A 129687-nucleotide genomic window follows, 5' to 3' on the forward strand; every position below is an offset into this window, starting at 1 on the left:
AGAACAAATGACACTAAACTGGAATGGGTGAACTTCAGGTCATCATGGCTACTGAAGAAAGTGTAAACTTTTAAGCTTCTATGATTTTATTTCTCTTCAGAAAACATTTAAGGAGGCTGCCTTTCCCCATAAGTGAAGAATGAAAAGTTCCCTAAGTAGTTGAATCTAAAGAAGACAAGAAAATACTGCTTTTCCTACTGGAAAATATCCCTCTCCTCCCCTCCCACTGCACAGCCCTCTCCCATCCCCCTGTAGCTTTCTGGGATCACAGAGAGAGAAGCCAGGAGTTTCCGCCAGCAGGATAGGGAGTCCTGAGTACAACCCAGAGGTCTCAGTGACAAGTAGACTCACAGGTAACGAGTAAAACTCATCTGGAATCAAATACACCATGCTAAAAAGGAAAAAAAGAGCCCCAGAAACCCACAAAGTGCCTTTCATGGAAGGTTAAAAAAGACTTCTTATGGTTTCATAAAGTACTTTTTTGGATTTGCTCTCTATGGGGGAAAAAAAGAATAACTAGAAAAACATTTTAAATTTTCATTTTGGAATTCTGTTCTTTACCTTGTTTACAAGCTATTAGTTCTCATACCATTACCTCTCCACCTCAGAGCCCAGAAGTTAAATGTCTCTTATTCCATATTTGCATAGTATTAACAATATTGTCTGGAGTTGAACTTCTACCTCCTTGCTTGCAACCAGGTTTCTGAAGAGCACCAGTCCAATTTCAGGTATTCAAAAACAACACATTAAGTGTCTATAGGCCAAATATTGTGTCCCATTTAGCAGCAAGCGGTTCAAATCATTTGGAAAAAGTTCTTCTCCCAAGGGGTTGGAATTAGGCAGTTTTATCTGTGATTTCTGATTTTTCTCTCTGCATCATGCAGCGACGAACTATGCTATCAAAGCTTCCAAGGTAAAACAAAGCAATGGTGCGGAAAAGGCCCATGGTGACCACCTGCAAGATAAAGAGTGACATTTTACCTTCTCCCACGGTACAGCTCAACCGTTCATTCCAAGGTATCCAGGTCCCCAATAAATAGTTTACAAGCCATCTTATAATCTGCTCCAAGGATAAGTATAATGAAAACTCTATAAACATCAGTAAGGCCTGAAAACGAAATACGTGTACCCTGCACAGAGCCTGCCAGATGGACAATCAAATATTTGTCCACTTAACAAATTCAAACAATAAACAGAATAAAATAGGTATTTCTTAGTAGTCTTAGGGTTATAAGACGGTTAGGGTCACTCCAGCATTCCGTATATCAAACCTATAATCAAGGCTTTTTTGGTTAAGGTGTGTGTTCTGAGTACAAAAGACTATACCAGGTACAGAAAACACTGTGGTGAGAAATACACAGCCCCTGCCCTCAATGATCTTATTCTCAGGCTGTAATGACGATCAACTAAAAAGACAATTACTGTTTTCAAGAGTAAAATAGCAATTACCAGAACCAACATTTCCTTCACTCTTTCCACTAAAAGACACTCACTCAAACAACTCCGAATGGGATTTTTAAAAGGCATAAAACTACAAAGAGAAACATTTTCAAATAAATATGCAAGATCTCAACAAATTTGCCTCCCAGGTCCCCATTTTTTCAGAGAGCTAATGAGAAAGGTAAATGACCGAAGTGAGGAGGGCAACAGGGACACCAACAGCAGGTGACCTGGGAGGCAGGGGACCCAGTACCGAAGACAGGCAGAGGCAGATCTCCAGCATGATCAAGGAGGGGGATGCCAGGCACCCCCATCTCTGTACCAGGCCCCTTAGGGTGGAGCACCCAGAGAGGGCCCGGAAGCTCCACGGCCTTCCTCATGTGCCCTGCCCCATATATCTCTCTTCATCCAGCTGTTTATCTGTATCTTTTGTAATGTTTCTTTACAATAAACCAGTGGATATCAGTGTTTCCCTGAGTTCCATGAACCATCCTAGCAAATGAATCAAACACAAGGAAGGGGTGGTTGAAACCCCAATTTATAGCTGATTGCACAGAATTACAGATGACAATCCGTTACTTGTGATTGGGGTCTCAGGTGCAGGGCAGTTTTGTGATGCTGAGCCATTAACCTGTGCCTTCTAGTATTATTTCCAGGTAGACAGTGTCAGACTTGAAGTGAATTATAGGAAACCAAGCTGGTGTCTGCTGAAGAACCCACCTCTGCACAACTGACAGACTGCTTGTTGGCAGAGAGGAATCCCCATACAGTTTTTGGTGACCAGAGGTCACAGAAGTGTTCTGTGTTGATGGTCTAGTGAGAGAACAGAAAAAACACTTTGTTTTTTCCCCTTAAATCCTCAGAGCACTGAACTCAGCGCTAGAGTCATCTGGAAGAAACAGTATTTGAAGATGAGAACTGTAGGAAGATTATAAGTTGGTAGGCCATAGACCAAATTCCAGAAAGAAGGGTAGGAAAAGAAAAGAAAAGAGGCTCAAAAGGCAAGTGGGATAGCAGGTCAGAGGGCCTGTGTCAGAGGAACTTAGGCTTCATCCCAATATTGGTATGGAGGCGCCACGAACATACAAGCTGATATCAGATGGACCAAACAAAATGCTTTTCAGGCCTGTGGGACCCATTTACATACAATCTCTGGCTCACAAAATGTACAACTTAGGACAGGGGTGTGCTGTAGCTACCCAGGCCTGAGCTCTGGGATTAGCAGCAGGACTGCAGAAAGCAAAATGGATTTGAAGAATAGAGTGATGAGGATGGGATTGGATCCCTGATGTGAGGGACAGAAGAAGGGGAGTCAGGGACTACACCCCAATTTCTGGCTAGGCACTTGTGTGAACATGAGAACACAGATCTCAGAGACACACACAGCAGGAGGTGGGGGCTAGGGCAGGCAGATGGCAGGACGCACACTAAATAGAAGATGTCTTGTCGCTTCCTAGGGAAAATGTCTAAAAAATGTTTATATAGAACTAGAGTTCAGAAATCAGTTATGGCTGGAGTTTTGTCCTTGGCATCATTCATACAGAAGTGGAAGTCATGAGAAGGGATGAGATCATCTGTGGAGAATGGGCAGAATTCACCCAGGAGGAGAGACAGGTTAGTTAAGGGGTACAAATGTAAAGTTAGAAGAAATATGTTCTAGAGTTTGGCAGAAGAGTAGGGAAATTATAGTTACCAATGATTTATTGTATATTTAAAAATAGCTAACTAAAGGAGAAGTGTAATGTTTCCAAACTCAAAGAAAAATAAATGTTTGAAGTTATAGATACCATATCATTACACATTGTATACATGTATCAAATATCACATGTATCCCAAACATATATACAAATAGGATATATCAATAAAAAATTTGTTAAAAAAGAATTTACACGTTCCTTCCACTCAGTGGTTCTAGAGCTCCTGCTAAGTGTCAGGCACTGGCAAGCAGAGGTACAATGAAAATCAAGAGAGACACAGACTCTGAATTCAAAGAGCTTACATCTAATAGTGTCGACCTCTAAGAGACAAAGGTAAGATTGTGGGTATATTATAGAGTGAAAAGGAAAGAGGGCTTTGGAAGGACAATGAGGAAAGCCAACAACTCAGTCATCTGCATTAGTCTGACCAAGGTTGACTGCACAAAATTTAGTGCATGTCATAAAGTAGCCCACGGCTTTGTTTCTCCAGAGCAATCTCTCTAATGTAATTCACATTACATTGTACCACCATCGCCCTTTCTGTTAGTCTATCTACTAGCCTGTAAGCCCCCCGCCCCAGATAGAGAGGTTGCCTTTCGTGATTCTCCAGGACCAAACATGGCACCTCGGCCATCAGTGGACTATTGTTACCTTTTGTGTGCCTTGGACAAAACAATAAACTCCACAAGGGTAGGAACTGTGTTTAAACTTTGACTTGTACTGTTACCTGACTCACCTAGAAAAAGTTTTCCAGCCTAATACCCTAGTACTTTTAGGCAAGGCCACCCTAAACTACTCCAGATAGCAGAAAATTCCATTTTTCAAAATGCTTTGGAGTGGCAGTTCTCAGATCAAAGTCCAGATTCACACTCAGGAGCAGAGGCGGTCTCTCATCTTTCTATCTGCAAGGCCCAGAGTGGCACACGTCTTCCCAGTCTACATTCCTGATGTTCTATCTTTACCCCATTTCCTATTTACTTATTCTTGGCAGAGAAAGAGGAAAAGTTGACAGCTCAATAAAAATTCATCACATTCTCAAATAAAGTGACTTAGTGTTCCCTTGTCCTATTCCTGTCAAGTCCGATGAGAGGCAGTTTGTGTCTTGTCCATCCATAAGTCTGTCTGTCCGATTGCTGGTCCAGGCAGAGCTTACCTGCTGAAGCCCTTCAGTAATAGACGTCACAGGAGCCATCCCACAGGTCAGGGCCGAGAGCATGTACCCATCTGAGCCAAAGGAACTATTAAAATTCCCTTGCTAAAAGAGAAGGAAGAAAAAAGAAAGAGGCAATCGCAGTAATGTGGAAAGCAATCAGTTCAGCATATCAGAAATAATGCAGTGTGTTCATTCACTTTAGGTGCAGTAAGACAGAAATAAAGCACCAATCAGAACACTCTGGAGCAGATACGCAGGCTCGGCAGATGGATGCTTCACAAAATGTGAGTCCACAGACTCCTGCAGATCCCCAGGGACATAATGATAGTCATAATAATCCTAAGACATTAATGACATTTTCCGCCAGAGTGACACTATACTGACAGGCAAACCTGCAGGGGCATTAGCACAAATTTCCATGTTCTTGCCAGGCTGGACTAGTAGTCACTGTCACCTCCACTGCACTTGCAGTAGTAAATAAATACATTAAAGAAAATACAATTCTTAAAAATCAAAAAGTGTCAGTTTTGTTTTAAAATGCCCTTGATAAAGCAATAAAATTCATCACTTTATTAAATCACAACCTTTGAGGACTTGTCTTCTAAAGACCTTGTATAACAAATGAGAAATAGGCACCAAGCACTTCCGCCAAGCTGCACACCCGGATCATGTGCACCCGGAAGAAAAGCCCTTATGCAAAACTGTTTAAATCAAGAGCTAAACTTGCTTTTTTCAGACTTGAGTATGTGGCAGATTTATGGGAAAGAATGAAGAGAGCTGTCGTTTCTGGGAAAACAAGCGGCTACCTGTGTGTAGTCAATGTTAAAATCTTTCCAGAAAAAAATTAAGATTTGTAAAAGCTAGAATCTGCCATTGTGAGACTGTTGGGTTCTAAATACATGTAGGCTTTTATGATAAACCTGGCAGTGATAATGATGAATGTAGTCTTTTTTTTTTTCCTGGTCACTCAGTGAACACATATTTTCCAAATGACTAATGCATAATGTTACAAAACCATGAATGGTTAAAAGATCCATTCAAAGTACAAGACAGACAGACCAATGGAATTTAATGTAACAAAGAACAAAAAGGTCACTGATGCAGTTTCCAATTCCATATTGCAACTAACCCTTAAGAAACTACCATTTGGCTCAGCGCCCATAGTGCAGTGGTTACGGCACCAGGCACATACACCGAGGTTGGTGGGTCTGAAACCAGCCCAGGCCTGCTAGACAACAGTGACAACTACAACAAAAAATAGCCGAGCATTGTGGCAGGAGCCTGTAGTCCCAGCTACTTTGGAGGCTGAGGCAAGAGAATCGCTTAAGCCCAAGAGTTTGAGGTTCCTGTGAGATGTGATGCCACAGCACTCCATCCCAGAGCAACATAGTGAGACTGTCTCAAAAAAAAAAAAAAAAAGAAACTACCATTCGTTGAGTTTGGGTTTAATATCAAAAAAGAATGTCCACAATGATCTAAAAGGCCTAGTCAAATACCCCTGCCTTTTCCAACTTCCTATCTGTGTAGGGCTGGGTTTTCTTCATATTCTTTAATTAAAATGACATATTACAACACATGAAATGCAGAAGCAGCTGTGAGAATCCAGCCACTTCCTATTAACACAGACCTTAAAGAGACTGGTGAAAATATAAATAAGGCCACTCTTGGCACTGAATTTGTGTCTTGAAAAATAGTAGTTTTTGTAAAAAAAAAGTTACATTAAAATGCAATCCGTTTATTATTGTTATTTTAAATAAATTAATATATATTTTTAAAATTATACAGTTTCAATTTCTAATATGGCAAATATCAATAAATTTAGCCTGTGTGAACAAACTAAAGTTCTCCGGGATTGGCAACAATTTGTGAGAGTGTGAGGTGGTCAAGAGAAGACAGGGTCTGAAAACCACTGACTAAATGAATGCTGCCAGACACTAGGAGGGCCGGGCACCATCACAAACACCGTGTGGTTTGCCTTGACTTGAGAGAAGCAAAACAAAGTCCACCCGAGCCCTGCGCCATCTTCCTATACCTTTTACTGCACCCAGACAAAGTTCTCCACACCTGCACGTGCTTCTCAGTCGCAGCATTTCTTTTACTTTGCTCAGTCCAGCTACTTCAGGGCCAATCCTGCCACGTGCTGACACCCCTCATTCCCAAGAGCATAAAGATTTTCCAAATTCATGTGGTTTACACACACCCTGCATTAATGTATGTTTTTTCTGCATGTGGGTTAATAGGAATGTTGTAAAAAAGCATGGGGCATGTATGCTGTTCTACAAAATAGTGCACATGGTTTCTGAAGATGCCCTTTTTGATTCTGAGTAAACTTAGTAGCCCACAAAGCATGTCAGCTAGGACTATGAGATGATGGGCCGAGTGGGCTGGTCACACTTTCTTATTTTGAGGAAAATGATACTGGCAAGCAGGAAGGAAAAAGAAAAATCTTCAAATAAAGAAGCCCGGCAATAGGGCATCTGAAATAATCTAAAACTAAAAACACTGTAAGAAAAAAGAAAGAAGTTAGCATAAATTATAGAAAAGTCTCATTAAAAAAAATTTTTGTATATTAGAGACAGGTTGGGGAACCCTGCCCTCCTAGGCTGGAGTACATTGGCACAATCATTGCTCATCATAGCCTCAAACTCCTGAGCTCAAGTGATCATCCTATCTCAGCCTCCCAAGTACCAAGGGCCATGGGGATATGCCACCATGCCTGGCTACTTTTATTTTTTTTATAGAGATGGGGTCTTGCTACATTGTCCAGGCTGGTCTTGAACTCCTGGCCTACCAGGCCTTCCAGAGCTCTGGGATTGCAAACACAAGCCACTGTCCCCAGGTTTATTTTCTTTTTAAAGAACCAAAGTCCCCAGTCAGCCTTACTGATAAATCTGTTCCTAAGGTTAAGTATATAGTTTCTAGGAACCTACTAACTAGTATGGGATTAATAAAGTCACTAAGTAAAGTAGAACCCAATATTAGATATAATGAATCTAACTGACTATAAAACTACAGTAGTTTATGTTTTGAAATAAGGCCTTGGACAAATACCTTTTCAACAATACAGTATTACAACTATAAATAGTATTAAAAAAAAAAAAGATTTTACTTACTATAGCATCTTTAACAATTTGTTTGGCCACCTGTTCAGGTTTGCAAACAGATGTGGTCTCTGAAATAAGTCGAGTCTCCAAAGGCTACAAGTAGAAAAAAATGTATGTATCAATATCATTATTGCCTAATACATCAAAAAATAAATTATTCTATAGTTCCATGATTTATAAATAATTCCAATCTTCCACCTTTGATCAAATTTCCTCTTAGAATAAAGTCTATCTGGATTCTCATCAGTTTCTACCTGGTTACTATGTAAATAAAATTCAGCCTAGTAGTTAAAGCAAGACAAGGAGGAAGGTGAGAACCATCAGAGCTAAAGTGAGAACATATCACTGGATACATCAGAAGGACATCCTCTTTGACTCCTGCATGCTGGGCAGACACCTAACTGATGGTGCTTATGCCAAGGCTAGATCCTGTGTCCTGAGCAAGTCTGCTCCCAGGGCCAGCAAAGGACTGAGCCCTGGGGACAGAGCTAAGGCCATGAGCAAGCAGAGCCCCAACCCAGCCCCTGTTCAGCAACTACAGCCTTGTCTTAAAGGTCCTGCAGAGACAAGATGCTCAAGGAGCCACTTATAAGACAACATGTATTGGTCCCTAGTTTGGCTCGTGCCTCAGGTCCCACATCATGGCTTTTTCTTCTTCAGTAGGTCCATTTCACCTCATCTTGCTCACAAGGCCTTTCCTGAAGTCTTAATGGGACATAATCTGTCTCTTTCTCTTTTTTGTAAATATTTCTTAAATATACATTACAGCTACATGTGTATTTGCATTTTTTTTTTTGAGAGAGAAAGCCTCACTATGTCACCCTGATACAATACTGTGATGTCACAGCTCACAGCAACCTCAAACTCTTGGGCTTAAGCAATTCTCTTGCCTCAGCCTCCCAAGAAGCTGGGACTACAGGTACCCACCACAACACCCAGCTATTTTTGTTGTTGTTATTGTAGTTGTCATTGTTGTTTAGCAGGTGGACCGGGTTCAAACACACCAGCCTGGGTGTATGTGGCCGGCACCCTAACCACTGAGCTACAGGCGTGGAGCCTGTATTTGCATTTTTACCTCTTTTTTTTTTCCATTTATATTTGGCTTATTTCTGTGGCGACTTAAACATGTGTTGCTCAAAAATTATTTTTAAAAAGTTTCGATTAGGAGTTTCAAACTAAAGCCTTAAACCACATGAAACTGCAAATTTTATTTACTACATGGGCTTGAAAAAATTAAAGAAAATACAAACCAGAATATGTTTTCCTAAAATAGAAAAGTAAAGCACTTCATAAAAGTCAAGTATTTCTTTATGAACCTGAATTACAAGAAAGGCCCTTCGGAAGGTGCCACTATTCATTCTTCCAGACCACCGAGCTGGCACAACCCCGCTAGGTACACATCAGAGTTAAAAGCATTACTGCGCCCCCTAAGGGCTCCACAGATTAACATAGACATTTATTTACCCGAACAAGTCTGACCAAAATGTTACTGGACCAAAAATCCCCCAACTTAATCAACATCAGAAGCAAATCCTAAGAGAGAAATCACCACCCTTCGTCAGTTCTGGCTTCAAACTAAAAGAGTGTGTACCAAATGCTGCAAATCTGCTTAGCACATTTGGCTTAAATTTACTTCTTTGAAATAGCAGTAATTTAAAAAGAGGCAGAGCCAAAGAGAAAAGAAAAGCTTCTAAATCATAAACATCTTTCTGCAAACATAGTACAAGTCTGTGGAGCGTAAGTGCCAATTTTAGGCTATAGAGATTCACACTCACAAAGTATTAGTATAGAAAAGAAGAGAATGAAAACCTGCAACTAAAATCAACCACAGTGCAAGGTGATACATTCTGATGGATTCCGTTCTCCTCATTTTACTTATTGGTTTTCTCAGACAGCGACTACTACGTTGCTGTCAAGGCAAAGAGGAAGCACTGCTGAACAGAGTGCAAAGTTTTTATTTCTGCTGACTTACATAAAAATTCTCTCATATCTTTTCTCTGAATATTTAAAAGAATTTTTTAACAGCTTCTTGCCTTGTTTGATGGGCTTTATAGTTTCTCCTATTTCTAAGGATATTTACTTGGGGCTTTTGGTCTTATTTTTGTAATTGTTATTGTTTTAAATTTACTATTTTCCTCTATAACTTGTATTATCTATTTCTTCTGAGTCCCTCTTTCTCTGTTGCTCTTATTTTAGGCTTTCTCAAATGTCCGATGATCCCTGGTTGTCCATATACAATGGACATGTCCAGCTGTGGTAAGTCCTATGGAGACCTAAATCATCAGACACCCCCCACACCCACCAATCATCTCCCCTGCAATGGCAGACAATTAGAGCACCAGCCACCACTAAGAGTAGTTTATCAGGCATCTTGTGGGGACGGTGAGCTCTCCAGCCTCCTGCCCTGCTGGGTTCTCATGATACAGACAGCAGATCCTAGTCTCCCAAGGGCTGGAGACTACATGATTGCTCCCCAAGGAACTGATCAATCCCTGGAGAAGGTGGCAGGTGCTAACAATATACAGGAGTCTTCTAATGAAGGGCCTATATCCTTCCTGCTCGTCCTATGATAAAGTAAACAGTTAATAAGCCAGAGATTTACAATTACAACTGGCATTTTAGTGCCTCATTCTTACATATGGACAACCAAGAATCATTGGACATTTGAGGAAGCCTAAAGTAAGAGCAACAGAGAAAAAGGGACTCAGAAGAATAGATAATACAAGTTATAGAGTAAAATAGTAAATTTTAAAAAATAGTAACAAAAATAAGACCAAAAGCCCAAAGTAAATATTCTTAGAAACAAGAGAAAATATAAAGCCCATCAAACAAGGCAAGAAGATATTAAAAAATACTTTTAAATAGTCAGAGAAAAGATATGTGACAGAATTTTTATGCAAGTCAGCAGAAATAAAAATGTCAATAGAAAATTTGAAAGATAAACTGAATAAAACTATAACAGAAAGTAGAACAAAAAGACCAAGAGATGGAAAATGAGAGAAAAGAAAAAGACATTAGAAGATCAACACAGAAAGTCCATATCTGAATAACAGAACCTCCAGGGAAGTATTTTAAAAAGTCCCAGAACCAAAGCTCATGAGCTGATAAAATAAAAGGACTCATTTGAGTATTTAATATGTGGAATGAGAAGATTCCATACCAAAATACAGTAAATAAAGATAGAAAGGGGCAAAAAGCTTTCAAAAGTAAATAGTCAAAGAGGCCCTATTCAAAGTTCAGGGAATGGAGGAGAGGCAAGATAGCCAACTGGAGCCAGCTTTCGACAGAAGCTCCCATCCAGAGGGAAGGATGATGACCAGAAGGTACCCAATAAAGCTGAAGACTGGGAGCTGAGCTGAAGGAGAAGAGTGATAACTGCATGTCACCTCTACTGAGGCAAGCTGTGACTCCAAGAAAGCAAATTTCAGCTGATACTTCAACCCAGAGTCACTGATCCACTAGGATCAGACAGAGACCAGCTGAATACAAGACACAGCCACCTTGCCCTCATCACATCAAGCAGGTCCCCAGAGCCTCAGACTATAATGCTGTACAGGTCCTTTGCAAAGCTTTAGGGAAAAAGTTACAGTCACCAGTCCTAGCTCCTTGGCAAAGGGCTGGTTAACCACCACTCCAGGAGCCCACAATCCAATTTCACGTGCCCACCTAGCCAAACGGTGAAAAATAATCATGGGGCAGAATCAGTGGAAAAACTCTGGCAACAAGAATCATCAGAGTAGATCAACTCCCCCAAGAAATGACAAAACAGACACACCAGATGATCCCATTCATAAACAAATGGCTGAGATGTCAGAAATTGCATTCAGAATTTGGATGGCAAATAAGATCAACAGAATGGAGGTAAAGATGGGCTTAGAATTACAAGGGGTAATTCAAAAGGTGTCTCAAGAACTCAATGAATTCAAAGACAAAATCACCAAAGACTTTGACACATTAAGGCAAGAACTTACAGCCCTCAAAGATCTAAGAAATACAGTAGAATCCTCTACAGAATGGAGGAGGCAGAAGAAAGGATCTCTGACATTGAAGACAAAGCTTTTGAATGCTCCCAAATGCTCAAAGAGGAAGAGAAGTGGAGAGCAAAAACGGACCATTCCCTGAGAGAATTGTGGGACCACTCCAAAAGACCAAACATTCACCTTATAGGATATCTCTGACGAAGAGGTTGCTTCAAAAGGCCCAGATGCTCTACTCCAAGAGATAATCGAAGAGAACATCCCAAACATGGCAAGAGATTCTGAAATCCAGACAGGAGACAGTTTCAGAACCCCAGCACAACTCAACCCAAATAAAATATCTCCTAGACACATTATAATTAACTTTGCCAAAGTAAATATGAAGAAGAAAATTCTGCAAGCACCCAGACATAAAAAAAACCATAACCTACAAAGGGAAGAATATTAAAATGACTGCAGATTTCTCTGCTGAAACTTTTCAAGCTAAAAGAGGATGGTAATCGACCTTTAAACTCCTAAAACAAAATAACTTTCAACCTAGGATCCTATATCCAGCAAAACTGAGTTTCATTTATGATGGAGAAATTAAATACTTTAATGACACTCACATGTTCAAGAAATTTGCCATAATTAAACCAGCTCTCCAGGATATTATCAGACTCATCCTCCACAATGACAAGCACAATGCTCTACCACCAAAGTAAACTCACTCAGAAACTTTTGATCAAACTGCAACTTCAACAGTGTCAAAAAGATTAAAAATATCCACTGGACTTTTGAAAAACTTGATACTCCCAATACTACCAGGCTTATCAATACTCTCAATTAATGTGAATGGCTTAAACTGTCCTCTAAAGGGGCACAGGTTGGCTGACTGGATACAAAAACTCAGGCCAGATATCTGCTGCATACAAGAATCTCATGTTACCTTAAAAGATAAATATAGACTCAGGGTGAAGGGAAGGTTATCTATAATTCAGGCAAATGTAAAACAGAAAAAAGCAGGTGTGCGATTTTATTTGCAGATACAACAGGCTTTAAACAAACAACAGTAAGGAAAGATAAGGATGGTCACTTCATATTTGTTAAGGGCAATACTCAACATGATGAGATTTCAATTATTGATATTTATGCACCCAACCAGAATGCACCTCAATTTATAAGAGAGACTCTAACAGACATGAGCAACTTGATTTCCTCTAGCACCATACTAGTGGAAGATTTTAATACCCCTTTGGCAGTGTTGGATAGCTCTTCCAATAAGAAACGAAGCAAAGAAATTTTAGATTTAAACTTAACCATTCAACAATTGGATTTAACAGATATCTACAGAACATTTCATCCTAACAAAACTAAATACACATTCTTCTCATCAGCCCATGGATCATCCTCCAAAACTGATCACATCTTAGGTCACAAGTCTAACCTTAGAAAATTTAAAAGAATAGAAATTATTCCTTTTATTTTTTTGGACCATCATGGAATACAAGTTTAACTCACTAACAACTGGAATCTGAATACTCATACAAAATCATGGAAACTAAATAACCTCATGCTGAATGATAGCTGGTTCAACAATGAGATTAAGAAGAAAATTACCAAATTTTTGGAATAAAACAACAGTGAAGACACAAATTACCAGAACCTCTGTGATACTGCAAAGGCAGTCCTAAGAGGGAAATTCATAGCATTGCAAGCCTTCCTCAAGAGAACAGAAAGAGAGGAAGTCAACAACTTAATGGGACATCTCAAGCAACTGGAAAAGGAAGAACATTCCAACCCCAAACCCAGCAGAAGAAAAGAAACAACTAAAATTAGAGCAGAATTAAATGAAATTGAAAACAAAAAAATTATACAACATCAATAAATAAAAAAAGTTGGTTTTTGGAAAAGGTCAATAAAATAGATAAACCTTTGGCTAACCTAACCAGAAATAAAAGAGTAAAATCCCTAATTTCATCAATCAGAAATGATAAAGGCCAAATAACAGACTCCTCAGAAATTCAAAAACTCCGTAATGAATATTAGAAAAAAACTCTATCCTCAGAAGTACGAACATCTGAAAGAAATAGACAATTACTTGGAAACACGCCACCTCCCTAGACTTAGCCAGAAAGAAGTGGAAATGTTGAACAGGCCTATATCAAGTTCTGAAGTAGTATCAACTATAAGAAATCTCCCTAAAAAGAAAAGCCCAGGACCAGATGGCTTCATATCAGAATTCTACCAAAACTTTAAAGAGGAACTAGTACCTATATTACTTAACCTTTTCCAAAACATCGAAAAAGAACAAATACTTCCCAACACATTCTGTGAAGCAAATATCACCCTGATCCCCAAACCAGGAAAAGACCCAACAAGAAAAGAAAATTATAGACCAATATCTCTAATGAATATTGATGCAAAAATATTCAGTAAGATCCTAGCAAACAGAATCCAGCAACACATCAAACAACTTATACATCATGACCAGGTGGGTTTCATCCCAGGGTCCCAAGGATCGTTCGTTCAATATACATAAATCTATAAATATAATACATCACATAGACAAAATAAAAAACAAAGACCATATAATTCTCTCAATTAATGCAGAAAAAGCTTTTGATAATATCCAGCATCCTTTCTTAATCAGAACGCTTAAGAAAATAGGTATAGAAGGAACATTTCTTAAACTGATAGAGGCCATCTACAGCAAACCCACAGCCAATATCATATTGAATGGAGTAAAATTGAAATCATTTCCACTCAGATCAGGAACCAGGCAATGTTGCTCATTGTCTCCACTGCTTTTTAACATTGTAATGGAAGTCTTAGCCATCACAATCAGGCAAGAGAAGGCAATCAAGGGTATCCAAATAGGGTCAGAGGAGATCAAACTGTCACTCTTCGCAGATGATATGGTTGTATATCCAGAAAACCCAAGGGACTCAACTATAAAACTCCTAGAAGTGATCAAGGAATACAGCAGCATCTCAGGATACAAAAACAATACTCACCAATCTGTAGCCTTTATATATACCAACAATAGTCAAGGTGAAAAAACAATCAAGGACTCTTTTCCCTTTACAATAATGCCAAAGAAGATGAAATATCTGGAAGTGTAGCTAACAAAGGACGTGAAAGATCTCTATAAAGAGAACTATGAAACTCTGAGAAAATAAATAGCTGAAGATGTCAACAAATGCAAAAATATACCATGCTCATGGCTGGGAAGAATCAACATTGTTAAAATGTCTATACTACCTAAAGCAATCTGAAGATTTAATGCAATCCCTATTAAAGCACTTCTGTCATACTTCAAAGATCTGGAAAAATTAGTACTTCGTTTTATATGGAAACAGAAAAAACCTCGAATAGCCAAGCCATTACACAGAAATAAAAACAAATCAGGAAGAATCATGCTACCAGACTTCAAATTATACTATAAATCTATGGTGATCAAAACAGCATGGTACTGGCACAAAAATAGGTAGATGTATGGAACAGAATTGAAAACCAACAGATAAACCCAGACACTCATCATCATTTCATCTTTGATAAGCCTATCAAAAATATAAATTGGGGGAAATATTCCCTATTTAACAAATGGTGCTGGGTGAATTGGCTGGCTTCTTGTAGAAGACTGGAACTGGACCCACACCTTTCTCCTCTAACAAAAATTGACTCTCACTGGTTAAAGGACTTAAACTTAAAACATGAAACTATAAACATTCTTGGAGAAAGTGCAGGGGACACACTTGAAAAAACTGAGCTGGGAGAATACTTTATGAGGAGGATCCCCCTGGGCAATTGAAGCAACATCAAAAATACACTACTGGGATCTGATCAAACTAAAAAGCTTCTGCACAGCCAAGAACACAGTAAGTAAAGCAAGCAGACAGCCCTCAGAATGGGAGAGGATATTTGCAATTATGCTTCTGCACAGCCAAGAACACAGCAAGTAAACAAATAGACAGCCCTCAGAATGGGAGAGGACTTTTGCAGGTTATATTTCCAACAAAGGTCTAATAACCAGAATCCAGAGAACTCAAAACTTATTAATAAGAAAAGAACAAGTGATCCCATTTCATTGTGGGCAAGAGACCTGAACAGAAGCTTCTCTGAAGAAGACAAGCACACAGTCTACAGACACATGAAAAAATGTTCATCATCTTTAATCACCAGAGAAATACAAATCAAAACCACTTTCAAATATCATCTAACTCCAGTAAGAGTAGCCCACATCACAAAACCCCAAAACTAAAGCTGTTGGCATTGATGTGGAAAAAAGGAAACACTTCTGCACTGCTGGTGGGAACGCAAGCTGGTATGTTCCTTTTAGAAAGAAGTTTGGAGAACACTCAGGGAACTAAATGTAGACCTGCCATTTGATCCTGCAATTCCTCTACTACATGTATATCCAAAAGACCAAAAATCACTTGGAACAAAGATATTTGCACCAGATTGTTCACTGTCGCTCAATTCATAGTTTCCAAGTCATGGAAGAATCCCAAAAGCCCATCAACCCATGAATGGATTAGTAAATTATGGTATATGTATACCATGGAATATTATGCAGCACTGAAAAAAGATGGAGACTTTACCTCTTTTATGCTTACACGGATGGAGCTGGAAAATATTCTTCTTAGTAAAGTATCTCAGGAATGGGAAAAAAATCCAATGTGCTCACTACTACTATAAAACCAATTTGTAATCACTCACATTTCCATATGAAACTTGAATCACATCTATAGCCCAGGATGAAGAAGGGAAGATAAGGCGGATGGGAAGGGAGGGGGGTGGTTCAATACAGGGAGGGTTAATGGTGGGACCACACCTATGGAGCATATTGCAAGGGTACAAGTCAAATCTATTAAGTTTAGAACACAAATGTCTTAACACTGTGATTAAGTAAATGAGGTGAAAGCTATGTTAATTAGTAGGATGTAAGCACTCCAATTTGTACAAATAATCAACACACTGAATCCCACCAAGGCATAAATGTATTCATGATCTATGTATATATTACTTAGTTAAAAAAAAAAAGGAAAAAAAAATAAAATAAAAAGTTAAATTGTTTTATTAAAAAGAAAACAAAGGTGTGGGAATAAACGTGGCATCAGATTACCACTGAAAACTCTGGAAGTTAGAAATCAATTACTTCTAAACTATCTAAACTATAATTCTGTACCCGAAAAAACACTCCATTAAAAATAAAGGGAAAATAATGGCATTTTCATTTTTAGAAAAGTTACAGCTGATGTGTCCTTTGTCAGGAAGTTACTGGGGGATAGAGCCATGAAAACAAGCAGATAAAGCAGGAAAGTGAAAGACACAGGATCCACCACAGGCAACGGGAACAGGGAGCTTGCAGTGTGATGGTGAAGACACGTCTGTCACCAGGCAGCTCATCTGGAATGGAGCAGGCAGCAGGAAGACCCCAGGAGAAATGTTTCTGAGGAAAAAAGAATGAAACTAACACAGTACCCTGTGTGCTCAAATGGATCAAAAGGATATTCTCAGTCCTGTCTGAATCTGAGGTTGCATCAGTTATGAAGACTCATGGAGCAAATGAAAAGGAAAGAAAGGAAATGTCATTTAGAGTGGCTCAGGTGCGAATACTATTTATAAAGTCAGATTACTTTAAACACTGAATCTGGGGCCGGGTGTGGTGGCTCACACCTGTAATCCCAGCACTCTGGGAGACTGAGGTGGGTGGATTGCCTGAGCTCAGCAGTTTGAGAACAGCCTGAGCAAGAGCGAGATCCTATCTCTAAAAAAAAAAAAAAAAAGTAGGTGGGTGCTATGGCAGGCATCTGTAGTTCCAGCTACTCAGGAGGCTGAAGCAAGAGAATTGCTTGAGCCCAAGAGTTTGAGGTGGTTGTGAGCTATGACACCATGGCACTTAATCCCAGGGTGAGTGAGACTCTGTTTCCAAAAAAACAAAAAACACTGAATCTGATTTAACCAGAGGTGGGGGGAGTACATAAGGAGTGAATTTAAGAAATGAGTCTTAAATTTTGTCTTCCATGGTGGAAAGAAAATGAATAATTTCTATATCTTAAAAAAACAGCCAGTATAAACACGTTAATTGAAACAGCTGCCTCTTGGGAGCAGAAATTAGGCATGAGGAGATGAGGTCAAGGGTTCATACTGGACCTCTAAAACCGTGTGGCTTATGTCTCTGATAAAAATTTGAAAAAAAAAAAAAAAAAAGTTAAACTTTGAAAAAAGGCAGTGAGAGAAAAGAGAAAGAAAGAAGATTTGCCTGGAGAACCTCAAGATGGTTGCCGGAAACCAGCTCCACACTCAGCACCTGACAGGCACTGGATAGAGGCTGCTGGCTGAGGAAAATGCGTGTTGAACTGAAGAGTAGAAAGGAAATCAGAAAAGTGGCTTACAACATTAAAGATTCAAGATGGCACCCGTGGGAGCACTGACCTTTGTTTTGTTTTCTTCAGCAAACCCAGGGGTGTCGGTGTCTGGTGGGTAGGCGACTGTGACGTAGACGTTGTACGGCTTCACCTGCATTTTAGAAACAACATGTGCACCTCGGTAACAGCACACAATCTGAGGTCCCACCTTGCCAACCCGCATTGGCAGCCCTGATTCTCAAAAGGTGCAGACACCGATAAGGTGACTCCATGAGTGAGAACTACCACCAACTGCACCATGAAACTCTGCTCCATGAAGATGATTCTGAAAAAGAGGCAAAGAGCTCCCCACCACCTTGACATCAGAAAACAGCTGATGCTCATCTCTATATATTAGAGAAATGCAAATCAAAACATCCCTGAGATACCATCTAACCCCAGAGAGAATGGCCCACATCACAAAATCTCAAAACTGCAGATGCTGGCGTGGATGTGGAGAGAAGGGAACACTTTTACACTGCTGGTGGGACTGCAAACTAGTACAACCTTTCTGGAAGGAAGTATGGAGAAACCTCAAAGCACTCAACCTAGACCTCCCATTCGATCCTGCAATCCCATTACTGGGCATCTACCCAGAAGGAAAAAAATCCTTTTATCATACGGACACTTGTACTAGACTGTTTATTGCAGCTCAATTTACAATCGCCAAAATGTGGAAACAGCCTAAATGCCCACCAACCCAGGAATGGATTAACAAGCTGTGGTATATGTATACCATGGAATACTATTCAGCCATTAAAAAAAATGGAGACTTTACATCCTTCGTATTAACCTGGATGGAAGTGGAAGACATTATTCTTAGTAAAGCATCACAAGAATGGAGAAGCATGAATCCTATGTACTCAATCTTGATATGAGGACAATTAATGACAATTAAGGTTATGGGGGGGTGCAGAAAGAGGGATGGAGGGAGGGGGGTGGGGCCTTAGTGTGTGTCACACTTTATGGGGGCAAGACATGATTGCAAGAGGGACTTTACCTAACAATTGCAATCAGTGTAACTGGCTTATTGTACCCTCAATGAATCCCCAACAATAAAAAAAAAAAAAAAAAGAAAACAGCTGATGCTGAGGTAGAGCAAATCACCTCCTTCCCACTGTCTTCCACTCCAGCCACCCAGGCAGAGGCCCTGGGAACTTCCAATGAGGAGGCGAGAGCATTTTCTAAAAAAGTGGTCTGTCTACCATCTCTTACAAATTGTTCCCTGTTCAAGCACTTCGTCAACGAAATGGGATTGGCCTGCTCCTCCCTCCTTCCCCAGACTACAGATTTGTTTTCCTTTCAGGCTGCTTCTGATACTTCAGTGTTGATTTCATCTTCAAAACATGTTGGGGTTAAGAAAATCCCTTCTCCTGTGGCCTTGTTGTGCTCCCATCCCAGGCCCAGTCTGGAACTGTATCTGTCCCTAAGAAGTTTGCTTATTTGAAAATGCCCTGCAAAACCACCCCTGGCCATTAATAGGCCAGAAGTGACTTCTTCTTCCACAGAACCAGCAGAAAGTGTTTGCCCACTGGGAGGAACACTGGTCAGACCAGCCAAGCACCTTCTCTGAGGACAAGCTCAACCCATGTTTAATGAGACACCTTTGCCTTATCTGGAGCTCCACCTTGCTCCTTTGAATCTAAACTTGTTCTTATCTTAGTTTCCCTCACCTCCTCCATACCCTCACCTCCACTCATGAACATACCCCAATAATTACAACAGATTCTTCTCCTGGCCAGCCAAGGCACACGCTCTCCAAAGACTCTGCTCAGCAACAGCCCCACTTCACACTCTTATATTGCCCTAGTAATTAGGACAATAGTTTATACCATCAAAATCTCTTCAACATGGTGTCGGTTTGCTACTGGATCATTTCTGATCATTACTGGAAACACCTAGGGGGTGTGGAAGTGGAGGTGCATCTGACAGGAGGGTCAAGCCCTGCAAATCTTTGGTAGGGCACCCAAAGCTGAGAATGGACAGCACCGCTGCCTCCTGTGGGGCCTGTCTTACCACGTGGCCCTTTTTCTCCCTAGTTCCGTTGGTGAAGCACAGTTCTGAGGCCTGTGGCAGGAGCTGCAGGGGTCGGAGAAGCATGCAGAAGATCTGAGACAGCTGACCTGGAACGCACAGTAGCAAACGGGGGATGCGTCGCCGGTTCTGTTCCAGCACAGCCAGGGTGCGGGATGCCTGGCCACTCGGCATCGCCAGGGCATGCAGCTGCAGGGCCCAGCCATGCTCAAAAATAGCTCTGGGTTGGGGCCAGGCAGAGAGGCTGATGAGCAAGCAACTTCCTTTTCACTGTTTATGAGATAGTAGCTTTATATAAAAAAATAAAAAGAAAGAAAACTTGCCTCACACAGCCTTGCCCTCCATTGCACACAGACCAGAGAAAAACTCCACAAAGCAGCCCATCAGGGGTCATCTAGGCCTCATGGAGACAGACACTGCTGATTCCAGCATGGCTGCTCTGGGCTGTTCCTCAGGGGTCAGTTAAGACTGGAGCACCTAAACTGATGGCACAGCACTGCTTCTCAAACTCAAGGTTATGGCTGAACTGAAGAGGTTAGAACAGAGCTTTTCTGAATGTTTTTTTCATGGGATGGGCACACAGATTACTGGGGTTAGGACAAACAATCCAGCCCCATCCCAGGCTGGTATCTTCTCTATAACCATCAAGCCAAATGACAGTTTATGGCTGACTACTTCTGTTGGCCAGTCAGTTAACCATTCCTCCAGTCTTACATTTATGCATCCAGTGAGTACTTATTGAATTACTACTAAGTGCTAATATTGTTCTTAGAAGGAAGGATATGGATTTGAATCTCGCTGTCCTCATGGAGACTCCAGTCTCCTGAAGCTCTTGCTCAAATAATTTGCTGAACTCTGAATGCACTAACCTATATCTACACCTGCCTTTAATCTGCTAATCTTGTAACCCCATCAAAAAAGGAAATGAGCTTAGCTTCACTTGCTCATGCTAAGACAACTCCCTGAGATAACCCTTTTCCTAAGAAGAGATAAGCCAGGTCTTCACAAGCCTGCTTCTCCTTGCGTCTGGCCACTCTCTGTCCCCCACTGTGCCCCACTCCCATCCTGCTATCACCTTCTCTTTCTGCCTGACTTCAACCTTAAAAAGACAACTTAGCACTGGCCCAACAACAGATTTATTATCAAAATAATCCACCTAGGATGTGTGGCTCCTCATTCCATCCAAAGAAAGATATGAGGACTGAGAATATAGCTGTTGACAGGAAACTCCAGAACTTAAGCTTCAACTGACTTTCAGATCACAGTGAGAGGAGATGAGGGCAGGGGAGAGGCACAAGAGGGGAGGATATGCAGAAAGGGGACATCTATTTGGGGGATTTTTTTTGCTCAGTCTTTGCTAACATGTCTTTGGCCATAATACACCTTAGAAGTCTGCTTTCCAAAAAGATTACCTTTAAAATTTTTAAATAATGTATTTGGTTCTAAAAAGACTGAGTAGGAAAAAAAAAAAAAAACCTGAAAAAAGAAATGCTAACAAAGTATTCTTTCAAAATTACTTGTCGTACCTATGACACTGCCAAGGTCCTATGTTAGTGTGGGGGTAATGGAAAGGAAGATAGGAAAACTTCAAAGTTACTTGAAGCGAAGAGGATTATCAAGGGTACTAAGAATTTGAGCAATGATATAAGAATTCATTTATAGAAAACACAACCACCTTGACCAAATAATCCAGGTTTCAAGAAAATATCATTATAAATTCACAGGGAAACAACTGGTTTGATGTAAGCCCTAGTATGAAGTGGACTTTGATAGCTATATTTATTTCCCCCGAAACCTATTTTTCATGGTATAGGTTCATTTTGATTTGAAGAGAGAACATTTTTAATGGAGTCCAAGTATGGACAGAAGTCAAGCCAATTTGAAAGTCCAGGCCAGCTACCTGCAGCGAATGAATGTCACTTGTCACAGAGGGGCTGAGGGGACTCTCTAGACTGGCAGTTCACTTGCTCTTTCTTCTTCTTTATTAGCATCTCTGCTCTACCTGAAGCGAAACCAGGCCACTCAGATTAAACACTTTGCCCCAAATCGGTGACTCCTGACACAACTCTGCAAAAAGCCCTAATGGGCAGATTTTTCATCTCCAAAACATCCCGTGACCTATACAGATGCTGAGACCAAAGTACAGGCAGAGGCAATTAGCCAGATCAATCAAGGGACCCTGGACTACACCACCTCCTGCAAAAGAGGTTTGAAGTCAAAGGGTTGGGCCTTGTTTTTATTTCTGTTGCTAAGTAACTATGTGCCTTTGAGAAACTCATTGAATTTATGAAAAACTCAGTTTTCTTATTTAAAAGGTAACATAACAACATCTACCTCATCTATCACAAAATTGTGATAAGGCTGGACATGGTGGTTCATGCCAGTAATCTCAGTGACTGGGGAGACTGAGGTGGGAGGACTGTTTGAGGCCAAGAGTTTGAGACCAGCCCGGGTAACATTGCAAGACACCATCCCAAAAATAAACAAAAAAATCCCCAAACCAAAACTGATAAAAATAAAATGATTATTCCCAAAGGGACTTTTACCTTTGTAAAGACTGCAAGACTAGAATGCTTATTTGAAATTTCATAGCCATGTGTGTCTTACTGGCTAAGCACATTATAATGATCTATTATTGAATATTTAGCCAGTTGATAATAGTGCAATCTGTGCCTGGTCTCTTTGGTGTGGGAATGGCACAGTCTATCAGTCCCTAAGTAGCACATAAGGACTCAACTGGCTGTGCCACTCCAACACACACCATCTCCAACACACACCACTCCAACACACACCATCATGATCGCTTCTGAAGATCTTTAAAACAGGGTCAGCAAACTGTGGCCTATGAGCTAAATACGGCCCTCTGCCTATTTTTATAAATAAAGTTTTATTGGAACACAGTCACACCTCTTCATTTATGTGCAATCTACTATGACTGCTTTCCTGCTACCACAGCCTACGTGAGCAGCTGTGATAGACACCATTTAGCCTCCAAAGCCTAAAATATTTATAATCTGGCCTTTCACCAAAAAAGTTTTGCCAACCCCTCATCTAAGTCCTTGACCAGGTTTCCTAAAAGCACATTCTTAGTACAAGAAGGCTGGCCACCTGAAGGGTAGGCCACCTGGCTACCTTCACTTCAGGTAGAGCTAGAAATTCTCTTATACGTTTTTAACATTACAATGGGGTATTCTATTTCAGCATATGGTGGTCCCCCTTTGTGATTTCATTTTCCATGGTTCCAGTTATCTGTAGTCAACCAAGGTCTAAAAATAGGTGATTATAGTACAGTAAGATATTTTTATTATTTTTTATTGTTTGGGATTCATTGAGGGGACAAAGAATTAGGTTGCGCTGATTGCATTTGTTAGATAAAGTATCGAGAGAAAGAAACCGAGAGAAACCATATCTATATAACTTTTATTACAGCATATAACTATCCTATATTACTAGTTACATTGTTAATCTCTCACTGTCTAATACACAAATTAAACTTTATAATAGGTATGTATATATAGGAAAAAGCATATTATGTATAGGATTTGGTACTATTTGTGAGGGGTCTTGGAACTGCCCACAGCAATAAGAAAGAACTTTACTATGCTTTTTCAGTATATGATATAAACAGAAATACATACACGAGCGATGATCCCTGAGCATCCCCAAGTGACAATGATTCAGAATTCTACTTCATGCAGTATAAGGTTCTAGGCATCATGACAAACACTTACTTTGGCGCTAATCCTAACTAACTTCGCCCTTGTTCCACAAAATGTTCTATTAACTGTGAAAGTAAAAAGCCTTTACTTTCTTCAACATCTTTTGAAGATATGAAAATATGAGCAGTAGAAAAGCCAAATGATTTTTTTATTCCATCCCCTCTCATTGGACAGATGAAGAAACAGAGCCAGTTAAATGACTAGACTACCCTTCAAGTTAAGAATTATACAGCAGCTAATTCAAGCTTTTCTTTTAACCATGTACTCACCTATTTATGCGATTAAAAGGACAAATCTTTTTGTTAAAGAAAAATCTCTACAGAATAAAGTATTTTTGGTTAACCTAACCTGTATTCATACAGTATTGGACCAATAATACTATGAAGATATTACAGGTACTTTGTGTATCAAATTAAATAAGCAAAAATCCCATAGCCATTTTCCCCTAATGTAAAATCTATAAATCTCTAATTTAATACAGTAACATGTAAAGAAGCATCAAAATGAAAGAGAAATTCAGAGTATATTGAGAGCTGAGGAGAATAAATACCAAAATGAATACAACTTTTACCTCCATCTGCAAAGCTTCAGCCAATCCCCTTATGGCAAACTTGGATGGAGAGTAGGCCGTGAAGCCGTATAGTCCCAACTGTCCGGCCTGGGAGGACACAAACACGATCCTGCCCACCCGGCGCTCCTTCATGGTGGTGATCACTGCTCGGCTGGGGTACACGCTGCCCAGGTAATTGATGCTCATTAATCTCTGCAGGGACACATGAGGAATGAATGAGGTCAAAAGCCTCAAGGCTCCACTCACTGGGAAATCAGTCTGCTTTCCAGATTTAAGGTCTTCAGTGAAAGCTCAACCATCAACAGCTTTGGGGTCTGGGTTTTTTCTTTTTTTTAGAGAATGGATCTTGCTCTGTTGCCTAGGCTGGAGTGCTATGGCCTGATCATTGCTAATTGCAGGATTGAACTCCTGGATTCAAGCAATCCTCCTGAGTCACTGTGATTACAGGTACAAGCCACCCTGCTCCACTTAGATTTATTGAATAAATGAATCACTAAATGATACTGCAGATGGAATGTGACATGAAACCTGCCACTGAAGCCACAAGACCTACATGTGAAGCCTATTTCAATCTAGTCTTCCATTCTCACAGTCTTTCCATTGCTGAAAATTGGTCAAAATTAGTTTTCTCCTTATTAAAAAGTACACTGCACATTGTGGATAATGCTTTTTGAAAGACAACTTTAGTAAAGAGCTTCCAAATATTTCTAGCTCTTAGTTCTAAGCTAAATCACAAAGAGAGTAGGACAGCGGTTAACTGTGCAGATTTTGGGTTCAAACCTTGGCTCTGCCATATATTGCTTTTTTAATCAGACCTTCTACCCATTTTCTGAGCTGAAAACAAGGTCAATTTTGGTACCACCTCCAGGCATCTGCAAAGATTCAAAGAGGAAACACAAGCTAAGCATTAGCACAGTAAGAACTTAAGAAACACTAGCTCTTATATCATAGTAGCTAAAAGATCACATAGGGACTAATAGTAGGTTTTCCCCTCATCTTGAGAGCTCTTAAAATTCTTAAGCTTCAACTTGAAACTCTAAGAATACTTGTATTTTTTTTCTTTTCGTATTTAACCAGAGTCAATGCAGATAAGAATACTTGTATTAAAATGTTTCTATATTACTTGCATTAAAATTTTTCAAATATTAAAATATTTGTAAAAATATTTGATCATCATGTAAAACTAAACATTTCAACTGGGGAAGCCTGAGGTCAATCATGATATATCAACTTAAGAGAATATTAGATAACTTTCTGAAATGATGACCAGAAACACTAAGAGAGACATATCTCTGCTACAACTTGAAGAAAAGCAGAAAGCAGACTGCATTTACACCGTGACTGTGACTGTTTGAAGCACTAAATAAAAGCACACATGCTTGGGTGCAAAAACAACGAAATACAGAGAATTGTGATTGTGTCAAAATGCTGGGATTCTCATTTTTTTCCCTCCTTAAAATGTGTTTTAATAGCATTGTACTATTTTGATAATAAAAACGTTCTTAGAAAATATTTGAAAAAAGATGGTATATTATATCCCTATGTTTATATTGGCACCCTTTACAGAGATTTGTTTTTAAGACAAGAACCCACAGGAAAAATGAATATAGAAATAAAAATAATAACAACAGGCCAGGAATAGGGGCTCAGGCCTGTAATCCCAGCACTTTGGGAAGTCTGGGTGGGTGGATCACTTGAGGTCAGGAGACCAGCCTGGGCAACATAGTGAGATGCCATCTTTATAATAAATAGAAAAATTAGCCAGGTGTGGTGGCACCACCTGTAGTCCCAGCTACTTGGGGAGGCTGAGGCAGGAGGATCGCTTGAGCCCAGGAGTTTGAGGATGCTGTGAGCTGTGATGCTGCTACTGCCCTCATGCCCAGGGCAACAAAGTGGGACTCTATCTTTAAAAAAATAATGAAAATAAAAAATAATAGCAGCAATAACCTTTCAGGAAGCTGAAGAAAAGAATGACGAGTGATAACTAACTTAGCCTATCACAGGAAAACACAAGCTAAGTGGGAGAAACTCAAAAGCAGGATGTACCACAGTGTCCCAACAGGCTCAACCTGCATCACGTGTCTCTGGGGTGGGGGTGAGGGTGGGTGACACACGGCTGAAAGATAAGAGTATAGAGAAAGAATTTGTTTAAAAAGGAGTCAGCTAGAAACAGCCCAAACGCCCATCCATGATGGCTGGATACACAGAGTGGTACACCCACACAATGGAGCATGATCCCCCTATAAAAAGGAATGAGGCACCGATACACACCACAGTGTGGATGAACCTCAAAAGCATCATGCTAAGTGAAAGAAGCCAGACGGGAAAGGGTGTTTGTCACATGACTCCATTTACACAAGATGGCTAGAAAGATAGACTATGGCTTGGTGGTCAGGGCCGGGGAGGGAGTGAGGAATGGTGGTGGTCAGGGCAGGAGAGGGAGTGCAGAATGATGGTGGTCAGGGCAGGGGAAGGACTGAGGAATGGTGGTGGTCAGGGCAGGGGAGGGAGTGAAGAATGGTGGTGATCAGGGGCCGGGGAGGGAGTGTGGAATGGGGAACAATAGCTAAGTAGGGTTTCCCTTTGAGGCAATGAAAATGTTTTGGAACTAAACAGAAGTGGTTTCACAGCACTGTGAATGCACAAAACACCTCTGAACTGTTTATACTGAAATGGTTAATTTTATGTTATATGAATTTCACTTCGATTTTTAAAACTCGATATATGTTAATGGCAATAAAGAAAAGAGAAAAGCAGCCAGATCCTAAATGTCTTTTCCCTCTCCACAGAGCACATCTATGCCCCTCTTCTGGCCGAGAGGAGACTGGAGGTTCAGGTTGTAGAGGGAGTAAGTCTAGATAAAGCAAGAAGTCTACGTGAGTCTGTCTAGACCATGAACACTGAGATGCCAATTGTCTTCCCCAGCTTCACTGCACACAGGTGTGCATCCCTTAGGTAGTAGGCTGGAAGACTCTTTTCGGGGCTTCTGACCAAGCCAGGAGAAAGTCTAAAGATACTGATACTGAAATTTCTAATCACTAAGAGGGAATCCTGAAGAAATATGTTTAAAAGTAGAAACATCACTAGATGCATTATCTTTTTACCTTAGTCTGAGAACTCTAGCAAGTCTCCCCTCCAATTGTTTTGGTTTCTCTTTGTTAATAATATATAACGTGAACTTGACCCAAACACCTAATGTCTCTTATTTTACCAAGTGCTGTCCTGAGAATTGACCTAAGTGAATTGTTGAAGTAATCTGTGTCTGGTTAGAGGTCTCAGTTCCATTTCACAGCTGAGAAAAACCAGGGTCCAGAAACTTGTCTAAATTCTTAAGGGGCAATGGCCATGGCACTGGGACCAAAATCCTATTCAGCTTTCCTCTGATCTTCTAAAGCCTCCATGAATATCTGAATGTGTTCGTCTCTTTTACTCTTAAGCCTTTACCCTTGGCTTTTTCTATTTTAGAATATGGGCTATCCAAGTGAGTAAACATTTGTACTTACCTCAAAACTACTAACTTCAAGATCTTCAAATTTTCCTGACAGTGCTGTTCCTGCGCAGTTTACAAGCATGTCCACTGGACCCAGTTTCTCCTGTGCCTAGAAAAATGTTATCAGAGCAGGTATTAAGAAAGAGAAGAGGAAAGCCACAGCAGCAGACGAATGCTAATAGATAACATTTAAACTATTAACTCCATAAGGAAGATTTACCAATTCCAAGTTGCATAGCAAAATGAACCAACCAAAGTCCAGTGCTTTAATTCCAACCAGCCCAACCTCTTACTTGTTTTATGACATTCTCTACTTGGTTATAGTCTTGAGATACATCGACTGATATACAAAGCACCACCTGTTAAAAGAAAAAAAAAAGAAAATGATCAAAAATACACAGGTGTCAAAACTACTTTTAAAAGATGCTTTTAAAATGAAAGGTAATTCTTTCCAATAAAGGAGGCCAATTTTGAATGTACAGATTACAGTGTTTGAAGTCTACTGGAATGCAATTAGTACAGTCTAATTTCTTGGCAGTTTTCAGAGTTATGCAAACTCCAGAGAATGTTCTAAGAAATGTTAAAAATGCTCCTCTTGAAATGCCACTAATTATAGTCACTGAAAGCAGATCAGGAGTCACCTGCAGCCAGGAGTGGGAGATGGAAAGAACTTTAAAAAGACACATGCAGATTTTGGGAAATGATAAAAACGTTCTGTGCATTGCAGAGAAGTTTTGTCTATCAAAAGCCACTGAGCTACACTTCAAATGGGTGTGGCTTATTGTCCATAAATTACATCTAAATAAAATTGTTAAAAATAATAACAATAAACCTACTAGATAAGTTTTTAAAAATATTTGCTTTGAAGCAGTACTGGCTATGACTACCCTATTAAGATTCGATATCAGCTGATGATAAGTAAGTGACAGCCCACGTGGACCACAGGACATTATCTGAGGAGGAAGGCCAAGGGTCCATCTTGGCCTATTGGACCTGAGCTGGAAGCAAGTGGCATCTGAGGTTTGCTTAAGTCTCCTGACTCTGCAGCTGACCTGGCCACTCACAGATTATCTGTCCAAGGAATGCCAAGCAGACCCCGGAGCCATGCTCAGGGATCCACAGCAGGGTGACGGTGGGGAAGAGCTCACTCCGCTTTTGCTTACCTCAGACAACAATTCCATTTAGACTTTGAAAAGAAAAAAAGAGAAAAAAAGGAAGGAAGAGAAAAGGAGATGAAGCATAGACCTGGGAGCTTACTTAGATAAAAATTTATGAAAAAGACATCAGGAGCCCTGATAGGGATGAACAACGAGCGACTGTTTTGATTTTCCTTTCTGAGTAGTGTTTTCAGATCTAGAGCTTAGATCCCCATCAGAGGAATGTTCTATGTTCTAAAGGAAGTCACTGCAAGAAGCAGAAAGGTGTTCTTGATTTCTCGGTCCTTCCAGGAATTCTTCCTTTTTGAGACTGGCTGCCCAATTAGCAGGGAGAGACAATGTGTGTGTGCAGAAGGGACATTTACGTGGCAACAGCATGCACCGGTGTGGAGCTGCGAGTCCAGTGAGCTCCAATCCTGGCTCTGCACTTCCTAGTTGAGCAGAACCTGAGAGGAGTACAGTGGCCTCCGCTGAACATAAGGCCAATCAGACACCAGTGATGACCAGAGTCCTCTCTGGCTCTGAGAAGCTATGCCAAAGGGCTGGATAAAAAGAGACCAGTGCCTTACAATTTGATACAATAGGAAGGAAGTTTTATTTAATGCAAGGAAGACTCCCATCCAAATGATACAAATTTCTAAGTAATGTAAATGTCCCCTTCACAAACATACCCTCAAGTGTCCGTACCCTTGGCTGAAAGTGGATTCTATCCCTCCTACATCTTCACACAGAAAGCAGTTTTTAAAAGCAGTAGGAATCATATGATTACTTTTAAAGTATACGTTTTCTTACAATATTAAATCAGTTACAGTAAATAAAATCTACACCACAGAACACTGAAATTTAAAAATATATATGTTCAGCAGGATGTTGTGGCAGGCGCCTGTAGTCCCAGCTACTTAGGAGGCTGAGGCAAGATAATCACTTAAGCCCAAGAGTTGGAGGCTGCTGTGAGCTGTAAAGCCATAGCATTCTACCCAAGGTGATAGCTTGAGATTCTGTCTCAAAAAAATAAATAAATAAAATAAATATATATATATATATATAAACACCAAAAAGTCACCAAAAGAAAAAAAAAAAAAAAAAGCCCATACAAGCCTGGTAGAACAGCCAAAGGATCAAGCTAACTCTTGCCTGCCCCAGGCCAGAGTATTTTCCTTCCAGAGAGTTTTCCACCTGCCCTACAGCCCTCTGACAGATGAAAAGAGGGCATAGATGATGGCCAAGAATGGCCATGGCCTTGTGCATTCAGGATCCGCAGTTTTACACCACACTCCTTTCTCTATCAATCAGTCTTATGGGAGTACGGAAAGGAACAGGGGGAGGACAAGGATGGATCTGCAGAGCGGGTGTTCTTCCAATGACCATGGGTTTCCAGAAGAGGGTACAGGCAAAGGTCATAGTCACAGAGAAAAGCTCACATGTGTACAAGGAGATACAGACAAGGAGCTTTACATGGAGCATAGATTGCAATAGCAAAAACAAAAAAGAATGGGAACAGTTTGGCAACAGGAAGCTGATTTTAATAAATTGTTTTATTAACTCTGTGGCAGCAGTTTAAAAAATGAACCCGTTTTGGGGTTCATTTTTGGAAATGAATCTCTAACTTATGGAAAGTATGAGAACTTTCATATGGAAATATGAAAGATATTCATATTCCATTCAAAAATATGGAAAGATCTCTAACTTATTCTGGAGGTGGAAAAGGGAATTAAAAACACAGCAAAATACTCTCTAAAACTCATCAGAAAAGCAAAAATTAAAGTCTGCCAATACCAAGTGTTGACAAGGATGTGGAGCCAGAGGAACTATGATCCATGTGGTGGGACTGTGACCACCTGGGCAAGGCTGAGGACTCATCACCACAACCCAGCAGTTCCATTTCTAAGTGTGTATCATCCTTGTACATGTACATAAGAAGACATGGGTGAAAACTCTTCTGAAAGCAAAAGCACAAACTAACAAAAAAAAAAAAAAACTGGAAACAGCTAAAACAGCTACTGATAGCAGAACTGAGAACAGAATGTAGTCTATGTGTACAACACTCTACACATATAGCAGTTAACAAAAAGAATGAAGTCCTACCTTATGTAGCATTACAGAGGATTTTTAAAATAACATCCAGTGAAGAAATTGAGTTGTTCAGGAATGCATAAAGAATGCATATGATATGGTGGCGCTGTGGCTCAGTGAGTAGGGCTTGGGCCCCATATTCCAAGGGTGGCGGGTTCGAACCTTGCCCTGGCCAAACTGCAACTAAAACTAGCTGGGCGTTGTGGCAGGCACCTGTACTCCCAGCTATTCAGGAGGCTGAGGCAAGAGAATCACCTAAGCCAAGAGCTGGAGGTTGCTGTGAGCTCTGACACCACAGAAAAAAAAAAAAAAAAGAATGCATATGCTAGAGACAGAAAGTAGATTGGTGATTGCCTAGGGCCGGAATAGGGAGTGACTGCTAATGGGTATGGTGATTTTTTTACAGGGTGATGGTTGTACAACTATGAATATACCAAAACCCATTGAATTGTACACTTTAAATGGGTCAATTGTATGGTGTGTGAATGATATCTCAATAAAGCTGTTAAAAAAAATGAAAACTGACCATCCCAAGCAAGAGCAAGACCCTACCTCTACAACACATAGAAAAATCAGTTTGTAGTGGTGAGTGTCTGTAGTCCCAACTACTTAGCAAGCTGAGGCAGGAGGATTGCTTGAGCCCAGGAGTTTGAGGTTACTGTGAGCTATGACTCTACTCGGACCTGAGCGACTCAGCGAAACTCTGTGTTAAAAAAATAAATACATAAATAAAACTGACACCATAAAGTTCAAAAAGAAGAACTAACAACAAACTATTTAGGGTCAAATGCATATGGTAAAATTGTGACGAAAACCAAAGGATCAATATAAAAATCAGTCTGGGGGTCGCCTCTAGGAATGAGACTGGGGGACAAACCTGCTGGGGAGCCCAGAGGGGGCTTCAGAGACTTGGGTAAATTCTATTCCTTTGGCTGGGCAATGGGTGTGTGGTGATTAATTTGTTACTGTTTTATACTGAAATATATGTTATAAATGCCATTTTATTATATTCATCAAAAAATTCCACAACCAAAAAAAATTTTTAAATACCCTTTTGTTCTTAAGCATCTGTACAAAACTCATTTAAATAAGTAATTTAAATAAAGTAATTTCCTAGTAAAACAATGTTATTTGACCATTTGTGGATGTGTATTGAGTCTATTCTTTTTTTATTGTTGTTAATAAAATAAACAATAATAATAACCTTAGTTCCTAGACAATTCGAATAATTTTACCTTTTTAAAAATAGTTTACTATGTATTTTAATTAGGAAAATCATACATGCTTTCAATGAACTATTCAGAGTTGAAGTAATCCTTTTTTCCTTTGTATTAAAATTACATTGATTTTCAGAAAAATGCATCCTGAAGACAGAGCTTTACCTGTTTGTCATTAATAGAGTGCTTTCCAATTTCCTTCTTTGCCTGTAGCAGCTTGTCCTGAAAGCAACACAGAACAATTAGTTCCGAGGATTGTCTATACGTATGTATGTTTGTTGAAAGGAGAGAAAAAGAAATTATTTGTCTAAGTATTATTTGTTAAATTCTAGAAAATACACAAAATAGCATTTACACTGCATAGGTGGACTGGGCCATAATCTAGGAAAGAAAGAAGCTGTAAATATGTTAAAATCTGAATAAAGGATAACACGTTTTTTAAATTATTGCAGAGAATGGTAACAGAAAAATAAATGAACCTCAAAACCCAATTAACAGAATTAACTCCTGATGGTCACACTACAGTTGCAATGTTTTTTTTCTTATGTTTTTTTTAATTAATTAATTTATTTACTTTTATTGTTGGGGATTCATTGAGGGTATAATAAGCCAGGATACACTAATTGCATTTGTTAGGTAAAGTCCCTCTTGCAATCATGTCTTGCCCCCAGAAGGTGTGGCACGCACCAAGGCCCAGCCCCCTCCCTCCTTCCCTCTCTCTGCTTTTCCTCCCCACCATGACCTTAATTGTTGTTAACTGTCCTTATCAGTTCTAATGTTTTGATCTAACATTATTGACTTGTGATCTAAAACAAGAACAAACATTATTAATATGCAATGCTTTCCAAACATAAAGGTATGAGTGATTCTGTGTTAGGTGTGCTTTTGTAAGATATTATCCAGAATTTTCCTCCTCTACTACAAAACCAAATATATTAAAAACTGCTTTCTTGATGAAATGGATAAACCTATACCTGGCTACTTTAAAATACTCTGAAGGCAAGCAAACCTACCCAAGTAACTCAGTAATTCTTCCAAAGTCTCAATTTCATTTGTTTTACTTATTTTCAAGAAAACAGATACTGAATTATAATACCTTATTATAGCATTAACTTAAATAAAATTATGACATACAGAGGAAAAAACGGGAGAAAAATCCTTCCAAAGGACATGCAGGGTTTCTGAATGTGAACGTGTCAATAATAAAACACTATTCCATTACTCAAGATACATAAAACTAGACTCTGCCAAGTTTAGAATGAAAAAAGTACATTAGAAAAAAAAGCAAAATAAGGAATTTCTTGATGTCAGAGGCTCTTTAGCTCATTCATCTCTAGCCATGAAAGGACCCCTACAACCTCCTGAGCACCTACCTGAAACACAGGGCTCTCTTATCTTCATTTTTATTTATTCTGAGTCAAATAATAGCATTATTTAAAACTCACAAAATGCCATGTTATTAAATTTGTTATTTTCATTCATATAAGGTGGCTTCAAAGCAAATCACTGTTAAAGAAGTAAAGCTATAAATAAAAGACAGGTAGCTAATTCTGCCTTTCTTGGTTTTTAAAAGAAATTATGAATGTCCAGGCCTAATTCTGTATCATTATTTAAATACTTTCCCCCAAAGGCCCTCCCTGGCCTGCCATTGCCCCGGGCTCTGTTCAACTGTCCATGCCCTACTTGAGCAGTTACTGTACCATTTACCAGCCTTTGACGACAGTGAATCCAAAACCCCCATGCGAGGATACCATGCTGCTATTCCCAGGCTCTCCATCATCCCTCCCTTCATTTCTTCTGGGCACAAAGCAGCCAAGGTCACATTTCCCTCCCCATACGGTGAGCAAAAGGACTTCAGAACAGCTCATGTGTACAGTGTCACTGCTTTGCACTCTGAAAACAATTTTGGCAAGAATAACAGACTCTGGCAAAAAGAAAAACATCTTGCATGAAAAACACATATTGCCAAACTTCTAGGGAGGAACAAGATTTCTTTGTGGTGATTTCACTAGAGAAGGATTTCACTAGAGATACCCATCATGTCATAAGCAAACTATAGAGAGAAATCACACAGAAATGCCTGCACACCTGCTCCAGAATCACTGTCTCTGGCACCTCTGGCCTGACAGAGGACCATCCCTGATACTTACAGCAAGGCGTGTGACTTAACTATGTCCCAGCCTCTCTCAACTCAAGTTTCACAATATCTATAATTACATTGCCTAATACGTTAATGGCATAAATAAATATTGAGCTGACCTGATTTCAGTTGAGAAGTGTTTGCCCTAAATATGAGAAAGAACCAATAATCCAGGAATCACATTTCAAATTAAGGAAGCCAAGTACTTTCCAGCACAAGTGCAAGTGCTAAGACATTTAGCACAATCTATTTGACTAATACATGGTTGAATAAGTTAAGTTATTATTTATAATAAGGAGTCTAGAAGACTCACCTCATTTCGTGCAACCAGAGTAATAAATGCTCCTTGTTTATAGCACTCGATGGCAACGCACTTCCCAATGCCACTGGAACCTCCTGTAACCTAAAAACAAAAACCATAAAATCTTCTTAGCACTTGAAATTTCCCCTCTATGGAAAAATTTTAAAAAATAACTATGATGGGCTCTAAAAACTGATCTATGAGACTTAAATGTTTAGCTGTTGTATCCTTTTCTACCAAACTTAACCAATGGAGTCAGTGCAAACATGGAAGGATATACCGTCAGCAGGGCTCACCAGTTGACTGTTTCCAGTATTGAGACATAAACTGCACACTTAATGATGTTTTTCTGAGTTCAATGGCAGAAAAGTACCCTATAAGTTTAGCCAATAAATAACACATCAGTCTGCCTCTTATTCCAAATCCAAATGATTCTTAGGTCTTTACTCTGTATCTATATATGACCACAACATATTAAAAGAATGGTCACCTGCATATATCTTAGGATAGTTGAAATGGGTGCTTTCTATACAAATAACGCATAATCATAAGGAAATTCTGAAAGGCAAAGGTTTTCTTCTTACACTACTTTCCCCCTCATTACCTATACCCCAGCCATAATGGCTGTCTTTCAGTCCATAGTTCCAGGTACCCTCCAACCAGTGCCTTTGCACATTCCACATCTCTTGCCAGGAATGCTCTCCTCCCCTCTTTTTATCTAATCAACACCTGCTCACCCATCAAATCTCAGTTCAAATATTCCTTTCTCCAGGAAGGCCTCTGCTGTCTCCCTGCCTCACTTTGCAGCACCGCATTCTTTCCTCTTTACTTTATGGCACACATGGTCTAACCAGTCATCTCTCCTACCACCACCCCATCAACTCCTCCCTTAGCACAAGGAGGACACAATATGTATCTCACTGAGTAAGACAAGTGCAATGTTATCTTTCTAGTTATTTTGTCCCTATGAAAATTATATAACAGAAGGCTTCATAATATTGCCTTAAATAGCTGTATCCAAACTTAACCATCTTAACCATTTTACTCTTATACGTAAATCGTGCTGTAAGGAACACCTCTGACCCCATCCCAGAATTTTCAAATCACTGTAGAGCAGATGTCTCCTATACGAATGCACCTACTTCCATGTGACTCACAGGCGTCCCTTACTTCTCCTTACCCACCTCTGAAGAGATTTCTTTGGTAAATAATTAACCAATTATCTGCATTAGATCGCTGTAAAAATATACTTGTTGCCTGGGCTAATGGCCGCCTCTGAAGAGATCTTCGTTATTGGGATAATTCATAGGTTGTTTTGGCTTGTGAAATTTCACCAGATAGGACAATTCCATAGTAACTAGCAGGACCCCCTCCAAAACAATGTTCCTTACTGTTTCATGACATTGTCCCTGCTGCTTTGATGTCCATCCACCCACATGCCACACACACCTACATTTCCAAATCCTAAGCACCCTACAGAGCCATTTCAAATGTCCTGCATATATCTTATGATAGTTGAAATGGGTGCTTTCTATACAAATAATGCATAATCATAAGGAAGTTCTGAAAGGTAAAGATTTTCTTCTTACACTACTTTTCCCCTCATTACCTATATCCCAGGCCAGTCCTGCCCTTTAGCTGTCATATCTACTTGTTCAGTAACTTACAGACATATCTTAGCTTCCTTGCCAGACATCAGTTCCCTAAGGACAAGAACAAAGTCCCGCTGATCTTACTTACTCCTAGAACACCACCTCCATTAGGCAGTTGCTAAATAAATACCTGCCTATGTTAACTTGAAAACTGGTATACAATGTCATTTCTCTCTAAAGTACAATGCCAAAAACCTCACAAATAAAATCTCCCTATTTATTATTAAGTGAATTAATGGAAGTGGAGTTATGAAGTTATTGAGAAAATATATATGCTCTGAAGTGCTTTGTAAATTTTAGCTACTATCATTATTGTCCTTTTTTGAGACCATATAGGTAGCCTAGCTGTGTAAATTTACTACAAAGCAATAGGGTGTAAACCCTATCACGAAAGTCTGACATCAGCTTTTGGATCATCGTTCATGGGAAACCAATGTAGTCAAGTCAACTAATTCTTAGATCTAAGTATCAAAAAAAGGCTCAGCGCCTATGGCTCAAGCAGCACCAGCCACCCTGGTCCTGCCAAACAATAATGATGGCTGCAACCAAAAAATAGCCGGGCGTTGTGGCAGGTGCCTGTAGTCCCAGCTACTTGGGAGGCAGAGGCAGGAGAACTGCTTGAGCCCAGGAGTTGGAGGGTGCTATAAGCTGTGATGCCATGGCACTCTACTCAGGGCGAAGCTTAAGGATCTGTCTCAAAAAAAAAAAAGAAAAGAAAAAGAAATTATCTAAGTATCTAAGAATACATTTATGCCAACTGGGTTATGTTATTCTGAATGTTAAGAAAGAAAATATAAGGATTTCCATAAGGGCTGAAAAAAATGATAAATGTCTACTAAATTGCCTGACAATTGCTAATTCAAGCCTAAATGGGGCACACTAAAGATAAAAGTTTAATTTCCTTTATCATTTCCTCTTACTGCTCATAGCAAATATTGTTTAAGTGTTACTATTTCTTTAATCACATTATATGGTGAGGGCAACAGAGGGATGTTTGCCAGGAGAGCTGCTCCCAATCATCTTCAAAAAGTGGGGGAGGTAAAAACTAACTCTATACTGTGTGAGACCTGCTGCAGTTTTACTACTGAGATTAGATAATATTAGTATGCAAGAATTTTTCTAAAATGAAATGATAAACAATTATAAGTTTGTTCATGCTCACACAAGCAGGCAGTCTAAAGATTAGGTCTCCGAATATCACACAGACTAATCTTTAAAAATGTCAGGAAAAATAATTACAATTCCACTCTTCTTAGGACATTCATGAAGAAGACAGATGGTGACAGTCATATGACTTATTTAAGTCATCGTCACCTTATCTATAATCTGAAATAATAATCCTTTGTTTTAAGGCAGGGTGGTAAAAATAAGAAATTTTTCCTGGTCTACCCCAATAGATATGATATTTATTACCTTACCTACCACCTATAGCTTTGGGACTGGAAGGACTAGAGTCAAGGTTAAGTGCAACTGTCTTATAAATAAGGAATCAAATTTTTCATTCTGCTTTTGGCTTTTTTTCCAAGTTATGCTGTGCAAGTATGAGTTCTGAAAGAACATGCTTCTGCTTTTGAGGTAGAAATTCCCTTGTGGACGTGACACTTTTGAGTTTAGTACGACTGCACTGGTTTTCTTTTTTCTCTTTTTTGTTTTAATGAATGTAGACGCAACTTCTCACCTAACTTCCACAAGGAATAGTAAGAGTTGGAAATATACGAAGAGTTTTATAAAGGAGAAATTAAAGAAAATACATGGTCTCATTCACAAACTCTTGCCCAGTTTTAAAGAAAGGAACATCTCCTACAGCATGGGAGGCTTAGAGCACAGATGCAGACCCCTGTGCCAGGAAGAAACGCACTGCCAGCTTACTAGCTAACTCACCTTGTTCCTAACTCCCTGCCTCAGAGTGCCTTAGGTGGGAAGGGTCCCAATAAGAAAGCTGACAGAAAGCTGCTGCCAACCATCAAGAGCTGGGCACAGGTGCCAGACATGAAGAACTGGGATCATGGAATACCAAACCCACCCACATCTCCTTCGCTCCTAAAGCACTCTTTTGACTCTGAATTAATGGCAAAGGACTGCTTTGAAGCAGCAATCAGCAGACCCCGGACTGAGCTCAGAGACCAGAGTGTATACCGGACAGAAGTGTCTCAACACCGCTAGCCACGACCGTCAGCCCACCGCCTTCAGAGCAGTTGCCCCCAGTTAAGTCACTCCCTGGAATCCTTTGGCAACTGCCCTTCCTGTCACTTGCACTGGCCATCTTCCAATTCTGAGGTGTCTCAGCGAGTCCCGAGGCTGGGACCCGCCCTCCCTGCCGCCTGCCTCCCAGCAACCCGGCCCACAGTGTCTGCACCATCCCGGGCACCGCACTCGGTACCCTGCGCGCCACCAGCTGCTCTGTCTTTGGCAAAGTTTCTCAGCCTCTCTCTTCCTCAGTTGATTCAGCATGAAAAATAAGGACAAAATACCCAGATCCCAGGGATGCTCGTGAATTAACAAGTAGCTACAGGCTCCTCAGAGCCTCGGGAACCCGGCTTGCTGGCGAAGTCCTCTCCAGCCCCGGGAGGCGCCAGGTGAGCGGAGGGTGGGTCGCCGAGGCTGGGTATTCGGCCTGAGGTGACAGTGCCGGAGCGGACAGCGACAGGTGACCTTCCCTACATGGCCGTCCCTTCCTGGGAACCCGAGAGAAAGGAACGGCGGCGGCCCAGCCTCGGTCGGTGGCTGGCCGAGCGGGCTGGGGGGCGCAGCAAGAGGAGTCCACTCACCACCACATGCGCTCCGGGTAGGGCGAGGGGCTTGGGGCTGATGAGCGGAGACACCATGTAGAGAAGGAGCACGAAGGCCACGAGGAAGGCGGCCGCCAGCAGCAGCATCGCTTGGCCGCGGCGGCGGGGGCTTCGCCAGCACAGGCGCGACGGGCTCGGCGGCGGCGCGTCACGCGCGGCTCGCGCAGCAGGGTCGGAGCGTTTGGGTTCGCAAGCGCCGGAGGGGCGGTGCCGGGGGAAGAGGAGGGGCTGGCGGGGCTCCGCCCACGCGGGGAGGAGCTTCCGGGTGGCTCGGGGCTGACGCTGATGTAAGCCCCTTGGGTGTAGCGAGCGAGGTCTGGCTGGGCCACCAGTTATCGCTCCTGGGAAGGGCCAGGTGGTTTTTTTCCAAGGTGCCCCTTAGGACCCCGCAGAGCAGGTTTGCAGCCCCCCTAAACCTGCAGGCTGAGCGTTAGCTGCATCTTGGCCCTGCGAGTTCCTCCATCTCGTGGGTCTCGCTGTCGTGCGCGAAGGACCGCGGCGCACAGTAAACACTGGCTTGGCTCCGGATCGCGTCAGCCTGGAAGCCCGGAGATTAAGCTCCGAAATCCCGGCTTCCATTTCATATTTTGTTAGTGTACTGAGAAATTGGTCACAGCCCACTTTCGGTTTTCAGAGGACCAGCAAGCCTTAAAATGGAGTTTTGAAAAATCACTGAGATGATTCAGTTTCTTTTGGTTCGGAGTTCATATTGTTTACCAAAGCTGGTTCAAAACAAAAAAATAAAACAACCCCCCCCAGCTTTATTGAGATCTGATTTACATATTATCTCGTATAGTTCACCGAAGTATAGTGCCTACTAAATGGTTTTTAGTATAGTCATGGGATGGTGCTACCATCACAATCACAAATTTTTAGAATGTTTTTGTCTGTCCCAAAGAAATCCTCTGCTGACTACCAGTCTCTCGCTCTGTCCTGTCCCCGCCCAGGCCTACGCAATCACTAATCTTTCTGTCTTTATAGAATTACTTACTCTGGATATTTTTACATAAATATACAATATGTTCCCTTTTATATCTGATCTTTCACTTAGCACATTTTCAAGGTTCACCCATAACATTCAGATGTATCAGTATCTCCTTTTTATTGCCCAGTAACATCTCCTTGTTTGGATATACCACATTTTATTTTTCCAATCATCAATTGAGGGACACTTAGGTTGCTTCCACTTATGCTTATTATGAGTGATGTTACTGTGAACATTCATGGACAAGATTTTGTGTAGACATTTTTTCATTTCTGTCAGGTAGGAGTCCAGTTGCTGGATCTTTTTTTTTTTTCCCCTCTTTTTTAACTCTTTTTTATTTTTTTTATTGTTGGGGATTCATTGAGGGTACAATAAGCCAGGTTACACTGATTGCAATTGTTAGGTAAAGTCCCTCTTGCAATCATGTCTTGCCCCCATAAAGTGGATCTTATGGCAACGTTGTTTACCCATTTAAGGAATTGTAAGACTGTTTTCCAGGTAGCTATACTGAATTTTATGTTCCCACCAAAGTATATTTGGGTTCCAATTTCTCATTAACACGTGATCATCTGTCTTTTTTATTATAGCCTTTCCTTGGTGGATGTGAAGTCTCATTGTGGTTTTAATTTGCATACAACACAGGTTTTTGTTTGCTTGCTGCTTTTCATTCTTTTGTTTCTAGAAATACTAGGGAGCTAAGAAGCAAAAGAAATTGATTTGTGTTTTTCTTTCCTTGACTTAGTCTCCAGAGTTAGCCACACTGCAAGATTTAAGAGCATAATTCCCAAGATTTCTGACACCAGTGCAAGTTTTGAGGTTCCCAAACCACCTTCAGGTTTGATAACTCAGTGGAAGGACTCATAGAACTCACTGAAAACTCTGAGTCTTTATGGCTACAATTCATTGCAGGGAAAGAACACAGATCAAAATAACCCAAGGAAGTACATGTATGGGGCAAAGTCCAGAGGGTTACAAATGCACATCTTCTGACTTCCTATGGAGTCAGGATGTATTGCCCTCCCAGAACTGGTATGTGAAAGTATGTTTGGAGTGTTGCCGACCAGAGAAGATCATCTGAGTTTCTGTGTCTTGAATTTTTATTTGGCTTCATTACTTAGGCTTGAATAATTGTCCGCGTAGTTGAACTGTCTCCAGCTAGACTGTACCCTACACCTGAATCACGTGGTTGGTCTTTCTGGCATGGCCACTCCCTAACTAAACAAAGACACTCTATCATGTATGACAAACATGACCTCCCAAAAGCTGAGGTCAAAGGTAAAATATTTTCAGGTAAGGCTGAATTCCGTTCTGTGCAGGCTGGCACTTGGCCTTCAGCCTAAGCTATCTTACAGCAAAATGAACATATGTCCAACATTTGGAGGAACTATTGTGGAGTAGGTGGCTTTTAACCCAATTACCCAATACATTTTCACATCAATATGAATATTATATTCTCACCAACACAGCCAGTGTTACACTGTATCAAGATATGGCAGTACACATAACCTGAAAGATGAGTCAAAAGATAATGACACATTACTAGAATTCTGGTCAGCCATCAACAACTGGTCCAGTTCATCATCATATGATATGATCAAAATGTCTCCCAGAGCATTGCAAATCAGGCCTGCAGGTTTCCATTTAACTCTATCACTTTCCAAAAATAGGAGTGGCCTTTACCCTTTCAGGCACCAGACACTGAAAATGTTTTCTCCTGTGATATCCTCCACTATTTAGAATTAACAACTTATGTGGGCTCAGGCAATCTCATTTATTCCAAGTTGGCATGTCAAATCAATATTGCCTGAAGGACAGACTTAACCAGCCTTCTTTTTTTTTTTTTTTTGCAATACCATGAAAAGGAAACTTTCCTCAGGGAGACACAATATCCACCCCCATAGTACATTCATAAGGAAATGCAACCACTTTATACAGAGTATATTCCAAATGTTCCAGTTTTCATCCGAATGTTCACCTTAATCCCATCAAGCCTTGTATTTTCATATCTTCCCAATTTAAGGGTAGCCTCTGTTAAGACTTTACCAATAGGTTTTAGAACCACAGTGCACGATGCTCCCGTGTTGAGGAATTTCAGAATGTTTCTTTGCCACCTGTGACCTTTTACCTATTCATGCACATTTGGCGTTGGGCTCCTAGCCAGGATTTGGGCCACGGGATACATTGCATATCATCATTCTAGAAGATTGGAGGTCAGGTTTCTCCTTGTCTTCTCTGCTATGGAGTTTTTAAGATTTATCCAAACTGGGATGAATTTTTTAGGGCTCTTCAATGTTAGTGGACCAACAGGGGCTCCCATTGGTTCACTCAGTCTCTGAGATTGCTGCGTTGAGACTTTCATTTTGGTCCCACTGGTGCCTGCTTTATTCATATCATTTCTTAAGAACTGTTTAATATTTTCATCCATTCTCTCTCCCTTCTATCCCTATTCTCTTGGAATCAGTCTGTTATATGTTGTTCAGCATAACTTTTCTATTTGGAGGTGGCTCTGAGGTAGCAGCTGCTGCTCAAACTGGCCAAGAGGCTAGCTTGGCCCAGCCTCAGGGTCTACCCTGACACTATCCCTTACTTTTAGCTATTACAGGTTATAATCAAGGGATTACATGCTCAGCTCTTTTCTTATTACTTTGCATTTATTTTGGCTTCCCATGAGCCACTCCTTGGGAATGGAATCCATCATTTCTAACCTCCATTGGTGAATCTTACTTCCAGTGAGTTCAATAAACTCCACAATCGACTGCAGTTTATCCCAGGGATGAAAGGCTGGTTCATTGTTTGAAATTCAGTCTAATCCACCATATTATGAACAGGCTAAAGAACAATTTTATAATCTCATCAATGCAGAAAAGGTATTTGACAAAACTTGACACTTGTTCATAATTCAAACTCAGGAAAATAGGAATATCAGGGAACTTCCTCAGCTTCATAAATAATATCTACCAAGAAACTACAGCTAACATTATATTTAATGATGAAAGGCTGCTTCCTCCCATACATAAGATTAGAAACAAGGCAAAGATGCCTTTTCTCACCACGCTTATTCAACAAAATGCTGGAAAGTTAGCCAGTACAATAAGGCAAGCAAGGAAATAAAAGTCATATAGATCAGAAAGGAATAAATAAAACTATTCTTTATTTTTTTTTTTTTGCAGTTTTTGGCTGGGGCTGGTTTTGAACCTGCCACCTCTGGTATATGGGGCCCGCACCCTACTCCTTTGAGCCACAGGCACCGCCCAAATAAAACTATTCTTATTTGCCGATGGCATGCCTGATCAGGCAGGAAATTCCTAGGAATGTGAAAAAAAACAACCAAAAACCTAGTAGAATTAAGCAACTCCAGCAAAACTACAAGATACAAAATAAATATAAATAAAAAGAATGCATTTTGGCTTGGTGCCCATAGCACAGTGGTTAAGCACTGGCCGCATACATCAGGCTGGCGGGTTCGTACCCGGCCCAGCCCTGCTAAACAACAATGACAACTGTAACCAAAAAATAGCCAGGTGTTGTGGCAGGCGCCTGTAGTCCCAGGAGGCTGAGGCAAGAGAATTGCTTAAGCTCAAGAGTTTGAAGTTGCTGTGAGCTGTGATGCCACAGCTCTCTACCAAGGGCAACATAGTGAGACTCTGTCTCAAAAAAATAAAAAAAAATTGAATGTATTTCTGTATAGTAGCCATGAACTTATGGACTCTGGAATTAAAAATATAATTTCACTTACAATTGCTAAAAGAAATGAAATAGTTGTAAATCTCACAAAACATGTTCAAGACTTAAAAGCTGAAAACTACACGATGCTGGCAAAAGAAATCAAAAAATATTTAAATAAAAAGAGAGACATATCATGTTCCTGAACTGGAAGACTTAATATAGTAAAGATGTTGATTTTTTCCCCCGAATTTGTTAATGTTTTAATGTACTTCCTACTCAAACCCCAGCAATATTTTTGTATATATTGACAAGATTACTCTAAAATTTATATGTAAAGGCAAACAAATTAGAATAGCTAAAACATCTTTTTAAAGAAGAATAAGGTGGGAAGATTCAGTTTATCTGATTTCAAGACTGGTTGTTTAGCCACCAGGAATGAAGGCAGCATTGTATTGGCAGGACAGACACAAAGATCAAAGTGACCTGGAAATAGACCCACACAAATATATCCAGCTGATGTTTGACAAAAATGAGAAAGCAATTTAATGGAGAAAAGGCAAGACTTTTCATGAAATGGTCCTGATACACCTGGACATCCATAGACAATAAACAAACTTTGACCTAAAGTTCATGCCTTTTGCAAAAATTAACTTAACAAAGTGTGATGGCTAATATTATTTGTCAACTTGACTGAGCCATGATATTTGTCTGAGCCTACATATTTGGTCAGACATTATTCTGGGTGTTTCTGTGAAGGTGTTTGGATGAGATTATCATTTACCCAGAAGACTAAGCAAAGAAAATTGCCCATCCTGCTGTTGGTGGGCCTTTTGCTATCAGTTGAAGAACAAAAAGGCTAACCCTTCCATGAGTAAGAATCTGTCTGCCTGATGACCTTTACACTAGGACATTGTTTTTTTTCCTTTGGCTTTGGACTTGAACTGAAACATTGGCTTTTGTGGGTCTCTAGCTTGCCAATGCATTCCGCGCGTATTGGGACTTGCCAGCCTTCATAATTGCATATGACAATTCCTTACAATAAATCTCTATTGCTTTGGCCATTTGTGGAAAATAAAATTTTCTAAAGATGATTGAAAGTGATGCCCCCTGGGGAGTGGAATCAGAATTGAGGAGGCTTTGAGGGGAGGGAATTGCTGAGCTACATCTGTAGTTGAAGTGGTGCGGAGGCTGGGTGATGCTTCATGCTCTATCATGATGGTTCTTATCAGATGTCTGTTCACCAGACTTGGCAGATTCTGGTTATGCTAATGAAGTAGCACCTCAGTGAGCTGAGCAGCCATTTGCTTTTGTCCTAGGAACCCCATCACCAATGACTGCTTACAATTTCTGTGGGTAAAACCATTCTGATGACCACAGGAGCTGTACAGCCTAATTGGTGCCCAAGTACACTAAGTATGTGCTGGCCAATTGCAACTACTTGGCTTTTGCAATCCAAGGATATTTCCAGCTTCAGTGAAATCAAAAGCCAATTAAAAAACACTCTATCCACCTGCCAAAGCCTTGGTTAAGAGATTGAATGCTGGGTCTTTTCTAGGAACATCGTGAACATTGTGGCACTCTTACATGATAAATCCATTCCAACATTTATATTTCCTAATGATGGATTCATTCTTCTCTATTGTACGTTGTTGGGGTTCAGAGAGTCAGAGAGGATCTACCGTTGAGTTCAGTTTGTTCAGCCTCACAAAATCACTCTCAGCTGCTCAAACCAAAAACTCAAAACACAATCCCTGTTGATTGAACCCACATTGATAAATTAAATCACATTTGAAACTTGATTCTCCTTTTCCTTGATCAATATACCTTTTTGTCACACATGCTCCAGATATTTGCTGATATTTGGAATCCTCCAAATTCTCACAAATACACACATTCCAGTACTCTGAAGCCTGCTCTTTTACTACTGAATTTTCTTACTTTCACGTAACAAAACTTGGTGAATATGTGAATTCAAACTGATACAACTGGCAACCTGCAGGATCAAATACCGAATTTGAATTTGGCTTTTGATTACTTTGGCACTGTGGTTGTCAGAAATGTTTCTTTTAGTGTAGTCACATGAGATCCCCGGGTTTCCGTCTCTGCTTTGACTTCTTGACCAGCTGTCCTCTTGCTCTTTGTTTTGCTCTCCACCAACAGCAGAGTGGCTCTCCAGTGTCTTGTCCTCAGGGGGCACTTCATTCCATGTGACCATAGGCAGGAACATAATTATGTTTCACCAAGAGATCTACCAGATTTTTATCCAGCTAGATCCTGCTGATGCCGCTACCACCCTATATTTAATGTCTTACCTACCACCTTTGTGTTACTTCCTCAAGATTGAAGGACCTGGGTGGCAGCACCTGATGTGCCGAGGTGAGGTCAAGGGAACATGGACTGGCTGCCAAGTCATGAAGAAAAACAGGATCTTTCCACTTTGGTTCCTGCAGTGGGAGGCCAGGGGCATTCACCAGACCAGGAAGGTAGCCTGGGTGAACTTCTTCAGAGTTCAGGCACTTCTTCAGAGTACATTTGCTTGATGAATATCATTGCTGTCCTAGCTTTCTTTTTAAAACCTTTTCGGATATTTTACAGAATTCTAGAGGAGGAGACTTAATTCCTGTGATTTGCTGTCAACCTATAATTCTTCCTTAAAACATTTTCTTAATTTTGAGAGATTAAAAATATTTAAAGATAAAAATACAAAGAAAAAATTATTAAGTATCCACATTTATGTTGCCCAGATTTAGCCACTGTTAATTTCTGGATATATATGTTTTAAGTCCTCCTTTTTCCATATATATATATTTTTTTTTAATAAAAAAAGTAACCATTGCAGCCGGGGTGGGAGCACAAATTATACATGCCAATTGTATTCAAATTTAGAAAAATATGATTTTTTTCTCATTCCACAAATATCTACTGAAATACCCATTAGGCACCAGGCACTGTCCTAGATTGAGCTACAGCCGAGAACCAGACAGATGAGAAACTCCCAGGTCTCACGGAGTATACATGTGAGTGAGAGAAATTACAAGATGGTCGTAAATGCAAAAGAGAAAAATACAGCAGGGAATGGGGAATCCAGAGCAGCAGGAGAGGTTTTACATAGGATGGCCAGGAAAGGTTTCATTAGAAGGTGACATCTTAATATACGTGGGGAGATGAGAAAGGTAAAGAAACTCTGCTGTTGCTGGAGTGCAAAACAGATCGCAGGCCCCCACTATAACATAATGAACATTACATTAAAGTCATTAAAGATATCCATGTGTACACACAGATTTCTGGATGATTATGGATGAATGGACAGATGGATAGATGGAGAAAAATATAGCTAGGAGATACAGTAAAAATGGATTCAAATTACAAAACATTTAAAAAATAATCATGAATAAATTATTTAGCACTTATTTTTATATCTGGCTATAAGTATCAATTTAGCATATAGTATAGGGCATATTTTTATATGTAGTTTGAGCTTTTAGAAATATATGCACATCTTTGTATCAATCACCCACATCCAGGTTTGGAATTGTATTAAATCTGTAAACTAATCCTGGTATTTTTTGTAAGAGTAATCAAACTCAATTAAAGGCCCTGTCCCTCCACTTATTTACAGTTTCTCTTGGTAATGTTTCATAGTTTTTTGTGTGTGGTGTGTGGAGATCTTGCAAGTCTTTGAGTAGACTTTGAGGTATTTGGTGCTCCTTGCTGCTACTGTAATTGTTATTGTTTTTCATAAATTCAATTTTTCTTTTTTTTTTGTAGAGACAGAGTCTCACTTTATGGCCCTCGGTAGAGTGCCGTGGCCTCACACAGCTCACAGCAACCTCCAACTCCTGGGCTTAAGCGATTCTCTTGCCTCAGCCTCCCAAGTAGCTGGGACTACAGGCGCCCGCCACAACGCCCGTCTATTTTTTGGTTGCAGTTCAGCCAGGGCCGGGCTTGAACCCGTCACCCTCGGTATATGGGGCCGGCGCCCTACCAACTGAGCCACAGGCGCCGCCCCATAAATTCAATTTCTAATTGTTAGAATATAGAAATAATTCTATTGTGGACCTTAATTCTATAACCTTGCTAAATTCACACTATTTCTAATAGCTTGTATCAGTTTTCTACATACACAATGCCATCTGTGAATGTCAATTTTGTTTCTTCCTTTTAATCCTTAAGCCTTTTATTTCTTTTGGTTGCATTGGCTGAATCTCCTGTACAAAATTGAAAAGGAATGGTTAACAGTGAACACTTTTTACCTAATCCTGGGAAGTAAAGTTTTCAAAAATTCACAATTAAGTATGATGTTTGCTACAGTCTCTTTGGTACTCTTTTATTAAGAAGTGCTTTTCTATTCCTAGTTTGTGAAATTTTAGAAGACGTTACAAATGGGTGTTGGCCTGTCACTATGGATCTATAATTTGAAGGTAACTTTTCTTCTTCAATTCTGTAGATGCAGTAAATATTAATCTTTCAATATTAGACTACAGGATGTCCTTGCTGTGTTTGGCTAACTGTAGCTTTTGCTGATTTCTGTGGGATAATACTCCTATCATGGCAGATTTCAAGTTGCCAGTATGAGGTCACTGGGAAATAGATACAGTATGTATACTTTTTTTTTTGAGACATGGTCTGTTTTGATGTCCTTCAGGCAAGAGTTCAGGTGATGTGATCACAGCCCACTGCAACCTTGAACTCTTGGGCTCAAGTGATCCTCTCACCTCAAGTCTCCCAAACAACTAGGACTACAGGTATGTGTCACCACACCCAGCTAATCTTTAAAAATTTTTTGTACAGATAGGTTCTCATTATGTTGTCCAGGCTGGTCTCCAATTCCTGGCCTCAAGTGATCCTCCTGCCTCAGCACAATTGGTTCTTGTGAGCCGGTTGGCTCTAGCTTATCTCTAATTTTGAAGTTCCCAATAACCAAGATAAAAATATATCACAACTTCACTAGACCAGTAAGAACAAAACCACCTTATAACCTTAGCTGTTTCATAAAGTCTCACAGATAATCCATGAGGTAGATCAAAATAAGAACATAACTACCTTATCTTTTTCAAGGCTTTGTAAAACATCTACTAAGTTGTGTCCAGTAGTAAAAATTTACTAGGAAAAATTTCGTTCTCAGAGCTTACAATCTAAATGATCTAAACAAGACAAACAGAACATGTTTGAAAGGGAGAAAAATCTTAAGATAATACCATCAACTTAGGGCTAAGGAAATCCAAAGGTAGGATGAGGATAGTTTACAGATTCTTCCTAGAAAAGATTACCTGATTCATCAAGTAGGTTTTAAAGAACGTATGTGATTTGTACTAGCAGAGAAAAGAAGAACATTGTATTAGAAAATGTTATCAATGAAAGAATGGAGGTAGGAAAGAACATGGCACCTGTGAGAGCTCCGAAACTTGAGGTAACACCAGTGTCAACCTGTGTACCCCGTGTTGCTTCCTGTGTAACCTGCTGCACCAAAGAAAGTGGCTAAATGGAGCTTCCATGCATTAATAATGAAATTCACTCATCGTGTTTTTCTGCAGAATGAATAGCTGACGATGAAGTTAGAAGTGTATGTTGTATCAACATGCTTTATAAGTAGTCCCTATAAATTTCTCAGGCTGAGCCAAAATGCTTTTAAAAATCTAGGGTGCAGCTCATAGAGATGGTCAGCAACAATTTTCTGTTGGCTCAGAAAATATCCAAAATTTGTATTGGTTAAGAGCCAGAGAAGCAGAGCATACCCAGAGCATACTCAGGTTCTTTTGAGTACTTGTACACAAAGAACACATGGACACGGTTTAGTAAGTATGCTCTCCTATTCTAGAATAAGCCTAAAGTTATTAGGCTTCATAATTAGCTCTGGACCCAGAAATTTAGAAAATGGAGCTAACGCTCAAAGTGATATGGAAAGTGACACAGCTCTTAGAGCACATGGAAGAATTAAATGTACTGAAGTATCCACTTAATCATTAGTACTATGCTTACATATTTAACTTGGTCATGTATTTGATCAATGTAAGTAGAATACTTGCTCAAATTTTTGAAACTGACAAAAATTCTAGATTTCAACTATTGTATGCATAATAATAAAATTATATTAATTTTTCTAATTACACAGTTAATATCAATACTGGATAATTCTGAGGCTGATAAAGAAGGTATATTAATTAATCTAATCCAAAAATAATTCAGTGCTGGTTCACCAAGTTAATTCCCAGCCCTCACGTAAAACTTGTTGAAAAAACAGAATTTTCATGTATATATTCTTCAATTTAGATAATATTTTCTCCTGCATGGAAGGTCCCAAAATAAAGAAGCATACACAGAATATAGCCAATACTAGGATATATCAATTTACTTCATGTAAGAACACCATGTTTCAGGCCTATGATTTCCATTTAATATTAACAAAAACAATCTGTACAGAAAACCCAAAGGCAACCATATACCATAATATGTAAAATGTGCAAATATACTTTAAAAATGCAAGTTATTCTATAGCATTTGCAATGAAGAACTTCATAGTAATTAAGCAATCTACCTCATTCTAACTAACTTAATAATCTTTTGCATGTATAGCCAATGCAAATGTAGAAGGCACAACTTAGTGTTGATGCTAAAGTGTATAACACACACCCTCAGATTATTTGAAGATATTAAAATAATTACCATGTTTGTATTTTATTAATGAGTCATGAACTCATTTCTAAAGCTTTATGAAGCATTAGATAGCTAACATGTCCTGTGGCCAGGACAAACTGTTCCCTGAACTTAAAAGGTGAAAGACAAGATCGTATACTACTACCTTACATTAAAAAAAGAAATTTATATAATATATATATGTACACACATACACCAACATTACACATATGAAAGTTCCCATAATCCAAAGGGAGACCATTTCCTTATCATCAAAGGTTCCTATTACAGTATTTCATGACAGTTATTTTAAAATTACATACTTATTTACCACCTGTTTTGGTCAATCCTGCTATAGACAGACACTGAAATAGACAATTTTCTTCTTCAAGGTAAAGACAATGTGTAATTTAGAAAGTCTTTCTCTTGAGATTGCACAGTGAAAGGTATAATTTAATTAAATATAAAAGCTTGCTGCTTTTAAATAAACTCTTTAAATCTACACAGGAATCAACCTATTAAAATCAGTAAGAGCACTGGCTGTAACTCAATTCAAAATCTTTCAAACCCAATCGCAGTGCTCTTTGCTTTTTATTGCCCATCCCTGAGAGTAAAGATTCTATCATTTTTAATTTTTAGTAAATAAATTTTACATTGTTAATAAAAATGGATGTTGAAGAACGTTTTAAAAATATAAAATAAGCCCTATTTCATTTTAGTCCAAAAGAAATGAATGATAAATGCTCTTTATAAAGACCACCATTCATGAAAATTTTAAAGATTTGTATGTGAATTTCTAATACATTTTTTTAATGGGTAATTTCCTTTTTTTGCCATTCATGTAGCACTCATTTCTTTATAACCTATTATTTTATACTATTTATTAATAGGAGCATTTGATACATAATGGAGAAAAAGTACAATATAAAACTTAAAGGAACTCTGAAGTAAGATGTATAATTTCCCTGTGGTAAAAGAGTTTCACTGGAAATAATCTGGATGCTATTCAAGAAAGGCAAAAAATATCTATGGAAGGAACAATACATATGGTAAACATCCTCCTCTTCTTTGGTTTAGCCTTCTTGACCAAAATCTTCTGTAAACTTCTTTAATTTCAACAAGTCATGTTCATTGACTGTGGGTTTTGTGTTGGAGAGTGACCTCAACATATCCGACTGTCAGAGAAAAGAAGGAAGGTGGATTATATTAACGATAGTTAAGAAATTAAAAAAATCATTGCATTATCATTATTATTGCTAACTTTAATCTAAATCTGCAGTAGGCCATAAGATACTGACAATTAAACCCTCTTATTCTTTCTAAAAGATATCTTTGATATGTTATTCTTTTGTGTAGAAACTTCTAATTTTTTCCCCTGAATTGATCAAAACCTTTCAGTGGCTCCCCATTACCTATCAGAAGTATATGACCCTCTTAGCTTGAGGACCAAGGTCCTCCAAGGTATGTTCATGATCTAATTTCTGGCCTCATCTGTTTTTCTTAAACAAGCGATCAGTTTTCTAAGTAAGTACAATTCAAAAGGAATGTGGGTCTTCACTTAAACTTAAATAAAGCAGAATATTATTTTGCTAAAATCAACTAACCAGAATTTAAAAAGAATCAGTTAAAATTAAGATTGAAATGGTAAGAAAATATGCTTATATCAGAGATCCATTAAAAACTATTTTTTAGGCTATGTCTCCTGTAAAATAGCATGGAAAATAATGAGACCACTCAAGTTACTGTCAATTTTTCAAAGTAGGACAGAGAACAAAAAAGTAAATATATCAAGGACTGACACAAAAGGGGTTTCTGAATAACTTCTCAGAGAAACACTATGATTAATTAGCATAAATATATAGATGTGCACATACATACATACATATCCATATGTCTATGTTTGCACAGCATATAAATATTTCTCCTCTGGAAGTTACTGTTAAACTTATCATAAAGTTCTTTGAAAAATCTATAAATGACACAGAAAATTTTGAAAATTGAGTGTTCATTATAAAGAAAACATAATATAAATTTTCAATCTCCCTAAGCTTTCTAAAAACAATATACCTTACAAAATAATAAAGACCTATAATTAATTCCTCAATAGAAACCATAAAAATGTTATTTTTGTAATAGAAGTTGTTTAAATTCAGTTAAAATTTTTAAGAACTGCCATTACTTAAACTTTCTATGGAACCTAGAAAAGTAAAACAGAAAAAAAAACTGCTTGAATACAGTGATATAAGCATTAGCATTTCTGTTTTTTTTTTTTTAAATGTGAGATTCAGGGAAAAAATTTTCACTAAATTCTACTTTTTAGTTAAGTCTTGACAATAATTTATGCAATATATGTAAGCATTTTGAAAATAATATTAGCTTATAAGACTTAAAGTCAGAAACCTTTATTTATTTTTTTTTTTTTAAATAGCTTTTAGCCTTTTCACTTAAAATTGTTTCATCAAAGCCCAAGAAAATATTTTAAAAATAATTTTTGGCTGGTAGTTCATGCCTATAATTCCAGCACTTTGGGAGGGCAAAGTGGTCAGATCTCTTGAGCCCAGGAACTGGAAGTTCAGTGAGCTACGACCCTGCTACTATACTCTAGCTTGGATAACAGAGCAAGACGTTATCTCTACAAAAAATTTTTTTAAATAATTTTTAAAATATTTAAAGTTTAATTATTCATTCATTCATTCATTTAGAGGCAGAGTCTTACTCTGTTGCCCAAGTTAAGAGTACAGTGGCATCATGATAGCTCACTGCAACTTCAAACTCCTGAGCTCAAGTGAACTTCCCAACCTTCGCCTCCCAAAGTGTTAGGAGAAATGAAAACAGGTGCGAACCACTGTGTGCAGCTAATCTTTACTATTTTTAACATGACTCAACAGTATTAAATAAAGATGCCTGTTCATACTAACATTTCCCAGCAAGTCATATATAAGTGGAAAATTTTATCTTTGGCAAATTACAAAATGTAATGTTTTAAAAGTTTTCTTAAAAACAAACAAAATTTCGAACCATGCAAACCACTGGCTCCAAAAGTTTATCCCCAGGGACATCCATCCATGTCATTTCAATGGCACCAGGGTCTCCTGGAGAGCAGGGTGTTAGGAGATCATCTACGAGATTGTTAGGATCAGCACGGGAAGGTCCCCGAACCTGAAATAAATAGCAATCTGAAATATTTACTTGAAAAAATTAAATACACATTAAGATTTAGGCCAACATTAGGAAAGTTGAAAATGTATTAATATTTTTGTATGTTTGGTTTAAATGTTTACTTCTGAAAAAAATTGAGAATATACAACAAAGAGTAGTTTTCTCTAGGTAACAGGATAGAGTTTGGGTTGGTTTTAGTTTTTTTTATTGATGCTTTTCTATAATTTGAAATTTCTTACAAAAAATTACTTATATACATGTGGAAAAAGAGTTAAAAAAAAGAAGAAGCAACAGTTACCTGGGGCTAAACTATTTTTTTCTTTTACTTCTTAATAAGTGGTAGCAATCTTAGAGACCAAAAATAGACCCAAATAAATAATTCTTGTAAGTTGCTTTGCTGTCCATTGCTGAGAAAATTCTGTGATATTTGGCAGCTTTAGTTTAAAATTACTGAATCTTTTTGTCTTTCAACAAAAACTCTTTCAAATATAAGTACAAAATTAAATACTAAATGTAACTGCAATGTCATTTTTATGATGTGTAATGTATTTTATTTTATTTTATTTTTTAGAGACCGAGTCTCACTTTATTGCCCTTGGTAGAATGCTGTGGCGTCATAGCTCACATCAACTTCCAACTCCTGGGCTTAGGCGATTCTCTTGCCTTAGCCTCCTGAGTAGCTGGAACTACAGGCGCCTGCCACAATGCCCGCCTATTTTTTTTGTTGCAGTTTGGCCGGGGCTGAGTTTGAACCCGCCACCCACCCACTAAGTCACAGGCACCGCCTGTGTAATGTATTTTAGATGGCAAATAAATTTGTATCATATTGGGGGCTATTTCAGATCTGTTTTAGAATGATTAACTTTAAGTATTATTTCAGGACTGGTGTAGGTGTGGAGAAATACACGTTCTCACTTTACTTATTATGTATATTTTATTATCTGTCTTTCCTCACAAAAATTTCAGCTGCACGAGGTCAGGGATTTTTGTCTTTTTTGACTGCTCTTCATTCTGATCTACCTCTGGGGCCCAGATCAACCAGGGGTGTCCAACCTTTTTTGTTTTCTGCTGCACACTAGAAGAATACGTTGTCTCAGGTCACACGTTAAATACAAAAACACTAATGAAAGGTAATGAGCAAAAAACAAAACCAAAGCCCATGCATACTTTTTGCAATATCCGACAACAAAGATAAGCAAAATAGTCCTCACATAATCTGCAGGTGGCCCAATGGCTGCAGGTTGGATACCCCTGCTGGATTTGATAAATAAAAAATATAAACAGGCAAAAATTATTTTTGCTAACTGAAAGAATTAGCCTTAAAAAGAGTAAAGGATAGAGCCGTTGAGATATCTACTGTAACTGGTGATCCATAGTCATTGAGAAATTTAAGACACATTGAGATTATTGATAATGGCTATTAATAAATAAACTTGATTAGATAATTTATTTCACTGAAACAGAAATAAATTTCTATTACATAACCTATTTACTGTAAGTACTTATAACACACTGAAACTCTTCCAAATTCTTTGAATACAATATATATGAAAGGATAGATATAAGAGACCTACCTTTTTAAAATGAGTAGCTGACTGTACTTTTCTAACAGGCTGCATAAGTGCATCACGTACAATGATGCTTATATCTGCCCCTGAATAACCGTCAGTTTTCTTCCCAAGTTCTCGGAAGTCTGTTTCTGTTAGACTGTTCTGAGTGGTCCCCAGGTGCAGTTTAAACATTGCTGCTCGGGCATGGGCTTCCGGCAAAGGAATATAAATTCGTTTCTCAAATCTTAAAAGATAAATTACATCAAGGATATTATACTTAATTTTAACTGAAAATTAAGGTATTTTTAAGAAGAAATAGATATTTAGCTATTCTCAATTACAACAAGTTTAGGTAAGTCTACATGTACCAAGGTTTTAAACATACATATTTAGGCTAGATAAAGGGAGAATGTCCAGAACACATTAACACATCGATGCCACATTAGAAAAACAATGTCCTTGAGACCATGGTGTTTTATCAGGTCAAGAGACATAATGACCTAAGAGACATTAGGTCAAAAGCATACATATGCTTTTCAAGTACTCACGATCACAACTCTAGCAACTCACATGACAGTTAATGTGTAAAACCAAACAAAATGAAAATAGCCAGGGAACTAGCTTGGAGGGTTTAGTCTTTCTCACATGACTTTTGTGTTATTTTGACCATTGTGTTTATTGGTCTAGAATTCATGACATAAAAAAGGCATGTCCTAAAGGGTTAGTTTCTCATGGAATTGTACTCTGAACTCTTGATCCAGGAAGGGGTTAATGATTAAGAATTTTAAATAGGAGTTGATAATTAATTCTCTAAATTCAAAACAGTAAAATTACTCAAAATCTTGTAGAATTAAATATGCACGTATTTATTTCACAAAAATATTCATACTATTATAATGAATATATTCAGAACAAATAATTCCATATTATAAACATTATATTATATTAATAATAATTATGCTTGTCTTCTTAGAATTTCAGTACATGGAGACAGGAATAAGCAATGAGGGACAATTTAAGTGGTTGGTCTGTACAGACTTTACTCCCTTACTCTGTGGCAATGAGGGCAATGAGAAGAATTTTAGAATTAGGCCATTTTTCAAAAGTATCCAGCACATTTGCTTTTTTGGTATTAGAAAGTTATCTAGCATGCTGGCAAACCATAGTGAAGAGCATTAAACGTGGCAAAAATGCAGCACTAATTTTTACCATACAAAATTAAATGAATGGAGTATAAAACTATGAAGCAGTGGAAGGTGAGGCATCAGTATACCTTTCTTACACCTGAAGTTTCATATTCAACTTAAAAAAGAGAAATAATTTTTTTTTACTAAAAATCTATCTTGGTTATCTTACTTTGACTTATATGGCCATTTTACTAAACTTTTACATATGAAAGGATTTTACTGAAATACCAAGCTGTAACTATAAATTTCTGAAGCATCAGGGCCCACTAAGCTTAATCTGAACTAAAGATTAAGCCTTAGGTAATGTATTTTCCAATGTGAAAGACTGCAGTGTATAGAAATCTTTTATCTTCGATACAGCAGGCAAGCAAACAAGTGAATGACCTCTCCCCATCTTTTCGCAAGGGAGAAGAGCAACTTCTGTGAAATGTTATCAGAATGACCCCTCACTATAAAGAAAGGAATTATCATTTCCTTGTTATATCTGCAGCTAGAAATAAGGAATTTACTGGATCATCATACCTTCGCCTAATGGCAGAATCCAGAACCCAGGGTATATTTGTAGCTCCCAGAACCAAAATTCCATCATTGTCCACACCAACCCCTGCATTAAAATAGGTAATATTTTAAATAATTTGTCATTTTAAACTAAATCTCTTCCCTATGTTCTATTAAGAAATGTGGGCTTTAACACGAAAGTGCCTCATCTTGAGAGTCTCTGAAAAAAATATATTTACTCAAATATGACACTATTGCAATATGATGCAAATATATTCCCAAGAATAAAATCTCCTAAATTGTGGACAATACCAGCAATATTCTTTCCAAAATGGCTCTTAAAGGATTTCAGGTGAAGTATACACATTACGTTTACTAATACTGTTCCAATATGTTACAGCAAAATTTAATCTCTTCACTATTTGTATAAGTGAGTCCTACAAGATAATTACAACTGGGTAAAATTATGTCGGCATATGGAAACCATAAACATGGCATAATGAATCAGTTCATTAAGAGTGGAGAAATTCTGCTTGAATTTTCCCCCCATTATTGATAGAAAATAATGGTTATACAATAAACAGGAACTATTTTAAAAATCAGTAATACTACCTTGCATTTGAACTAGGAACTCTGTCTTAATTCTACGAGCAGCTTCACTTTCATTTTCACTTCTTGAACCACACAAAGAATCAATTTCATCAATGAAGATAATGGAGGGCTTGTTCTCTCTGGCAAGTTGGAATAAATTCTTAACCAGTCTAAAAATAAATGAAACCTTTCAGTCTCTAAAAAATACAGAGACTAAAACAAAGCAATACACCAATATTACAATAACAGATTAAAAGTCTAATAATGTTTCAGGTATAGAAAATAAGAATACTACAACTGGATAATTCACTTTATGATTTACTAAGTTATACATATATACTATCTTTTTTCCACAAAATAAATTTCAAATTAGGGATTGATTTGACAGAGAAATCAGTACATATACTATGTCAAATTTCTGAATATCTATTATTGATGTAATAAACCCATTACTTAAACAGACTACTAAGCCAAGAAAAAAAATTTTTTAACTTGATTTACCACTTACTTCTCACTTTCACCTAGCCACTTTGAAACAAGATCAGAGGAAGATATTGAAAAAAACGTTGAGTTGTTTGCTTCTGTTGCTACAGCTTTGGCTAAATAGGACTTTCCTGTTCCAGGTGGTCCAAATAATAGGATTCCCCTCCAAGGTGTTCTTTTGCCTAAAATTTGTATTAGAAAAATAACAAGAGAATTTCAAGACTATTAATTTTGGTTACCACAGATATCATCCATACTGAAGTATACTGTAAAAAGATTTTCAGTCTAAAGCTATCAGTAATGATAAAATGATACTTTAAAAATAAACCAATTTAAGGTATGTGTTAAATGTATTTTATTTGCTTTTTCTAGAGATCACTATGTCAAAAGTGAGTATATATAACCACAAGCTTTTTAACAGTAGTTCATCTGCTTGTTCATTTATTCATTCAACCAATATGTAACAAAAGCAATGTGGACAGACAAAAGGATTTCTGCCCTTCATGGGGTTACAATCTAGTGGCAGAAAAAAAATTCAGCCAGAAGGCACTTTCTGATCATTTCCTTCTGTGTGCATTATTCAATACCAGAATTTTATATAAAAGCTATAGTCAAAAAGAATGAGCAGCTGGGAAGATTTTTTTTTAAATATTTATGACCTTTATAGAGGAGTGAACCTAATAAATTTTGGATGACTTGAGAAAGCACAGGTTAGTATTTATTACACAGAGCAGACTTTCATGGTTGGGTAATAATAAGGGGATTCTACCTTAAGTTCCAGTTTGGCCAAAATATAACAAGTGAATGTATCAATTCCTTGCACCTTAACTTTGCTAATGAGAAATTATAATGCTATCTAAATAAAACAGGCTGGGTTACAGCTGGTAGTAACCTATCAAATACACATTTAAAAAATTGCTAGGTATGAACTATGGATGTGTGGTCACTGCAGAAGAAAGATAGCAGATGACTGATGGCAAAAACAAATACTATTTTTATTTACTTTACAAAAGCCTTACCTTTTACTTTGAATTCTATTTTATTTCACACTATACAATTATAAGTCAGTGTTCTCCTGAGTGTGGCAAATATACCACTGGTATACGAAATACTTTTAGTTGTATACGATTATCTTTTTTTTTTTAAGTAATTTTTAAAAAAATAATTATCTTTTTAATAAGAACATAGACATACAAAGCAGTCTTTTGACATAACGTTATTACGTAAAAATAAGTGAGATGATTTAAAGTTCAAATACCAGCAAAAAATAACCTATGGTGTTAAAAGTCAAGATGCTAGGTGCAGTGACCATATTACTCAGGAGGCTGAGATAGCAGGATTGCTTAAGCACAGGAGTTTGGGACCAGCTCAGGTAACATGTTAAAGCTCAATCAAAACAACACAAATAACAAACCCTCAAACAAAAGTCAAGAGGAAGTAATCACCTCTGAGGAAGAAAGAGGAAGAAGGGCTACCGCTGGTCTCTGATGACGTTGTATTTCTGGATCTGGGTGGGCACTGCACTGGCATGCTTGCTTTGTGATAATTACAATGCCTAACACTTAAGGCTTCCTGTATGTCTTTGTCTCTTTATGCTACACTTTAATACGCGTATATGAAAATGAGACATAAATGACTCGTGTATGGAAAATCTGGTATAAGTATAACATGAACTGAGTTCAAGCCTATTTCTGCCCCTTTATAAGATTACTGATGTCAGCTTTTACACTGTCAGTTTCACTTTCCACAGGTTCTTCACTCCTCGTCACTGCTCTGTATGACATCGGGACCTGCTCAGCCTGAGGCAAAATTAGATTTGCTCTCTCCAAAAATTAGTTTGTTTTCAAGAGGAAAAACCTAACTGTTAGACTGTGGGTGTGGTCAGATCACAGACACAGGCTGTCGCTCATGACAAGGACGATGTGAAGGAATGGTTCAGTACAGACAGATCACTCATAACTGGAATTAGAACTTAAACTATCTTGAGAGGGTGGGTCTGTACCATTTTCTTATGGTGATAATGCACTTTGATATGTACTTCATCTGAAGCTATTAAATAATTCTTACTCTTCCTTTTAAAAAACAGAAATATTCTTTTAAAATTAATACATGACCATGGCAAAAAATTCAAATAAAAGTCAAAAGTTATAACCTTTCTCCTTGGCACACGTTTTAAATCAATCCATCTATGCTTCTCATCACACACATTCATTAACAAATGCAGAATCATACTACACATATCTTATAGTTCACTTTTAGATCTTTATAACAGATGTGAAATTCTTCAATGAATTATAATGTAGATGTACATTTATTAGTATAGATGTACACTACATTTTACTAAGTTTGTAGCTTTCCATTGCAGGTGGACAACTATTGGTTGACATTTAGGCTGTTCTGCAACATGTATTGCAAATACAGATACGTATACAAAATAAAACCTTTTTGTGTAAAGGTATATCACTGCCTCATAACAGTCACAACTTACTTAAGGTAATTCATGATATGGTGACAAGAGTTCACAATGCTTTATCTCAGACATCAATGTGTTTTTAAAAATCATCAAATAAAATTATTTAAAAGTCATCTCACCTGTGAAAAGATGAGGAAATTTAATAGGCAGTATCACAGCTTCTTTAAGTGCTTCTTTGGCTCCTTCAAGACCAGCAACGTCACTCCACTTCACATTGGGTCGTTCTATAACAATGGCACCTACAAAAAAATTTTGTCATCTTTAAATTGAGAAAGACCATTTCACCAAAGTTATTGAAGCAGTACCCTGAACCCCATAAATGCATCAATGTACAAAGTTATGATTTAATAAAAAATAATTTAAAAAAAAGTTAGAAGATAACATGAAATAATGACATTAAAGAAATGCACTATAAAATTGTCTGGGTTAAGTTTTATGTGCCAAAACCCTTTCTGAGATAGTGTGATGAGAAATTAGTTGCCGGCAAGGAGTCAGCAGGAGTCAGTAGCCAGGGTGGGTGGCTAGATGCCTGGGGCAGTTCACTTTCACCTTTGTATTTCCACTTCCTCATTTGTGAAATGCAAATAATGTTATTCGCCTAAACTAAAAATCAAATGACATGAGTACCAAAGTGTTTGGAAAAACACCAAACATTACACAAAGTGGTTGTAATACTGTATTTAAATACACTGATTCTGGAGTATCAAAAGTACTTGTTCAGTTGAGGTTTATCTGCCTTTTCTAAACAAAACAAAAGATGAAAGACAATACGCTTAGGAGAATGGAAGGAAGAAGACAGGAAAGAAGGAAAGAAAAGGATGCAATGGAAGTAGACAATGAAAAAGGGAAAGTACACCCCTGCAAATCTGTAATACTTTTCTTGAGAGCTGCCAAATTTACCATTTTTGTAAATTAACAAAGTTATTTAAATCAATGATTTAATTTTTGAATGCAGTATATTCAAAAGCCATAGCAATTGTTGCAGTAAGAGTCCAAGAATTTACTTTAATATAGATACTGGCAAAACTTTCTAGTTATCTTTCATTAAAAGCTTTTCCAAATTTCCAGTATACCAAAATTGTTCAACTACAAATTATTAAGCAGCCTGTTCTAAGATGACATGTAGTTGTATCAAGTATAACAAAACACCATTACTTATACATCTAATTATTACTTCATAAAATTAGTTTTTCCATTTCTTCCAGTTAATAAAGATCTACCTTCTATTCCAAGACTAGTTATATTCAACAACTTCTTTAATTATGAAAATCTTTAGTTACTAGATAAGAATGAAATGAAACCATAAATACATTTGCATTCTAAAAGTTCAGACTGGTGCATCTTACAAGGGTACATGTGAAACTTAGTAAATGTAGAATATAAATGTCTTAACACAATAACTAAGAAAATGCCAGGAAGGCTATGTTAACCAATGTGATGAAAATATGTCAAATGGTATATAAAACCAGTGTATTGTGCCCCATGATTGCATTAATGTATACAGCTATGATTTAATAAAAAAAAAAAGTTTAGACTATTAATATAAAGTAAGAAAAAAAGTCAATTCATTTTTTCTATGTTCCATTAATATTAGTAATCCTATATGAGGAAATGTTTACGTCGTGATAGGATTCTGAGTCAGTTAAATGAAAGCATTAATAAATTTACTTTATATACAGCTAACTCAAGATTTTTGCTATAAATTTTCAAAATATGCTATAATTTATTTTCACATTTAACTGACACTTTTCTCCTTAAAGTTTAAGGTGACTTTGGTATGTTTGCTGATATTAAATATTGGACATTACTTAATAGTTTCCAAAATTAAAAAGGTAGGATGGGATTATTAGAAAATATAAGTAAAACAATAGGATTGTACTTTGAATTATGCAAGTTTTTCTAGTCTTTGATTATACTATGTGTCCCTAACACTAATACATTATTTAACCACAAAAAAGTCAGAGTATTAAAATTAGGTAAAAGAAAAATCAAATCATAAACCCATTTTTAACTATCAAATACTATACTTTATGTCATGATCTAAAACAGAAGGAAAAAGATTTAAAATATTGTTTCAAGAAAAAAAATAGGAAAGATTCAAAGAAAGATATTATACCATGAAATCCATCAACAAACTATTAAAACATTTGGGGAAAAAGGACACTCAGATATCAAAGGCTAAGACTCCTTTCATATACTATTTCATCCTGGAATTCCAAGTAAGTATTTGGCCTTTTTACATCTCCAGTCTTTACCATAACTGACAGGGAATTTAGAGAAATCCCTATTAAAAATTGGTTATCTTTTACAAAATTACAGATAATCCATTTTTCTTGGGGGGGGGGGAGGCAGGTAGGATGAGGGAAATAAAACCAAAACCAATAGAGGAGACAGAAAACAACCTGTTGCCTTATAACTGAAACAGGCCACTTGGTACATACCACTGGGTTACCAACAAATACTTAGTGAGTGTGCAGTGTGTGTTAGCAGCACTTCAGGCCGTGGGGATGCCTGAAGGAAACTCAGGAGTCCTTGCCCTTGAACTATATCCACCACATATCCTTATTAACTTTACTGTTTTCAATATACTATCTTTATGGTGTTCTACAAGTCCCAGTGGGGTAGGTAAGACAGAATATTACCAAAATGAAGAGACTAGTATAGCAAAGTTAAAGAGGTCTGGCTAAGCTAGGTATATTCACTACTCAGTAACAAAGGATGATTTGTAATGGAAATCCTTTCCCAGTTACACGATCTGTTTAGAGTGATTCAAATAGACAAAAACATACTAATGGGGAGCATAAATTCAATCTGAAAAATCATTAAATAGGTCTATCTAAGAACAATCTCAGCAATTAAAGAAGCCAGCACTTAAACAGATACCTTTTTAGATACAGAGAACTACTATGTATTGAGTCCCTAGAATTTGTCAGATATATTATTAATCTTAATAGCCCAGAAAGGAAGGTATTACTAATTTCTATTTTATGGATGAGGACTCAGACTCCGAAAGGTTTAGTAACTTGCCCATGATTAGAAGGCTTCTAAGTTGCAAATCCTTGAGTGCAATTGAGATCTGAATGGAGCCAAAATCTTTGCCCTCTTCATTATACCACTACACTGTAACAGAGAGAATGAAAGAGCGTTTAAAGGGCTGTAAGGTAAAAACAGAAAGCTCAAAGAGAAATGTAAACAGGAACACTAACAGGCAGATGAGGAAGAGTAGGTTAGAGACATGAAATAAACCATCAATGAACGAGCTACAGCAATGGCCAAAAAGCCAAGTGCATTCCTAATTAGTTCTGCTCCTCTGATAGTACTGAATCTTAATAGCACTGGATTTTGTAGTGTGTGACCAGTATAAATGCTACCTTCTCTAAAAGAGCGCCAATACACAAAATGCAAGAGAGTAAGTTGACTGACAGCCTTTTAAAGGCATATATAAACCCAAATAATATTTTTCCTACATAAAAAAATCAAACTGTTGGAGACTCTAGAGGGCTGTTCCTATGAAAATGCTGTGAAGCTATCCAGCACATGACCTCTGGGAACCAAAGCTAGTTCTAAATACAGAGTGGAGGAAAATAAAACAATTCAAATAGACAATTCGCTATGAGTCTTTTAAATGAGACAGAAAATTTAAAAATGAAATCTAAAGCAACCTTGAAGTTGATTCTGTAGTTTCTTTTTTTCAGGGTCATCAGATTCTCCTTCTCCATCACTGTCATTCCTAATAAAAAGAATTTAATATATTCAAATAATCACTTGTTACTATCAAATAAGGCTTACGTTATTATTTTTAAGACTATATTACATAAAAATAGAAAGCAGGCACATTATCAATAGAGAATCATGAACAGAAGAGTGATAAAATGACCAAAATAAAGAAGAACTAGCTCCAAATTCCCACGACACACCTGCATATGTATTAATTCATAAATGCACGCCCCACGTATTATTCCATGAAGGATTTAAGATGAATTGCAAACAACAATAAAAACATCAGGACCAGGCAAAATATAAATTAGAACAAGAAGTCATACCAGAAGCAAAAAATCCAGAATACTAACTATCTAAGGTACAAGAGCCTATAACCCTTAGTCTGTGGTTTCAAAGGATCAGTGAAGCTTCCTGATGACAATGAACTAAATGCAAAGAACAAGTACTCATGTCATATTTAGAAATTTATCCTGAGGAAATAATTTAAAATGAGTTCAAGGATTAACTATAAAGATGATCCCACCCACACTGTTTGCCAACTGGGAAAAACCAGAAATAATTTATATTCAACTGAGAAGATTAGCATATGATGGAAAACATTACAACCTTTAAAAACAATATTATAGAAATATTTATTGGAAGGTGTTCCTAATACAATGTTGAGTGAAAAAAATGGTAAAGCAAAAAATATAGCATTAGATAATTTTTAAAACCATAAGATATAAAGGGGGATAAAAAGCTTGGCAGGTTTTATGCCAAAATGGGACTGTCTTTTAGGATAGTGGAGCTTTTGGGTGAGGTAGAAACCGCAAACCTGATTAACTGGACACTCATTCCACCCACTTCTAAAGGCTGCACTCATAAAAAACTGCCCTCTGGGGGCTCTCTTATAGTTAGGGCTCCACATGAGCCCTTTCAAAGTTCTTTCAAGAAGGTAGGGGCTGCTCGCAAGGAGACCAAATGTTCACTTTTTTTTTTTAGAGCCAGAGTTTTACTTTATTACCCTCGGTAGAGTGCCATGGTGTCATAGCTCACAGCAAGCTCCAACTCCTGGGCTCAGGCAATTCTCTTGCTTCAGCCTCCCAAGTAGCTGGAACTACAGGCACCCGTCAGAACGCCCAGCTATTTTCTTTTTTGTTGCAGTTTGGCTGGGGGCAGGTTTGAACCCGCCACCCTCAGTATATGGTGCTGCCCTCCAAATGTTCAGGTTTTGCTGAGAGTGCTGCAGCAGAGATTCTACTGTCTGCTCACAAGCACTGGAAAGCTGAGTGTGTGTGTGTGTGTGTGTGTGTGTGTGTGTGTGTGTGTGTGTGTGTGTGTGTGTGTCAACAGTGGGACCCCTACTGGAACAACCCAGACATAACTGGGCATGTCTAGTGATAAAGATTCCAAACTTAACTCTCTTGCCCCAAAATTCTATAAGGTAATATCACATGATAAATCACTATTTGCTTAAATTAGCCAAAGCAGGTCCTACTGTTTGTAAGATTGCTCTTTAGTATGGGAGAAGAATGGGCATCTCCCAGTCAGGCAACCACCTCAGGCGAGATCACTACAGGGTCTTCAACCAAGACTAGAAGAGAACTTCAACAAACAGGGAAAGAGACAAGTTACTGCTAGCAACGGAGTTTCAGGCAGAGCTGCAGATCCCTGGCACTCATAGTAGGCTCAACTCTTCCCGGTATTTTCATTTTATGTTTGGAGTCCCTATCTTACACTGACCATCCTTACTTTCATGTAAGTTCAAATTCAATAATCCATGAGATTGGACTGTCGCCATAGGTGCAAAAGGTAAAATGTCCTCAGAATTTTACAGAAACTCCCTGGTTCCCTGATCACATCTTGAACAAAAAATACAAAACTTATAATTTTTCTCCAACTCTGCCACACAGTGTGAGGCAGCATGTCAACTCTAGTTCTTAAATTCCACATGTTCTCAGTGGTCTGTGGTAGCAGCCACAAAGCACTGTCTAAAAGCCACTTCATTCCTCCTGACCGCAGGGGATTATCTGAGTAACAGGTCCCACTATGTACCACGAACTATAAGTACCACATCCTATAAAGTTAGGCAGAGCCTCAATGCTTCCAAGCCCAACCAGACCAGGTAACTCCATCCTAGAATCTCATTTTCTTAAGAATGTGTCATTTGAAACCACTTCTGGCACCAGTTAATAATACAAGGTGTCTGGCTCGATGCCTGTAGCTCAAGCAGCTAAGGTACCAGCCACATACACCTGAGTTGGCAGGTTCGAATCCAGCCCGAGCCTGCCAAACAACAATGACAACTACAACTAAAAAATAGCCGAGCGTTGTGGCGGGTGCCTGTAGTCCCAGCTACTTGGGAGGCTGAGGCAAGGGAATCACTTAAGTCCAGGAGTTGGAGGTTGCTGTGAGCTGTGATGCCACAGCACTCTACCCAGGGTGACAGCTTGAGGCTCTGTCTCAAAAAAAAAAATACATAAATTAAAAAAAAAAAAGTTTGCTTGACCTATGATGATGCCACAGCAGTCTACCAAGGGTGAGACTCTGCCTCAAAAAATAAAAAAATAAAAATAAAAAAGAAATAATAATACAAGGTTTCCCAAAGTCACCCCTAAGGTCTTCATACATAGGAAAAATGAGAAATTGTAGCTAGATGTACCTGTATTAACAAAATATTCACTATAAAATTTTACAAAATACTATGTATTTGCCACCCTTTTGCAAAATGTTATAATGAATATTTTATAAATATAGGTAAATTTATCTACAATTTCTCATTTTCCCTTTGTATGGTGATTTAACGGGCAATTTTTGGGATACCCTGGAGAACAGTCAGAGAAGACCTGGTTTGAATATGTTCCCACTGCTTACCACAGAACTTGACATGCACATATTACATGGTGAATAAATTAATTCTGCTTCAAGAAGAGATATATCTCTGAAGACATTCAAAAATGGTTTTAACATTTATAAATTATGCTGTGCTGCTTTTCTTTACAACGACAACATTAATCAAATCTAAAGCAAATGTCTATCTAAAAATTTTAAAGGACATCCAAAAAATTATACATATTATTGGAATTATTTTTCATTTTGTTCATGTGGTGAAAAGATTTAATTCACAGATAACTCCTATAATTTTAAACTTCAATATTACCTAATGGCCAGAAGATAACTGAGTGCCATTCCTTCAGATGTTTTCCCTACTACCAGTGAGCAGTCATGGAAGACTGAGGTATGTCATCCTCTAAGATTAGCAAACTAGGCGCTGACAAAACTTTTCCCATAAAGGATCAGAAGACGAGCAAATATTTTAGGTTTTGTGTGCCACACAATTTCTACCGCAACCACTCAATTTTGTTGTTATCACATGAAAAGCAGCATAGACAACAGGAAAAAGAATGGGCAATGCTGTATTCTGATGAAACTTATTTGTAAAAACAGGCAGCAGGTCAGGTTCAGCCCATGAGCCATGGTTTGCAAACAGCTGATTTAATCAGAAGAAATTTATTTCAGAAATTAAAAGTTAAAAGCTACAATAAAACCAGATGTTTTAAAACACATACCCTTTCTCATCTGCTGGACTCGGCTGTCCCTCCTTCACCGGCTTCTGTGGTTTTTTCTCTTTCTTTTTCAGGTACTCTTTAAGCTTTTCTGCTCTATCAAGATATTCTGTACACTTTGCCCTGATGCTTTGCTTGGCTTTTTCTCCCTGTGCTTCATCTATGAAAGGGAAATGATAAGAGATTTTTTTTTCCATGAGAATTCTATATAGACAGGTTTAAACTCTTAATTGCTTTTTTGAAACAAGGAAATTCTGTTGGGAGAGGGAGAGAAAATCATCTCTAACTCAATTTTGATAACCAATGATTATCAACTCTTTTTCATTTTTTTCCCAAGTGGGACTGCAGATCAACAGTGGGTCTGAGACAGAAAAAAATCTGAGCAAGGCAGCAGGTTATTTTAAGATAAGGTTAAATAATAAATTGTTTAATACTCTGTGGGTTTCATATTCTTACTCTACATAGTGCAGATAGTTGAAAGCTATTTGTCCCATAAGAACCCAATTATAAGACAAATAGAAGTAAAGCCATACTAACCATTTCTACTAATGTCTACATAAACGTTATTTCAGAGAGTATAAAAAGTGATGGAAATCCTCTATATTATGTGTAACACCAACACAGTAATTTTACTGCATAAAAGCCTCTGTCAGAGCTATTTTCAAAAGTGAACCTTTGCAAAATATGCACGCATGGGATCAGCCCTGTGTATCTTAAATGTTATGGTACATTCTTAGTTTTACTTTGACATAAAATCTCAAATTGAACAAGGAAGCTCAAAAGAAAATCTTAACTTATCCAATTGCATTAGGTTTAAGATGCGTGGGGGCAGGGCTCTCTATCCATTTTGCTCACCGTTACATCTTGTGCCTAGTGCCTGGCACACGGCAAACATGTAATACATACTTGTAAAATACATGAGTAAAATGTTTCCCGACCTAGTTCGAATGTTTCCAAAAATACGCTTAGAAAAATGAGTAAATCTATTTACATAATTGTACATTATCAGTAAAATAAAAAGTAATTTCCACTGAGATGTTTAGGTATACAAAGTGGTAACTGTGATAGTTCTCAGATTTGTGAGCTAAGTCTCATACTTAATAGTTACAAGGAAAAAAGTGGAATTTTTTTTGGCAAATGGAAGCTTTAGAATGTGCTGGCATTTTATTTAAATTTTTATAAATGAAATAGAGTAATTTCTTCTTTTAGTGTTTTTAAAAAAAGTAACCTGTGACCTTACATTTAACTACATGAAGAAAATACTGCACGGCATGTTGATAGAGCTGAAGGGCTTCTTCGTAGTTCCCCGCTTTGTCTTCTTGGGCTGCTTTGCTAGCAAGATCTATTGCTTTCTGTTGGAGGGAGGCAAAAGAATGACATTAAAATCAAACCATAAACCTAAGTTTGAAGTAATTACATTGAAAGTTTTCTTAAAAAATAAAAGCAACCTAAAAAAAAATCCATCTTTTTTCTAAACCACAACAGCATTTTATTATAAATTACAAAATTATAAAATACAAATTACATTTGTTGTATGAGTAAATGCTTTCAGAATACTACTTTCTCTAGTCCCAACCACTAAAATTTACGTGCAATTTTCACAGAGCTAAAGTCAAACGTAGGGCTAGTAAGAAATAATCAAATGATCTGAAAATTCAAATTGAACAACCATTCACATAAATTCTCAAAAGTTAAATGCTGCTGTATCTAAAGCATACAACAATAATGGAAATGGGGTAAAATCCCTATAAAAGCAATGTGGCGATGAAATATCAAGAACCTAAAATACCCAAATCTTTTAACTCAGTAATAATTTTTAAAAGGTTTACTTAGCAAAGATTTTAGGGGTCTTTTAATGAAAACAAAACCTGGAAACTTAAATCATAAATAGAATATTAAAGGATCACTAAATTAGTATTAAGAAATATTTGCAATAACATGGAAAGTGTTTATAAAGGGCCTTTTTATATGCAGTGCAAGTTTAATTATTTGAAATCATAGTGAAAAAAAGATGAAAAAAAATTTAACAGGGAGTATCTCTCATAAGACTACATTTTCTACTTTTTCACACCTCATAAAAATATTCACAATGAACATGGACTACTTTTGTGGTATTAAAAAAGAAACTCCTAGAAATAGATTCACATAAATATATGGAAGAGATTTTTGAAAATGATGATGAAGAAAGACAACTCAACAGTGAAAGAATAGGCTTTTTAAGAAATTATGCTGGATAGTATTCCATGGTATACATATACCACAGCTTGTTAATCCATTCCTGGGTTGGTGGGCATTTAGACTTTACATCCCTCGTATTAACCTGGATGGAAGTGGAAGACATTATTCTTAGTAAAGCATCACAAGAATGGAGAAGCATGAATCCTATGTACTCAATTTTGGTATGAGGACAATTAATGATAATTAAGGTTATGGGGGAGGGGGAGGAAAAGCAGAAAGAGGGACAGAAGGAGGGGGGTGGGCCTTGGTGTGTGTCACACTTTCTGGGGGCAAGACATGATTGCAAGAGGGACTTTACCTAACAATTGCAATCAGTGTAACCTGGCTTATTGTACCCTCAATGAATCCCCAACAATAAAAAAAAAAAAAAAAAAGAAAAGAAGAATCAGAAATAACTCCTGAAATTTTAGATGAAATAACTATATACAGCAGTACAATTTAATAAATAATATGGTGATAACTTGGATCAAATGAGGTGAATGATTAGAAAGAAACTATGCTGTTTTAACTATACATTTAATTTTTACATAGGAAATATTTTTGAATGGTTAAGCATTTTTTTGTTGTTGTTGCAGTTTGGCTGGGGCCAGGTTCCAACCCACCATATGGGTCTGGTGCCCTATGCACTGAGCCACAGGCACCGCCTGGTTAAGCATTTTTTAAAGTAGAAAAATAAACACAACACAGTGAAAAGTCTTCATATCCCAGTCCCCTTTATGTAAAGGAGAAAACTGTGAAATTTTGTGTAAAAATTTTGTGTTAAAACATGTAACTATGTAGTGAATACATAAATAAATTTTGTATTTTTCCTCTCTTAAAAACAAAAAAAAAAAGAAATTATGCTGGAACTGAATATCCATAAGCACACAAAACAAACCTTCAACTTAACCTTAACACTTCTGCAAAAATTAACTCAAAATGGATCACAGACTTAAACATAAAAGGTAAAAACATAAAACTTTAAAGAAAAACATGGAGAACTTCAGGATCTAGGGCTGGGTAAAGAGTTCTCAAATGTGATATCAAAAGTACAACATACAAAAGGAAAAATGATAAGCTAGACCTTATCAAACTTAAAGGATGAAAAGATAAACCACAGACTGGAAAGATTTGTAAAACACATATCCAACAAAGGACTAGTATCTAGAATTCATAGAACTCTCAAAAACGGAACGACTTACACATGTGAAAAACTGCACAGACACACTCATACAAATACACAAAAGTACAAGTAAAACTGGGAAAATATGAGTAAGAGAGGTAGAATGGACCAATGTTAACATCCTGACTGTGATATTTTGCTTGTTTTATAAGATGTTATCATTGGAGGAAATTGGGTAAAGGATCCAGGAAACTGGATCTCTTTGTATTATTTTTTACAACTGCATGTAAAATACACAGTTATTTCAAGATAAAATTTTCATTAAAACTATATTTAATTAAAAGTACATACAAATAGGGTGGTGCCTGTGGCTCAAGGAGTAGGGTGCCGGTCCCATATGCCAGAGGTGGCGGGTTCAAACCCAGCCCTGGCCAAAAAAAAAAGAAAAAAAAGGGCGGCGCCTGTGGCTCAGTTGGTAAGGCGCCGGCCCCATATACCGAGGGTGGCGGGTTCAAACCCAGCCCCGGCCAAATTGCAACCAAAAAATAGCCGGGCGTTGTGGCGGGCGCCTGTAGTCCCAGCTACTTGGGAGGCTGAGGCAAGAGAATCGCTTAAGCCCAGGAATTGGAGGTTGCTGTGAGCTGTGTGAGGCCACGGCACTCTACCAAGGGCCATAAAGTGAGACTCTGTCTCTACAAAAAAAAAAAGTACATACAAATAAAGAACAAGCACTGATTTCTTAAAATAGTCCAACTGGGTTAATTTAGATAGCAAACTTCTATGCAACAGGAATAAGAGCCAGCTTAAAAAAAAAAAAAGAAAATAATTACGGCTAGCTTACATTAAAAATAAGCACATAATTAAAAAATCACTCAATCCGGGCGGCGCCTGTGGCTCAGTCAGTAAGGCGCCTGCCCCATATACCGAGGGTGGCGGGTTCAAACCCGGCCCCGGCCAAACTGCAGCCAAAAAATAGCCGGGCGTTGTGGCGGGCGCCTGTAGTCCCAGCTACTTGGGAGGCTGAGGCAAGAGAATCACTTAAGCCCAGGAGTTGGAGGTTGCTGTGAGCTGTGTGAGGCCATGGCACTCTACCGAGGGCCATAAAGTGAGACTCTGTCTCCACAAAAAAAAAAAAAAAAAAAAAAATCACTCAATCCAAAAGCCAATCATTCATAAGAATATGGATGGGGAAATCTGTAAGTGGCAGGCACAGGCCTCCCATTGGAGAAACACACTTCCTCTGCTGTAGAAAAATAAATCCTGTGTTTTAGAATTGACGAAATGCAAGTTACATGTTTTATAGTTCAAAAGCCTGAACTCAGAGGTAAATTTTCATCAGTTTTGTAAGTGAGGCAGGATATAAATAAAAAGTGGATTCATAGCACATGGTCAACTGGTTGTTAGGTGAGACTGGTCACATAAAAATGCAACCCAAAGGCTCACCGGGTAAGCTACACAGTAGAAATAAATTTTCTTATTCTGACATAATTTTCTTCTCAGATTTTGAAGTGCTGTGCCATTCATTCCCTTCACTCACAGTCAGCCTTTATTGTGGCACCACACTGACACTTATTAAGAATAAAACGCTTTATACTATAGTTGGTATTACTTAAGCAACTAAGTCCAAACATGGTTCCAGTTAGCTTAAACCAGCCTTTCTCTGATGATAGAAATGTCTGTATCTGTACTCCCCAGTATGGAAGCCACCAGCCATATATGGTTTTTAAGCACCTGAAATGTGGCTAATGTGACTGAGGAATTTATTTATGAAGGATACTACAAAAGTTTTGAGATACACAAAACTTAAGAACCATAAAATCATTTAGATTACTATATTTTCTCAAAATAATCACTGACATTCTAAGAATTTTTGCTTTCTTAAAAAACAATTTTGAAAACACTTGTTCCATTCCTTTTCTTCAAATGCTGTAGGCTCACTTTCGTAGCATGAACAGCTTCTTCAGGGCTAGAGAACCTATCTTCCATGCATTCGATTTTTGCCTATAGGAAACAGGAAATAATCATGTGGGGCCAGGTCAAGACTGCATGGTGGATGAGTCATGAGTTTAACCTCTGTGGACCCCAGGAACTGAATGGTGACGTTGTCTGTGTGGGAGGATGCACTGTCATGCTTGAAGTATCCTGAAAACTTCTGGAAAGCATACTGCTGTGTACCACTGAGCAGCATAAGTCCTTTGTTCCTCCAGAGGAACAGATGCAACAAGACTGCTTTTGGAGAAGAATGTTGCCACCATTTCTTCCCAACGCTTTGGGGCTGCTTGACTTTTGTTGATGGATTTTTACTGGGGAAAAAAATTCACACCGTGGAATGACATTCTCTGGATCAAACTGGTAAATCCAGTTTTCATCCTTAGTAACAATGTCAGAAACTCATAGACTTGCCTCCATCAAATCTGACCAACATTTCTTTACACCATTCAGCATGGATGTGTTTGTGCTCATCTGTCAAAGTATAAGGTACCCATCAGAATGAAATTTCCTGATTTGAAGATAATCGCGCAAGATCTTTTGGATGCTGCCAGCAATCTAACCTGTAGTGCCGCTTCAGTGTCCTTAAATGTCACTCGATTGTTTTCATGAACCATTTTTTCCACCAGGCCGATGTTTTCCTCAGCCACGGTACTTGCCTGATGCCCACTCCTCATCATTCACTGAAGCTTAGCTTCTTCTAAATTCTTGAAACCTCAGAAAAATTGTCTAACAGGAAGAGTAAGGTTTCCGAAAGCCTATTGCAAATGCTCAAGGCTTTGAGACCTGTTTAACCCACTTCTAAAATCACAGAAAATCGTTATGTAGCATTTTTCATTTGAAATGAAATCAACCATGTCTTGGGTGGTTTTGGAGCCCTAACTATTTTTTTCAGAATTCAATCAATCTTCCACTTGAAGACCTTAGTTCAATCTATCATCACATATGTCAAAATTATGACCCAGCCTGTGAGTGGTCAGCCTGCTTTCATCCTTGTCACCCTCAAGTGTATGTAGCAACCTTTGATGGCTTTCCATTGTGAACAGTAAAATCCAAATTTTGGAGCATGACCAACAAGGCCTGAAATGACCTGAAACCCTCTAGTCCGCCCTTACTCAGGCAGCCTGAACAGTTAACCCCTCTGCCTAGAATGCTCCTTGTTCCTTTCCATTGACAAATGATGCGTGACAGTCTCCTTTTTATCCTAGTTTGGATGGCAAGTCCTCAGAGGCCCCCCCCCCCAATCTGCTACATCTAAAGCTGCCCTCCAACCCTCCTTTCAGCTATCCCCTCATGCCTACATTCCCTTAGTCCATCATTTTCTTTGTTTACCTGTATATTCACTAGCTCACTAGCTATCTCCTTTATGTAGGTAGGTTCCATGAACACAGAGCTTCCTCCGGAGCTCCTAGAGCCTAGAATGGTGCTGGCATTACATGTGTACTTAAATTGTACTCAAAATCAATTCCCTATTGCTTTCTCAAAATCGTCTTCTCTTTGGTTACTTTAATTCTATCATTTCTTAATAACAAGTTCTCTTCACTAGATAGTTCCATCAGGAAATAGTCGTCCTTAAAAAAAAATCATCTTTGACACCCAAACACCCTTCAGGTTAGCTCTGTCTCTCCGCTACCTCTTAGAGCCAAAATCTCACTGGAGTGGCTTCCCTTCACTTATCCTCATCACATCAACACCAAAACTGCTCACATTAAGGCTCTCACTGATGTTGCATCTAAAGACCAGCTGTCTTCATCTTGATCTTTTGATGACATTCTATAGAGTTCACCATCTCCTTCTCAAACACTGTCCTCTGCTGAGCCCCCAAGAACCACCTTGCTGATTCTCCTTCTATTTCTCCTTCTCAGTTTCCTTTGCTAATTCTTCCTCTTACATGTGACAATGAAATATGTTCATCAGGATTGGCTGGGACTCACTTCTTTTTGTTTACTGAAGGGATCCCCTGTCTTTAAAATCATTCCTCTGTATGTGTACACGCATGCATGTTTAAGAGGCTTCTTCATGTTTAAGAGAGGCTTCTTCATGTTTTTTGCTTCTCTCTCCACTAGAACGCAGTTGTGCACGTGAGTGTTGTTTTATTTGGTTTTTTGGTTTCCTTGTCTCTTCCACTGGAACATGAGCTCCATGAAGACCAGGGTTATGTCTGTTGTCTTCACTTTTTTATGTTCCCAGAGTCTAGCACAGTGGCTGGCACAAGACTGAATGACTTTTTTACCCCAGGTCAATCAGGAAGGACCCAGTCACTCATCAATATGGATACAAAGGGTGGGAGTATGTGAGACTGTCCTTTTCAGATTCAGAGACCCTGACATGTCCCCCTTAGGAAACCCTGGAAATGGGATAAATCCTACAATCACCTACCTCAAAATGCCCCAGCCTTTGTCTGTGAGGATGAATTCTTTCTCCTATGCTCTGAAGCCCCTCCCCACCATCCTCCTCTGACATTCCCTCCATTAATGATATGCCCATTGGAGGACTCTACTGGTCCCTCCAACCTTTCTTTCTCCTCAGCAGAAAAATGTGTTTAAGTCCCATCTCAGATTCATATCTAAAATGCACCTAAACTCCCAGTTACTAGGTTCCTCTCTAGCTATCACCTGACATCTCTTTGCCTCCACAGTAAAATCCTAAAGAACATCCCAATTCATCTTTCTTTCCTTTCTTCCTTTTTTTTTTTTAAAGAGACATGGTCTTGGAACTCCCAGACTCAAGTCCAGGTGATCCTTTCACTACGGCTTCCCGAATTGGTAGGACTACAGGTGCATGTCACTATTAGCATATCACCAGCTAATTTTTTCCTGTTTTTTGTGGAGATGGGGTCTAACTCTGTTGCCCACATTGGTTTTCGACTTCTGTCCTCAATTGATCCTCCTGCCTCAGCCTTTCTAAGTGCTGGGATTACAGGTGTGAGCTACCAGCACCAGGCCTCACCCATCTCCTGCTCCTCCCCAGCAATGCTGTCTAACTCCCTCTCTGCCTTGACAAGAATAACAAATAGCTGGACAGTGTCTCCTTTCTTCGCCTTCACGAAATTATTCTCTTCCGGTTTTACTCTTGACTGTTTAACAATTCTTTTTCAGGGTCCACTTTCTCTCTCCTTAAATGTCGATATTCTATTGGATTTCTATCTTGGTCCTTGTTTTTCCTCATTCTGTAAACTGTCCAAGATGTGACTCTCTGCCCACAACCTCTGCTACCATCTGTAAGCTAATAACTTCCAAGTCCTTTCTCCTACTACTCTCCCTAGTTCTAAAATATGTATCCAAATGTTCACTGGACATTTCCATTTGATTCTCTCCACAAGCATCTTAAACTCAACAAATTCAGAACTTACCATCCTGGCCCAAAATATACTCCTCACTTTGTATTCCCAGAATCAGTTCCTACCCACTCAGATACCTAATCCAGAAATCTGGAAGAAAACCCAGACCCTTTCTCTTCCCTCCCTTTTTAAATGCAGGGAACAAGTCTCACTATTCTTCTCCAATATTTCTCTGACCAATCCTCTTCTTTACTTGAATAGGTATTACACTAATTTGGCTCCTCATCAACTCCTATCATACTGACCCCTGCTTCCTAACAGGTCCCCTTGCTTTCATTGCTTCCAGGTTTGCTACCAGTCAAGTTTTTCCCTATGCGCATATGCTAGCTTCATTATAAAACAAAAGCCTGAGGATATCACTCCACAGTTTAAAACCCTTCTATGACTCCTCATCTAACCCTTCTATAACTCCCCATCTACAGCAGGATGAGGACCCGACATATATGTGGCATGCTTGGCCTAACTCTTTAGGTTTGAGTTTCTACCTTGTACTCTAAGTTCCAGTCATACCAAACCACTGGCACAACCTGGACCAACTCGGACTGTGTACCTTTGTATACAGCATACTCTCTGCCTGGAAATACCCTATTCTACCATCTCCTCATAAAACTCCAGCATCTCCAGGACTCAGTGCAGTAGTGGTCCTCCTGCTGCAAAGCCCTCTCCAACACCTCTGGGTGGTCCACTTACATGTCCTATAGCTTCCCTCTTTCTCCTGTACGTACTCCCCGTGATTATACATGGATAGTATGATTTCCCGTGCTAAGCAAAATGCATGGCACAGTGGATACTCAAAAACTATTTAAGATTGAGTGAACTTTGAGTCCTATTTCAACCATATTACTTGTAGCTTCTCCCAGTCCTCTGGAAGATTTATCACAATTCTGGACAGAGGCACAAGTTGATACTCAGTGCCTGAAAAACATTCAACTTTCTCGCTTAAAGAAACAGAATGTTGTAGTGAAAAATTGTTTGTAAGCAGACAAATGTGGCTTTAAAACCATTTTCAACACTAATTAACTGTATGTCTTTGGGCAAATCATAACCTTAATAAGCATAAATTTCTTATGCTATGAAAGTATAATTATATTCACCCTAAATAACTGCTTAGGAGGATCAAATGAGATTATATCAAACACCAATTAGTGTTACTAGCATTCACTTTACCTACAATCAAATCACCTCCTCCGTGAAACATTTCTCATTTGTCCTTGGAAGAATGAGATATGCCCTTCTTTTCTGCTTCCCCAGACTAAACTCTAATTCCATTACATATCCCCCTTATCACAGAGGATGTCATCGAAGACCCCCGGTGGATGCCTGAAACTACTAATAGTACTGAGTCCTGTATGTACTATTTTTCCCCAGTAAAAATAATAAAGATTCATAAATTAGACAAAGTAAGAAATTAACAATGACTAATAATAAAACAGAATTACAATATACTGTAATAAAAGTTATATGAATGTGGTTTCTCTTTCTCAAAATATCTTTATTGTATGCTACTCATCCCTCTTGTGATGATGTGAGATGATAAAATGCTTACGTGATGAGATGAAGTGAGGTGTGTCATACAGATATTGCCGTGTAACATTTAAAAATCTGTAGCTCAGCAGCTAGGGCACCGACCACATACATCAGGGCTGGCAGGTTCAAACTCGGCCAGGGCCTGCCAAACAATGACAATTACAACAAAAAATAGCTGGGCATTGTGGCAGGTGGCTTTACTTGGTAGGCTGAGGCAAGAGAATCACTTAAGCCTAAGAGTTGGAGGCTGCTGTGAACTGGTACGCCATGGCACTCTATGGAGGTCAACATACTGAAACTGTCTCAAAAAAAAAAATTGTTTATTTCTACAATTTTCCATTTAATATTTTTGGACTGCAGTTGACTACAGGTAACTAACTGATACTGCAGAAAGCAAAACTGCAGATGAGGAGGAACTACTATATATAAATAATTAAATTATTTTTTAATTTTTGACTTTTAGCTATCTGCATTCTCTCATTAGATTAGAAGCACCTGGCTACAAGGATTTTTACCTTGTTCAGTGCTAAAGTTATTCATTATATGAATATTCTTCATCCCAATTTCCTAGGTTAGAAGATTGAAAAGGCTGAATAAGAAAGCACATCTGTGACTCCATCGCGAATAAATTGTAACTTGAAATCTCTCTTGTTTAACACTAGCAAGTATTTCATTAATATTGGTCAATCTCTAGCTGGTTCACTGAAGAAATGAAGAAATAACAATTTGAATTAAATGTGACATATTCTGGTTATAGACCAAAACTACAAATCTTGCAAAAGACAGGTAACAGTAAATGGCTGAAGATTATGTTGTAGACAGCCCAATTCACACACAAGTCTCTAACACAGGAAAAGCTGGCAGAATAAAACTTACTAACAAATCAGTTAACAAATCAACAAGGATGAGGAGGAACCTTCAAAAGAAATGACAATACTTTACCAAATGACCAATACTTTTTTTCAAATACATTTTCCAAAGAGACCCTTTACAATGGGAATACAAAAAACTTAAGATTAAGTGAAGATTGTTGTATCTTACTTTTATACAATTTTGATGGAAAAGATACACAGACAAATCAACACGACTTGTTCTTTATTCTATGAAATAAGTAACTGTTGTAATTGTTTTATGAAAAATATAAAACATATTTTCATAATTCTTCCGGTCAATTTTCAAGATAAAAGTCCCAAGTAAGCTCCCTCTTTCTTTTTTGTGAAATTTTGATGTCAGTTTCAATGGGTCTACTTTCTGAGTGGTCTTTCTTCAGGACCGATTATTTTGCATTATGAAGCTCTTCTATTATCTTTATATGTTCAACAACTACCAGAAGACCAAGACAAGGATTCATATTTCATGGTACTCTTGTGTATCAAACAGACTTGATTGGGATTAAGTCTCATTACATTCTAAACTCCATCAATACCCTAGATACTTTCTGGGGACGGGAAACACTGTTACATAAATTCTCTCAATGAATTAATTCCATTTCGCAGAGGACTAATCTAAAATCTTAGATTTCCATGATTTATGTACAAAACACTGTGCTCACTGAGGTGGGTCTGGGGGAAGTGGAGCCACACAGGAGTTTAAGAACACTCCATGATCTTGTATATAATCTGGGGGTCAAAGTGTGTTCAATGAATTCACGGATACTGTGCAGAGTGATTCTAACCTCAGATTGTTCTCATATTTCTACTTACCTGACAGCTCGGAAGGAAAGGCTTTGCTGTATCAGCTTGTGAAACTAAGAGAAACTAGTCCAGAGCAGCGCTTTGTAAAAATCACATTCTTTGCTTTCTCTGTTACACCGAGTGGAGAGATCTGCCTAGCTTGGCTCAAACTCGGCTGGTTTGGGGTGGGGTTAAAGCCTCACAGTCAAGAGTCCCACAAGGCCAGTGGCTCGGAGGAGACCCCAACGGCGGGCCTGAAACCACCCTTCAGCAAGAAGGCGCCCGCCCCCCACCTGCGGCTTCCCCCCCGAGCCGCCCTCCTCCGCCCTGACCAGAGGCGCGGCCGTTTCCTCCTTCCTCCGGGCTCCGCACCCAACTTCTCGCGCCTCCAGTTATCCAGGGGGACTGGAGATGAGCAGCAGTACCTGGAGGTTGTTGGAAGTGGATGCCATGGCGGAGATCCAAGGCGGTTCCCTGGGGGTGGGGGGTGAACGAGGCTTGAGAAGAGCCAACAGGAGCGACGCCGAATCGCGCCGGGTGTGATGGGCCCCAAACTGGGGGGAGGGAGGGGTGGCTCTCGGGCCCTGAGCGGTGGCCTCCTTTCCGGAACTTATCCTACACCACCACCACTCCCAACTAGCCGCCCGACCCTCCTCACAAAACTTCCGCAATCCCGAACCCCTCTGGGCTCAGGCCCCGCCTCTACCCTGCGCACTTCCGCTGTCGTCATCAGCAGGCGCGCTGACCAGTCACCGGCTCTTCCGCGTCTAGCCGGAGCCTAGGCACTCGAGGCGCTGTGAGTGTAGCCTTGAAGCTCGTGAGGCCTGGCGGAGATCGGGTTTAGTGCAGGCGCACCACTACTCCGGCCTAGGGACAGGGAGGAGCAAGCGCGGGAAGACAGGCTCTTTTCCCCCGGAAGTCCTTCACGTTGAGAAGAGTCCTTCGCCATTGTTCTTTTTCGTCTTCGTCTGCGTGTGTTGTGGCTCTGTGGCTTTTGAGTGAAAAAAGTCATCGCATCTTCAAGACTGAGCGGTTGAAGGCTTTGGGCCTGTTACTATTACTCATTCACTCCCGGGTCTTCATCTGTGAAAAGGGGACCATTGTACTTATGTCGGGGTGCTGAAGAACATTGGAGGGAATGCACGAGAAGGTGCACGATGCGGTGGGGGTGAACAGTCAGACCGCCGTCAAGGCGGAGCTTGTTACTGCTCAGACTTTACAGGTTATTCAGTAAACATCCTTTGTGTGATTAACGTGTAGGCTCCGGAGGCTGTGGGAATATTAACATTAAGTAGGACAGGTATGGGGGTTACGGTCTGATGGGGAAGCAGGCTCCTGAACATGTCTTGTAAAACGAGTAGGTTACATATTATTCATACCATTTATATTTACAAGGAAATTGATGGCTTGAGAGGTTAAGTGCTTTGTGCGGGATCATACGAAGCAGGGATTAGTGACAGCACTAATATGAAAACTTCTCAGCTTATTATTTTTTGCCACAGTCTCCCCCCCTCCTTTTCATAGTTAAGTTTCTCAAAGGAAAGCAAAATAGATGTTTAATCGCGCCATCATTTTATTTCCTACTGATTCTTTTGAATCATCTGGTATCTCCTAAATAATTAAAAAGTACTCACCTCTTAATTGGTATTCTCAGCTACCCGGTTCTTGAAATCTCTCTTGCCTAACTTCTGATGTTTCTTCTCTATCTCCTACGTTCTTTCCCCTTTTACTCCTCTGAAAGAGCAAAATTTCCTCGAGAGTCAAATGTCCAGTTCCCTCTCACTATTTCATCTTTGTTCATCCCATCCCTTTCCCGGGCTTCAGATGTTAATAGACTAGAAATGGCTTCAAATATAGATTTCTAGGCACACTCTATCCTCTGACCAGCATTTACAGCTGCCTCTGAGAGATCTCTATGACAGGGTTTTTATGCAAGATAAATTGAGCGCATCAAAAGCCAAATTGATTATTTTCTATTCCCAACTGCTTTCCATGGTCTCTCTTTCTTAGAATAGTATCCCTAAATCTATATTACCTGGGCTCAAAGCTTAAAGCCTCCTCTCTGCTCTGTATCTGTCATTCCTTTCCGCCACCTCTCTTTCTTGGTCAGTTACTGATAAAATACTGCAGGGCCTCCAGTCATTAGGAGAATGCCATACATAATAGGCGCTTAATAAATAGTAAGCTGTTCAACTTAGCTCATTATAATCATTCCCTGGTTCCCTGATGACTGTCAAATGAACCTCATTTTTCCTAAAGATATAACCAGATTGCAACTAACTTTTCAATTCAATCCCCAAACATTTGCTAATACTAAATACAAGTATTGAGCATCAGGGTACTATGAAGATGAATATGATAATGGTCTTTGCTATTTGGAGTCGACAATTTAGTGGGACAGCACAGAATAGTTAAAAGAGTTAATTAATATTTATTGTATACAACCATCTGCCAGTCATCTTTAGATGCTGGATATGACCAAACAGTCAAAAATTCCTCTTTTGTCACCAGTAGGAAGTCATGTTGATAAGGAGATACCTTTTGATGTGCAATGAGAAGGGAACAACACCTCTGTGGTATTCTCCCAAATCTGTAACATCAGTTTAATCAGAAAATACCAGACAAATCCCAGATGAGGGTTTTTCTACTTCTATAGCTAATAATTGATCTTCAGAAATGTGCAAGGTCATAAAGACAAGAAAACACTGAGGAAGTGTCATAGATTGGAAGAGACTAAGGAGACATGACAATTAAATGCCAAACAGGATTCTGGAACAGAAAAATTGCATTACTTGAAAACAGATAAGAATTAAGTATGCAGTTTAGGTAATAGTATTACATCAATGTTAAATTTCTTAGTTTTAATAAATGTACTATGGTTATTTAAGATGTTATGAGTAGGGGAAGTTGGGTGAAGAATACATGGGAATTCTCTGTGTACCTTTGCAACTTTTCTGTTTTATTTAAAAATGAAAGTTTTTCTTTTTAAAATTTCTGTTCTCTGGGATCTACATTGTAGTGGAGTAGAAACTTTTTACTATTTACGTGTTTAAAATGTAAAAATGTTCCACGTGTAACATTTACATACATGATCTTACTGAATTCTGTGAGGTAGATTTTAAATATTTCGTTTTTACAAATAAGGAAACAACCTGGGAGAGATCAGAAGTTCCCCAGTGCATGCAGCTCTTATGTGGTAGAGTGGGAGGAGTCTGAATCGTGTCATCTGATTCCAGGGTGACAAGTGCTAGAATGGAGGCAGGATGCACAGTGGGGCCACAGGAGAGAGAAGCTTAATTCTGAATGTCTCATTAGGAATGTCTTAAGGTAGTGTCATTTAAAGTGAAGCTTAAAATCCTAAGCTGATTCTGCAGGATGGGCAGAAATAAAGGTGTGGGAGAATAAAATTCGTGACATGTCTAAGGGGTGGCTGGAGTATAGGAAGCAGAGGAGCTGTGGGGACTAAGTGGCAGGAGAGGAGGGTAAAAATGCACCAGCCAAAACTGCCAGATGCTCAGTGCTTTGACTGATAAGGAGGTTGGACTTTGTTCTATTTTTGTTGTTGTTGTTGTTGCTGTTTTTTGCTGGGGCTGGGTTTGAACCCACCACCTCTGGCATATGGGGCCGGTGCCCTTCTCTGTTGAGCCACAGGCACTGCCCATGGACTTTCTTCTAGAGGTAATTAGATTTGTGGGAAGTTCCCCCCTCACTCTTTCCCAATCCCCCAAACCCCACCTTTTCTCTCTTCCTGTTTTCTTTCTTGGTAGAGTTGTGATTTGGTCCAATATTGATTTTATTTTACTTATTTACACCCTCAGTAGAGTGTGGTGGCCTCATACCTCACAGCAACCTCCAATTCCTGAGCTCAAGTGATCGCTTGTCTCAGCTTCCCAAGAAGCTGGGACTACAGGTGCCCACTGCAATGCCCTGCTAGTTTTTACGGATGAGGTCTCACTGTTGCTCAGGCTGGTCTCGAACTCCTGACCTCCAGCAGTCCACCCGTCTAAGTCTCCCAGAGTGTTAGGATTACAGGCATGAGCCACTGTGCCTGGCTCCAGTATTGGTTTTATGAAGATGGATCTGAAGGTCATTTGCGAGTGGACCAGGAAGATCAAGCAGGAGGTTTCTGTAGCAGTGTTAGAAAATGGGGTGTCCAGAGCCAAATGGCATTTCTGATCCATGGAGAACAGCCCCTAGTTCCTTGCCTGTTTGGCATTGCTGAATACATCCTCACTTCTTCAGTTGCTTTCACCAGTTCAGCCTGTTTTAATAAAATCATACTCATTCTTCAAGTGCCAGTTCTGATGTCACTTCCTCAAGAATCTCTCTTTGAACTTGGGACCTTGACTTGCCCTTAGATAACACATGCTAAGTGCCTACTGCAGGGAGGGCCTGGCACAGAGCAGCTACCAAACATCCTTTGCCTCCTAGCAGGGTGTTCTGCCTTTCTAGACTGTAAAAGCGCAAGAGCTAGGCTTTGTCTCATTCGGTTTTGTAACACGCCCTCCCACCCTATACCTCACCCCCCACATATACACACAGTATGTGCTTAAAGAGCCAAAATTTGTTGAGCAAAATAAAATTTCCCTGATGTGGCTAAAGGTTTTAGAATTAGGGGTGTCTGTGGGATAGCAGGTGGAATTTGTGAATTCAGCCTTCAACAAAGTCTCATGTACAGCCATCCAGGTCTGAGTCTGTTTCCCTCAGACCATTCTAAAGGGCATGCGGAAGTTCAGGCCCACATGTGTGCCCTGCACAGACTCATGTGAGTCAGGTCTCTGTCGAATTTCCAGCTCCCTCCCTAACCTGGAGTATAGAAGGAAGGCAAAGGGCTGACAGGGCTGATCCCTTGAAAGAAGTGACTCAGGCAGTTCTCAGGCAGGAAACCTGTTGGGGCACATCAGGTGACATACCTTTCTGAATATGCCCAGATGCCCTGAAGGCCCAGCCCCTGCTCACTACTGTTCATGTTATTCATATGAAGCCACAGCCAGCTGTGTACTGATAAGCATGTCTAGGAATCAGCCCATCAAGGTCACTGTGCCATGTGACAGAGGGTGCTATTCCTGCCCTCACTGCTGATTACGTGAGGGCAGCATGATGTAACATGTTAGCACAAAGGAAAAGATGCGGAGCCTGCCCTCCAGAAGCTTTCAGGCTAAGAGCTTCCTCCCCTGTGATAGGTCCTTGACACCGTAGATAACACACCTAGGAAGAGTTGGTTTCAAACACCTTTTCCTTCTGCTCAAACTAAGTCTTTTCCTGGACTCCTTCCCCTCCACCCAGAAATACCTCCTTTACTCTTATTCTAGATTCTCCATTCAAGCATTTGTGGCTTCTTGTTGAACGAAGGTAGAAAATATTTGCTTTTTTCCTCAAAATCCCCTTTTCTACCCTCTCAGTATCAAGTATGAGCCATATTCTTTCTGTTTTCTCCCACTTTCAAGGCCCTCTGCAAAATTAACTGATCTCTTTCGATACAATAGGAAAAACGGCATCTTATAATCTTAGATATACCGTCAATCTCCATATTCATGGATTCCATGTTTGTAGATTCGACTAACTGTGGGTGAAAATATTAGGGCAAAAACAGGATACTTATGTCTGTACTGGATATGTACAGATTTTTTTGTTTGTTTTTATTCCATAAACAATGTGTACAGATTTTCTTTTAATTCCATAAACAATGTAGCAGAAAAACTACGCAGCATTTACCTTGTATTAGTTACTATAAGTGATCTAGAGATGATTTAAATGATACGGGAGGATATACATAGGTTATATGCAAATTTTATAAAGGTTCTTAGCATGCCTAGATTTTCTTATCCACATAGGTCCTGGAACCAGTCCCCACTGAATACATTTTATCTGTAGACAGATAAGGGATGATTCTACTTTCTGACATGTCTACAGATAAAATGAATTGCTTCATAATAATGCAGTGTTGTGCAGTGGGTAGGTCGGGAATGTGTGTGTGGCATGGATGAACAAGAATGGTCAGGAATTGATGGCTCTTGTGGCTGGGAGTGGGCAGTTGGGGTCCATTGAAACAATCTCCTTACTTTTCCCTATGTTTGAAATTTCCCATTTTAAGTCATTTAAAAGATTGCATTTCTGTAATTGTGTTGAACTATCTAACTTTTTAATGTAGTTTTCTTTTGTAGTATTCATTGCATCACCTTTTAAAATGATTGATTAAAGTCTTTTTTTTTTTTATTGTTGGGGATTCATTGAGGGTACAATAAGCCAGGTTACACTGATTGCACTTGTTAGGTAAAGTCCCTCTTGCAATCATGTCTTGCCCCCAGAAGGTGTGGCACGCACCAAGGCCCCGCCCCCCTCCCTCCTTCCCTCTCTCTGCTTTTCCTTTCCCCCACCCCGCCCCCGCCCCATGACCCACTAGGGAAGTTCTTTTGTTATATGTGTTGCAAGTATTTTCCCATTTTATTCTTTGGGTTATTACTTTTTTTTGGCATGGAAATTTATCATTCTTTCTTCTCTTTCTTTCTTTCTTTTTTTTTTTTTTTTTTGCTATGTTTAGAAAGACCTTATTCACTACTAGGTTGTTTTAAAAGAACATCATACATGTATCTTCTCCCAGTAAATTCAAGATTTCATTATTAAATCTGAATCTATGACCTGTCTGGAATTTATTTTGGCGTAACAATTAAGGTCAGGATCTAGCTTTGTGTTTTACTTTTATTTATAACAAATGGGTAGCCAAATGTTCCAATATTATTTAACTTTCATTTTTTCTTCATGAATTTCAAAGGCTACCTTTATTGTATATCAACTCTTCACAAGGATTTGTCTGAAACTCCTGATTATGTTTTAACTATTTTTAACCACCTATTCTTATACCCACAACACTTATTATAATAACTTTGTAATACATGTCAGTATCTTGTGTGGCTGCCCAATTTACACTAAAGAAAATGAAGCACTAGGTAAGAGCTCAGGCTCTGATGTTAAATGTTTGCTTCAAATCTTGGCCCTAGCACATATTAAGCAATTACTTAATTTCTTTTAAGATTCTATTTCTATATCTATAATATTGGGGTGATAATTCTACCCATCAAATGGGGCCATGAAAAAATTAAATGAGATTAGACATAACAGAATTGGGCTTAGAACATAGTTAACACTTGCTAAATGTTGTCTATCATTAATTTGCAGAATAATTAAGCTTTTCTCATAATGAGATTTCCAATTGAACTTTAGTATCAGTTTGTCAGGTTCTACCTGAAAAGCTTATTTATTTTGTAATTTAATTGATAGGTTAAATCAGGGCAGGTGGACATCTTTCTAGTATTCTCTCAGGTTTCAAAAACATGTTATTTATTTACATCATCTTGTATGCTTCTTAATAGTGTTTAAATTTTTCTTCATGTAGTTTCTGAACATTTCTTTTAGGTTATTTCTAGGTATTTTATTTTTTTATTGATGCTATCATAAGTAGTTTGTTCTCTTATATTTTCCAGTAGATCATGGTTTATAAGCAGAAGATCCTGAGCTTATGCAAGTTAATTTTGGAAGACACCTTGTTTCTAATAGGTTGTCAATATAATCTCTTGATGTTTCTTGGTAAATAATGAAAACTTCTGTAAACAGTGACACCTTTGCCTCTCCCACACAAATTCCAAAGGGTTGAGAGTAGACATCTTTATCTTCTTGCAAACTTTAAAGGAAATAATTCTAACGTCTTATAAATAATTGTTTCAAATGTGAAATATTATTTTATTGATTATTTCTGCTTAGCAAATTAGCACAAACTCAATGGTTTAAAACAACACACTTTTACTGTCTCACAGTTTCTGTGGGTCAGGAAGCCAGAGATGGCACAGCTGGGTTCTCTGCTCAGGGTCGCGTAGGCTGATGTATAGATGTAGGCTGGGATGTGTTCTCATCTCAAGTAGGGATGGACATACTTTCAAGCTGGTTTTAAGTTATTGGCAGAAGTAATTTCCTCATGGTTATAGAATTCATAATAGCAGATAATTTGCTTCTTCAAAGCCAGGAGAACACACACATACCACACAGAGTTTCTGCTGCTTCAAGTATATGACTTCAGGGTAGGCTTAGACCCTTTTAAAAGGCTCACCTGGGCTTCCAGAGCAAGATGTCAGCTGAGTATCAGCTCCTGTACAACCAGGTGCAGTGAGATTGGGGAGAGAAGACTCCAAGCATATCTGGCTGGTGGGATCTGCCTAGAAACTTCCCTTTGGTGACACAGGGAGTCTGAGAGACTTCTGGACCCCACGAGGACAAAAGCGGTGAATAACTGACAAGTGGTAGGTGTTTTTGTTCAGTTGGAGGCTGCCCACAGCTGTTAACCATAGCAACAGTGCAACTACAAGCAGGAAAAGCCTTACCTGTGGGTGGTTTTGTTTTTTTGGACTTTGGGCACTCGATTGAACTGCCTTGGGAGATCTTGGTTGGGTGTGCGATGACTTTGGGCATTGCCTGGGGCCCTGGATTGAGCCGCTGAGCAGAAAAGGAGCTTATATCATTCAGCTGTGGGCTGTCAGCACAGCCACTGCAGGGAGATGCTCCGGCAGGTCACAGCACGGGGGTCGGCTGGGAGACCTTGGGCGAGTAATCTAGTGACTGAGCTGTCCAAAGGTAAGGACTGAGACATTGCAGAAGAGCAGAGATCTAAGTATTTGGCAGATTACAGCCTTGGCCCTCAGAGGCATGAGGTGAGACTGGTTTTGGTGCACTGGATAAGCAGGCAGCTATGCCAGGAGAGATCCCAACGATAAGTGCTTTCCTTGGAAAGCTTCTGCTTAGCCAAGGTTCACAGTTTGGAATGTCTTTTAAGCAGGCTGAGGAGACATTTGGGCTCCCAAGCTTGCGGGGTCTGAAAAATCAGCAGAGGCCTCCAAGTCTTCATCTTGTACAGATGTATCAACATTGTGATTAATATCTCATACCTCAGAAGATCACCTGTTGCCTGGACAATATTTAGCAAAATACACACACACACACAGAGTTGTGTTTTTTTTGGTTTTGGGTTGTTTTTTGTTGTTTTCTTTTTTTCTTAATTTGAACATTTTTCCTCTAGATTTTTCTTTTTTCCTTTTTTTCTCTTTTTTCCCCTTCACTATTCTAGTTTGTTTATTTATTTATTTATTTATTTATTTATGTATTTTAGAGACAGAGTCTCACTCTGTTGCCCTTGGTAGAGTGCTGTGGTGTCACAGCTCACAGCAACCTCCAGCTCTTGGGCTGAGGTGACTCTCTTGCCTCAGCCTCCCAAGTAGCTGGGACTACAGGCATCCGCCACAACACCTGGCTTTTTTTTGTTGCAGTTTGGCCAGGGCTGGGTTTGAACCCACCATCCTCGATATATAGGGCTGGCACCCTACTCACTGAGCCACAGGTGCCACCCTACTATTTTAGTTTAAATACAGTCTACCATTTTTTCCCTTCTTTAACAATTAGAACTTCATTTTAACCAGTGTTTCTGCCCCTATGATTTGTTTTTCCCCCCAATTTTATCCCATAGGGTTTTTGTTTGTTTGTTTCAGTTTGGTTTATAGTATTTTTGTCTTTCCTCTCTACCTGGTGGAGGTGCATTACCGTGTCTGATCAGGCTTGCAAAGAGCTGCTGACCTCAAGGGACCACCCAACCCAGCACCCCCAGAGGTTTGGGTTTTTTAGTGTTGGGTCAAAGTACCCTACTATATACCTATATTACTCCTGTCTCCTTCTTTCAGTTCCTCTCTTCTTTTTTGTCAATATTTCCTTTTACTCACCCCTTCTGCTTTCTCTTTTTTCTTTCTTTTTAAAATCTTTTTTCCCCTTCTTGCTCTTTAATCTTCTCATCCTTCTGTTCCTGTACCAAAAGGACTCATTAAAACTTTAGGCCAGAACCACTCAAATAGCAAGTAACTTAAATAGCAAGAGGAAGTGAAAGGAAAATTAGGGCAAGGAAACAGATTAAAGAATACACTCGTGAGGAAGAATCACAGAAAAATCCTGGCAACATGAAATACCAGTCCAGAGAAACCCCTTCAAGGGACTGTGAGGTAGCTACTGCAGAGTATTCCACCTATAGAGAAATGTTAGAAATTACAGAAGGGTAATTTAAAATACAGATGATAAAAACAATGAAGGAAATTGCTGAGAGAGTAGAAAACAATCAAAAAACATGAAGGAAATTTCTGAGAAAGTGGAAAACTACCAAAAAACAAAGAAGGAAATTGCTGAGAAGGTGGAAAATAACCAAAAGGAAATCAAAAAACAGAATCAAATAAGAGATGAACAATATGAAAAATATAGAAAGGATATAGCAGAACTGAAGGAACTGAAGCAATTAGGGAACTTAAAGATGCAATAGAAAGTATCAACAACAGATTAGATCATGCAAAAGAAAGAATCTCAGAGGTAGAGGATAAAGTTCTTGAGATAACTCAGATAGTTAAAGAGGCAGAAAAGAAGAGACAGAAAGCAGAACGCTCACTGACAGAATTATGGGGCTTTATGAAGCATTCAAACATACAAGTTATAGGTATCCCAGAAGGGGAAGAAGAATGCCCCAGAGGAATGGAAGCTATTCTAGAGAATATTATAAATAAAAATTTCCCAAATATCACCAAAGATTCTGATATACTCCTTTCAGAGAGATATTGGTCCCCTGGTTGCCTCAAATCAAATAGAGCTTCTCCAAGACACATTGTGATGAACCTTTCTAAAGTCAAAACAAACAAAAAAAAGATTCTTTAAGCTGCCAGGAGTAAGCACCAACTGACCTATAGGGGCAAATTCATCAAGGTGACCACAGACTTCTCTAATGACACTTTTCAAGCCAGAAGACAATGGTCATCTACCTTTAATCTACTTAAAAAGAAAAATTTCCAGCCAAGAATTCTACATCTCGCTAAGCTAAGCTTTAAAATTGATGGAGAAATCAAATCTTTTACTGATATGCAAACACTGAGGAAATTTGCCACGATATGACCAGCTTTACAGGAAATACTTCAATCTGTTCTACACACTGGCCATCACAATGGACCTTCAGCAAAATAAACACCCAGAAATTAAAGGACAGAACCTAGCTTCCACAATGATGTAAAAGACAAAACTAAGTAATGGACTTTCACAAAATAAGATGAATAGAACACTACCCCACTTATAAATTACTTCAATAAATGTCAATGTCTTGAATTTCCTACTGAAGAGGCATAGATTAGCTGATTGGATTAAAAAACACAAGCCATCTATTTGCTGTCTGCAGGAAACACATCTCACATCAAAAGATAAATTAAAACTCAGAATTAAGGGTTAGAAGTCAATTTTTCAGGCAAGCAATTCAGAAGAAAAAGTTTTGCAATCTTATTTTCAAATACATGTAGATTTAAAGCAACTAAAGTCAAAAAAGACAATCATGGTTACTTCATATTGGACAGGGGAAAAATACAACAAGAAAACATTTCAATTCTAAATATTTATGCACCCAATTTAAATGCTCCCAGATTCTTGAAACAGGCCTTAGTCAGAGCAATATGATATCCTATAATACCATGATAACAGGGGACTTTAACACCCCTCTATCAGAGCTGGACAGATCCTCTAAACAGAAATTAAACAAAGATATAAGAGATTTAAATGAGACCCTAGAACAACTGTGCTTGATAGATGTATATAGAACATACATCCCAGAGATAAAGAATATACATTCTTCTCATAATCTCATGGAACATTCCCCAAAATTGATCATATCCTAGGCCACAAAACAAATCTCAACAGAATCAAAAGAATTGAAAATTTACCTTGTATCTTCTCAGACCACAAGGCATTAAAAGTGGAACTCAACTCCAACAAAATTGTTCAACCTCACATGTAACAACCTTATGCTGAATGACAGTTGGGTGCAGGAAGAAATAAAGAATGAAATCATTAACTTCCTTGAGTATAACAACAATGAAGACACAAGCTACCAAAACCTGTGGGATACAGCAAAAGCAGTCTTGAGAGGAAAATTTATCCCTTTAGAAGCTTACATTCGAAAAACAGAAAGAGAGCCATCAACAATCTCACAAGCCATCTTATGGAATTGGAAAAACAAGAACAATCTAAGTCTAAACCCAGCAGAAGAAAAGAAAATCCAAAATTAAATCAGAGATTAATGAAATTGAAAATAAAAGAATCATTCAGAAAATTAATAAAACAAGGAGTTTTTTTTTTTTGAAAAAATAAAACAGATTAAAGAAAAATAGATAAACCTTTGGCCAGAATAACTAGAAATAAAAAAGTAAAATCTTTAGTAACCTCAATCAGAAATGATAAAGGAGAAATAACAACTGATGCCACAGAGATACAAGAGATTATCTTTGAATACTACAAAACAGTCTATGCCCAGAAATTTGACAGTGTGAAGGAAATGGATCAATATTTGAAATCATACCTGCTCCCTAGACTTAGCCCGGATGAAATAGATCTGCTGAACAGACCAATTTCAAGCACTGAGATCAAAGAAACAATAAAAAAAAAGTATCCCAACAAAAAAATGCCTTGGTCTGGATGACTTCACACCAGAATTCTATCAAACCTTCAAGGAAGAGCTTATTCCTATATTGCAGAAATTATTCCAATAAATTGAGGAGGAAAGAATCTTCCCCAACACGTTTTATGAAGCAAACATCATCCTGATACCAAAACCAGGAAAATACCCAACTATAAAGGAGAACTTTAGACCAATTTCACTAATGAATGTAGATGGAAAAATTCTCAACAAAATCCTAGCCAATAGATTACAGCTTATGATCAAAAAAGTCATACATCATGATCAAGTAGGTTTCATCCCAGGGATGCAAGGCTGGTTTAATATACGTAAATCCATAAACGTTATTCACCATATTAACAGAAGCAAAAACAAACCTCATATGATCCTCTTAATAGACACAGAAAAAGCATTTGATAAAATCCAGCATCCTTTTCTAATTAGAACAGTGAAGAGTTTAGGCATAGGTAGCACATTTCTTAAACCAATCGAAGTTAAACTGGAGTTAAACTGAAGGCTTTTCCACTTAGAACTGGGATCAGAAAAGGTTGTCCTCAGTCACCATTACTATTAAACATTGTGCTGGAAGTTCTAGCCAATACAATTAGGCAAGACAAGAAAATAAAGGGCATCAAATGGAGCAGAGGAGGTCAAACTCTCCCTCTTTGCTGACAATATGATCTTATACTTAGAGAACCCAAAAGACTCAACCACAAGACTCCTGGAAGTCATCAAAAACAAAAAAAAAAAACAAAAAACAAAAAAAAAAAAAAAAAAAATACAGTAATGTCTCAGGATATAAAATCAATGTCCACAAGTCAGTTGTCTTTATATATGCCAATAATAGCCAATAGGAGAGGCTAATTAAGGATACAACTCCTTTTACCATAGCCCCAAAGAACATGAAATACCTAGGAATATACCTAACAAAAGAGGTAAAGGACCTCTATAAAGAAAATTATGAAACCCTATGAAAAGAAATAGCAGAGGACTTTAAAAATGGAAGAACATACCATGCTCATGGCTGGGGAGAAAAAACATTGTTAAAATGTCTCTACTTCCCAGAGTAATCTACCGATTCAATGCCATCCCTATTAAAATACCAACATCCTATTTTCAAGACTTGGAAAAAATGGTTCTGCATTTTGTATGGAATCAGAAAAAAATCTGTATAGCCAAGGTAGTTCTTAGTAATAAAAACAAAGCTGGGGGCATCACCATACCAGATTTTAGGCTGTACTACAAGGCCATACTGGTCAAGACAGCATGGTACTGGCACAAAAATAGAGACATAGACATTTGGAATCGAATAGAAAACCAGGAAATAAAACCAGTAACTTACAACCACCTAATCTTTGATAAGCCAAACAAGAACATACACTGGGGGGCAAGAGGGACTTTACCTAACAATTGCAATCAGTGTAACTGGCTTATTGTACCCTCAATGAATCCCCAACAATAAAAAAAAAAAAAAAAAAAGAACATACACTGGGGGGAAGACTCCCTATTCAATAAATGGTGCTGGGAGAACTGGATATCCGCATGTGAAAGACTGAAACTGGACCGCGCCTTTCTCCACTCACAAAAATTGATCTAAGATGGATAAAGGACTTAAATTTAAGTCATGAAACAATAAAAATCCTTAAGCATAGGAAAAACACTGGACAATATTGGTCTGGGGAAAGACTTTATGAAGAAGACTGCCATGGCAATTGCAACAACAACAAAAATAAACAAATGGGATTTAATTAAACCAAAAAGCTTCTGTATAGCTAAGACAACAACCAAAGCAAATGAATAACCTACCCAATGGGAAAGGATATTTGCATTTTTTTAATCAGACAAAAGCTTAATAACTAGGATCTATAGAGAACTCAAGTTAATCCACATGAAAAAAGCCAACAATCCCATATATCAATGGGGAAGAGAGATGAACAGAACCTTCCCTGAATAAGACAGATGAATGGCTAGCAAACATATGAAAAAATGTTCATCATCCTTATCTATTAGAGAAATGCAAATCAAAACTACCCTAAGAAACCATCTAACCCCAACGAGAATGGCTCATATCACAAAATCTCAAAACTGCAGATGCTGGTGCAGATGTGGAGAGAATTGAACACTTTTGCACTGCCCGTGGGACTGCAAACTAATACAACCTTTTTGGAAGGAAGTATGGAGAAACCTCAAAGAACTCAACCTAGACCTCCCATTTGATCCTCCAATCCCATTACTGGGCATCTATCCAGAAGGAAAAAAAAACCTTTTATTATAAAGATACTTGTACTTGGCTGTTTATTGCAGCCCAATTTACAATTGCTAAAATGTGGAAACCACCTAAATGCCCACCAACCCAGGAATGGATTGGCAAGCTGTGGTATATGTATACCATGGAATACTATTCAGCCATTAAAAAATGGAGATTTTGCAGCATTTGTATTAACCTGAATGGAGGTGGAACACATTATTCTTAGTGAAGCATCACAGGAATGGAGAAGCATGAATCCTATATATTCAACTTTGATATGAGGACAATTGATGACAATTAATGACATAGTGGGGGTGGGGGAAGGGGAGACCAGACAGAGAGCGAAGGAGGGAGGGGGTGGGGGAAACAAACAAAAAAAAACAACAGAAGAAAATAGTGATTAATTCTAACATAAATTGGATTTAATTTTGACCAAAGTACATTATTTGAACAATAATTTTTAATTCAGCTTGTTAATATGTTGTTTAGGATATTGCATCCTCATTTATAAGTGAAATATGTAATTTCCCTATATAATAATTTATTTTTTTCCAATTTTAATATCAGGTATATCCAGATGTAGAATGAATTTGAGGTATTTCTTCTTTTTCTATAGTCTGTAAGATTTGGCATGATCTGTTTTTTGAAATTATCTTCTATTTTTATTTATAAATATTAGTTGTTTATTTTTTGAGACTTTGGAGAAAAAAAAAGGCTCACCCTGATTAGGTCAGACCCAACTGGGACAATCGCCTTTAGATGGACCCCAAGTCAACTAATTAGATATCTTAATTACATCTTCAAATTCTTTTTTTAAATTTCAAATTAATATGAGGATACACATTTTTAGGTTACATTGTTTTCAATTCTAAGGTAAAATTCAAGTTGTAGTTGACAGTGTGAGGGTGTTCAGCATGTCCTCCCCCCCAGGTGCTGAACATCTGCAAAATTCTTTCACCTCTGCCATATTCTATTGATTCGAAGGAGAATTTAATATCCTGCTCTTAATATAAGAGAAATACATCAAATTTCATATTCTAAATACTATATTCAGAAGCAACTATAAATTATTTATTGGTATTGTATATGTGTATATGTGATTTACCTTTTGTGGGCCAAAGACAACGATGGCACTTACTAACATATCAAAAACAGATAATAAAGAATGACTAAAGGCAGATGCTTATAAAGAAAGGCCATGTGATAAAGTGCTGCCTTGGTATGCTGTATGGAGGGGAAGCATTTATTTAAAAAAGAGGAATTATCTCTCCATACCTTTGAAATGTGCTGAGCAATACATATTCCAGCATCAAAATTCATTTGGAACATAGAAGCTGTTAATATCCACTGAGTGTTCCCTCTCCAGGGCAATGAATTCCAGTTGTCTTTTCAATAGGCAAAAATTCTCTAAGATTGCTGTCACTAAGTTAGCTCTGAGGTCTGGGGTAAGGGTACTGGAGTGAATCATTTTATGTCAAAAAAAAAACAAAACCCATCAACCTGTATTTATTTACTTCTGACAGATTAGTTTCAGAAGGACTGAGAAGAATTTAGGTTCAATTTCAGGACATCCTCCAGCACCAAATAGCACAATATTGCAAATAGCAACAATACCATCATCAAGCTAATGACTGTCTAGATGAGCAAAGGAATTTTGCATGTCATTATCTAACTGAACATTTCCTTAGGAATTATTGTCTACATTAATTGTTCATTATCCCGTTTGATTACTAAAGCAAGTAAAAAACATTAAACAGAAACAAAATGAATACATCATAAGACTAGCAAAGATGGGTTTTAGCAGAGAAGGCTCAGGTATAATGTCTGTTTAGTAATGTTTTTTACCTTTTGAAATCACTGTAAATCTTTCACCACCATTTTTAGGAGACCATTTGTTTTGGCTGCAAGCAGATCTTTGCTGAGAACTTAAGCTTTGCTTCCATGTTCATTTTCTTCTTTTTCAAAGTGCATAAACTTATGTCTACATACTGCAAACATTTTTAGGAAGATGTGATTCTTTAGCAAAAATATAAGTTAATTGTGGTTTTGTGTAGAACACACAAAGAAGCCTCACGATTTAATTACTAGCCAAACATTTAGTAAATGGCCCTTTGGTAAATTTCTCAGTGACGGGTAAGGGAAGAATGGGAACTGGACGGGCAATCCCCGAGAAAAAGGCCACCCCTGGAAACCTTAAAATTGAAAATCATCTTCCTCTGCTGACATCTCACACACACACACACAGAAAATCAGCTGGTAATGTTCTTTGCGATTTATCAGTTTCCCTATTAAAAACCAAACACTGCCAAACCTAACATTATTTTATTGGAAGCTGTTGTCTTAGGGAACCTTAAGATCAACATTTTAACTAAATAAAACATTTAATACTACTGTTTCTACTTTAGCTGTAAAAAAAAATAGTATTGGACTTTGGAATCAACACATATGGGATGGAATTCTTATTTACATGTGTAAATAGGTGTAAAACTGGGACTGGAAGAAGAGACAATGGAATCGGTGACGCAGCTGTATTTGAACCAATACTACTTTTCAGTCACGCAATCCACTGGTGTTAACTGAGATTCTGTTTGGTATGCAGCACTCAAATTTGATGGTCAACCAAAAAACAGATCCAAAACCAGAAGTCAAAAGTGGCCCCTCCTTCCTGTAAACTTCTAATACAATTGGAAAAATAAAGCAGATATAAAGCAAAAGCAGTCTTTACAGGTCAAAGCAAATGATAAATGTAATGGACGCCTTATGAGTTGGAAACACGTAGTGAGAAATGTTGGCCCTAGTGATCATAGAAAAGGTTGGACCTGAAATATGCTTAGAAAGGAAACTAGAGACAATGAAAGAATTTCCTTGTTCGTAGAAAGACGCATAGTGCTACTGAAGAGAGTTGTCTTTTCGTATTATTTGAATTGCAGTTACAAAATGGAAGTATTGGAAGTCCCAATGTTTATTCGTAATCTTGGCCAAATTCCACCTTGCAAGAGTAAGTTAAAAAACACAGCCAATTCAGTTATTTAATTTCCCTGTATTAAAGCTCAAGGTTGCCAAGTGATCTCACTAACAAATTATATCCTAAGTTCATCCTGGGAAAATAAGCTATTCTATGCCAGACAATCTATTCCCAAGGGCAATCAATTCTTGGCCAATGGTATTTTTGCAGTTGCAAAATGGCTGTGTTTTTCTTTGGAAAATTCCATCCTCCACCCCTAGTACTCCTGGAGAATTCTGTAGCTTACCTAACTTAGCACAAAAAACTATTGAGCCAAAAATTATCAAAACAAAGCAACAAGAACAACAAAAAAACAAAAACAAAAAAACACACTCAGTAAACATATAGATGTCCCCTAGTGACAGTCTGAAAAGCAAATTTGGAATAGATTTTTTAAAGATGCAGCTTGGGTCTCTAAAGATCATATGAGAAGCTGAGCATTCTAGTGTTAAATCACAAGTGGCTTCCGCATATTCTTAGGGTCATGTACTCACAGGTCATCCAAATGCTTTATTAAAAGATACCATGCTTGGAAATGTTACAAATAAAGATGTGAAAAGAGAAATGTTTAGCTTTAACTCCTCATGTCTTAGAGCCTATTTTTTCAATGGTAGGGTATTATAGTAGCAAAAGGTTCAGGTTCCCTCTTAAAAAAGAAAGTACATTACCCCTATCAAGGCAAGGAATACCCCCAAACAAAGTAGTTTTATTGTTCTGGGGACAAGTGAGAAACTTCAGAAGACGGATATTATAAGAGCCCTTAAAGGGTAGATTTAGGTCAGGGGAAATCTATACCTTGGAGGGAGATGGGGACATTAACTTATTTAGAAGTTGGCTCTCTTCAAAGACCCCGGAGTGTAAAGTATCATGTAATTGATCCAAGTGGCCAATATGTCAATCCACAAATCTAAATTGAGTTGACTATTATGTGAAAGGCACCTAACCCTACAAGTGCCTTCTAAATTTCCCAAATGAAAAAGAGCAGCATTGTGCATTGATTGTCTAACTCATGGGTATTACAACACAAACATATTTCAGAAGTGCCAACAGTGACATTGTAATTTTATGGTGCTGTGTCTGCACATTGTAGCATGGTGCACAGAGCTGTTTCTGGGCTTGGAGTGCAGAAGTCCTAAGTTCTCATCCTGACTCTTCCACTCTAAAGAATTTTAATTTCTCCCTCCCTCCTTTTCTTCCTCCCTCCCTCTCTTTCTTTCTTTCAAGAGTCGCCCTGGGTAGAGTGCTGTGGCATCACCATACCTCACAGCAACTTCAAATTCTTGGGTTCAAGTGATCCTCCTGCCTCAGCCTCCCGGGTAGCTGGAACTGCTGGCACCTGCCACGACGCCTGGCTAGTTTTTCTATTTTTAGTAGAGACAGGGTCTTGCTCTTGTCAGCTGGTCTCAAACTCCTGATCTCAAGTGATTCATCCACCTTAGCCTCCCAGAGTGTGAGGATTTTAGGCATGAGCCACACCTGGCCTTCAATTCCTTTCTTAGAGTGGAGAGGAGGATTTAGAATTCAGCAGTTCTGAATCTGTGCAACCCCTTTATAACAATGAAAATATATCCTTCATATCAGATATTTACATTACAATTTATAACAGTAGCAAAATTACAGTTATGAAGTAGCAACAAAAATAATTTTATGGTTGGGGGGTCATCACAACATGAGGAACTGTATTAAAGGGTCATGGCATTAGAAAGGTTGAGAATCACTGATTTAGAATCAGACGTCCTCAAACTTTTTAAACAGGGGGCCAGTTCACTGTCCCTCAGACTGTTGGAGGGCCGGACTATAGTTTAAAAAAAAACAAACTATGAACAAATTCCTATGCACACTGCACATACCTTATTTTGAAGTAAAAAAACAAAACGAGAACAAATACAATCACACCGCCTCATGTGGCCCGTGGGCTGCAGTTTGAGAACCCCTGAAGATAGAGGTGATGTGATGGAATCAGAAGACCTCAGTTCTATATGTAGTATTCAGCTATTCCTCTGCTTTGTTCTTAAAATTTTAACTTATTTTTATTGTTTTAGAGATAGGGTCTTGCCCTGTTGCCCTGGGCAGTGGTGCAGTCATAGCTCACAGCAACCTCAAACACCTGTGTTCACATTATCCTCCTGCCTCAGTCTCCTGAATAGTTGGGCCTATGGGTGGGCCTGCACCACCACCACCACCAGCTAATAATTTTTTTGTTTGAGACAAAGTTTTATTTGTTTATTTCTTGCATTTTAAGTACTCTTCAATGACACCCTTAGCCTGAGATTCTTTGCCATAGTCCTCAACTACTACACAACTGCAACCAACCACTTTACCGGGTTTCCCCTCTCGGTCCACTTTACCGGGTTTCCCCTCTCGGTCCACTTCAGAGGCCTGCCCATTCCCCTGGTTTCTTGTTGTCATCAACCTTAATTAGGTTGATTTGGTGTTCAGCACAAAGGGCCTCACCAACTTGACATACACAGGCTTATCACACTTGGATGCAAGCACTCAAAGATGGGCTTGGCGCTTGTCTAAGGCTTTGGCAGCTTCCCAGATTCCACGTGCCAGGAGGAATGAGGGCGGTCTTCAGCACCTCTTGTAAAGCAGTGTAAACATTCATTACACTTCCAGCTGCAATGCCTTCCTCAGCCATGGTGGTAGATTATGGGTGAAGGTGAATCTTGACCTCACCTAAGCCTCTTCCTCCACGCTACTCAGTGGCAACAGGGGAAGAGCCCAGCTAATATTTTTTAATTTTCTTTAGAGACGGAGTCTTGTCATGTTGCTCAGGTTGGTCTTAAACTTCTGGCTTCAAGTGATCCTTCTGCTTTAGCCTCCCCAAAATGCTGGGATTGCAGGTGCGAGCCACTGCCTTGCTTTTTGACTTTGGGAAGATCACTTTCTTTTGTCTTTAGTTTGCTGTCTGTGACAAACATGAACTACATCACCTCTGATGTCTCCTGCTATTTTGAACAATCCCTTGAAGCAAAGTACAGTTATAGTACTTGAAATTGCGGTGGATGTTTACAGTTGCACCTTGGTTTCCTGCTCAACTCTTGAGTCATTGTAGTATAGCAGAAAGTATCAGAGATTTTGGAGTGAGACCCAAGAAAAGGCACTTAACTGCTCTAAAACTTACTTTTCTTATCTTTAAAACAGGACTAATCATTCCTACTTTACCATCTGGCTGCAAAGATGAGAGATGATGAGCTATGATGTCTGACCCATAGTGAACGGTCAGTCATTGGTGCTACTCTTTATTTTTGCTTCTGTGAACTACTTGGTGCTGGGGTGTAGCTTTATTCCTAAGGGAAAATGAAATGGACTTTCTAACAGTGTGCCATTTCTGGGGCACTGCTGTGGCAGACACAGCATAATGCTATCTTGTGTAATACAGACTGTCAGGTATGAAATTTTAGACAAATGTACTAATGAAGTCCATTACTTTACAAAGGTATCAGATGTTGCCTTTGTAATGTCTCCCACTCAGATCTTTAGTTCACTCTGACACTTAATGCCTGGGGTTTCCAGGAGGAGTTAGGCTAGCGCCGCAGGCTTCATGTTAGGGGCACAATACTGATTGAATGGTGTTTCTTCCTAGCTACGCGATTTCTTCAATTATTCTTTTCAGCTTCCTCTGTTTCACCATCAGCCCTGGAATATCATGGCCCCATCGCTCATGTTTCTGCATTTTTATCACATCATAGATCCTGTTGGATGCTTCTTTTTTTCAGGAAAACCAAACTAGCACCCAGGTTTCTGCCCATGCTGGTCACTCATCTTCATCTCCAGCGCTCCACCAGGGAACCTTGTCAGGTGCTCAGTTATAAACCCTTTACATTCCACGCTGCAAGGCTTGCTTCTGGAACCAACTTCGGGGTAGTTAATTGAATCCATTTTTGAGCACCTGCCATGCTCCAGTCTTTGGCCCAGGATTTCTTGTTGGTCCTCACAAATGAGCATTCACTTGTAGTGTTTCTAGCTTCCATGATGTCACGAGCACCTCCCTTTGCAAGGTATGATCCCTGTTCCCAAACAGTTTACAGTCTATTTGTGTATAGAGAAATAAGCAATATACAATCCTGTGTGACAAGGCTGAGCAGAGTGTCGCCAGCAGTGGTGCTTTGGGAAGGAGAACAGGCTGGGCTGGGCTGGGCTGTCTGCAAAGAGGAACTGACTATCAAGCTGTCCCTTCGTGGTGGGAGAGAAGAGGCTGGGATTTCAAGAGTGGATGGGCAGGAACCAAGGTGGGGGGTGCGGGTGGGACATTACCAACCACGTGGTTTGTGCAGATTCTTCTCCAGAGAACTTTTAAAGAAGATTATTTATCCATCAGTTCATAAGCTCATCTCTGTTCAGACATTTAAAAAAACGTGTAATTTGGAGAAGGAAATTACCAGGTACTGGACATGTGAGCCTCCTTAGACAATACATCTATGTAAGTCCAATTTTTGTCAACAGTTCAAGTCAACATCATAGGGTTGGTGTGTGACAGCTAAGATGTGGCACTTGATGATACCGGGAGGGAGCAGGTGCTTGATGAATGCTAGATCACCTTTCCCTCTGCTGCACAGAAATATATACATAAATATATACAACATGGCAGGTCAGGCGTGGGTCATATTCATCTCTGTAATGTTTTAATCTTATGGTAAGAATTTATTTACAAATTAAATCACATAAGTGAATAAATCCAAACATTGTAAATTTCTTAGTTCTCTTATTTCTGAAAAAATTCTGTGAGGGATTGAAAGAATTTTTAAAAATAAATTTAAAGAAAGCTTGTCCAATGTTTTAGCATATAAAGCATAAATTGTGTCTGGGGTTTTTGGTTGTACAGCTTTCAAACCACCCTTCCCTGTTTAAGAGACCCCAGTCTTCTAGTCCCCAAGAGTTGATGTAACACTGGGTGGCTTCAAATAACAGAAATGTTCTCTCTCACACTTCTGGGGGGAGGAAGTCTGAGCTCAAGGTGTTGACAGGGCTGATCTCCCTCTGAAGCAGGGGTTCTCAACCTCCTGGACCCTTTAATACAGATCCTCACGTTGTGGTGACCCCCAACCATAAAATTATTTTCTGAGTGTTGGAGCTGTTCTCCAATATCAGGTTGATCTACAAATTTTAAAGAAATTGTCCCACTCGGTATGAATCAGTTTTACTCGCTTAGTTCAATCAATCTATTAATCGATCAACAATTCAGAACCAGTTAAAGAGAATCCATATGCCAAAAAGCGCCAACAATTAGCGGCCTAGGCGTTCAGTCTTATGTGTGGTAAGAGGTCCCTCTACTGGCGATCTGCAGAAACTACAGCTCCCCACCCGCGTTGCTGTTTACTGCAGAGATTCGGAAGTAGCAGGTTACTTACCTTCTTTGCTTGAAAATTGTCAGAGGTAGAAGCCTCAGGGCAGGAACATGGGAAGGCAGCTTAGGAAATCCACTGTGAAGTAAGCCTTGGCTCACTGGTCTCTCTGTGTCGAATTGAAAAATACTTGCTTTTCTGCGGAACAATATTGTTCAATAGGAAAATAACGCAAGCCACGAGCACGAGCCACAGGCGTAATCTTAAAAAAAGTAGAAAGAGGGTGGCGCCTGTGGCTCAGTGAGTAGGGCGCCGGCCCCATATGCTGAGGGTGGCGGGTTCAAACCCAGCCCCGGCCAAACTGCAACAAAAAATAGCCGGGCGTTGTGGCGGGCGCCTGTAGTCCCAGCTACTCGGGAGGCTGAGGCAAGAGAATCGCGTAAGCCCAAGAGTTAGAGGTTGCTGTGAGCCGGGTGACGCCACGGCACTCTACCCGAGGGCAGTAGAGTGAGTCTCTTGTCTCTACAAAAAAAAAAAAAAAAAAAGTAAAAAGAAATAAGTGAAATTAATTTTAATCAAGAATTTTATTTTATTATTATTATTATTATTATTTGCGGTTTTTGGCCCGGGCCAGGTTTGAACCCACCACCTCTGGTATATGGGGCCAGCAGCCTACTCCTTTGAGTCACAGGTGCCGCCCTAATCATGAATTTTAATTTAACCTACTGCATCTACAATCTCATTTCGTCATGTAATCAATATAAAAAATTAATGGGCTATTTTACCTTCCTTTGCTGACACACCTTGAGACTTCTGGACCCACTTTTGGCCTGTGTTCCTTCCTTCTCTCTGGGGTCTGAGGTTGGTGGGCTAGTTAAACATTAGACACACACATAAAATTAAACTAACCACATATAATTTAACTGATTAAAATAAGTATGTAATTAAACTAGTTAAGTTCATTACTAATCACAAAGGTCTTTGTCCTCTGGGGTCTTTTTGAGGGTCTAATTAGAAGGAACAATGGGAGGTCATTGGAGATGCAGACCAACATCCATGGATAAAGCTGTTCATTCAGCCTTCTTTATATTAGAAAGAAATAGAAACAGCTTAAATATTTAACAATAAGAAGTTGCTTAATAATATGGTATATCTGCATGATGGATATTACTCACGCAGCTTTCAAAGTAAGGTTAAAACTAATGTTTTCCTCTTTATTTGTGAGATTTTTCTTTTATCAGTGATGCCCAAGAGTCAGGTGTGGTTTGTTATGGAAAGAATCATCTCCTTTCCAGATTCCCACCTCTTCACCGCCTTTGAACTGGTCATTTTAGAATTTACTTCCAATTCTTCCACTCTCTTATGTGTGTTCTACATGTGGGTTGTTCAGCTATAGTCGCGATCCTTTGGCTCTTTGCTCTGGAGTGGGGATTTGGCTCCTTCCCTTCTTGTCCTCACCATGATGGGTGCTGACCCATCCTGTCTCCTTGGTCTCCTCTGGCAGGGTTCTGCAATCCTGCCCATACATTGCTGTGTCTGGCCACATGTCCCACACTGGATTTTCTGCCTCCACTTCCTTGCTTCATCACCTTTGAGGACAAGGCCTATGCCTTTCTGCTCTGTATCTTGGGTATTTGATATGTTCCAGACACTCAGTGTTTGACAAATTCATAAACTAAACAAAGCACATGCAGTCAATAGACTGCTGGTGTAAGCAGAGCAAATGTCAGCAGAAATTAAAGCCACCCCTCGGAATTCATTAGGCAAGAGACTGTCACGCCAGGTCCACTATCTGTCCATGCAGGTTGCATTGTCTGAAGTCCTCCCACCTTCCCAAGACTTTGCTTCTACCTTGAGGTCCCTCTTGATCCCCCCTCCCTGTATCGGTCAATTTTATCCCCAGGTCTGCATATAATTGGAATCAAAAGTAAATCAAGGTCAAAATCATTAAAATGAATATTCTCATTGAACCATCTCTAGTGGAGCTGAATTTTCTCCTGAAATAAGATATAGGATGGCAATGCTTTTAAATTGGGCCTTTGAAGATCAGGAAAAACACCAACAGATGGAGCTAGGGCTTCTTTGCAGAATATTCTAAGTAGTAATCCTTTGAGACAGAGCAGGATGCTGTATTACAAGAAGAGCCATTCATTTACTTTAGTTGTGAATTAACTGCATTTGTTGTTGAGATTAACTATAACATTGTAGCTTATTTGAAGTCTTCTAGAGGAGCTCGTATGTAATAGTATATCTGTGAAAGTTTGTGAATAGAAAGTGTATTTGGAGAATCTTCTATATTCTAATGAATATCTGTTCTAGGCCAGGCATCAAGATTGACTTTGGGGATAGAAGAAATAAAAAAGAACATGGCTCTTGTAGTCTGGTGGGTGAGACAATTGTAAATGCTGTCATAGATAATCACAAACAATTAAAAGTACAATAAATGCTATGAGGAGAAAGTTATTTGAGAGTGTTTAGAATGAATGAGTAGGGGAAGAGTGGCCTGGGAATGCTTCCCCGGGGGGGACAATTAGCCAAAACTCACCTTCCATTAGAGAAGATTGTAAGGGTCAGGATATCAGTGGTCAAAAGCCAAATTCCAGGTAATAAAATGTAAGGTGATGTAACAAGTAGACAAAGAAGTATTTGATGATACAGGTTATCTTCATATTCATGCTATCTTATCAATTTTCAAAACTCAAATGTACTAAAATATGACTTTTTGATAACCAAATTTAGTTATGATGTAGAGGAAAAAATAGTCTATCTACTTAGAAGTAAATTCAGTTACATTCGTTAATTTGAGGGGCTTTACTGCTATTAAGCTTAGCCACACTCAGAACAAAGTCAGTTGCACTCAGAGTCATCATTTCTGGCACTTCTCTTCTCCCAAGGAGAGATATTAGGGTGTGAAGTTTGCATCCCGGCCAGAGAAGACCCCTGGTAGGGTCTGGTCAACCCTAGAAAGGGTTGTTACAACCATCACCCAGGGAGAACCCGACCGTGCAGCCTGCCGTCTCCCGGGGCCTCCTCCAGCATTTGAGGCTCAGGCCCTGCCTGTTCCTGGATTCTGAAACTTGGAAGGGATCCTTACCTTGTGCTTTTACCTCCTGTCCCACCCCTAACTTGACTTGCAAGCATCAGGGCAGATTGTGACTCCTGCCCTGAATCTTACCCTCTTACTTCCTTACTTCATCCCAAATCAGAGGGTCTCTTATTTTACTGGTGTGAGGGTGAGGCCTAGGAGAACTGGGTTTTCTCTGTTGTACCTTTTATCCATTATTTTCTGCCTTACTCCTTTCAACATCTTTGTTCACTCATTCTGGCCGTGCCTGGGCTAGTGGGAGGGGCTGAGAGTATAAGGAAAGATGACTATGGAGGTAGCAGCCACATCCAATAATACATACCCCCAAACACAAAGACTCACTCTGATCGCAAGACAAAAGGGATTCTACAATGGCCCAGAGAGGCAGGGTGGTGAACAGGAGTGATGTGGGTCTTGGGAAGAGCCACAGCTAATCAGGACAGAGCCTGAGCCTCCAATGCTAGAGGAGGCCCCAGGAGACAGCAGGCTGCATAGAGAAGTTCTCCCTGGGGTGATGGCTGTGACCACCCTGGTGGGGACATGGAAGGACAGGAAGGGAATCTGGAGGTGCCTGTGGCTACCCTCTGCCAGGGGTGTTCTGTGACTGAGATGCAAAGTTCACATCCTGCTCTCTCCTCTTGGGAGAGGAGAAGTGCCTGGATGATAACCCTGCATGTGACTGACCTTGTTCTGAGTGTGACTAAGCTTTAAATCAGTAAAGCACCTCCAACATAGGAAGGAACCTCTGGTTAGAGGTTTGCTCTGGAGTGTGGGGACAGTAGGTACCTGAATTGAAGGATGCTCGTGGAGACAGGGGAATTCAGAGTATGCAAAACTTAACCTTATGTTCTATGAATCTATGGTTCTAAAAATTTTTTCATCTATTCAATTTAAGGAGTGTTATTCTTAGAAACTTAGATGACTTATTCTATTTCTTGGATATTAAAACTTTCTTTTAATATTGAGTAAATACCTAGACATTTGAAAATGAAACAAATTAAAAGCATGTAGTAGCTTATACAACTATAACAACATGCGCGCGCGCACACACACACACATGCACACTCACACACAAATGCACACTCCGTATGTCTGAGCAGGTCAAGTTGAGTGTCTTTTCAAAATATACCGTCTGAATGAGACGGTGATCTTGTCCGTCACTGGCAATGAACTTGCAGAGCCATCACCGAGTGCCGCACCCCCGGCATCTGGCCGTGGTGGGATGGCTCTGTCCGCGTTGTAAAGTACGTGGTTAGGCGGTCTGTGCTCCCCGGAGCGTTACCCCCAGTCCCCCTGGCTTGCGACAGCAGCGCATAAGTTGCCTAGCATGCCTTTTAGTGAACGTAGGAAGTCATGAGGTGCGGCATAAAAGCCTAAGAAACCTTTACCCTGAAACCTGTCTGTTCAGTTGAATGACTGATTATTGCCTGATTGTTTTAAGAAACTAAGAATAAACACAGTGACTTACTGATCCACAATTAAACACAGCAAGTATGGCTGTGCCGGACTCAGTGGCTCCAAGAGAGCCTGCACAACAGCACGTCCCTACCATAAATGTCAGTGACTTGAGACAATGCAGACACGGCAAACAAAATGTTCCATCACGATATGCACACCCACCATCCACGGTGCCTCTCACAGAAAAACTTTTCTCTAACAACATGCATTATCACCATCTGCAATAAAACTTTACTTAGAAAAACATCTTACTTCACTAATTTTCATATGTAACACAAATCAATAGAGTAGTTTAATGTTTAACAAGCAATTAACTATGAATCAAAATATAGTTACTAATTAGAGTAAAAATATATAGAAGTAGTCAAGCATTATACATAAAAGAATATGTTCAACTGTTTTTAAAAAAGATCATAAGAAACTGAGAACAATTACAGAACTAAGAGAAGTTACAAGCCTTGACATTCCTAGATAAGGGGAAGCAACCAGGTGTTACTAATGAAACCACTTCCCTAGAACAAAAACCTTGAAAAAATAAACCACCTCCCTCCAAAGAACAAAACCTTGAAAACATATAATGCATGATAAACCACATATGGAGACACAAAGATAATTGGAGACACAAAGATAATTTGTAAGCATAAGCAAAATAATGATTACATTGTTTTAACCCTGGAAAGAAAATGTATAAATACCAGACTTAAAAATCAATAAAGTGCAGCTACTTTCTTCATCACCCGTGGTGTGTAGTAGTCTGTCAATTCACCCTGCGTCGACCTTTCAATCCACCTGTAACGTTCACCCTGAACACCCTCGGACTGAGGCCCAACGACTGGCGGTCCGCGACAACCGAGGCTGACAGGAAGTTAAAAAAAAAGAGTCCTCAGGGAAACACGTTGTCCTGCTTCTAGTTCCATGAGATGTAAACATGTCTCTGGAAATGCATGCATGTATATTTTATTACTTATTACCACATAAAAATGTATCCCTAAGGTAGAATGTATGTCATGATGATGGATTTGAGTACTCAGCGTTCATTCCTCAATGGAACAGTTCAGTAACTCCACTTCTGGGATAAACAAGAGCTTGAAATGTGAGCCTTTTTTAATGGCCAAAAATTCCCCCCTGCAAAAAAAAAATTCTTTCCCCATTCTTCCTCTAAGTATGAATTCATTCTCTTGAGCCAAGATTCAGGGAAGATGGGGCATGGGGCATCATATGACAGAGATGCTTTCTTTCCTAGAAACTGGATCGCTGATCCTCTTGTCGGGGCCTGTTTGGGCGATTCTCTGTTGGAACGATCCCCACTCAGAACTGGACCCAGTTCTTTGTAGCCTAAAGGCAACTATCATGTCTTATGAGGAACCAAAGAGTTCTCGTACACATTTTAAGGCAGCAGCAGGAGGCAGGGGAGCCTGACCAAAGTAAGAGACCAAGGCACAGATATGGAGAGAGGAGAAAGCCCCCCTGACTTAGAGTTATTGGAAAAAACCTAGTCTAGATAAAGGAAAATTCAAAATTATGGAATGTTTCAAGAGATACTTAACATTCAAAATCTTATATAGAATAAGCTAAAATATCTATAGTTATTAGAAACTGGATGAAAAGTTATAGTTTTTCTTAGTTCTGCATTGCATAGTAATAAAAATAATTTTGAACTGGGTGGCGCCTGTGGCTCAAAGGAGTAAGGTGCCGGCCCCATATGCTGGAGGTGGTGGATTCAAACCCAGCCCCTGCCAAAAACTGCAAAAAAACAAAAAATAATTTTGAACTTCTAAACAAATACAAATCAGTACTATGTATACATGAGAATAAAATACAGATTAATGAAGTGAAAATCAAGGAAAATCTCAGGCTTATTAATTAATTATTAATATTAAAGTAACTATTCCTTAATCGTTACAATGATAATTGCTCTAAGGTTTCTGAAAGAACATCTGAGTGACATTCCCTTTGTAATGGAACAGTTGAAATTCAAGCATCTGTAGATACATGCTATTGATGATTGATAACAGACTCAGACACAGTCATGGGTCTGGAGAATGCTGCCTTGACTCTCACTGGAGTTGGTGGGAAAGAGCTTTGTGCTCCCTTGGCTGTTGTGCTGGGTGGGTGAAGGTGGGGCCCATGTCCCTTGCTGCCTAGGGAAGCCCCCCTATAGCAGTAGACTGAGGCCAAGACTCACAGAGAAGCAGAGATCAGAGGAAGTGAGATAAAGTCCTGCTGGGTTGAATCTTCATCCATCCCTGCCCTACCCACTTGGCTAAATGGACTTATACTATCTCCTTTTCGGGTTAGTCAAGTTTATATTTCTGACACTTGCAACCAAAAGGATCTACCTGACCCATTACTCATTAGTATTAGTTCTTTGGATTTGAAAACAGAGAAGTAAGGCAACCCAAGAGTTAAGTTTGTTGTCATGCTATACCTCACATCTGTAGCTTCATAACTTGCTCCTGTGGGCCTTTCTCTGGGTGTATTTATTAGCATTACCAAGGTACTGCTGACGTCCAAAGGTATACAGATGGTTAAACAAAATTGGACCAGCTGAAGGGTGACATACACAGCTGGAGAGTTCACCAGTTGTTTGTGTCTGTGTCTGATTCCCTGGTTAGACTGGGAGATCTGGTAGTTTGGGATTCAGATCCCCCCGTGCCCAGCAGAGTCTTGCCCCATGACAGGTAGAGTAGATCCCAGTACAGTGGGGATGCTCCTTTCCCACCCTGGGGTGCGTCTCCCATTCTGCTTTGTCCTGGAGGTAATTGGCACAGGCCTTAGTTCCTCCCTGACCATTGCAATGCTGTGGAGTCCAGGTTCGATGACTTGGTAAAGCACACGGCCCAGTGGGAGGGGCTCAATAAGCATGTTGATCTGATTTCGGAAACTTGGATTTGGGATCAGTGTTAAGACTATGTTGAGATTGATGCAGGGGAAGTGGGGGGCATCTACTTTATGTTTACCTTTAAATATATTCAAGAATGTGCACAGCTTATACTTCCAGACATGCACTGGACATGCCATTTCTCACAGTTGCTCCAATTGTATTTCTTTTGAACTTCTAAATTTTGAAATAATTATAGATTCAAAGGCAATTGCAAAGGTAGTACACAGAGGTTCCATTGGTTACATCTTATGAAATTATAGTGCGGTTTCAAAACCAGGAAATTGATATTAGTGCAACATGTATATAGATCTAGGCCATTTTATCATGTGTGTAAATTCCTATAACCATCCTGGCAATCCAAGGTCTGGAACTGCCCCATCCCCACAAAGATCTAGCTCGTTCCACCCCTTTTAGTCACCCCCACCCATCCCTGATCCCTTGCACCTGCTGGTATCTTCTTCCTACCCATACCTTCGTCATTTTAAGGATGTTATCTAAATGGAATCATATGCTATGTGACATTTGGAGATTGGGAGTTTTTTTTCCACTTAGCATAATTCCCCGGAGATTCATCCAGGTTTTTGTGCATATCCATTGTTTATTTCTAAGTAGTATCTCATGGCATGGACGTACCACAGTTTGTGTAACCATCCACCTACTGAAGGACATTTTTGTTGTTTCCAGTTTTTGGCTACTATGAACAACACTGCCTCAAATATTTATTCATGTACAAGTTTTTGTGTTTATGTATGTTTTTACTTCTTTAGGGTAAATGCCCAAGGGTGCCATTGCTGGATTATATGGTAAGAATATTTTGGGGGGCAGAGCCAAGATGAATGATTGAAGCCAGCTTTCCACAGAGGCTCCCATCCAGAAGGAGAGTTAAAGGACAGAAATTTAGCAAGTAACCTGGTGGATTAGAGCTGCACCAAGAGAGAAGATTGAAGAACACACATCAACCCCACTGAGGCGAGCTGCGATGCCAAGGATACAAACAAAAGGTATAAAATCCATCATCAAGTGGATGGGAGTCCCCTCCCCCACAAACAAACAAGCAGAGTTTAAAGGTCCTCCCACTACACTCCATGGGAGAGACCCTCTAAAAACTGGACCTACCTACCCTACTAGGATGTCACAGTGTTCTCCTGCCAGGCATAAAACTGTAAAAAACTGTATATATTCTCTACCTGCAACTCTGAGCTCCCAGCACTCCCCTTCACTCTCACTCTGAGGTCTGGAGGCCTGTCCCCCAGGAGTCCAGATTCTTGGGTGATTTCTTGAGGGGTATAGACAGGACCTAAACTGCAGCCGGTCAGTGCTGACTCTGTGGCACGGGAGTGAGGAGAGGATAGTGTGCTGAGAGGGAACCATACTGGAGCCCCAGTGCCCTGAGGAGCAGAGCAGAAGCCATCTTTTGGCAACAATAGGGCTCACTCCTGGATATTCCAAAGCCACACCCCCTGTCTCCCTGGGGAACCAGAGGAAGCCGGGCATCTACTCAGGTGGCAACCACCGCAAAACAGATCTGGGATGGAAACGCAGGCCCCGTAAGTAAAGCGTTTGCCTGAGGCGGTACCAGCCTGGGTGGAGCGCAGGGACTAGAAACGCATGCACAGAGCCGGGAAGTTCCCGGGGGGGGGGCTGACCCAAAGGACCACTTTACTGAGCCTAAGATGCACCCGGCCCTCAGGGGATCGTCAGCCTACAGACAAAGGAAAACAGGAGGCTAGAACTGACAGGTAACTGAATACAAACCTGCAGGAGCAAAGACAGGGCCTGAAGCACAGGCTCTGGGAACTCAAAACAGAACTGGGAACTGAAAGCTTCTCTTTTTCAGGGGAATTTAGCAGGGACAGAAACAAATTCCCGCAAAGTAGTTCTGTACTGTTCTGTCAGTAACATCAATCAGGGGTGGGGCTGGAACTGAGTGAACACTCTCCAGTCTCCATCAAGTGCCTGAGGTTGTCAGGCCTCACCTACCTCTGCTAGATAGAGGCAGAGCGCAGTGGCCTAGCTGAGCAGAAATAGATTTCCTTGTGATTCAGGCAGGTGCAACCCCCTGGAGTATCTGTTCACTACAGGCAACTGGGTCACAGCCCTGTGGGGTACCAGTGACTGGGTGTGACAGAGGTGCAAGGTGGGGAAGGAGGCATCAACCTTCCCAGACTGATCTATTTGCTGGGTGGGTCCTCCTGACTCCACGGAGCACTGGAACAAGCCATATCTGAGTAGTCACCAGACTCCTGCAATCCAGTTGCCAGAGATCTTTTAAACTCTCCCACCTGAGACAGGTGCTGACTGAGACAATTGATTTGGACTTTTTGAACTGAGCCAATTGCCTGAGGAGTATTCAGGTGGTGCCCTGATTGTGTGGTTGTAGGAAGGTTTGATTTTCCTTATCCAATTGTTGGCTGTGGGGAGTGGGGTGACTTAATTGCTGGTATTTCTCCACAGCTGAGACTTCAACCCAGAGTAACTGTTTCACTAGGGTCTAACAGAGTCCAGCTGAAAACAAGACAGAACCACTTAGCCCCACCACACTAAACAGGCCCCCAGTTTCTCAGGCCATAGCACTGTATAGGTCCTTGACAAAGCTCCAGGGGAAAAATCAAATGGTGTAAAACAATCATGGGGCAGAATCAGCAGAAAAACTCTGGTAACATGAATAACCAGAATAGATCACCCCCCCCACCTCCAAGGAAAGATATGGCAGATGTAACTGAAGATCCCATTCATAAACAACTGGCCGAGATGTCAGAAATCGAATTCAGAATTTTGGATTGCAAACAAGATTAATAGAACGGAGGAAAATTTGGAATTAGAAATTCAAGGAGCAATTGAAAAGTCGGAATTAGAAATTCGAGGAGAAATTCAAAAGTTGAATCAAGAATTTAATGAATTTAAAGACAAAACCACCAAAGATTTTGACATACTGAAGCAGGAATTTGCACCCCTCAAAGATCTGAAAAATACAGTAGAAGCCCTCAGTAACAGAGTGGAGCAAGCAGAAGAAAGGATTTCTGACATTGAAGACAAAGCCTTTGAATGCTCCCAAACTCTCAAAGAGGAAGAGAAATGGAGAGCAAAAATGGGTCATTCTCTCAGAGAGCTCTGGGATAATTCTAAGAAGGCTAATATCCACCTCATTGGAATCCCTGAAAGTGATGAAGTGGCCTCACAAGGCACAGAGGCCCTTCTCCATGAAATTATGAAAGAGAATTTTCCAGACATGCCAAAAGATTCTGAAATTCAGATAGCAGACAGTTTCAGAAACCCAGCATGACTCAGTCCAAATAAGACATGACCCAGGCATATCATAATTAACTTCACTAAAGTTAATATGAAGGAGAAAATTCTGAAAGCAGCTAGACGTAAGAAATCCATTACCTTCAAAGGGAAGAACATTAGAATGACTGCAGATCCCTCTGCTGAAACTTTTCAAGTCAGAAGAGGGTGGTCATTGACTTGTAATCTCCTAAAGAAAAATAACTTTCAACCCCGAATCCTGTATCCAGCCAAAATGAGTTTCATTTATGATGGAGAAATTAAATACTTTAATGACATTCATATGTTGAAGAAATTTGCCATAACCAAACCAGCTCTTCAGGATATTCTCAGACCTGTCCTCTATAATAACCAGCCCAATCCTCTACCACAAAATTAAACTCACTCAGAAACTTTTGATCAAACTCCAACTTCCACAGTGGTGAAAGGATTAAAAATGTCCACTGGACATTCGAAAAACTCAATACCCAAAATTTTACCAGACTTATCAATATTCTCCATTAATGTGAATGGCTTAAACTGTCCTCTAAAGAGGCACAGGTTAGCTGACTGGATATAAAAACTCAAGCCAAATATTTGCTGCATACAAGAGTCACATCTTACCTTAAAAGATAAATATAGACTCAGGGTGAAAGGATGGTCGTCCGTATTTCAGGCAAATGGTAATCAGAAAAAAGAAGGTGTTGCAATTCTATTTGCAGATACAATAGGCTTTAAACCAACAAAAGTAAGGAAGGATAAGAATGGTCACTTCATATTTGTTAAGGGTAATACTCAATATGATGAGATTTCAATTATTAATATCTATGCACTCAACCAGAATACATAAGAGAAACTCTAACAGACATGAGCAACTTGATTCCTCCAGCTCCATAATAGTTGGAGATTTCAACACGCCTTTGGCAGTGTTGGATCAATCCTCCAATAAGAAGCTGAGCAAAGAAATTTTAGATTTAAACCTAACCATTCAACATTTGGATTTAGCAGACATCTACATTTCATCCCAACAAAACTGAATACACATACTTCTTATCAGCCCAAGGAACATACTCCAAAATCGATCACATCTTAGTTCACAAATCTAACCTCAGTAAATTTAAAGGAATAGAAATTATTCCTTGCATCTTCTCAGACCACCATGGAATAAAAGTTGAACTCAGTAACAACAGGAATCTGCATACCCATACAAAAACATGGAAGTTAAATAACCTTACGCTGAATGATAGCTGGGTCAGAGATGAGATTAACAAGGAAATCACCAAATTTTTGGAACAAAATGACAATAAAGACATGAATTATCAGAACCTCTGGGATACTGCAAAGTAAATCCTAAGAGGGAAATTTATAACACTGCAAGCCTTCCTCAAGAGAATGGAAAGAGAGGAAGTTAACAACTTAATGGGACATCTCAAGCAACTGGAAAAGGAAGTACATTCCAACCCCAAACCTAGTAGAAGAAAAGAAATAACCAAAATTAGAGCAGAATTAAATGAAATTGAAAACAAAAGAATTATACAACAGATCAATAAATCAAAAGGTTGGTTTTTGAAAATATCAATAAAATAGATAAACCTTTGACCAACCTAACCAGGAAAAAAAGAGTAAAATCTCTAATTTCATCAATCAGAAATGACAAAGACAAAATAACAATAGACTCCTCAGAAATTCAAAAAATACTTAATGAAATATTACAAGAAACTTTATTCTCAGAAATATGAAAATCTGAAGGAAATTGACCAATACTTGGAAGCACAACCCCTTCCAAGACTTAGCCAGAATCAAGTGGAAATGTTGAACAGGCCAATATCAAGTTCTGAAATAACATCAACCATATGAAACCTCCCTAAAAAGAAAAGCCCGGGACCAGATGGCTTCATGTCAGAATTCTACCAAACCTTTAAAGAGGAACTAGTACCTATATTACTCAACCTGTTCCAAAATGTAGAAAAGGAAGGAAGATTACCCAACACGTTCTATGAAGCAAACATCACCCTGATCCCCAAACCAGGAAAAGACCCAACAAGAAAAGAAAATTATAGACCAATATCACTAATGAATATAGATGAAAAAATATTCAACAAGATCCTAACAAACAGAATCCAGCAACACATCAAACAAATTATACATCATGACCAAGTCGGTTTTATCCCAGGGTCTCAAGGCTGGTTCAATATACGTAAATCTATAAGTATAATTCAGCACATAAACAAATTAAAAAACAAAGACCATATGATTCTCTCAATTGATGCAGAAAAAGCTTTTGATGATATCCAGCATCCCTTCATGATCAAAACACTTAAGAAAATGGTATAGAAGGGACATTTCTTAAACTGATAGAGGCCATCTACAGTAAATCCACAGCCAATATCGTATTGAATGGAGTTAAATTGAAATCATTTCCACTCAGAGCAGGAACCAGACAAGGCTGTCCATTGTCTGCACTGCTCTTTAACATTATAGTCTGTAAAGCTAGTGAATGATGCCCCATGATCATATCAATGTACACAGCTATGATTTAATAAAAAAAAAAAAAAGAAACTAAAGGCCAAAGGGGGGTGGAAAAACATTATAATGGAAGTTTTAGCCACCGTAATTAGGAAAGAAAAGGTGATCAAGGGTATCCACATAGGGTAGGAAGAGATCAAACTTTCTCTCTTCGCAGATGATGATTGTATATCTGGAAAACACCAGGGATTCTACTACAAAACTCTTAGATGTGATCAAGGAATACAGCAGCGTCTCAGGTTACAAAATCAACATTCCTAAATTGGTAGCCTTTATATATACCAACAATAGTCAAGCTGAAAAAACCCTTAAGGACTCTATTCCATTCACAGTAGTGCCAAAGAAGATGAAATATTTGGGAGTTTATCTAACAAAGGACGTGAAAGATCTCTATAAAGAGAACTATGAAACTCTAAGAATAGAAATAGCTGAAAATGTTAACAAATGGAAAAACATACCATGATCATGGCTGGGAAGAATCAACATTGATAAAATGTCCATACTACCCAAAGCAATATACAATTTTAGTGCAATCCCTATTAAAGCTCCACTGTCATACTTTAAAGATCTTGAAAAAATAATACTTCGTTTTATATGGAATCAGAAAAAACCTCGAATAGCCAAGACATTACTCAGAAATAAAAACAAAGCAGGAGGAATCATGCTACCAGACCTCAGACTATACTATAAATCAATAGTGATCAAAACAGCATGGTACTGGCACAAAAACAGAGAAGTAGATGTCTGGAATGGAATAGAGAACCAAGAGATGAATCCAGCTACTTACTGTTATCTGGTCTTTGACAAGCCAATTAAAAGCATTCAGTGGGGAAAAGATTCCCTATTTAACAAATGTGCTGGGTGAACTGGCTGGAGACCTGTAGAAGACTGAAACTGGACCCACACCTTTTACTATTAACTAAGATAGACTCTCACTGGATTAAAGATTTAAACTTAAGACATGAAACTATAAAAATACTAGAAGAGAGTGCAGGGAAAACCCTTGAAGAAATCGGTCTGGGTGAGCATTTTATGAGGAGTACCCCCCGGGCAATTGAAGCAGCTTCAAAAATACACTACTGGGACCTGATCAAACTAAAAAGCTTCTGCACAGCCAAGAACACAGTAAGTAAAGCAAGCAAACAGCCCTCGGAATGGGAGAAGATAATTGCAGGTTATGTCTCCGACAAAGGTTTAATAACCAGAATCCACAGAGAACTCAAACGTATAAGCAAGACAAAAACAAATGATCCCATCGCAGGCTGGGCAAGGGACTTGAAGAGAAACTTCTCTGAAGAAGACAGGTACATGGCCTACAGACATATGAAAAAATGCTCATCATCTTTAATTATCAGAGAAATGCAAATCAAAACTACTTTGAGATATCATCTAACTCTAGTAAGATTAGCCCATATCACAAAATCCCACGACCAGAGATATTGGCATGGATGTGGACAGAAGGGAACACTTCTACACTGCTGGTGGGAATGCAAGTTAATACATTCCTTTTGTAAAGATGTTTGGAGAACACTTAGAGATCTAAAAATAGATCTGCCATTCAATCCTATAATTCCTCTAATAGGTATATACCCAGAAGACCAAAAATCACATTACAAAAAAGGTATTTGTACCAGAATGTTTATTGCAGTCCAATTCATAATTGCTAAGTCATGGGAAAAGCCCAAGTGCCCATCGATCCATGAATGGATTAATAAATTGTGGTATATGTACACCATGGAATACTATGCAGCCTTAAAGAAAGATGGAGACTTTATCTCCTTCATGTTTACATGGATGGAGCTGGAACTCATTCTTCTTAGTAAAGTATCTCAAGAATGGAAGAAAAAATATTTTTCATTTTTAAAGAAACTGACAAACTATTTTCCAGAGTGGCTGTACCATTTTGTATTCCCACTAGCAATGTATGAGAAATCCATTTTTCCCATATCCCCACCCACCAGTGTTTGGTGTTGTCTCTCTGTTTTCTTTTAGCTGTTCTAATATGGGTGAAGTTCCAGTAAAATTGCGATAATGCAACATTATTATCCCTCTGAAATAAGTTATTTTCAAGGATGTACCTGTGATTCAAACCAGTCCTCCACAGTGAAAAAGTCTTCTGCAACACATGAGAAATGGTAGGAAGCTAGGCCTAATGCAACACTTGTTGTCCTACGAAAGAACTTATCCTAAGGAATAAATGGTACAGCTAAGGGACAAGCCCAAACCTTCTACCCCTGGGGGGAGACTGGACTCAACTGTTCAAGTTACAGAAGGTAAATTAATATTGTGTGTCACAGTTCAAGTGGTCACAATACAACTTACAGAGGTGGTCAGTAATTAGAGGTCAGTCTTGCATTGAGTACAAATAATACATATCTGGTCTGTGAGAATTAGGTCAACTTAAGGAAGTGGTCAATGTAGGGAGGTGGTCAATGTATGGAGGTTCTACTGTCATTAGTCTGAGTGCATGTGAGTGTTGGAACCAGCTTTAGATTCTGGGGCCCAAGGCCTTTTCTATATATCTAGCTGCCTCCTTCCCCTGTGAGATGCTATGGAAAAAGAAACAAAAACAACAAAAATTTGCTTAATTCACTTTTAGTATTAAAATGAACTGATGACTAAAATGTCTTAAGAAGAGAACTGCTCTCATTGAAATTTGTTTTTAAACATTGTTTTATAATCTTAGGTTGGTCAAGTGCATGTAATGTGATGAACAATCAATGAATTGGATACAACCTTGTCAATGGATGGATGTTGATTACGAGAAAAGATGGTGAAGTCCAGTCTATCCCCCAACCCCCAATGCAAGGGACTTCCCCTGGCTGTGGCTGCAAACTCCTTCCAGGGAAACCACTGACTTCCTTCCAAGGCATTGGGAGGTGGTTGGGGGAGAAGAGGGGTGCCTAGAACAGTTGTCTCATTTCTACAAGTTCAATAGCTGTTTTGAATCTCAGTGGAACATTAATTCGTGTGTAAAAATTTAAAGAAAATATGGAAGGGGTCTCCTTTGTTGTTTCACACCTGACATAATCCTTGTAGAGGGTGTGACAACAGTTTGGACATCTTTCCTTCACTTTGCCTGGGACGTTGAAGGAAACCAAAATATTTTTCTCTGAAATACTAGGGGGATTGTTGTGCTGAAGAAGGTTAAAATGAGGGGGTGGGGGCACTGAATTTCCCTATGTGATTGACAAATATAAAAGATCTTTCTACACTCCCCACTTTTCCTGTCTCAAGACAGGTGTAAATTCTGTCTTCACTGGAGATGGCTCTGGGCTGTCATCAGGTCAGAAGCTGGTTGCGGCAGGGTTAGGGGTATCTTGGGGGGGCCAAACCTCAGCCCTTCCATGGATGGCGCTCTTTGCAAGACTGAAGCATCCCTCTCTTATGTCCTGTCCCTGCTGTGTCTGTTGCTGTTTGGTGAGACGCTGGCCCTAAGCTTCTCTTCAACAGAGTCGCTTTCTCCCATGAGATGGGCCCAGTAAATAAAAATGCTTATTCCTCTCTTGCTAAAATGTTTTGCTAATTGGAGTCTGTCCCAGCAATGCACTTTGAGGGTTGAAAAAAGAAGTTATTTTTTTTCTCCCCTTCGATGCCGCTGGCTGCCAGACTACTTGGCCAAGGCTGCGGCTTTGGTGCACAGTAGCCTGGGGCTGGTTAGTCACCGCCTTTACCTGCCCCTCCCACTGCTCCCTTCACCCCTGGATTAAGGAGGATTCCTTTCAATTAAACACAGGCATCTTATATATTAATATTTCCTGCACTCACAGAAGGTTTGATTGGGTGCATTTTTCTCAATAGGTCACGACACAAAACGTGTGATTTTGAAGGCAGACTTGGAGTGTGAAAAAGAGATTAATAGTTTAGGTTTTAGATTTTTCAGTAGCATTCCGGAATAACTAGAATGCCACTGAGAAGCACTGTATTTGTATTAGGGTAATTGCAAGACAAGCCTCCCCCCCGCCCAGCGCAAGTTCCTCTTTCCTCCGTTGGCACCGTCTGCAGTGACAACTTCAGCCAGAGGGGTGACTGACTGCGGGTCCCCCTGCTCCATCACCTAGTGCCCGTCTCGCACGTCACCTCATCTCATTCTTATGTTTTCTCAAGAGCCTCTAAAACAGCTCATGATCCTATCAAGGACAATCTGGCCAAGGACGGTTTTCCTCCAACCTGCAGCTGGCTCATGACTAGCGTTTGTGTGTCACTCCGATTTTCCCGATAGTCCACACTTAAAAAATAACAGCCACCTGAACAATCACAAGGTTCATCTGTTTGGAGAGAAGGGTTTTATTTCCCATAAAGGATTTGCAGCCTGCAGACTGGCCATCCTACAGGCTGGGAAGCATAAGGAAGCGCTTCGAGGGAGGTTAAGGATGAGACAGAAACATATTCAGGTTCTAGGAGGGGTATGAATATTCTGGAAGGGGGGTGCGCGCGCATTGTAAGCCAACGTATCTGTTACATACGTCCCATGTTTACTTCGGGCTGGTGACTCAATATTGAAATGCCTTAAAATGAGGCTCTATACATCAAAAGGTGGAATGGGGGACCCAGAGGCGCCCTGCCCACAGCCCCTGCAAACCAGCCAGAATGCTCCACGGTCAGGACGCTCTGGTCTGGAAGGAATCCGTGTTTCCCAACTGCGAAAAGGGAGGGGAGTCTGGCCAGTCTTTTTATTTTTTTTATTTTTATTTTTGGCCGGGGCTGGGCTTGAACCCGCCACCTCCGGCATGTGGGACCGGCGCCCTACCCGTTGAGCCACAGGCGCCGCCCTGGCCAGTCTTTTGAAAGGGCCCGTCACTGTTTAACACTTAAAAAAGAAAGTCTCCTGGCTGTTAGAGAGGGAGAGGATGTAAGGAGGAGTATCCCACCTCCATCCCATCACAGCTGGAAACTCAGCTTTCAAGGATTCTCTGGGGTTCCCTTGGTCAAAATGAGGTCGTTTAGTCAGTTTGAAGGCTTAGGATTTGATTTTTATTTCTGAAATATAATTTGCATACCATCAAATTCATCCTTTTAAACTATGCAATTAAGGCTCTTTTAAAACCCCACTATCTAATTTCAGACACTTTTATCACTCCTAAAAGAAACTTTGTACCCACTAATGGTCCCTTCCTATTTAACTTCCCCTCCAGGCACCTCCTCCCCTCTTTGGCAGCCACTAATCTACTTCTGTCTCTGTAGATTTGCTTATTCGAGGCATCTCATGTGGACTAAGGATCAGTAAGTGGCCTTTTACGTCTGGTTGCTTTCACTTAGCATAATGCTTTTAAGTTCCATCCATAGTACTGTGTCTCAGCTCTTGATTTGTTTTCATGGCTGAATGATGTTCCATCGGATAAATGTGCTGCCTTCGATTCATTCTTTGGCTTGTTCCTATTTTCAGCTATTATGAATAATAATGCTTCCATAGACAGTCATGTGCAAGAAGGAGATATGTTTGTGGATATGTTTTGTTTTTGGAGGGGTGGAATCACTAGGTCACGTGGTAATTCTATGCTTAACATTATGAGGAGCCCCCAGATTGTTTTGCAAAGCAGAAAATTCATTTTAAATTCTAACCAGCAATGTAGGAGGATCCCAGTTCTGCCACATCTTCACCCACACTTGGTACTTTCTTTTTGATTATAGCCATTTAGTGAGTGTCAAATGGTATCTCATTGGGATTTTTATTTGCATTTCCCTAATGGCTGGTAATGATGAGCACTTTTGGTGTGCTTTTTGGCCATCAGTGTATCTTCCTTGGAGAAATATCTATTAGAATCCTTAGTCCATTAAAAGAATGGGTTGTCCCTTTATTGTCAAAAGGTAAGAATTCTTGATGTTTTCTGGATATAAGCTCCTTTACTGCAAATACTTGACTTGCAAATATTTACTCCCATTCTGTGGTTGGCTTTTCATTTTTTTTTTTTTTTTATTAAATCATAGCTGTGTACATTAATGCAATCATGGGGTACAATGTGCTGGTTTTATATACAATTTGAGATATTTTCATCAAACAGGTTAACATAGCTTTCACGGCATTTTCTTAGTTATTTTGTGAAGACATTTGTATTCTACATTTAGTAAATTTCATATGTACCCTTGTAAGATGCACTGTAGGTGGAGGGTGATTGCTGGGGCTTTTTACTTTTTTGAAAGTGTGTTTGTGGCACAAACATTTTAATAGTGATGAAGTCCTTTATCTGTTTTTCTTTCATTGCTTATGCTTTTGATATCATATCTAATAAACTAATACTTAATGCAAGCTTATAAAGATTTATTCCTATGTTTTCTTTTGAAGATTTTATGGTATTTGCTATAATACTTAGGTTGGTGATCTAGCTTGAGTTAATTTTTATATATGAGGCACAGGTCCAAACCCCTAACCCCATAGGGAGGCCCCACCCTCAGCGTTGTTAAAACCAAGGCAATGATTTTGATAATCTCTGAATCACCTTTGGGGTTATTATTTCCTCTTCTTACAAAACAGTATATGTTCACAGCTGAATAGCTCTATTTTCCTGTTTTACCAAACCCAAGGCATTCTACCGCCCTCGTTCATTTTGTCCCATCTTCAGTTCAAACTGGTAAGGTTTCTCCTATAATTCCATAAGCCTTTCCCTTTCCAGCCACCCTTTGGCATTTTCCTTAAAACATGCTTTCTCATTTCTTGCAATATATATATGCTGGCAATTTTCCATATTTTCATGTTCTTGCTCTTTTTTGCTTAACAATTCCTTCTTCAATTCATCTCTCTCTTCTTTCGTTTTACCATAAGAAGTCAGTAGGATCCAAGTGGCTCCTAAATTCTGCTTATAAATCTCTTTAGCTAAATATCTAATTTCATAGCTCCTAAGTTCTACTTTTCACAAAGCACTAGTACACAAACAGTTCAGCCAAAATCTTTGCCACTTTATACAAAAAAATCACCTTTCCTGAAGCTTTGAATAACATGTTCCTCATTTTCATCTGAGAACTCACCAACATTGTCATTAATGTCCATATTTCTAGCATCGACCTCAAAACTCTTTCAATCTCTACTCATTACCCAGTTCCAAAGCGGCTCCTACATACATGCACGTAAGTATTTGTTACAGCAGAGCCCTATTCCTAGTACCCAAACATGAGTCTCTCTCTCTCTTTTTTTTTTTGAGACAGAGTCTCACTACGTTGCCCTCGGTAGAGTGCTGTGGTGTCACAGCTCACAGCAACCTCCAACTCTTGGGCTTAAGTGATTCTCTTGCCTCAGCCTGTCGAATAGCTGGGACTACAGGTGCCTGTCACAATGCCTGGCTATTTTTGTTGCAGTTGCCACTGCTGTTTTAGCTGGCCGGGGCTAGGTTCGAACTCACCACCCTTGGTATATGGGGCCTGCACCCTACCCACTGAGCCACATGTGCCACCCTGAGTCTCTTGCTGGCCAGTTTTCTTCTTCTTCCCCCTCCCTGACTGGTTCTGAACATGTTGATGCCGCTCCCCCTGAAACACTTCCTTAACTGGTGAAGTGGCCTGTCTTTAGAAATAATCCCTTCTCACTTGTACTAGACTGTTTATTGCAGTTTAATTTACAATCGCCAAAATGTGGAAACAGCCTAAATGCCCACCAACCCAGGAATGGATTAACAAGCTGTGGTATATGTATACCATGGAATACTATTCAGCTATTAAAAAAAATGGAGACTTTACATCCTTCGTATTAACCTGGATGGAAGTGGAAGACATTATTCTTAGTAAAGCATCACAAGAATGGAGAAGAATGAATCCTATGTACTCAATTTTGATATGAGGACAATTAATGACAATTAAGGTTATGGGGGGGAGGAAAAGCAGAAAGTGGGGCCTTGGTGTGTGTCACACTTTATGGGGGCAAGACATGATTGCAAGAGGGACTTTACCTAACAATTGCAATCAGCGTAACCGGGCTTATTGTACCCTCAATGAATCCCCAACAATAAAAAAAAACAAAAAAGAAATAATCCCTTGTACCTAGCAGTCACCTCCACACTTGCATTTGGAGGCTGTATACATCTTTTATTTTTTTAATTTAAAAATTGTCATTCTCTTTTATATAAACTATTATGAAAAATTTTAAGCATATTTATAAATAGAGAAAATTCTATAGCATGATGCACATAATTACAATTATTTGATATATATCTTAAATTTATTTGCATTTATAAATTCCCCCTTGAACTCTTTTTGAAAGTGAATTTTGAAAAAAATGTTAATATATTTATAGAGTTTCTTATAGACTGGATTTTATTGAATGAATTCCTGTGGTATAGTTTAAAGTTCTCCGCTGTTCTCTTTATTTCCTGAAATTTATAGTTAGAGGCTTGATCAGGTCTGATTAGTTTTGATTAGACCACTTTAAACATGTATTTCTATCAAGCAATATACAATATTTGACTGTGTCTCTTTTTGTGATGGTGTCAGCCATTGACAATGATGGCCTAAGATGTATTAATTCATTGGGGGTTCTATTTTTGTCCTTCTTTATTAGCTGGAATATACCTATAAAGAGAAAAACTTCTCTTTACCAATTACTCAGTTGTCTGAGATTTGTATAAAAAAAGAAAACTAATAAATGTCAGGTTCTTTCTCTTTTGCATTAGTTTTCAAAACACTAATTTGGTTAGGACAGTGTACCCTTTAAGACAGTAGAATAATGCAAATACCTTATGATGATGCTGGCCCATTTGCCAAGAATTAACCATACAAACTTTTTTAGTGCAGTCTCATTTTGGGTTTCCCGAAGAACACATTAATGCAAATGGAAAATTTGGCACCTTATGCCAGAAAATGAACATAAAAAGTAATGTGGCACTTTTCATCTTCAAAGCCTTTCAGGGCTAATTATTTCTTCCATCGCTCCAAAGAAGTAGGTGTTATTAACTTCATTTTCAAGATAAGAAAATGGAGACTGGAAGAACATATCAGAATGATCTGCCCCAAGCTAAGAGGGCATCATGACGACAGATGAAATCATAATTTATGTATGGCTTAATTTTTAATTTCATTTTGAGGAAGGGAATTAGTGGGAGAGACAGAGAAAAAGGGAGCTGGAGATCTGACTCAATTCTGATACCACGAATTGTGCAGCGTTTAGAGACTTGAGGCCACCGTGGCATGGGAATTATTAGTGAAGTGCCTGACACGTGGTAGGTGATGAGTTAATGTCTGTTAGATGACTATAAGCAAATAATTTGGCACTATGGATAGCTCTATGTTCTTGTGTAACGAGGACAGAAAACTCTTCACTAGATCCAGACTTCTCTATGACTGTTCAGCGGACAGTTGGAAGACAACAGTTTTTTCTCTGGGTTGGAACCCATACAGTGTGTGCTGATTACTTCTTATATAAAGCAAATATAATAAGTGTAGTTATACGAAACTTGGAACATACTCAGTTCATGTTGAAGGATCATATGTAATCGATCAAACAAGACATAATAGAATTCTTGGAAATCAATCTTCCCAACATCTGGGTTGGGGCTTGGAATTTTCATAGTAGGGCTGTTGAAGTTAAAATGATTCCAGCGTTTGAGAACTGGAGCGTACCAAACTCGTGTCTGTGTTCCAGACAAATGGCTCTAACAGCCTGTAATTGCCCAGACCTCAGGTATGCTTGCTGAATCGGCATAAACCCCACCTTCAGTGGTGCCAGAGTGAGGGGAAGGCAAACCAACATGAGGAGTCCCAGAGCCTCTTTCGGGTGTTAGTTTTTTCTTATTAGTCACCTAACAACAGCCTCTAACCTAAAAACCATGTGGTGAACATTGTGATGACTTAGCAATTATCTGCCCCTTGAAAAGTATTGTTAATACCTTCCATGTCCTATAGACTTTTAGTTTATGACTCCAATGCTACGTGCTTGATTTACGAGGTGAGAAATCTCTTCCTTTAATTTGCATCTCATCATTCTTCTGTTGAATTCTTAACTCAGGTGCCAATAAATCTATTTATCAACTTGTTTTTAAGGCGCTGCATTTTTTCTTACAAGTTTCTCACTTGATGTCACCAAGTGAGTCTCCATTGAGGGTTGGCGTGGCCGTGAGTCTTTGATCTTCTCCTTAAAATCTTCTTTGAAAAGAAAACTGATAATAAATTGTCTTGGGAATTATTTTTGGTTCATTCACTTTTTTCCATTCTTGAGTTCTATTTAGGACTCAGGTTTATTTTTTACCTGTTTTTTTTTTTTAAACAGCAAAAGGAGATGTGGTATTTATACAGTCTTATTGAGTTCTGAGTGTGGGTTTAACTCTGTTTCTTACTAGTAACGAAATCTCTAATTTTTTTTTTTCATTTGTAAAATGGGGATCATAATACATAACTGCCTGGGTTGTTAGAACGTTTGAAGGAGACGATACCTACATCAACTGCTTTGGAGAAAAAGCTGGGCAGATAATCACAGCTTATGGGGGGGGCACCATAGTTATGATAATATATGTTGTCATGGTGATTTAATGACATTCATTATTTAATATGAAATTTGATAGGAAATGTTAAATGTATAGTCCCCTTTTTGAAATCTTCTGTAATTACAAGTAAATTTCACTTTTATTTTTCATGTTTATAAGACACTATAACTCAAAGAAGGAACATGAAACCTTTACACTAATTGTGTGTATACGTTTGTGTGTGTGCACATGTGATGTGGTTCTTAATTTCTCCTAAGCTTTAAAGACTATTAGTTTTTCTTTCATTTAGAAAAAACTACTCTCTACCTAATATAGAGGTAAAACAAATCTCTCTGAGGCTTGTATCTTCACTACAGATTTTAGAGAGTAAAATTATGAGTTAATGTTTATTGAACATTTATTGGTGGCAGGCAATATTCTAAGCACTTTATGTGCATTAATTCAGTCAGTCCTCATTATGACCCAATGAGGAATTGCTAATGTCACCTCTGTTTTACAGATGAGGAGACTAATGCAAAAGGAAATGTAGCAGTTTGCTCAAGGCTAAGGTGTCAGTAAATGAGAGAGCTGGAATCAGCCATTCTCTTGGCAAAATCAGCTCTGACCCTTGGACAGCCTGTGTCAGTGCAGAACCTGCCAGAAGCCTGGGATTCTGAAAGTCTGATCTGTGAATGACCAATTCTGAACCACTGGCAGGATTTCACATTCCTGGGCCTCCTCCTTGACCTACTTCATCACAGTCTCCGAGGATTTGGGTCTGGAAATGTGCGATTTGCTTGTGCTTCCTCGCCTGTCCTCCCTTCCACACCCCCCCCCCACATGTGGTTCTCCTGCACAGTGACACTGGAACCAAAGCATTTTGTCTAATTGGATTAGAAAAAACCTGTGAATTCCTTACCATAACTTAAAATTCTTTCTTTATATTTGAAAACATGAAAATAGCAATAGAGGTGATTGGACAAGAAGAAGTCCAATCACCTCTTCCTTTCATAACAACCATTGTCTGCACCATGCCATTGGTATAGATAACTTACTGGTTTCTACCACTAGGTATTTGCTCCTCTGTCCCTTTAAAAATTTAAGAAAAGTTTATTTAATGTTTAGTGTACAAAGCACTGTATGAGTTCCAGGAGAGGGAGTAGGGATGTACAGATAAACTGTGGTTCCCTGCTGTCCAGGTGGCTCAGAGTCTAGAAGGGACTAGGCCCAAATACAGATAATATGTAGGTGTGAATGAAGGTGTGGAAATACAGAATGAAGCTCAGTGAAGAAATGTCTGGGCTTAAGTTTCTACAACGAAAGCACTTGGAGTTACAGGTGGATACCAGAGTCCTCTGGGTCTAGGGGAAATTTCAGATGCTGGATAGAAGGAATTACAGTTAAGACCCATTTTAGAATGTAGACCCCAAGATAGAGTTCTCTTCTGAACACTGTAGCATGATGCCTTGGCACATAGTAAGGTTGTAAAGTCCTTTGAAGCTGTCATGGAAATGTCCTACCTTTCCCAGTGAAGTCAGTTGACCTGAGCCTTGTGAATTCCTGCATTCTTTCCCATTGAATTGGTCCTGCCATCACACAGAACCGAATGCTTACTGGAGGAGGGGGTATTTCTGATATTCCACATGGGAGTGGGCATACTTAACCCCACGTTAAACACAAAGAGTATGGTGTTAAACAAAACAGTATAGTGTATTTGCTAAGAGCACTGCCTGGATGTAAATCTGGTTCTTCCATTCACTATTCACTATTGAGGTTACTCAATAGCCTTACATATCTGTATTTGTTTTATCTCATTTATAAAATGGAGTAAAAATGGACCTTATGTAAAATGGTTATGGCTAAAGTATGTACAAAAGGTCTCACTTATATCACTTTAAAAAATATCTCCATAAAACACTATGGGCCTCTGAACTTTCCACCATTTGTAAATAAGGAATTTGGACTCACTGACTGCCAAGCTTCCTTCAGAGACGAGCTTCTCTTCTTGACATGCTTGAGTTGCATCTTGTAACAAGGGAGAGATCACAGCCCCAAACTGAGTCAGCACATTGGCTGATGCTTTAGGAGGAGCAGGAAGAGGAGGGAGAAAGAGGTCAGGCCTGTTCCCACTTGAGCGACTGTCCCTCCCAGAGGTGCTTCTGTTCAGCCTGGAGGCTGGGGCTCAGCTCTCCTCAGCCTGGCTCACCTGGGGGCATGTCGAGGGCCGGTCACTCCTTTCCCAGAAACGCTAGTCTTCTGTTGGGCAGCTGAGAGTTCCTATACCTCAAGAGATGTTCTGGAATTTGTACTTCTTAGAAATGTAACTTTTTATAATAAAAAAATGATATATGGTAACTGTAGAAAATTGGAAGATATAGCAAATTTATAGAAAAAATCATCTTCTTTAATTATGCAAGCCAGAAATAATTATTGTTAAAATTATCTCGCGTCTTTTCCTTAAATCTTCTCTTCTACAACTTGCGAATATAAAATTAAGCAACTCTTAACTGTAGTATAACAAGAAAACAAAAGCTTCTAAACTCTGCTCTCCAGAGGTTTCTACAATGTATTTTTTTATTAAATAAAATTGGGATAACAATTTGTATATTTAGTTTGTAACCTACTTTTACATAATCTAATCTTGTGCCACATTACAATGAAAACATGTATTTAGTTATTTTCTTATTGGTGGACATGTAGCTGGCTTCCAGTTTTTCTGTTATAAATAATATTACTATGGCCATTTCTACACCTCAATCATCTACCTTATCTATAATTATGCTCTTAAGAAAGATTTCTAAAAGCTGTATTATTGAGTCAAAGGGGATGAATATTAAAAATGGAAGGCATTGCCAAATGTTTTTCCAGAAGAGTGGACCAATTTACATTCTTACCAGTTGCATTAACATTCCTATCTTTAGCAAATATTTCAGAAAGGTTGTATTTTGATTCTTATATATTTGCTCCCTTTTTTCTATGAGAATTATATATGTAAAGGAAATTATAAAAGCTTTTATGTATACAAATATTTGAATAACTGACTATGAAGTAACTGAATCCATAGCTCTATTCCATAATTAAATTTCAGTCCTTGGTGAACTAAGTAATATGTTTCATTTTTATTTCACTTTTAGGTCACATTCAAATGCATTCCACAATATTACATTTTTAAGAGTAATTCAGCTCTTTTTGGTAAGGTGAAAGCAGGCTTTTACTCTTTGGCCTTTACAATTAAAAAGAACACATGGACAACATGGTCAGCCCTCTTCCTCTCTACTCTTTTTTTTTAATTAATTAATTTTTAATTTATTTTTACATATACATGTATTTATTAGATTTCCATTTTTTGCCTTCACAAAATTGAAGAGGCTTAAAATTTAATAACAATAACAATGTTTAAGGTAAGGACTAGAAACAAAAACCTCATAAAGAATGAATGAAGATAAATACATTCAAAAAAGAAATCAGAGAATTGCTGCATCGAAATATTAAGCAATAATAATAATAAATAATAATATAAAGAAAGTAACATTCACATTGTCAAATAAAAGTGATATATATTCATATATATCTTTTAAAATATATTTTATATACTCATATATATGAGTTTATATTTATATATTTTATATATTCATATACTCTGTTTTTTTTGAGCCAGCGTCTCACTCTGTCACCCTAGGTAGAGTTCACAGCAACCTCAAACTCCTAGGCTCAAGTAATCCCCCTGCCTCAGCCTCCCAAGTAGCTGACAGTACAGGTCCCCACTATCACACCTGGC

The 129687-nt window shown here is 39.0% G+C and overlaps 2 protein-coding genes and 1 long non-coding RNA gene across 3 annotated transcripts; 1 reads left to right on the top strand and 2 right to left on the bottom strand.

Moving 5' to 3' along the window:
- Positions 1-543: 543 nt before the first annotated feature.
- Positions 544-39372, bottom strand: KDSR (3-ketodihydrosphingosine reductase). Its single transcript, XM_053571226.1, has 10 exons — positions 38886-39372; positions 34478-34567; positions 32190-32246; positions 27871-27936; positions 27591-27686; positions 24088-24279; positions 17792-17875; positions 7404-7487; positions 4291-4392; positions 544-955 (listed from the first exon to the last, which is right to left on the bottom strand). The coding sequence occupies exons 1-10, from the start codon at positions 38991-38993 to the stop codon at positions 836-838; spliced, it is 999 nt and encodes a 332-aa protein (XP_053427201.1). The 5' UTR covers positions 38994-39372; the 3' UTR covers positions 544-835.
- LOC128571634 (uncharacterized) lies at positions 38462-50674 on the top strand. The gene is made up of 5 exons (XR_008375940.1): positions 38462-38693; positions 45897-46040; positions 47913-47978; positions 48203-48302; positions 48877-50674. It is a non-coding gene; the product is annotated as an uncharacterized LOC128571634 (long non-coding RNA).
- A 159-nt stretch (positions 50675-50833) lies between these two features.
- Positions 50834-81493, bottom strand: VPS4B (vacuolar protein sorting 4 homolog B). Its single transcript, XM_053571225.1, has 11 exons — positions 79691-81493; positions 68637-68748; positions 67400-67556; positions 63794-63861; positions 60251-60370; positions 57684-57840; positions 57197-57345; positions 56609-56690; positions 54924-55143; positions 53209-53349; positions 50834-51365 (listed from the first exon to the last, which is right to left on the bottom strand). The coding sequence occupies exons 1-11, from the start codon at positions 79715-79717 to the stop codon at positions 51264-51266; spliced, it is 1335 nt and encodes a 444-aa protein (XP_053427200.1). The 5' UTR covers positions 79718-81493; the 3' UTR covers positions 50834-51263.
- Positions 81494-129687: the final 48194 nt, after the last annotated feature.

Source organism: Nycticebus coucang, chromosome 19, assembly GCF_027406575.1.
Source record: "Nycticebus coucang isolate mNycCou1 chromosome 19, mNycCou1.pri, whole genome shotgun sequence".
NCBI lineage: Eukaryota > Metazoa > Chordata > Mammalia > Primates > Lorisidae > Nycticebus > Nycticebus coucang.

What these genes read in the sequence shown, in the direction of transcription:
- KDSR (XM_053571226.1), bottom strand. Translation starts at nt 38,993, where the DNA reads ATGCTGCTGCTGGCGGCCGCCTTCCTCGTGGCCTTCGTGCTCCTTCTC. An exon ending in CTCTGGTTGCACGAAATGAG is followed by an intron (nt 32,247 to 34,477) that starts GTGAGTCTTCTA and finishes TGTTGCTTTCAG; the next exon opens with GACAAGCTGCTACAGGCAAA. An exon ending in TAGAGAATGTCATAAAACAA is followed by an intron (nt 27,687 to 27,870) that starts GTAAGAGGTTGG and finishes ACATTTTTCTAG; the next exon opens with GCACAGGAGAAACTGGGTCC.
- VPS4B (XM_053571225.1), bottom strand. Translation starts at nt 79,717, where the DNA reads ATGGCATCCACTTCCAACAACCTCCAG. An exon ending in CCACTTCCAACAACCTCCAG is followed by an intron (nt 68,749 to 79,690) that starts GTACTGCTGCTC and finishes TCCCTCCAACAG; the next exon opens with AAAGCAATAGATCTTGCTAG. An exon ending in GATTCTGCCATTAGGCGAAG is followed by an intron (nt 55,144 to 56,608) that starts GTATGATGATCC and finishes TTATCTTTTAAG; the next exon opens with ATTTGAGAAACGAATTTATA.